At 52.9% G+C, this 112,243-nt stretch overlaps 2 protein-coding genes and 1 pseudogene across 3 annotated transcripts; 2 read left to right on the top strand and 1 right to left on the bottom strand.

Annotated features, from left to right (window-relative positions):
• The first annotated feature begins 14,068 nt into the window (after window positions 1–14,068).
• Window positions 14,069–63,313, top strand: ASAP3 (ArfGAP with SH3 domain, ankyrin repeat and PH domain 3). 2 transcript variants are annotated; one of them, XM_040979524.1, is made up of 25 exons: window positions 14,069–14,197; window positions 38,129–38,201; window positions 38,292–38,437; window positions 40,270–40,344; window positions 41,292–41,341; window positions 45,870–45,981; window positions 46,210–46,295; window positions 47,352–47,427; window positions 47,534–47,620; window positions 47,748–47,857; window positions 49,074–49,143; window positions 49,418–49,505; window positions 50,398–50,446; window positions 50,539–50,729; window positions 50,814–50,947; window positions 52,142–52,236; window positions 52,426–52,603; window positions 53,863–53,948; window positions 54,109–54,224; window positions 54,602–54,669; window positions 54,794–54,901; window positions 55,033–55,228; window positions 56,611–56,833; window positions 57,311–57,401; window positions 62,005–63,313. In XM_040979524.1, exons 1-25 carry the CDS (start codon window positions 14,069–14,071, stop codon window positions 62,077–62,079), a joined length of 2,712 nt encoding a protein of 903 aa, XP_040835458.1. In that variant the 3' UTR covers window positions 62,080–63,313. The 2 variants fall into 2 exon arrangements, with proteins under 2 accessions (XP_040835458.1, XP_040835459.1); XM_040979525.1 differs by lacking the exon at window positions 41,292–41,341 and having other exon boundaries at window positions 45,847–45,981.
• Window positions 63,314–69,350: 6,037 nt separating this feature from the next.
• TCEA3 (transcription elongation factor A3) lies at window positions 69,351–109,858 on the top strand. Its single transcript, XM_040979748.1, has 11 exons — window positions 69,351–69,557; window positions 74,935–74,997; window positions 75,494–75,599; window positions 77,424–77,568; window positions 85,126–85,188; window positions 94,887–95,050; window positions 95,203–95,259; window positions 99,358–99,512; window positions 104,012–104,158; window positions 106,197–106,268; window positions 109,422–109,858. The coding sequence occupies exons 1-11, from the start codon at window positions 69,369–69,371 to the stop codon at window positions 109,428–109,430; spliced, it is 1,170 nt and encodes a 389-aa protein (XP_040835682.1). The 5' UTR covers window positions 69,351–69,368; the 3' UTR covers window positions 109,431–109,858.
• On the bottom strand, window positions 81,222–81,398 carry LOC121156173 (annotated as a pseudogene).
• Window positions 109,859–112,243: the final 2,385 nt, after the last annotated feature.

Raw genomic sequence — 112,243 nt, 5'->3', positions numbered from 1 at the left:
GCCACCATGACGGAGTCGCAGAGACCTGACCCTGAGACCTGATCCCATCGCTGCCCGAAGGCCCCACGCACCTTGACTGCACTGTTTCTCCTCTTTGTGCCATTGGCATAAGGCTTTGGGGCCAAGCCTTTAGCACGTGGGCCTTTAGGAAACACCCAAAGTAGCACCCAAGCCATAGCAGTACCACTCATTATGACTTGGGACTTAAAGTCCTATCTGAGCTCAGGGACCAGATGAAGATCAAGCTAGGAGCCCAGAATTCCACTTACGTCTTCCCGTGGGTGGCAAGGACCCAATTACTTGAGCCATCATGTGCTGCCTTGCAGGGTATTCACTGGCAGGAAGCTGGTTGGGAAGGGAAGGAGCAGGGGCCTGTACCCAGGCATTCCTGTAAGAAACACCAGCATTCCAGGCAGCAGCGGAGCCCACCCAACACTTCCACAGGGAGCCTGTTAGATCATGGAAGGCTGAACAAGAGGGTCTTGAACTTGACACCGGAAGTCAGTTTAAACAACAGCCACGATAAATCCAGGTCCACATGGGGGTCTTAGTTTAACACCCACAAGGGGCAGAAAGGGCAGCATTCACCCAGCCTTGCATTGTGTCTGGACCTATCACCCTCCCTCGAAGATCCTGGTCTTGGGAAATGCTTGCAGCTTGACGATCCCACCACTGTACTGAGTTTCCCAGCTAACTCACGCACTGTTGGTGGCAATGTTCAGTTTAGCAGATCCTCAGAAAGATAGAAATCAAACTTGGGGCTTGACAAGTAGCACGTTAACCTGCTGCTTCTTGCAACAGCAGCCAGCAGGAGTGTTGATTCAAGTCCTAGCTGTCCCATGTCTAATCCGGCTTCCTGCTAATGCCCCTGAGAGGGCAGGCGATGCTGACCCAAGGATTTAGACCCCTGATACTCAAGTGGGAGATTTGTATAGTTTCTGGTTCCTGGCTTCAGCCTGGCCCAGCCTCAGCCACTGCAGACATTTGAGGAGTAAACCAGCAGATGGAAGATCTCTCTCTCTCTCTGCTAATAAATAATTAGGTAAATATTCAAAACAACATATTGTGCTAAAGGTTTCATCTATAAGGTGCTGGTGAAACCATGGCCCCTGAATTAGCAGGGAGCTGCACTAGGAGTGGAGGCAGGACTCAGCCCTAGATACTAGGACATGGAATGTGGGTATCACAAACATGGCTGTGCCAGTGGCCACCCCATGGCTAATTAAATTTTTAACAAAAGCGACAAGAAAACCCCATGGGTGGCAGGGACCCAATTACTTGAGCTGTGTACTTCAAGTGAAGTGTAATGTGTGTTTTGGAGCTATGGTGTACTAGGTGAAAACTCTGCCTGCGATGCTGGCTTTCCGCATGGGCACTGGTTTGAGTCCTGGCTATTCCACTTCTGATTCAGCTCCCTGCTAGTGTGCCTAGGAAGACACTGAAAGATGATCCAAGTCCTTGGGCCCCTGCATCCATGTGTAGACCCAAAAGAGGCTCCATAAAAATAAATAAATAATAAATAAATAAAAGAGGTTCCAGTTTTGGGCTTTGGATTCACTCAGCTCCAGCTGTTGTGGCCATCGGGGAGTAAACCAGCCAATTGAATATCTTTCTTTGTGCCTCTATTTCTCTCTGTAAAATCTGTCTTTCCAATAATAATAAAATTATTTGAAAGAGTTACACAGAAAGGAAGAGAGAGATTTTCCATCTACTGGTTCATTTCCCGAATGGCCGCAATGACTGCGGCAGAGCCACGAGCTCGCACAGATGCAGGAGCCCAAGCACTCGCCATCTGCTGCTTTCTACACCAGCAGGGAGCTGGACTAGAAATGCAACAGCCGGTTCTCAGTGCCCACGTGGGATGCTAGTGTTGGCAACAAGTTCACTAGCTATGCCACAACACTGGCCTGAGGATAAAGTGTTTGTGAACTTGAATTAGGCACTAGCTTCTTAAGAGACATCAGAAACACAGCAATAAAAGAAAAGACAAATAAATTAAACTTCATTAAAATGAAGAAACTTCTTCATGCCAAAAAAAAAAAAAAAAAAACAAAACATCAAGAAAGTGAAAAGCAGGGTGAGCGTCTGGCCTATCGGTTAGGACCCTGCCTGGGACACACCCCATACTGGACATATCCATACTTGAACCCGTGTCCGGCTCTGTTGCTGAATCAAGCCTGTTGCTGCTCGTCCTGTGGACAGGCAGGTGAGGGCTCAGTATTAGGGTCTCTGCTCCCAACCTGGGGTCCTGGCTGAGGCCCTGTCTCGCAGTGTCTACCCAGTGCAGTCCTTATTACTGCAGGCATTTGCGGACCAAGCCAGCAAGAAGGAGGTTGTCCTCTTTCTGTTTGCCTCCCAAATAATGTAAATAAGTAAAAAAAAAAATCCATATTATTATTTCTGATTTCATTTTCTTTTTTAAAAGTTATTTCTTTTATTAGAAAGACAGAATTACAGAGGGGGAGTGCCTATCTGCTGATCCAGTCCCCCAGATGGCTAAAATGTCCAGGGCTGGGCCAGGCTGAAGCCAGGAGCCAGGATTCCAGAGTCAGGAGCTTCATCCGGGTATCCCATGTGGGTGCAGGGGCCCAAGCGCATTTATCTGCTTTGCCAAGAACATTATCAGGGAGCTGGATGGGAAGTAGAGCAATCAGGACTCCAACCAGTGCCCACATAGGATGCTCACATCACAAGGGCCGATTTATCGTGCCATGCCATAATGCCAGTCGCATCTCCACGTACGTTTTCCGAGGTAAAAGTGAACAAAGAATTTGAACAGAAAATTCTTGAAAGAACATATACAAATGAATGCAAACCAAAAGTATGTCTATTAACTTAAAAAATAATAATAATAATAAGTAGCACGTGCTGACGAGGCTGTGGAGAAAATGGGAGCTGGGAACTCATCCCGGGACTCCCGTGTGGTTGGCACAGCCCAGTTACCGAGTCAGTTATCACCAGCAGCCTCCCCCAGGGTCTGCGCTGGCAAGGAGCTGGTGTCCAAAGTCAGGGCTGGTCAATGAACCCAGGAACTCTGACGTGGGCTGTGTGCCTCTTGCTTTTTTTTTTTTTTTTTTTTTTTTTTTGAAGATTTATTTATTCTTACTGGAAGGCAGATTTACAAAGAGAAGGAGAGACAGACAGATCTTACATTTGTACATTTGCTGTTTCACTCTATGTGGACACAATGGCTGGAGCTGAGCCAATCTGCAGCCAGGAGCTAGGAGCTTCTTCTGGGTCTCTCACACGGATGCAGGGTGCTAAAGCTTAGGGCCGTCCTCGACTGGTTTCCCAGGCCACAAGCAGGGAGCTGGATGGGAAGTGGGGCAGCCCGGAACAAGAACTGGCACCAATATGGGATCCTGGTGCATGCATGCAAGGTGAGGACCTTAGCCACTAGGCTATTGCGCCAGGCCCCTGTGTGCCCCCTTAACCTCTGCCCCTAAACAGATTCACAGTAATGGTTGTGGTTGATAACATTTCTATAGGTCATTGCATTATACACCAGACACAGGTGAAGCTTGTTTGAATTTTATGATATGGAAAACGTACTTCCAAGATGTTAAAAAAAAAAAATCCCAGATTTTGTGCAGTTGCAGAGGTAGCTGCTGCCTGCGACTGGCATCCCAAATGACTTCTGTGACCGGCATTCCATGCCAGTTCATGTCCTGGCTGCCCCACTTCCCATCCAGCTCTCTGATACATGCCTGGGAAGAGAAGCAAAAGAGGCACCCACATGGGAGACCAGGAGGAGGCTTCTGGATTCAACCTAGCTCAGCTCTGGTCATTACAGCCACACGGAGAGTGTCCAGTTGATGGAGGGTCTCTCTCTCTCTGATTTTCAAATAAATAACTAAATGCTAAAATTAAAAAGAATTATAGAGGCAGACATTTTTTAAAAAAAGTTTCCAGGTGTTGCAGCCAAAGAGAGGCGGAGCTATTAACACACGTGAAAGGGACACTACTACGGACAACAGTGGATTTACCTCAGTTGCCACAAAAAGAAACCCAAGTCATTTACTAACTTGAATTGGCATTTAGAACCGTCTGGCCTCCAATGGGGTCAGAGCCAAATAGTTTTACAGGAAGACTTCAGTAAAACCTTAACCTTGAGCTTCTACATTTTTCAGGGAATGGAAAATAAGGGAAAATCATCCAATTTACATTCAGAGGCCAGACAACCTTGACCACAGACCCAGGCAAGGACAGTGCAAGACAAGGAAATTACAGAGTAAGGCTTTTAACAGGGGGCAGATACCCTCCATAAAAATCAGTCCAATAGAGCTAAAGTCCTTGCCTTGCAAGCCTGGGATCCCATATGGGCACTGGTTCTAATCCCAGCAGCTCCACTTCCCATCCAGCTCCCTCCTTGCAGCCTGGAAAAACAGTCAAGGATGGCGCAGTGTTTTGGGACCCTGCACCCATGTGGGCGACCCGGGAGAGGCTCCTGGCTCCTGGTTTCAGATTGGCGCAGCTCTGGCCATTGCAGCCACTTGGGGAGTGATTCATCAGATGGAAGACCTTCTCTGTCTCTCCTCCTCTCTGTATATCTGACTTTCCAAAAAAAAGTAAACAAAAGAAAAATATCAGTCCAATAGAGTCTTGTAAAAGATGAAACCCCCGCCTAGCTGGATGAATCCAGGAATACAAGGATGTTAGCAGCACTTTCACTGTAAAATTCCAAGCTTTCCCAGGTGTGCAACAGACATGCTACTTTGGGGAAGCTGGCCAGGAATCTGAGTGCTCATTAAAAACACGGGGTGTCTGCTAACACCCAGGCAGATCAGAAATGCTGAGCCCCGGAAGGGGCACGAAAGGAGTTATGCACCTACCTGCCTCCATTCAGCAAGCACAGGGAAAATCCAGGTGCCCAACCCTGCAAAGGGAAAACCCCCGGAGAAGCTGACATTCCCCAGCGGGACGTAGTCAGCTACTGCAAGTGTCAGCCTGCACCATGAGCCTTCAGCAACAGGAGCGCAGCACCACATCTGCAAGCCAGCCGCATGCTGATGACACTGGCAAAAGCAGGGAGACACACGCCAGCCAACAGTCCCCGTCGGCCCAGGGCTGTGCAATGGCCCCTCCCACAGGGCTGAGCCAAGGCCGTGGACCCAAGGTCATGGCGCTGCTCCGTGTGTGCCGGTGGTGCTCGCTTGCGTTAAGGGTTTGCTTCGTCTTTCCGTGGCCAGCCATGGTGTGTGTCAGCCTGCTCGGTCCCCGGCAGGCTCCCCGTGCATTTCTGTCACCCAGCACTGGGATCTTCCTCGTCCTGCTTCTTTGCATTTGTCCCTTTGAGCCTTCCATCAGAGGGAAGTTTGGGACGCTCAAGTGACTTAAAACCGTAAAAAGGACCCAAAGGCTCTTCATTCATTGGCATCCCAGTTTTTAACCTGTGCTGTGTGCCCGTGTCTATGAGCTGCTGGGGAAGCCCTGGCTGTCAACTTCAGGGCCTTGATGGCCGATGGCTGGGGACGGTCACCGAAAGAGGCACTCTCAAGCCCTGGTGCCAGGCTGGCTGTGACATCAGAATCGTCTGCAGAGCTTGTCTGGGGACAGGTTGTTGGGCTTGCCTTGACCGCAGTTCACGGCTCAGTGGGTCGCAGTGCACCTGCAGGGCTGTGTTTCTAAGTCGCTCCCAAGGGATGGGTGCTGCTCAGGCGGGCCAGGCTGACACAGCCACAGCACTAGCCACCCAGTTCCCAGACATGGCACAGCGTAAGACAGAAAAGCCCTGCCAGGAAGGAGCCTAAGTCTTGTGAGTGTTTATTGTGTTTATTGTGTTCTCTTTATTTTCATTCCTTCTTCTTCTTCTTCTTTTTTTTTTAATTAATTACATTGCATTATGTGACACAGTTCCATAGGCTCTGGAATTCCACCACTCATTCCTTCTTTTAAAGTCACAGAGCTGGGGCTGGTGTGGTGGCTCAACAGGCTAATCTTCCTTCCTGCGGCTCCAGCATCCCTTATGAGTACTAGTTCCTGTCCCAGCTGCCCCATTTCTGATCCAGCTCCCAATATGGGACCTGGAAAAGCAGTGAAGGATGAAGCCCAAGTCCTTGGGACCCAGTACCTATGTGGGAGACTTGGAAGAAACTCCTGGTTCCTGGGTTTGAATTAGCTCAGCTCTAGCTTTTGTAGCCATTATGGGAGTGAACCAGCAAATGGAAGACCTCTCTACCTTTATTTTTCTCTGTAAATCTGTCTATCCAATAGAAATAAATAAATTTTTAAGGAAAAAAAGGTACAGAAATGGAGCAAAAGAGACAGAGAGACAGATCCATTTGCTGGTTCACCTCTCTGGTAGCCAAAGCCAAGGGCTGGAAACGCTTGTGTTTCTCATTTGTGAGGCAGAGGGCCTAATACTTGGGCCATCTTCTGCTGTCTTCCCAGGCATGTTAGCAGAAAGCTGAATTAGAAGCAGAGTAGGAACCCAAATCCAAACACTCTGATAAGGAATTGCACACCCAAGTGGAGTCTAAATCAATGTGCAAAGCACCGGGGCCCTAGCCACCTTTGATAGGCATTCAGTCACTGGCTCTACCATTTGTTTAACAAAGTAGGAGCTGGCATGCATGACATCATTTAATAATAATTAAAAATAAACTTTTAGTTGTATTTATTTGAAAGGCAGAGAGAGAGAGAGAGAATTTTCCATCTGCTGGCTCACTCTGCACATCTCTGCAACAACTGGTGCTGGGCTGGGCCAAATCCGGGAGCCAGGAGCTGCACTAGGAATTCCATCCAGATCTCCCACATCCAGCACTTGGGCTGTCATCAGCTGCCTCCCAGGCACAGGGGCAGAAAGTGAGATCAGAAACACCATGGTGGCGGTGGGGACTTGAACCCGGAACTCCACCAAGGGGAGCAGGTGTCACGACACCCAGGAAAGCCCCCTGAAGCAGGTTATTAGGGTATTGTTGACACCAAGTCACGGAGCAAGTGACTGCCCTGGCTGTAGCTCTGGAAGGGACGGCAAGCCTCACGTGAACACATTTAACCAGGTGCCGTGGGTGCTGCCATCTGGCTGCCCTGGCGTCAACCCTATTCATGGAAGGATGGACTCAGGTTGCAGTGCGGATGGTTCCCGGGAGAGGCGTTTACAGAGAGCAGATCTGGAGAAAGCTGCACAGCAGGCAGAGGGAACATCTGGAAAACACAAGAACTCCTGCCAAAGCTCACGAAAAACACACCTTGTCTTTCCACTCCATTTTCTTTTTTTTTTTTTTTTTTAAGATTTATTTTTATTATTTTTTCATTGGAAAGGCGGATATACAGAGAGGAGAGACAGAGAGGAAGATCTTCCGTCCGATGATTCACTCCCCAAGTGAGCGCAACGGGCCGATGTTATGCCAGTCCGAAGCCAGGAGCCTCTTCCGGGTCTCCCACGCGGGTGCAGGTTCCCAAAGCTTTGGGCCGTCCTCGACTGCTTTCCCAGGCCACAGGCAGGGAGCTGGAAGGGAAGCGGGGCTGCCGGGATTAGAACCGGCGCCCATATGGGATCCCGGGCGTGCAAGGTGAGGACCTTTAACCAATTGCGCCACCGCGCCGGGCCCTGCACTCCATTTTCTATGGAAGTAAAACCATGTGGGAAATCCTGATGCACCAGTTCCCAGGTTCTTGCCAGTCCTGGAGTGGTCTCGGCCAGGTGTGGCTAGCAGAATGCCCAGTGATCTATCAGGCTGCAGACCCCTCCCGCAGTGTCCTGCCCCTCTGTCAAAGGGATCACCGAGACCCTAACGGAGTGCACCGGTTCATCCTTGTCAGGGCTGAGATTTTTCTCAGCCGTGGGGACCACTGCCCCCTGGCGGCCACTCTGCCAAAAGCAGAAATTGGAAAAAGAGACCCGTTGAGGACCAGGCCTCATTCTATTTAATACTTTCAGAAACCTGACCCAACAGGTGTAACTGTCCTCCAAAAAGCTCAGAGAGGCACGCTTATTGTCTGAGATCACACTGCTTCTAAGGGATGGACAGGGCCAGGATAAGACAGGCCCTGGGAATGGAAAAGTGGACTGGAACTGGTTACTGACCTCCAAGGCCCATCTCTTGACCAGCCTCCACACTGGCACTGTGGGGGCTCCAGCCTGACTGAAGACATCTGTGGTGTGGGTGCAACACTGGATGCTGAGAAACACAGACACATCCTTAGCCCAGGGGGAGGGTAGTCTGATTAGACACCTGATTGCGGGATCAACAAACGAGGTGTGTACACATGTCCCTTCCTTCCCTGGCAACATGTCCCTTGAGGCAAGCCCCTCTCCAGTTGCTCCTGTCCCCACCACTGCCTCTCAGCCCCTAGACTGAGACCAGTCTAGGAAAAGAAAAATCTTTTCCAAGGTCAAGAGGTGCCTGTCACTCCAGCCTTCACCAGGCAAGCCCCAGAGGCACTGGTGGGATGACTGGCTGTGCCATGCAGCCACCGTGTCCTAGAAACGGCATCATGGCCGCACTGTGGGTTCAGGAGAGGCAGAGGGCGTGCGCTCCACAGTGTCAAGATAATTAGCATTCCTTTGACCCAGACAGGCCTGGCATGGCTCCTTAGCCTATATTTTGTCAGCATTTTCCTTTGGGCTCCAAGTCAGTAATTTCCCCCCCTTAAAACCAGTTCACAAGGTCTAATGGGCACCTTACAGGAAGGCAAAACTGGGGGAGAGGAAGACGAGAGAGGCAGAGATCACACCTCTTATGAAGGTCGCAGCACGACCCTCCACCTGCAGCTCCCCACCAGCAGCCCAGCAGGCTGGCAAGGACGAACATGCTCATAGGTGGCAGGGCCAGGTGCAAGGCCAGGGCCCCATCTAAAACCACACAGCAAGAGGCAGAGCCGGGCCAGGGTGTGGTACACAGGTTGGGCCTGCTCCGGATACTCTGCTTCAGATCCAGCTTCTTGCTGTAGGTAACAGGTGCCACCCATACAGGAGACTCTGATGGAGTTCTGGGCTCCTGGTGTCTCTGCATCGTAGCTCTTTCACACAGATTCCAATAAATACATTTTAAAGATTCATTTATTTTTAATTGAAAGGCATATTTTATAGAGACAGAGAGGGAGGTCTTCCATCTGCTGGCTCACTCCCCAGGTGCCTGCAACAGCCACAGCTGAGCTGATCCAAAGCCAGGAGCTTCTTCTGAGTGTCCATGCAGGTCTAAGGACCCAAAGACTTGAGCCATCCTTCTTTGCTTTCCCAGGCCATAAGCAGAGAGCTGGATTGGAAGTGGAACAGCCGGGACTAGAACCAGCACCCCTATAGGCTGCTGGTACGACAAACGGAGGATTAGCTTGTTACACCACAGTGCTGGCCCCAAATGCATTTTTCAAACAGGAAGAAAGGCTTATCAGAAAGAGCAGAGGCAAAAAAGGCAGAAGGTGCCTGTTATCCAGCAGGGGTAGAAGCCAGTTCATTAACTGCGTTGCATGTGGGGCGGAGAGGCTTGGCCCCTGTCCTGGGGGCAGGGAGGAGCCATGGCGGGGTCATGAGCACAGGTGTACTCCTGGCTAAAGACCCTGCTTACCACTGCCCACCACTGCCGTTTTCTTGTCTGCTCTGGCAGGCAGCAAACCAGGCGCCTCTCTGGGGCGACCACAGCCCAACCCCAGGGACTGGGGTTTCTGCGACACGCCAAGGGACCTGGCGTGACCCCAACCTAACCCCAGAGACTGTGAGTATTTCTGTGACACGCCGAGGGAGAGCTGGGAGAACAGACAGAAGTGAGATTACAAACGAGGGGTGACTGTCAGGGGTCAGGGTGGCCCTGTGTGACCCTGGCACTCACGTGGGAATGCAACAGGAGCCTGTGAGAGCCACAGGGCTCTCTCCAGCTGCACTCCCACCTGCCTCCCAGGCCCGTCACTTCCCAGCCCACCGATGAGCCCCAGCTCTTGCAGCCACTGAGGGTGATCCAGATGGAAGATCTCTGTCTCTCCTCGTCTCTGCAAACGCCTTTCAGGCCCGTGTGCTGGTTCAATGGCTAAATCCTCACCTTACATGTGCCCAGATCCCACATGGATGCTGGTTCACATCCCAGCTGCTCCACTTCCCATCCAGCTCCCTGTTTGTGGCCTGGGAAAGCAGTAGAGGATAGCCCAAAGCCTTGGGACCCTGCACCCATGTGGGAGACTGGAAGAAGGCTCCTGGCTCCTGGCTTCGAATCAACTCAGTTCCGGCCACTGCAGCCATTTGGGGAGTGAATCAGCAGATGGAAGAGCTTTACCTCCTTCTCTCCATAAATCTGAACTGAATTTCCAATAAAAATAAATAAATCTAAAAAAATACATAATGCCAGTGTACTCGTAATTAATATTCTTCTTTAATCACAGGAGAACCTATTTGGAATGCATACATGTAAATGGGCAAGAGGCAATTCCTTCCAGTTAAGTGACAACGTGTGGTGATTAATAGTGAAACCAGAGCACAGCAGACAAGCTCTGTGGTCCTGCCCACTTTGGTTGGAATCATAGTGAGAAGTTCTGCTCATTCTGGTTTTGTGCAAATTAACCTCTCTGGGCTTTAAGCTTTTTTAGCTATAACACCAAGGGAGGCAGAAGCAGAAAAGTAATGTTATGCCCTCCACCACACCCCAGGCACTGTGGGTGTTCCCAGCCCTGGGATGCGACTGCTCCATCGTAAGTGCCCTGGGAACCAGGAACTGGTGCCTGCAATCCACAGTGGTACACGCCACAGCGAGGGACATGGGGTCCTGCTGCAGCCCCCAGCCAGACAAGGAACTGACAGGTCAATGGACACCAGAAAGGAAGTGGGCAGTGTTTTCCTTTTTCATGATGGATATTTTTATTGTATAAGTTTTTTAAGGTTTTATTTTATTTGAAAGCCAGAGTTAGAGAGACAGACTGGCCAGACACACACACACACACACACACACACACACACGTTCCATCTGTGGGTTAATTCCATGAATGGTTACAATGGCCAGAGCTGGTCTAGGCCAAAGCCAGGAGCTCCTTCTGAGCTGGCCACGTGGGTGCAGGAGCCCAGGGACTCTGCTGCTTTTCCAGGCACATTAGCAGGAACCAGGATTTGGAAGCAGAGTATCCAAGACATGAACTGGCACTCATATGGGATTGCCGGTGTCACAGATAGTGGCTTAACATGCTATGCCACAGCCACAGCCTCTGTATTTTATTTTTAATGCTTTATTTGAGAAGCAAGAGAGAGAAAGACCAGAGCCGCCATATGCTGATTCACTCTAAATGCCTGTAATGGCTGGGTCTGAGACTGGGCAAAGCAAAAGCTGAGAGGAAACTCAATCTACGTCTCTTCGGTGGGTGGCAGGGAACCAATCACTTGAGCCATCACCTTCTGCTTCCAAGGGGACGCATTAGCAGGAAAGGACACATCATTAGGACAGATCTGGGACTCACCCCCAGGTACTCTATTCTAGAACATGAGCAGGGCCAAACAGCCAGGAGGTGGGCCTCGGCTGTGGCCTGGCCTGGCCTGGCACTGTGCTGGGCATGGAGGGCTTGTGAGGGCATTGTCCACTAAGGAAGAACCAGGGATGGAACCAACGTAGGCAGGGTGCTGGGGCCAAGGTGACAAGCTCAGTTTTAAACACAGAAGTTTGTGGTATCTGTGGGACAGCCAGGCAGGTGGATTCATAACCTTAAAAAAAAATGTATTTTTGTTGGAAAGTCAGAGAGGAGGAGAGACAGAGAGGAAGATCTTCCATCCAATGATTCACACCCCAAGTGACCACAATGACCAGAGCTGATCTGATCTGAAGGAACTTCTTCCGGGTATCCCACGTGGGTGCAGGGTCCCAAGGCGTTGGGCCATCCTCAACTGCTTTCCCAGGCCACAAGCAGGGAGCTGGGTGGGAAGTAGGACTGTGGGGATTAGAACCGGCACCCATATGGGATCCTGGCGCGTTCAAGGCCAGGACTTTAGCCACTAGGCCACTGCGCCAGGCCCGGATTCATAACTCTTAAACCAGAGAAAGCTCCCGGCTGAGTTTACGACCCTGGCAGGTGTGGTGGACTCCGAAATGACCCTAGTGATACCTGGGTTCTTGTCTTTGGATCCTGTATCCTAACTAGCAAAAATGTTTTAAATTTGGGATTATGGGAAGGACCTGGGGTGATGTGGGTTGGAGGTGAATGTCCTCCCTGTCCAGAGGGATCTGACCCCGGGGTGGGAGACACCAGGACACTTGAGCAGGACAGGTGAAGAAGGTATCCCAGGGCAAAACAATGCAGGAAATGCAGAAAGAAATGGACGCTCCCGCGGGCAGCTCTGCCCTCTGACCCCGTGCAAGCGGCCCAGGAAGCCTCCTTCCTGACCTCTGACCTCCAGCACCGGTTGAATCCACGTGGGTGCTGTGCAGAGCACGTTCCTAGCCACCCATAGCCGCCCACGCCCTGTGGGTCCATGTCCCAGGGGCCGCGGGAAGCCGGGAGCCATCATCACCCCAGGGGGCTTACGGAGCCAGGGCGCCGCAGGTCTGGCAGGGACGGCGCGGGGACTGGCGCTGAAGGCACATGTGGGGTGGGTGCACCGTGGAAAGCGGAGGGAGGAGCAGGAACCCCAAGGCAAGGGCTACCCCAAGACTGACGCGGTTCGGAGCAGGAGGGAGGGGGAGGGCTTAGCGGCTCCTGGGAGCAGGACGGGTTGAGAGGGGTGTGTGTGCACGCGTGTGTGCACGCCCTGCATCGATCGCCCAGCTTCCCCACCACCTCGGCCAGACGGTCGCAGTTTCCACCCTGAATTCCACCACGCAAGTAGCGCGTGTCCATTCTAGAAAACCTGGAATATTCAGTCCGTGCAAAGGAAAATTACCCGCCACGACCCCGGCTAGAAATATTCTGCTGTACAGCGCTTTGGCATTTTTTTTTTCTTTTCTGCGCCGCCTCTCTCAGCTTTCTGTCACCCCGCGAAGCCACGACCGGAGGAGGGGTGTCACCCAGGCAGGCGGCAACGCGGGACCCCCCAGCGCCTGGCTACTGGGCACCGCCCCGAGGACTAACCCTACGTGCCATCCTCTCCAGGCGACGGAGAGCCGAGCGGAGAGGCACCCGGGGGAGGGTCCTTCCTCCGGCGTGTGCCCACTTCGCTGGGTCCGAGTCGCACACTCCGGAGCTCCTCAGGGCTCCTCAGAGCCGAGGGCCCGGGGCCGAGAGAGGTACGCACGCCCGGCGGCGCTCGAGGAGCGAGGTCGGGGCAGGGAGGCCGAGGACGCCAGGGCACCGAGGACGGGTCTCCGTCTGTCCGGGAGGAAGAGGCTGGCGCACTCAGGGGAGGCGCGGGACCGACCCCCGACCGCGGCCTGGCGAGGCTCGCGGCGCCACGAAGGGGGCGCAGGGAGAGAAGGTGGGGGCGGGTCCCCGCAGGGCGGGGGCGGGGCCTGGAGCCAAGTGTGCGGCCGGGGGCGGGGCCTGGAGCCGGGTGCGCGGCAGGGGGCGGGGCCTGGAGCCGAGTGTGCGGCCGGGGCGGGGCCTGGAGCCGGGTGCGCGGCAGGGGGCGGAGCTTTAGAGACCGGCACGGGGCCGGAGGGTGGGGAGGCTGGAGGGCGGCACCGCCGCGGGGGGCGGAACTTCGAAAGGGGGAAACGGCGCGGGGCCGGGCCGGGGCTCTCGGAGGCGGGGCTCTAGGGGGAGGGGCATCCTGGCGGCGGGCCCTCGGGGGTCGGGGCAGAGCAGCCCGGACAAGGTGGGGAGCAAGGGGAAGTCAAGAGGCGGGGCGTCCCGGGGTCGGGGCGTCTTGGGGGCGGGCCCGAGCGGGGGCGTGTCCTCGAGGCTTGTCCTCGGGGCCGGGGCGGGGCAGTCCGGACAAGGTGGAGAGTTAGGGGAAGGCCGGGGACGGGGCGTCCTGGGGGCGGGCCCTCAGGGGGCGGGCCCTCGGGGGCGGGGCGTCCGGGGACGGGCCCTCGGGGGCGTGTCCTCGGGGCCGGGGCGGGGCAGCACGGACAAGGTGGAGAGCTAGAGGAAGGCCGGGGGCGGAACGAGCGGAGGCCCCGACGGCGCCCGCGGCGGGCGGTGAGGCTGTCCCAGCGCGGAGCAGCGCAGCGCCCCCCACGTCCCGCTCCCACAGCCTCCGTGCCCCCGGCCCGCGCCCGCCATGCCCGAGCAGCTCAGCGTCGCCGAGTTCCTGGCCGTCACCGCGGAGGACCTCAGCTCCCCTCTCGGGGCCGCCGCCTTCGCCGCCAAGATGCCCCGGTGCCGGGGGGCGGCGCTGGCGCGGGAAGAGGTGAGGGCGCCGGGGCGGGAGGGCTGCGGGGCCGGCGCGGACCCGAGTTGCCTTGGCTTCAGTGAGCCCCGGAAACCTGCGGGAACCGAACGCATCTTAACAGATCCGCGTCCTCTGGGTCGCGGGTGGAGGGGGAAGGAGACAGTGACCGTGGGCGGGGGGCGCGAGGTCCCCTGGGTGACGGACCGTTCTGGTAAGGGGCCAGAGCCCGCATGGGCCGGTGACCTGCGTCGTCACAGGTGTGCTCGCCCGGCGCCTGCCAGTTCCCAGGCTTGCTCTGTGCAGCCCCGCGAGTGTGCACCCCCGCATCACGGTCCTTGCTCCGCCGCCTCGGTGCGGGCTGACCTCGCCCGGCTGCAAGGGAGGCCCCCTCCCCCTTGCGGCGGCTTGGAAGACTTGGCCCGCGTCGTGGAATGAGTGCGCATGGGAAGGCGCCAGGAGCCGGGCGGGATTCACCTTGGCCTGGCTGCCGGCGTGAAAGTTTAGACTCTTTTCAGCCTTCTTCCCTCCCCTCCCCTTTCCCCTTTGTCTTTCCCAGCAAAGCGTCCCGGGCCTTTCCTCTCGCCCTTGAAAGCTGCCCCACCCCGTCCCAGGCTCCCTGGAGTTCATTCCTCCTCTCCCTGGCTCTTCTGCTGGGAACCTTCTAGGCCAGACACAGTGGCTTTGGGCCAACCCTGGCGGTATGGTTCTGCAGCTCCATCCTGGAGCATGTCCTTGGGCCCTGAGCAAAAACCTTGACCAAGTGTCCTGGGCACCCACACCCACTTCAGGACCCATCCAGGGTTCCCAGGATACTAGGCCAGCCTGTGTCTTGGGCAGCAGGCTTTTCCCTTCCTCCTGGGCTGGCCGGCCTCCATTCCCAAATCATGTGTCTCATTTTGTGAAGGTGCAAGAGCTACGTGCGGGAGGCAGAGCGGCGTGTGGGTTTAGGATTAGATCAAGCAGGTCAGCTACTCTGTGGAGTGTCCACCTCTCCTGGTGAGGCAGTGTGTGTGTGAAGTGTGCATCTGGGGTGATCATGGCATCAAGGCCAGCAGGTTAACTCAGAGTTCTTGAAGAGGCAGGCCTTGGGTCTCTCCTCCTCGCCTTGGGAAGGCACTGAGTGCCCATGTGGAGGCCCACAGGGAGGCAGGTGTGGGCAGGCTCCCCGTGAGACGCTCACCCCCAGGGCCCTCTTGGTGTCACAGGCACAGATGGGGAGGACCCCCATGTCCAGGTTCACCCCCATGTCTATGCTGTCGGTTAGAGTGTCAGAGCAGTAGAAGGGGCTGCCCTCTGAACCCTGGTCTGGTCAGACAGACCTGTGTGTGCTGGTGCACCCGGCCCTGCCTGGCTTTGTGTGTGTAAGCAGTTTGTGTTGGGGGAGGGGGCCCCCAGGTCTGGGCTGGAGGCTACAGCAGACTCTAGTTCAGCTTTGTTCAGACCAGACAACGCCCAGCCTCCTTTCCCTTCCAGTCTCCGAGTTAGGTGCACATAAGGGTTTGTTCTTGCAACAGAGAGGCTCATGGCCCCCAAATACAGCTATTCCCTCCAGCGCCCGGTACCCAGAACCGGCACATAGGCTACCCCAGGCTTCCTGTTGGGGACTTAGGTGCGTTTTGTATGCAGGGATTAGAGGTGTCCCCTCTGGTATGATGTTGCCGCTGTCCCCTCCCAGTTCTGGCTGTCACTAACCCGTCCCCAGGCTCCAGAGCTCCAATGGAATCAAAATGCCGCTGATTCTTTTCATTAAAACATTGATTATTTTACTGGCAAAGCAGAGAGAGGAGCTGATCCAACGGAATCGCTCACCTGGCTGGGTCTATGTCCAGAGCCTAGCGGCGAAGTTCTGCCTGGCCTGGGGTGAAGCCAGGAGCCAGGAACTCCAGCCAGGTCTCCCATGTGGGTGATGGGGACCCAGCTGCCTGAGCCGGTCCTGGGGTCTCCAGGGTGAACTTGCACAGGAAGTTGGAATTCAGTGGGAGCCAGGACATGAACTTGGGCTCCTGGTTTGGGGATGTGGGTATGGCAGCTGGTGTCTTTACACATGCCACCACAGCCGACCCTGAAATCCAGCCTCCAGGCCTGGCTGGTTTCCTGGGAGCTGCCTGGGCCTTGTCTTGGGACTTGAGTACTTTTCTGTTTTTAAAGATTTTTCCTTTATGTTTATTTGAAAAGCAGATTTACAAAGAGAGAGGGAGAGGAGAGACAGAGAGAGCAAGGTTTTTCATCTGCTGATTTACTCCCTGAATGGCTGCAACAGGAGACAGGAGCTTCTTCTGGGTGCAGGGACCCAAGGACTTGAGTCAGCCCTCAGTGCATCCTCAGGCCATGAGCAGGCTGGGAAGTGTAGCAGCTGGGACTTGAACTGGCACCTGTGTGGGATGTTGGCACCCTAGGTGCCACGGTGCTAGGTCTTTCAGTTCTTTTCTCACAGCCTTGCTGGGACGCAGGCTGGGCAGGCTGTAAGGATAGGAGGCCACAGACAAGGAGCCCTGTAAATAGAGCTGAGCTAGGGGCTCCTTGCTTATTAGGGGAATACGGATGGTAAGGAGAGCAAGAGACGAACCTATCCATGCTCTCACTCCGGAAGTGAGAAGACTGACAGTGCCACCCACACTCTCAGCCAACTCCTGTTCCTGTTCTGTCCTTCTAGAATGCGTCCATAGGTCTTGGAACGTCAGTTACTCCAGCTGTATCATAGGTCTTATGTTCTCTCCCTACTTTCTTCAGGGGCCTGCTGAGGTTCTGTGTTTTTGATTGTGAAACACCAGACCCATAGGAGGGAGTGCTGAGGTATCATTACACTGGCCACTCTTGGGGCCTGACTCTTTGACATCCGCCGTCTGGTTGGACCTCACAGGCACATGATGAAAATGGGCTCAGAGAAGTTACTGCGTGTCACACAGTCTCCGTCTGGTTCTCCATGAGATCGCAGTGTGAGGAACTGAGGGCATAAAGACACTCTTGGCTTGCTGATTGGCTGGGGAGATGGGGGCCACGTAGGAGAGACAGGGAAGTAAAAACGAGAAGGAGAGAGGGAGGAGCAGTGAGTTCAGGTACCATCAGGAAGAACTCCCTGGAGGAGGTAAAGCTTCTAAATAGAAAATAGATGACTCCCATGAGAACATTATCAGGAACCAAGTGAGCCATCTAAACCATAGCTGAGGGGCTGGCACTGTGGCTCAGCAAGTTAAGTCTCTGCCTACAGTGCCGGCATTCCTTCTGGGCGCTGGTTCGTGCTTTGGCTGCTCTGCCTCCGAACCAGCCTCTGCTAATGGTCTGGGAAAGCAGCAGAGGGTGGTTTAAGTCCTTTGGGCCCCTGCTCCCATGTGGGAGACTGAGAGGAAGCTCCTGGCTCCTGGCTTCAGACTCGCTCAGCTCCAGCTCTTGGCGATCATTTGGGAAATGAAGCAATGGGTGGAAGACCTCTTCTGTCTTTCTTTCTGTGTGTTTGTCTCTCTGTAAATCTGCCCTTTAAAGAAAAATAAATATTTAAATCAGAGCTTAAGCCAATATCACAAAATTGCCAGTGAATATACCTGTCTGAGTGGGTCTGGGATGAAACAGTCATACAGTCTCTTGAAAGGCTTGAAGGTGTGCGTGTAGTTTTGACTGGACAAGGGACATGATGCTAATTTCGACAGTGTGGTGGTGTGGGCATTTGCCCAGTGATTGACGTGCTGTTACACATGCCGTATGAGAGGGCCAGGGTTTGAGTCATAGCTCCACTTCCAATCCCAGCTCCCTGCTAATGTGCACCGTGGGAGGCAGCAGGTGGTAGCTCCAGCACTTGGGTCCCAGCCCCCCACAGGGGACACCCAGCCTCTGTCTGGCCCAGACCTAGCTGTGTGGCCAGTGAGGAGTGAACCAGATGGGAGATCTTCCCTCTGTGTGTGTCTTTCTTTTTTTATTTATTTATTTTTAAAGATTTATTTTTATTATGTTTTTATTGGAAAGGCAGATATACAGAGAGGAGGAGAGACAGAGAGGAAGATCTTCCATCTGATGATTCACTCCCCAAGTGAGCGCAACGGCCGATACTATGCCGATCCGAAGCCAGGAGCCTCTTCCGGGTCTCCCACGCGGGTGCAGGGTCCCAAAGCTTTGGGCCGTCCTCGACTGCTTTCCCAGGCCACAGGCAGGGAGCTGGAAGGGAAGCGGGGCTGCCGGGATTAGAACCAGCGCCCATATGGGATCCCAGGCGTGCTAGGTGAGAACCTTAACCACTTGTACCACCGCGCCAGGCCCCTGTGTGTGTCTTTCAAATGAAGTGATAAGAAATGAAATACTTTCGGGCCCGGCATGATGGCGCAGTGGTTAAGGTCCTCGCCTTGCACGCCCGGGATCCCATGTGGGCGCTGGTTCTAATCCCGGCAGCCCCGCTTCCCTTCCAGCTCCCTGCCTGTGGCCCGGGAAAGCAGTCGAGGACGGCCCAAGGTTTGGGACCCTGCACCCGCGTGGGAGACCAGGAAGAAGCTCCTGGCTTCGGATCGGCATAGTATCGGCCGTTGCGGCTACTTGGGGAGTGAATCATCGGACGGAAGATCTTCCTCTCTGTCTCTCCTCTCTGTATATCCGCCTTTCCAATAAAAATAAAATAAATCTTAAAAAAAAAAAGAAATGAAATACTTTCTAAAAAGATTAAAAAAAAAACATGTAAAATGTTTCACCAAAGGCCTACAATCCCTGGACCCTCACTGAAAGTTCTTTCCGTCTGAGCATCTGTCATGGTAGATACTCAGAGTGGGGCACAGGCTGTGGTTGGGGTGAGTGAGTGACTCAGCAGGTCCCTCTGAGCTTGTAGTGCACGGTCAGCTTCTCCTAGAGACACATTATCTTTCCTTTTAATACTACCTTTAGCAAATTGACATTTTGTTGTTATTTATTTATTTAAAAATATATTTTATTTGTATTGGAAAGTCAGATTTACAGAGAGTAGAAACAGAGAAAGATTCTCCAGCCCTGGTTCACTCCCCAAGTGGCCTCAATGTCCAGAGCTGGGTGGACCTGAAGCCAGGAGCCATGAGGCTCCTCCTGGTCTCCCATGTCAGGGCAGGGTTCCCAAAGCTTTGGACCATCCCCTGCAGCTTTCCTAGGCCATAAGTAGGGAGCTGGATGCGAAGTAGAGCAGTGGGGACATGAACCGGCACCCACATGGAATGCCAGCATTTTATTACCCAGTTGAATCATCAGGTCAGTCCCAAAGTGATTTGATAGATAGATAGATAGATAGGTTTGAACAAATTACAGAGAAAGGACGAGAGAGAGAAATATTTTCCATCTGTTAGCTTATTCCCCATTAGGCTGCAGTAGCCAGGATTGGGCTGGGATGAAGCCAGGAGCCAGGAGTTTCCTCTGGGTCTTCCACGTGGGTGCAGGGGCCCAAGCACTTGAGCCATCCTCCACTGCTTTCTCGTGTGCATCAACAGGGAGATGGGACAATCAGGAGACAAACTGGCACCCATGTGGGATGGACACTGGTGTTACGGTGGTTTGACCCGCTACACCACATCGCCGGCCCCAAAATGATCTTTTCTTTTGTGAGTCTTTTGACTCTTACTTCAGAAAAGGTGCCGTGCCTAATTTTGAACGTCCTTGTGAATTTTTGCGATATGCTTTGGAATGAGTGTGTGTGTGTTTTCACGTAGACACGATGGACTCTCAGACATAGCTTGTCCGAAATATAAATTTTCTTGGGCTTGTTTCTGCAGAAGGGGAATTTGTTGGCGGGAAGTGCAGAGCACTGGGCGGGAGGGGAGGGGCCAGCAGGGACTGGGGCAGAGGCGTCATTGGCCCCTCGCCTGTCCTCTCCACTCTGCCACTCTGCACTCAGCATCTCCCAGGCTTGAGTGCACTTTCAGCCCCCACTCTCCTGTGACCTCCCCAGTGCCTTGTCTAAAGGTAACTGAGCCAGTGCTGTGTCCCACTTTCAGGTTCCTGGAAGAGGTTGGCGGCCCGGCCCAGCTTCTGGAATGCACCCAGGAGTCTGGCCTCCACCCTGGCTGTCATCAGCAGAGGTCATGAGGGGATAGACCGAAACAGGGCAGCAAGGACCACGGAGCCTTCCGCGTGGTCTGGGGCTCAACTCTGAGGAGCCGGCCAACGCCTGGAAGTCTTCCCAGAAGTGTCCATGACAAATCCTCATTGGCCCGGTCCAGGATGGTCCTGGGCTTGCCCTGTCTCATCGCTTCCTTGCTACACACACTGCTGAGTGCAGGCGAACAGTCCGTGGAAGGCTCAGTCTGTGGGGGAGAACCCGGCCAGGTCACAGCAACCTACAAGGTCAGGGCCTGGGGAGTCTTTCAGCAGAGTGATCAGTTACAGGGGGTTGCTGGGAGCCCTGGAAACTGGCCTGGAATGCTGATGGGGTGCCTTGCGGGGTCTTGGATGCCAGTTAGGTGCTGGGCAGTGGGGATCAGTGCATCTCATCACATGGCCTAAGAAAAAGGTGAGGCTGGTGCTGCTGAGGGCTGTAGCAGCCGGCACAGCACTCAGGGACTGCTCGTTGAGGCCTCGGGGGAGACCCCAGCAGACCCCACCTGTGGGGCTTCTCCAAAGACGAGCCCTCCTGTGGCCTGCCTGCCTTCCTCCCCAGCTGGTGTCCCTACCCCTGGCCTCAGGCACCTCCCGGCTTCAGGTGACTCACCTGGCTGTGGCCCCAGCCCAGGCCTTCCTGTCCTGCTCACCTAGAGCCCGGCCAGGACTGTGCCTCAGGCTGGCCTGCCAGGGGTCCCTCTGTCCCGGAATATAAGCCGGAAGCCTTGCACATCTGTGGGGGTCCTTCTTGTCCAGGGGCCAAGGCTTGGGCCTTCTCACCATCCCTGTGATATGCCCACTTCCCTGCACTCCCATCTATGTCCAGGTCCCTACCAGGTCTCCCCAGGTACACAACCATGGCCCCCTTGATTAGTCTCTTGGCTCCCCCCCCCCTTTAGATTCATTTACTTTTATTGGAAAGGCCAATTTGCAGACACAGAGAAAGATCTTCCATTTAATGGTTCATCCCCCTGTGGCCGCAATACTCAGAGCCCAGCCAATCCAAAACCAGGAGTCTCTTTTGGGTCTCTCACATGATGCAGGGTTCCAAGGCCCTGAGCCATCCTCCACTGCTTTCCCAGGCCACAAGCAGGGAGCTGGATGGGAAATGGAGCAGCCAGGACATGAACTGGTGGTTATATGGAATGCTGGCACTTGGAAGATTAGCCAATTGAGGCATCACACTGGGCCCCGTCTCCTGACTTCTGCTCTGGTTCAGTTCTCCCCACCCCATCAGCACTGCCCCTTTTGCCTGACAAAACAAATTGTGGCTCCATTTTGTATTTCTTTGTATAATTATTTTATCAAATTGTAATTTCTCAATGAATCGATTTTGACTTTTTTGAGACTAGCAGCAAGTCTCAGGGTTGTGGTTCTAGCATGTACCATTGAATCATAGCAGGTGTTCAGTAAGTAGTGGTTGCATGATACTTCAATAAATGAAGAATGCTGAAAAGGAGCCTTTGTGGTGTGGCGATAGTCCAGAAGGAGCCAGCGGCTTAGGCAAAGGCGCTGGGGGCAGTGGCAAGCCTGGCGTTCAGGATGGGTGACACTGAAAGGAGGCCAAGGAGCACAGGCCTAACACACAGGAAAGCGACCCCAGTGAGCTCGGCAGGGTCGACTGGAGCTGGCTCGAATGGAAACTTGTGGACCATGGCAGTGACATTGGGCTTTGCAGCAGCTCGACCCATTTCGAGCTGAGTGGGAGGGGGCAGGAGAGGACCCCAAGAGGCTGTTGCAGGTGTTCAGGCAAAAAGTGGTGGAGGTGTGAGTGGGGTTATGATTGGCGGAGGAGAGAAGTAGGCAGCTTGTACGTAGTGATGTCATGGTTTGTTGATGGAGTGCCTGTTGGGAATGGTCAGGAATGGTTTTTCAATTTCTGGTGGCCAAGGTATCTGCACTGAGAAGGGGAATAGGAGCAGGACAGCGGGCAAGGGCAGAAGTTTCCTGTGTACCTCTTCCGGGTCTTGCGATGTCTGAGGGGTCATGTGAAGAAGGCCGGTGGCTGGCTGAGTCTGGGGCATGCAGGGCTGGGGGTGCACACCTGAGAGTTGGTGGCCTGACCAGAGTGTGTTTCAAGTTTGTCCCCAGTGTCCTTCCTGGAGAAGGTGATTTTGTGGCTGGATCTTAAGGGTCGCATTGCAAGCAGGGGGAGCTAACCTGGGCTGTTGTGATTGGGAGGCCAGGAGCCAGGAGGGTTTGTAGAATGGGCCTGGCTGTGTAGCCTCTCCTGTGAGCCATACACAGCCTGAGCCTCCCAGCGTCGTAGTGGGCTCCCATCACCCTCCTAGTTCCCTCTACTGCTCCACATGGCTTACGCTTCTGGGCTAATTTCCTTGTATGATCTGCTGCCTCTGTCACAGAGGTGACCCTGGCAGTTTTGGGGACGATCCTTACCTTCCTGAAGGCAAGTAGATCACACATCGGTGTTTCCGAAAGTTTATTGAAAATGGAATTAAAGGTTAAGTTTCTTTGGCTCAGAAGGTTTTGAGATCCATACACGGGAGTGTAATCCCCTGTTGCTGTAGGAGGCCCTAGGGTGGGCCCTGGGCTTGGCCGCAAGCGCTAAGGCCTCCGGCCCTAAGATAGGGCCCCGGGGCAGGGGGGCAGCGTGGTTCCGCAGCCCTGCCCTAGGGTCGCTGCAGGCGCCTTTGAGTATTTGCTCAGCCAAGCCGAGTGCAACTGCTGAAGGTACTCTAACTTTAGACCTTGACCAAGCCTTGAAGGACCTCAGCCCTCACCCAGAGCTCCTGAGTCAGAATTTCCCAGGGGCGGGCCCAGGGGAGGGAACAGTTCCAAGTGCTCTGAACCCGGACAAGCAGTCAGGTAAAAAACTGTTGTGGTGAGCTGTTGTGTGTCCCTGGTTGGTTAGTAATCCATTCCCCTGTGTTTATGGCATACCTGCTGGGCACGAGGCACTAGGCCAGGCCCCCAGCTGGCTAGGGCAAGGAGTGTGATCGGCAGCCCTCAGTCTGAAGGGATGTGGCTTTGGGTCAGACAAGTCTGGGTTTGAATTCCTTCTGGCCGTGTGATCTCAGCAAATGACTTAGGCTTTCTGGATCTCAGTTTCCTCATCTGTCAGTTGAGAATGAAGATAACTATCTTGTTGGTTTATTCCACGGAATCACATAGACCGCATGGAACACGGGCCTGGGCATAGAACAGGTGCAGAATTCCCTTTGATTAAAAGCCTGAGCATACCTGCATGTAGGGTAGAGATCTGGAACCACATAGAAGAGATTAATTATTGCAACCAACAACAATTTGTGTGCGTGTGCCGTTCTGCCATCCAGGCAAGAAGGGAAACCCTGTGTGCCGTGGAGATCTTGGGGAGCAAGGGGTGGAGCTGCTTTGGGGCTTTGTCCTTTGTTCCATCTCATCCTGTTTCTCCATCAGGCGTTCGCTGAGAGCCTGCCTGAAGGTGTTCACTCACTGTTTAAGCCATCTGTTTTTTTTTTTAATTTACTTATTTTTATTTTTTAAAAGATTTATTTATTTTTATTGCAAAGTCAGATATACAGAGAGGAGGAGAGACAGAGGAAGATCTTCCATCTGATCGTTCACTCCCCAAGTGACTGTCATGGCCACTGCTTTGCCAATCTGAGGCCAGGAGCCAGGAACTTCCTCTAGGTCTCCCACACGGGTGCAGGGTCCCAAGGCTTTGGATCGTCCTGGACTGCTTTCCCAGCCCACAAGCAGGGAGCTGGATGGGAAGTGGGGCCGCCGGGATTTAGAACTGACGCCTATATGGCATCCTGGCACATTCAAGCCGAGAACTTTAGCCTCTAGACTACTGCAGTGGGCCCAAATTTACTTATTTTTAGTGGAAAGTCAGATTTACAGAGAGGAGAAACAAAAAAATCTTTCATCTGCTGATTTACTCCCCAAGTGGCTCAACAGCTGGAGCTGAGCCAGTTCGAAGCCAGGAGTCTCTCACAAGCCTTGGGATGCAGGGTCCCAAGGCTTTGGGCTGTCCACTACTGCTTTCCCAGGCCACAGGCATGGAGCTGGGTGGGAAGTGGAGCAGCTGGGACACTACCAGCGCCCATATAGGATTCTGGTTCATGCAAGGGGAGGATTTAGCCACTAGGCTATTATACCAGGCTCTTAAACCATGTAAATACAGCCTTTGGTTCATTCACACTGTTGTTAGTCATCACCACTATTTAATTCTGGAACATATCCATTCACCTCCAGAAAAATAATCCTGTACTGTATTGATTCCTGGTCTCTCCCCAGTCCCTCTTTCCCTCCGCCCGGGTCCTGGCCACTGTCCCCTTGGATTCACCTATTCTTGCAAATGGGATTCTACTGTATGTGGCCTTTCCTGTCTAGTTTCTTGCAGTTAACATCCCATTTTTAAAAGATTTATTTATTTTTTATTATATTGCAAAGTCAGATATACAGAGAGGAGAGACAGAGAGGAAGATCTTCCGTCCGATGATTCACTCCCCAAGTAGCCGCAACGGCCGATGCTCTGCCGATCCAAAGCCAGGATCCAGGAACTTCCTCCAGGTCTCCCACACGGGTGCAGGGTCCCAAGGCTTTGGGCCGTCCTTGACTGCTTTCCCAGGCCACAGGCAGGGAGCTGGAAGGGAAGCGGGGCTGCCGGGATTAGAACCGGCGCCCATATGGGATCCTGGCGTGTTCAGGGCAAGGACTTTAGCCACTAGGCCACCGTGCTGGGCCCTAATATCCCATTTTCAACATCCACTTGTGTTGTTGGGCATTTGGCCTAGTGGTTAAGATGCTAATCGGGGCACCTGCATCTTGCACATAACAAAGCAATCCCCAGCAAATACGCCAAGCTGTGTTGCAAGCTTTTCCCACATATTAACTCCTGTAATCCCCATGTAAGAGACAGATAAGGCATATGGAGGTGACATAGCCTGGAAAGCTGCCAGCTAACACCCAGGCTGCCCAGGTAATGTCTGGGGCATTCTTATCCTCAACAATGACAAATACTCATTGATATGCAAACAAAGCTGCAAGTCCTGTACACAGTCCTTTTTTTTTTTTTTTTTTTTGCTACATCTTGCAGTTCTGCTAGTGGTGAAGGGTAGGGCCTGGCATTGGACTTGGCAGCTGGTCACGGAGCCAAACTTCACTGTTCGCTCAGCTGGTAAAGCCTGGCTCCCCCTGCCCAGGGTCTCTGACATAGCAGGTCTGAAATGAGACCCTGACATCCTGATTGATTGATCAAGTGACTGATTGGTCTTTTGTCATCTTGATGCTTCCCCTGGCTGCACAGCTGGGGACACAGAGGAGCTATCTGCTGGGCAGTAGGTGCTGTGGTGGAGCCCTCCTACATGCCACCCGCTGGGCTGGCTGCTTCCATGCCTGACTTCAGTCCCGGCAGGTGGGTATTATTATCCCATTTGGCTCAGAGAAGCTAAGCTTTTTGCTCCAAGTCACATAGTGAGAGCACTGGCATCAGACTTTGGACATGAAAGCAGAGGTCCTGTGTTCTCATGGGGCCTTGCTCATATGCATTCATTCACGTCATCATTCATTCATTCCACGTTTATTGACCCCGCGTGCCCAGCTCTGTGCTGAATTGTGGCAGACACAAAAGCAAATGAATCGATCCCTGCCCTTCTAGAATTTTCAGCCCCATCAAGATCAGTGCAGGAGAGCCACAGTGCCCTGTCTGTAGTGGGCATGGGTCGGTTCTGTTGTGGCGGGAGGGGGTGACCTGCAAACTTAGGGCAGGTAAGGGGCTTGCTGCAGAGACCAGGCAGCAGCATTGTGAGCAAGCGCCCGGCGGGCAGAAGCAGCTGGGTGTGATTAGGGCACCACCAAGCGCTCCAAGGGCCTGTATTGAAGGGTTTAGTGCTGTACAACAAACTCAAATGGGGGGGGAGGTGCTCTGGAGGGGTTGGTCCTGGCTGAAGAGGGTCCTTGAGGGTTGGGAGTGCTGTCCGGGAGGGCCGGCCGAGCTGGCTCCCAGGACTGAGTGGAATCCAGGGGGTGGGGCTGAGGATTGGGTGGGAATCTTGCATGTTGGCTCAGTGAAGTTCCTTGTCTCTTAGCTCATCCCTGCTGACCAGTCTCCAGAGGAAAACCCCTGCCAGGAAACTTGGGGTTTGCAGAGACCTCAGCATTTGTGGAGGGTACAGCTGTTCCCTTTCTGCAGCCCCTCTCCACTGCCCTGCAAGGGGAGCCAGGGAGGCCGAGCCGGCAATACTGGATAGGTGCCCGGGCTAGGGAGCTGTCTGCGGAGGCCCAAGCAGGGGGCACAGGAAGGAGAAAAGTGAGAGGCTCTGGGATGCTGAACTAATAAATGTCAGAGCTGGCAGGAGCATGCCCTGTGCATGCCCAGCCCCTTCTTTCCAGAGCTGGAGTCAGAGGCTTGGGGAGCAAAGGAGCCTGGGTAGAGCCCTCCTCTCTGCCCCTGCCGAAGGGCTAGGGCAGAGCCAGGGACTTGGCCCAGGGTCCTGGCTCCTGGGCCTTGTGAGCTTTGGGGCAGGCATGGCCAAGGTGTCACTTTGCATGGGGAACCAGAGGGGAGGGCAGGGGAGCCCTGGCCTCCTCTGACACCCTCTTCTGGCTGCCCAAGCCGGGCCTCGCAGGGTTGTGGTGGGGTGGAGCCGGATGAGAATGGCTTTGGAGATTTGTCCCTCCTAGGGGTGGCTGAGGTTGCAGCAGCCTTGTAGGAGACAGAGCCTCTGCCCTGAGCTCCAGACCTTGGAGCTGATGTTGGAGCTCATGCTCATTGGCCTGCACTGAGGCATGGAACGGGGAAGGAGCTGGCTGGGAGGCCAGCAGGTAGCTTGTGCCATAGACAGACCTGAAACTCAGTCCTTCCACTGCCCCCTTCCCTTGCTCTCCCTATGCAGACAGGGGGCTCCTGGGCTCCCAGCCCTGTGCCAGGGTCTGGGAGGGCCAAGCCTCAGGTGGTGTCTGCACAGCCTCTGTTGACACCTGGCATCCACAGAAGGAAGAGGGTGGCCTGGTGTCTACCTGGAGTGACCTGTATAGAAATGACTGGCTTGGAGCGGTAGGCTCCCTCTGTGGATTAATGGTCCATGGTATGGAGGTGATGGCTGGCTTGGAGCGCTGGGCTCCCTGCATGGATTAGTGGTCCACAGCATGGAGGCGATGGCTGCATACTTGCTGAAGCCTCCTCCGTGATCTCCAGCAGCTTGGATTGCCTTGGCTGTAAAATGGAAAGGGGTAATAACTACCTCGGTCGTGCTGGGAGCAGCAAGCAAGGTCACAAAGCACTTGCCCACGGGTGAGCGCTTGGTAAACAGAGCAGTGTTAAGTCACGCTGGTCACAAGCTCATTCTGGGAGCTTGGAAGCGGAGTTCTTCCTGTTGGGCGATCTGCTCCTGGGTACCTTGTCCTGCCAGCAGGAGATTAGTTTATTTAATTCAAAGTCAGAGAGATCTTCCACCTTCCACCTTCCACTCCCCAGATGGATGGCCAGTGCTGGGCCAAGCCAAATCCAGGAGCCAAGACCTTCATCTGGGTCTCTCACATGGATGGCAGGAGCCCAAGTACTTGGGCCATCTTTCCTTGTTTTCCCAGACCTTTAGCAGGGAGATGAATAGGAATTAGAAAAGTCAGAAGTAAAACCAGCACCCATGTAGGAGAGTACCTTGGGCCATCTTCTGCTTTTCCCAGGCGCATTAGCAGGGAGCTGGATCAGAAGCGGAGCAACTGGGACTCAAGGCCCAGTCTCCAGTAGGGGCTTCTAGTATCACAGTAGTGGTTTAACCCACTGTGCTACAATGCCAGCCCCCTCCCCTAATTTTTTTAACATATAAACACCCTCTACCCCCTGACTTATCCTTGCTTCTAATAATCACCATTCCGTGTGAGAATTGAATGTGTTGATTTCTTCCTTTAGTTTAGCTCCCATGTGTGAGGGAGAACATGGATTTGTCTGTGTTTGGCTTATGATGTCCTCCAGTTCTGTCTGTTTTGCTGCAACTGATAGGATAGCACACTGCTTCAGGGTTGAACCGTATTCTGTAGTGTACTGGTGTCACCTTTTCTTGATCCTGGTCTGGTGGGTCCGTACCTGTGAGCAGTGCTGCTGTGAACGTGGTGGAGCAGGTGTTGCTTTGATCCAGTCCCGGTAGTGGGGCTGCTGGGTCATGTGGCAGGCCTATTTCTGAGTTTTAGACATCTTCATGTTGTTTTCCATAGCAGCTGCCCTCATGTACATCCCCACCAGCAGCCCCCTTTGGAGGTGAACTTTGAACCCTGAGAATTTATCAAGTCATATGTCCTTGAGGAGAGCCCACACCCTGAAACTTACAGGGTGACATTCAGAGCTCGGAGCCAACCTTGTGGTGCAGTGGGTAAAAATACTGCCTGCTACCAGAATCTTATATCACACCACCAGTTCAAGTCCCAGCTACTCTGCTTCTAAGCCAGATCGCTGCTAATGTACCCGGAAAGGCAATGGAAGATGGCCCATATATGGGGATGGGGACCCCTGCCTGTTATGTGAAAGGCCCCAGTGGAATTCCTGACTCCTGGCTTCAGCCACTTGAGAAATGAACCAGCAGGTAAAAGATCTCTTCCTTTCTCTCCTCCCCACCCCCGCCTTCCAAGTAAATAAGTCCAATAAATCTCTTTAAGAAACACCAGGGCATGACTTTGGAGTTCAGAGCACAGCCCCTGGAGCCCACCTGCCCAGGGCTGAGTGAGGAGTCCCTACATCCATGTGAACACGGCAAATGCTGTGAGTTTTGAAAGGGTCCCATGAAATAGCACACAATAGGTCAAGCACTAGAATAAATCTGGTTCATGGGAAGGGCGTGGACACAGCTGGCCACCCTCCCTCATTCCCTCAGCTGGTTGTCTGTATAGCCCTGGGTCATCGCTGCTGGCCACATCCCTACGGGCCCTGCCTTGTTCCAGATTGCTCCCTGCATGTGCTCAGGCTCCTGTCCTGGGACATGGCAGGGATCCCTCTGCCCTCTGGAGTGGTCTGCCCTTTTCCTGCCTTGCCCTACCCGTGTCTCCTACTTTGTTTTTATTTGACAGGCACAGAAAGAGGCAGACCTGGGGAACCTCTGGTTCATTCCCCACCTGCACACAGTGGTGAGGGCTGCTGGACACTAGGAATTCAGTCCAGGTCTCCCACATGGGTGGATAGGACCCAACCACTTGAGCCACTGCTGCCTCCCAGAGTCCTCTTTGGTGGAAAGCTGGAACTGGAAGCGGAGCTGGAACTAGAACCCTGGACACTTTCTGGTGTGGGATGTGGGTGCCTAGAGTCACTAAGCCAAATGCCAACCCCTGTCCTTTGTTTTCAAGCCTGGGGAGGAAAGTCACTTCCTCCAGGAGCCAGAGGGTGTCCCTTGTGCTCCTCTAAGCTGCCCGCTTGCCCGGATTTTGCGAAGCTTGCCCCACCCTAAACAAGCACCTCCTCAACCGAGTCGTGTCCCACACTGGGCTGGGAGCAGGGTGTAGTTCCATGCCTGCACAGGGCTCAGTAGGTTAGGCCCTCAGCATATGTGCTGTGTGAGATTCACTGGGTTCTTTCTGTGGCTCCCTTGGCACTGGAGAGGGGCAAGGTTACAGACTTGAGGTCTCTGTTCAAGTGGCCATAGGGGCTGAGCTGCTTCCAGGGAGGACGCTAGCCAATACTCCTCAGCCACACCCTTTGCCTTCCCTGCCAGCCACCCAGAGAGGTCTCATGGGGCTGCTGGCTGGTTGGGTGGCTGGAGCCAGGCCTAGAACCTGGTCTCCTCAGTCCACTGTGTGCCCCCGCCCCTGCGCCCGTGTCTACCAAAGTTTGGCTGTGCTGATGGGTGGCAGGTCAAGTTGGCCGTGCTGCCTTCGCCCCTTCCTGCCTCCCCCTAGAAGGTCGCTGCACCTGCTCCTTGCCCTTGACCCCAGGCCCAGGCCTTCAGACCTCTCCTGGGCCAGCTGCTCCCAGACTCCAGTTTCTTGCTGCACTGTTCCTGGAGGAAGCCATGTCTGTTCATTCACTGAGAAGAAGCCAGCTCAGCACAGTAGGAAGGTAACAAGGACCAGGGCCGGGAGCTCAGGGAGGGAGCCCCTGGCTTCCCTCAGTGAAAGAATCTTTGTCTTTTATTAATTTGCATCGTAGAGGTTTTCAAGCATACAGCTACCTGCCATTTTGGCAAGCTTGCTTTTTTGTTTTGCTAGCCCGCAGTTTTTCTCTTATTGTGTGGAATTTGGGGTAATCACAGGTGGTGAGCCCTGCTTATTCCCCGCCCAGTCCTGCCCACTCTGCATCCTTGTCTACTCCTGTCAGGCTCCTGGCTCGTTTTTCTTTCTTTTTTTTCCCCTTCATATTATTTTTAAATATTTATTAATTTTACTTGAAACTCACAGTTATAGAGAGGGAAAGACAGAATCTTCCATCTGCTGGTTTACTCCGCAGAGCTGGGCTGACCTGAAGCCAGGAGCCTGATGCTTCATCTGGGTCTCCCACTGAGTGTGGGGACCCAAGGATTTGAGCCATGCCTACTGCTTTCCTGGGTCACAGAGAGCTGAATTCAGAAGTGGAGCAGCTGGGACACGAGCCCACACCCAAATGGGATGCCAGTGCTGCAGATGGAGGGTTAGCCCACTACACCTCTGTGTCCCTGACTCGTTTTGAAGCAAATCTCAATTATGTCCTTTCATTTTTAGGTGATTCTGTGTGTATCTGGACTTAGTAAGGACTTCTTCTTTTCTTTACCTTCCATGGAACCATCAGTGGTAACCCCTAAATTGGGGATGGGGGATCCTTTTCTTCTGTTAATTATCACTGGGCTGTTTAGACCTTCTTTTATGGTCTATACAAACTTATCAACTGAAGAATTAAGTTGGAAAGTCAGATAACAGAGAGGAGGAGAGACAGAGAGGAAGACCCTCCGTCTATTGATTTACTCCCCAAGTGACCACAACGGCTGGAGCTGAGCCAATCCGAAGCCAGGAGCCAGGAGCCAGGAACTTCTTACGGGTCTCCCACATGGGTGCGTGGTCCTTGACTGCTTTCCCGGGCCACAAGCAGGGAGCTGGGTGGGAAGCAGGGTCGCTGGGATTAGAACCGGCATCTGTATGGGATCCTAACGCGTTCTAGGTGAGGACTTTAGCCTCTAGGCTACCGCGCCAGGCCCAGAACTCCTTTTTAATGTCACAGTGTCATCATCAATTGAGACACACAGGAAGGACAAGAACCTGCCTTGGAGTTAAGATGTGGTTCAGACCTGTGCGTTTCACATCTGAGTGCCTGAGGTCAAGTTCCAGCTCTTTCCAGACACTGACTGGCAGCTCAGGTACAATCTGGGAGGCAGCAAGAGATGGCTTCCATGCCTTGGTCTCTGCCATCGACACGAGGCACTCTAGTTGAGTTCCAGGCTCTGCCTAGCCCAGCACTCAGCTACTGCAGTTATTTAGGGAGTGAACCAGTGGATAAGAAATCTCTCTGTGGCTTTCAGATAAATACATGATTTTGAAGATCCAAGCATGGATTTGGGAATACTTCTAAGGATAAGCTGCATCCTATTGGGAATGTGGTCGGACTGTGAGAGGCACTTTGCTTGGTACTTGGTGCTAGGTGCTTGGTACTCTTAAGGGTGGCATCAGGGGTCCCTGGGAGTCACTCTGGGGCCTGTGGGGTCTGTGTCCGCGTGGCGGGCCTGAAGGAGGGAGGGGGAGCCCCACAGTCTGCACCCCAGGGACACCTTCTGGCTGTGTGGACTCAGGCAGCCTCCTTTCCAGCTGTGAAGAAAAGCAACGGTGCTCTGGGAATCCCCCGTGGTAGATGCCAAGCTGCCTGACCTTTGTCTTCGAAGTCCTAAGCCCCGAGTGTGTTTAGAGCTTTTGTTTTGTCGGTTGGCATTTTTAGGTTTGCGTGCTTTTCTTACTGGATGCTTGTTTTCAGCAAAACCTAGGGCAGGAAACTCATAGGAGCCCATGTTTTGCAATCTGTGCAATCCATAAAGTGATGCTGGGTTCCCTTTATCATTTTTTGAGGGGCAGCATTCCCTCAAGGGCCAGTGTCGTGGTGCAAAGATTTAAAAAAAACTGACTTTCATCTGCTGAATCAGCGCTGGGTGAATTGGCAGAGAGGCTTCCTGATTGGATCAAAGTCACAGAGCGTTCTGTGATTGATTAATGATGGCTGTCATGGTTGCGGGATGCCACAGAAGTGGTGCCCAGGCCCCATGGTGTACCCGTCCAAAGGAGCAAAAGTCTAACAGTGAATCTTAATCTGCAGCTCCTAAGGCCTGAGCTCTAGCAGCAATGGCCCCTTGGCCGAGTTACCATGGTAACCACAGCTGACTCTAAGAAACCACAAGCATGAAGAATGGGTCCCATTGATGGATCCTGACGCAGGAGGGGGGCACGCAGACGGCCCTCGCCGGCAGGGCGGCTTGGCATGGCCTGATGCTGCCGTCTGTGGTCTTGTGCCTGCAGAAAGCACGAACTAGAGAGCTACAGCATGGGGTGTGTGTGTGTGTGTGTGTGTGTGTGTGTGTGTGTGTTGGGTCGGGGGTATCTTGGGCAGGGCCAGCAGCTGGCATTCAGCTGTGCAGGGCCCACCAGAACGAGCTGCCTAAAGAGAGCCCGTGTCTTACCCGCCTTTGCCCGCTGTCCACTGAGGCTGTTGACTGTTAACTCATGTGTGAGCCTTGCGACCAGAGAGAATCAGGGACTGGAACTCCACGCACAGCCCTCCCCATATGATTTTGGTTTTGATTCATTTCAAAACAGCAGAGAAGATAGAGAGAATCTGCTGGGCGTGTGGTCTCCGGGGAGAGGGCAAGGCCAGCGCTCCTCATGGGAAACGGGAAACCCGCTCCCTCCCCTGAATCCTTCCCCCCCCCCCCCCGGCCATGGGCAGGGTGGGCATCCTAGGGGCGTTTATTCCCCAGGTCTTGTCTTGAGAAGGGGCAGTCCAGATTGGCCCCTTTCCGTCCCCATTCCCCCAGGCACCTCTTGTTCAGGGGTGTCTAAGCATCTTGAACGAAGGGGCCTGGGTCCTTCGCATCCCCAATGCCCTGCTGAGACCGGCACTGAGAGTTGCTTCTTGAATGAGTTAATGGAAGTACTAAGTGCTTTCTTCTCCCTGCCCCTTCCTTCCCGAATGAGCCTCCCCTCTCTGGCAGTGCCAAGCCCCACCCCACCCCCTTTTCTACCTGTGCCATGGCCAGAGTCCAGAGTCCCCCCTTCTGCCACCGTCCTTATTACACCACAGTGTCCACTTGGCCTGCCTGTCCCTTAGAGCTGAGATATTTTCTCTCTCAAAGGCAGACAACACTCACCTGCTGGTTCACTCCCCAGATGGTTGCAACAACTGGGTCTAAGACACTGGGCCAAAGCCAGGGGCCAGGAGCTCACTGCAAGTCTCCCACGTGGAGGCAGGGGCTGGGCTCCCGGAGCTGTCACTTGATGCCTCTGAGGGTGCACATCGGCGGGCAGCCGGAATCAGAAGCAGAGCTGCAACTCCGTCCCCGACATCCCAAGTCACGACTTACTGCTAGGCCCAACGCCTGCTTGAGATTGTGTCTCTCTTACGCAGGGTGTGAACACATGGCAGGCATTGTGCAGTTACTGAATGAATGACTGTGACCTGTGGCTGTGAAGAGCAGTCCTGATTCATGTGTCTAATTCATGGCTGATCTCGCCACTAAGCCATTCAGTGTCATGCACGGGGGCAGGAGTCCTGAGCAGTGTACCCAGGGGCAGGCAACCAACCTGGTGGGAACTATGTCCTCACCCCCTCCCCAGTCCACCAGGCCTCACGGCCAGAGTCCAGCACAAGGAGCAGGCCATGGGTTACTGGGGTGACTTGGCCAGCACAGGGACCAGAGTGGGGTTCAGCCTCAAGTGATAAAATAGCTGGTAGTGTAGGACCTGCACTAACAAGTCAAACATTTACTTCTCTTTCCATAACAGAAGTCCATAGGACTGTAGGCTGGGTGGGTCCCTGAACCCCCAGAGATGTATTTTCCATAGTTGCCTTCACCCTCCACAGGAAGTGGCTGCTACCTCATGGATCAAGAAGGTTCCCAGAGCTCCAGACATCATAAACTTATCCTAGCCATAGCGAAGGGTGTAAGAGGTTACCTTTCCATTCCTTTTTAAATTTATTTTATTGTTTGAAAAATGTGTTTGTTTTTGTTTGAAAGACAATATATAGATAAAGCAAGACAGAGAGCTACAGAGTTGGTTCACTCCAAATGACCATACTGGCCACAGCTGTGTGGAAAATCGCCCCCGGGACCTCTGCCTGCCTTGCCCATGTGGGAGGCCGTAGGCAGATGGCACACCGTGTCCCCTGGAGAACCTCTGACAGGCGTCTCTGCTAACCGAGACCCCCAACATGGCCTGTTCCCTAGGCATGCTGCAAGAGTGACGGACTGCACCCCAGTCTCTCTTGTCGCCTGTTTAAGGAACTGTGCTAGAACTTCCTCTGTAAACAACTCCAGGAAGCCAAATGTCCATTCATCCTGCTTTTCAGCAGGTATGGAGTCTGCCCTGGGACACAGCTTCCTGTGCTTCCTGACCTTTAACTCCATTGGAGGGTCCAGAGAGATAGACATATCTGTTAGCCAGTCACAGTGTTGTTGTCGGGTGGAAGTACTGTGGGGACCGCCCTTCTGCCCGCCCTCTTTTCCTACCCTGTATAAGCTGTGACTTCTCTCAAATAAAATGAACATCTACAACACCTGTCACTACCAGATTGTCTCCAGTGATTCTACTGCAGAGAATCACGCCAAACCCCTACACCCAGCACGCCCTGGGCCATTGCACCAGCCCCCTGCAATGATCTTTGCAGCCCCTACAATGTCTTTGGTGCTGCTTTTTTCTTACAGTTGTATAGGTTTGTTTGGTTTGTTTGTTTGTTTTTAAGATTTATTTATGGGCCTGACTAATCTTTCGCCTTCTAAGTGCCAGGATCCTATATGGGCACCAGTTCATGTCCCAGCTGCTCCACACTCGTTTAGCTCCCTGCTTGTGGCCTGGGAAAACAGTTGAAGATGGCTCAAAGCCTTGGGCCTCTGTACCTGTGTGGGAGAGCTAGAAGAGGATCCTGGCTTCTGGCTTTGAGTCGGCTTAGCCCCAGCTGTTGTGGCCGCTTGGGGAGTGAACCAGTGGATGGAAGATCTTTCTGTCTCTCCTTCTCTCTGTAAATCTGACTTTTCTTTTCTTTTTTTTTTTTTAAGTACCTGTTTTCCTTTTTTTCTTTTTTAAGATTTATTTATTTATTTAGTTTTTACAAAGTCAGATATACAGAGAGGAGGAGAGACAGAGAGGAAGATCTTCTGTCCAATGATTCACTCCCCAAGTGACCGCAACAGCCAGTGCTATGCTGATCCGAAGCCAGGATCCAGGAACTTCTTCCAGGTCTCCCACGCGGGTGCAGGGTCCCAAGGCCTTGGGCTGTCCTCGACTGCTTTCCCAGGCTACAAGCAGGGAGCTGGATGGGAAGCAGGGCTGCTGGGATTAGAACCATCGCCTATATGGGATCCCGGCACGTTCAAGGCGAAGACTTTAGCCATTAGGCCACCGCGCTGGGCCCCTAAATCTGACTTTTCAATAATAATAAAAAAACATATCTCCTTTTTTTAAGGGAAAAAAAAGAATTACATCAAGAGGGAGAGTCTGAGACAGAGATCCTGTATCCGTTGGTTCACTCCCCAGATGGCTGCAACGCCCTGGGCCAGGGAGAAGACCTGTGCTTCTTCCAGATCTCCCATGTGGGTGCAGGGACCCCTTGGGTCATCTTCCACTTTAAAATTTTTTTTATAAAATTTATTCAAAAAGCGAGGAGATCATGGACATGTCAGCCATGTTCAGGATGGAGTGGTCCAGGAGGGGGAAGATAGGAGAGAAAATTATCTCTGCCTCTGTTCTCTGTCTACAAGAAGAAAAAGAACATCTCTCCACATTGCCAATTTCTTTTGTTATTGCTGTTGTTACATTTTATTTTGAATTTTTGAATTTTGTGGTACAATTTTGTATAGAGTGGGATTCCCCTGCCAAGCTCCCACCCCCTGACAGGTTTTCCCCATGTTGCTTCATAAGCAGTCATAACCCCATCAGTCTGTTGTTTAAGTGTGCCCTGACATTGCTGGTACAGACAGTGTCAGACAGTCCAGCGTCCCATTGTCTACACATTTCCAGCAGTTTCATTGGGAGGTCATCCCTGATCTGGAAACAGGGATACATATTGCATTGTATCCCCACATCTGGATATGGTAGTCTCTATTACTCCATCACTATACATTCCCATAAATGAAAAGGCATGAAATAAGGTCAACAACTGGTATGAATTAGAACAACAGCAACAAAATTAAAGCACCGTGAAAAGATGTGCCACTGAGTAATCAACGCATGCGTGACAAAAAGAAAACAAAAGTCTCTTGCGTAAAATGATGTCACTGTGTAATCTGTGTGCCAGTGACGAGAGAAAAGAAAGTATTTGGAAGAAATGAAACTGAGTCGGGCCCAGCACGATAGCGTAGTGGCTAAAGTCCTTGTCTTGCATGTGCCGGGATCCCATATGGGTCCTGGTTCTAATCCCGGCAGCTCCACTTCCCATCCAGCTCCCTGCCTGTGGCCTGGGAAAGCAGTCGAGGACAGCCCAAAGCTTCGGGACCCTGCACCCGCGTGGGAGACCCGGAAGAGCTTCTGTCTCCTGGCTTTGGATTGGCTCAGCTCCAGCCGTTACGGTCACTTGGGGAGTGAACCATCGACAGAAGATCTTCCTCTCTGTCTCTCCTCCTCTCTTTATATCCACCTTTCCAATAAAAATAAATAAATCTTTTTTTTTTTTTTAAAGAAACTGAGATCAAAAACATCAAAACACATGGGATGCAGCCAAAAAAAAAAAAAAAAGCCAGCATGGAACGGATTATTGAAATTACACTTTGCATGATGATTTCCTTCTATTAGAGAGAACATATGGTATTTGTTATTTTGGGATTGACCACATTGCCAAATTTCATATGCGCCTGTCCCATTTCGTTCCCCTTTCAGACTTCCAGCCCTTAGTCTTAATGATTGTTGGAGGGTGCAGATTCATCACATCTGTAGTTAGTTTCTGCTGACTAGGGGCATGGGGCTTGCCTAGCCCAAGTTCAGAAATCTCTGTCTCATCCAATGAATCCCTCTCACGAGCTGGAGAATTCCCAGTCAGTGCCAATGGATGCCTCCCTTGCATCTTCGTTACTCTGAGAAGTTGCTGGCGTCTTTGAGCATATATCTGCCATGTAAGCGGTCAAATCATACAACATGTGCTCCAAGGCCAGACCATCCACCCCTGGGCTCCGAAACTGGAGATTCCAATATGTCTGAGGCCAACAGGACATGAAAGCTGAGCTCATTAGTGCTCTTCTGCCCCAGTGGCAGGGGCTGCAGCCTGGCCCAGGGAGCCCCAGTGTACTGGCTCTTTAGACACCCTGCCCAGCCTGCCTCCAGTCTGCCTCCAGCCACAGTCCTCACATGTGCTGTCTGGTGCAGCAGACTAGCCTGGGGAGGCCTGGGACACTGACTCTGCCAGCATCCGAAGTCCCTGGGGAGTCCCCACCCCAGCCTGTCCCCAGCTCCGCACATGGGGCTAGCAGAAGGACCGTGGTGTGTGCCAGCCAGCCCCTCAGCCTGTCCCCAGCCTGTTACGTGGCTCCAGAACTAAATTTTAAAAGAAAAAAAAAAAAAACAGGCCCGGTGTGCCTGCTAAGTCACAACCCTTCTATCGCTGCTTTCCCTTGGCTTATATTGGAGTTGGGAGGAAAGTTTGTGTTCTTCCGTGAGGACTGTGACTGGTCTGTGGCTTCTGCGAGGTCTGTGTGCTGGGGGTGGAGAGGGAGGAGGGGAGTTCAGGTGCAGCCAGTGCTGTGTGTTTGTAGGGTGAGAGCATGGTCTTGGGATTCCAGAAGCCCCCAGCTCAGCCCCGCTGACGCTGTGTCCACGTTTATTCACTTCCAGATCCTGGAGGGAGACCAAGCCATCCTGCAGAGGATAAAGAAGGCTGTGCGGGCCATCCACAGCTCTGGCCTGGGTGAGTGAGCGGCTCGGTGCCCTGCCCGCCAGGCGGCCCACTGCCCAGCCCTGCCTAGGGTAGACCTTGAGCTCCCTCCTGCCTCCACAGGCCACGTGGAGAATGAGGACCAGTACCGAGAGGCTGTGGAAGCCTTGGGCAACAGCCACCTGTCCCAGAGCAGCCACGAGCTGTCCACAGGCTTCCTGAACTTGGCTGTGTTTACCCGTGAGGTGGCTGCGCTCTTCAAGAACCTGGTGAGGCGCTTGCTCTTTCCTCAACCCAGGCTGGAGGAAGAAGGGTCTGCCTCTGACCTGAGACTCCTTTCTAACTCCCACCTCCCCTGATGCGAGCTCCTTCTTTCTCCCCAGCTTCTAGCTCATTTCTTTGTGTTCCTTTTTCTCCTCCCCCAAACACCAGGAGCAGGGAGAGGCCACAGGAGGGCAGGCATTGGTGGGTTGTGAATGGAGTGGGACACACACACACGCATGCCATGTGCTCTGCCTTCCTGTTGCATTTGCTTCTTGCTCCAGTGCGGGAAGCTACCTTTGCCTCCAAGGGCCTCTCAGCCTCTGCCCAAATCCCCTGGGCTCAGTTTGCTTCCTAGTGGCCACCTTGGTGATGGCCTCCTCCCTAATGCTTCAAGTCCCTGCCTCGAGGCCAGCCGCTGAGACCAGCTCTGCCGTGTGCAGCCACAGTGGTCATTCCCCTTGTGTCAACTCCATCACTTCCTGGCGCACAGCCCCATGGGGCTTCATGACTGTCATCCACCCCTTGTAGGTAGGAGGTTAAGAGGCCTACAGCAGGCTTGGGTCACCTGACTCAAGAATCTCAGCATAGTTCTAGCAGTTCTGCTTTCCAGGACAGCCTCTCCCCTTTGTCCAGGGTCCCTCCTGCCTCAGGTCAGCTCTCCTAGCTTCCCCTTCCTGGGGGGACAGCATGCCCAGTGGTTTTCACTGGAGCCGTGGACTCCTTGATGTGCTGCTCATGGGATCACATTAGTCAGTGCTGCCCAAGCCCGTCTCATTCGTGAAACTGGGACAGTAGCTGAGCCTGCCTGGCGGGGCAGGAAGCAGAACTGAGCATGCTGAATGCTCCTTCCACACCCACACGCAGTAGACACTTGCTGAGGCTGCCACTGTCATCCCTGCAGCTGGAGCTCCATGTCCGCAGCATGGCACATGACACCTTTACCCAACCAGGGATCCAACATACAAAAAACAAATCACGTGTACCCTGAGCAGGCACAGGCGTGAGATTTGACCCCACAGCAGGCACCGGTGTAACCTAGCCAAGGTTTAAAGCAAGCGGGAGCAGGTACAGTGCTGGGTTCACACATGGTGCCATCTCATGGGAGAGTCGTGGGTATCCCTGGGAGTAGGTTTAGAGCTGTTCCCCTAGCTTTCAGCAGTGACTATACTTCCCTTTTACAGCAACTTGAGCCAAATTAGTGTCTTCTGTTCTCCACGCCTCCTCTCCCATCTTGGGCATTCTAGCATTTGCTCAGGGTCTGCTTGCTGGTGGGCTTTGTGCCTGGAACTGGAGACCTAAGAAAGAGTCGGGCTGTGTCTCAGAGTGCCAGGGTCTCCCTGCAGCAAGGAAGATAGAACTGCGAGAGGACCCCCACAATACTGGCAGCATGGCACCCACTCCATGCTTCTGCAGAGTGGGTGGCCAGGCCTTGCACTGCTGTGGTACACAACAGGGGGCATCAGACATGGGACTGATGTGGGTATGGTCTGTTTCCTGGAGGAGGGCAGATCTGAACTATACCTTGAAAGGTGTGTTGAAATAAGAGGCTTCTGGTATAGCACACTAAGCTGCTGCTCATCACGCTGGCATCCCCTATGGGTGCTGGTTGGTTCATATCCCAGCTGCCAGCCTGCCTCTGAGACTCTCCTGGCACCAGAAGGCACTGGCTCTCGTACCCCATGCTCTTTGTCTGCCCTTCCATCTCCTCCTCTGACCCACTGCCTCCCATACTCACCCACTCCTTCCCTAGGCTGGTCTTAGCTTACGGTGCATCCTGCACTCAGGTGCTGGACAGCTGGTTACCCAAGGTGAGAGTGTGGGTCTCTGCTTTTTCCAGGTTCAGAACCTGAACAACATTGTCTCTTTCCCCCTGGACAGCCTGATAAAGGGACAGCTGAGGGATGGGCGGCAGGTGAGTCTTCTTGCGTGTGGCACCGGGGTGGTGTTGGGGGCATTGACAGGGGCCCACGAGGCTGTGCTGAGGGACAGACCAAGTGAGTGGGGGTTTGTCAAGACAGGGGCCATGTTGCTGACTTTGGAAGGACTGCAGGAAAAGGTCCCGGGGTTCGCTGGGGTGGCTAGCCTGCTGTGCACCAGGCCCCTGGGGTGAAATAGAGCCTCTTCGGTGTGGCCTTTCTGGAGGTGGGCTCCGTGGGTGCTGGTCTCTCTCCTGCTTTGCGGGGCAGAGCCTGGAGGGCCAGGCAGGGCGTTAACCTTGGGTAAGTTGGTGGGGGGTGGTTTGCATAGCTGGACCATGAGGGAATCGGGGTGGGGTCTCTGCATCTGGTGGGCCTGGCTGACACGGAATACTGAAGGTGATCTGGGAAAACCTCCCCCAGGAAGGTGCTGGGAAAATTACCCTCCCAGGGGGCTGCCTTTCGCCCCAGGCCACTCTCTAGTCTGGGAACCACCCAAACCGGACCAGCAGCTTCCGGGCTGCAGGTTCACAGGGGGTGCGGCTGGAAGAGGCCCGCAGCCAGCCAAGGTTTCCCTGGCTCGCTGTGTGATCTTGAAGAGCTATCTCAACCTCTCTGTTGTGTAACCTTGTCGCCCGCTGGGGTTGGGAGATCATGGCGGGATGAAGTTAGGGGAGGAATTTGAGCTTCATCTTCTCCTACACTCCTGGCCAGCCTCTGTCTTCTTAGAGAGGGGACCTGGGCAGAGCCTGAGGGTCTCATGGCACCCTGGGGCAGAGTCCACCAACCGCAGCAGGTGAGGGTAGGGAGGTGTCACCAAGTGGGAGAGGCTCAGCCCTGGGAAGTGGGGTCCTTTCTGGGGGGCAGGTTGGCATTCAGGTGGGTCACCAACTGGCGGCAGCAGGGGGTCCCCTTGGTGCACCTGTGCTTGTATTGTCCTCAGGATTCCAGGAAGCACCTGGAGAAGGCATGGAAGGACTACGAGACCAAAGTGTAAGTGGCCCCAGGTGGGAATGGGAGGCTGTGCCGACACCCCAGCAGGCTGGCATCTAGCTCTGTTAGCCAGTCCCTGTACCTAGGCCTGCCTGGAGCTGTATGGGGAGGCCACCTCAGGGCAGCTCTCATATTTGATGTTAAAAATGTATTTATTGGGCCAGATCTGTGGCATAGTGGGTACAGCTATCACCCTGCGGTACCAGTATCCCATGGACATCAGTTCAAATCTTAGTTGTTCCACTTCTCATCCAGCTCCCTGATAATGGCATGGGAAACAGTGAAGGGTGGCCCAAATATTTGGGCCCCTGGACCCATGTGGGAGACCTGGAAGAAGCTCCAGGGTTCTGGCTTTGTACTGGGTCAGCTCCAGCCATTATGGCCATTTGGGGAGCAAACCAACAGATGAAAGACTTTCTCTTCTGTCTCAGTAACTTTACCTTTCAAATAAATAAATCTCTTTGAAACTTTATTTATTTATTTCAAAAGCAGAATTGAGAGAAAGATCTATCTACCGATTTACTCTCCAAGTGGCTACAATGGCTAAGACGGTCTGGCTGAAGCTGGGAGTCAGGAACTTCTTCTGGGTCTCCCACGTGGGTGGTAGAGGCCCAAGCACTTCAGCCACCTTCCACTGAGTTCCCTGGACCATTAGCAGGGAGCTGGATCGGAAGGGGAGCAGCCAGGAACTAGTGCTCACACGGAATGCCAGTGTCACAGCTAGCAGCTTAACATGCTGTGCCACAGCACCCACCTAAGGGGATCTCTCGGGAAAGGACTGAAGATGTTCCCCTCAAGCCACTGTCTGTCAGAGAGTCAGCAACAACAGGGGGAGGGGCAGGATGGGGGGGAACCACTGGTTACTGAACACTTCGCTGTGCCTGCCACCCAACCACACAGTCACCCAGCCCAGTGAGAAGCACAAGTGTCCCAATTACTAGAGGAGGTTTTGGAGGCTCAGAGACGGTAAGGTACCTGCCTGAGGCCACACAGCAGAGCAGCAGCAGAGCTGGAGTTCAGGCTACCTGCTTTTTATTCCTCAGTGTCAGGAGGCAGGTTTCTAAACAGGTATAGCTGGTGGTAGAGCAGGGAAAGGTTTCCTGTGTGTACTGCACGACCCTGTAGCTCTCTCCATACCTACTGGGACCTCATGCAGACAGGAGGGAAGGGGTGCACTGGGACCACCTTTTCCCATGGGCTCTACGCAGGATCCAGCCAGTCCCTTGCTGCATTTGCGCTTCTTTGTAAAGTTTTGTTTGCTATTGCATCTTGCCAAAGCCATGTGTATTTACTATGAATACTTCAGACAGTCTGAAGAAGAAAGAAAAAGTTTTCTTTAGGGGCGGGTTGGGTCACGTAAGGGTTGTCTAATACTTCATTGTTGTGTGAGGTTTTTTCTTTAAAGATTTATTTTTTTTTACTGCAAAGGCAGATATACAGAGAGGAGGAGAGACAGAAAGATCCTCCATCCACTGATTCACTGCTCACGTGGCTGTAGCAGCCAGAGCTGAGCCAATCCGAAGCCAGAAGCCAGGAGCTTCTTCTGGGTGTCCCATGCAGGTGCAGGGTCCCTAGGCTTTGGGCTGTCCTCAACTGCTTTCCCAGGCCACAATGGGAAGCGGGGCCTCCGGGATTAGAAACAGTGTCCATATGGGATCCTGGCGTGTGCAAAGTGAGGACTTTAGCCACTAGGCTACCGTGCCAAGCCCTGTTTTTTGTTTTTTTGGTTTTTTTTTTTTTTTTTGCTTTTTTTTGTTTTAACAAGGTGAAGGAAGCGCTGGGATTTTATCTCTCAAGAATAAAAGTAGGATAGAGGGCCCAGCGCGATGGTGCAGTGGTTAAGGTCCTCGCCTTGCACGCCCGGGATCCCACATGGGCGTCAGTTCTAATCCTGTGGCCCTGCTTCCCATCCAGGTCCCTGCTTGTGGCCCGGGAAAGCAGTTGAGGACGGCCCAAAGCTGGGCTTCTGGCTTCAGATTGGCATAGCATCGGCCGTTGCGCTCACTTGGGGAGTGAATCATCGGATGCAAGATCTTCTCTGTCTCTCCTCTCTGTATATCCGCCTTTCCAATAAAAAATTAAAAAAATAAATCTTTAAAAAAAAGAATAAAAGTAGGATAGAGAGAAACTAAAAAAAAAAGAAATGGTAGGAAAAAAAAACTTCAGTGATTAAGCCTAAGATATTAATACTTACCTGTTTATTTTTCTAAATAAAAAAAATTTAAACTGAGATGATCATTACCACACTGTTGTCTTACTAAAGATTTATGTTATTGATTTAAAATGCAGAGTGACACAGATCTTCCACCTGCTGCTTCACTACTTCTGTGCCCTGCAGTATCTGAAGCTGGGCCAGGTGGAAGCCAGGAACAAGGAACTCCATCCTGGTCGCCCACATAGTTGGCTGGGACCCTGTCCTTGTGCTGACACCTGCTGTGTCACAGGCGGTTAGCTTGATTGGAAAGAAGGGAAACAACCAGGACTGAAACTGACACTCCAGGACGGAATGCTAACAGCTTAACCCACTGTGCCAAGAGGCCAGCTGCACTGTGCCACGAGGCCAGCCACCTTGTGCCACGAGGCCGTTCCACTGTGCCACAAGGCCAGTTCCACTGTGTTACGAGGCCAGCTGCACTGTGCCACAAGGCCAGTTCCACTGTGCCGCGAGGCCAGTTCCACTGTTTCGTAATCCCCATTTTTCCATTCAAAAAACCATTGTGGTCGTCTTCCCACATCATGCTGTGTTCCTCTAGGCCAGTCTGTGACATGGTTGACATGCCTAGGTCAATGGGCAGCACCCTTCAACTGAAGTGTTTGCTTGTACCTGTAATTACTTCTGTGGGGTCAGTTCCAACTGCTCACAGGTTCTGGAGCCTTTCTGATCCCTCCAGCTCCCAGGGCTTTGGGCACCTCCCCATTCTGAGGCCTCCTGCCTCCAGCAGCCGTGGGTGAGGGGCGTGGGCCTCCTCCCAGCCCATGAGGGCCGTGGCTGTCTGCTCATGTTAGAGACTTGGGGTCTGGAGGGGGAGCTGCAGGTGCCATGTCTTCTCTGCTTTGCGGACGGCTCCCTTGGCTGTGACCTTCCTCAGCCCTTCAGGGATGATCTCTTAGAAGGAAAGGAGCCCCGCCCTGTCAGCCCTCCCAGGCAGGTCTGCTCCAGCCAGTTGTGTGTGAACTTCTCGGAGACTTTCATGCATTTCCTGGATTGGAAAAGTGTTTCAGCTAAGTGGGTGAGTTACAGAAAAGGCCCAGGACAGAACTCCAGCCTCCCAGGCTCTTTCTGCCCCATGGTCTGGCTCCTACCCTTGAGCTGGAGTTAGGACCACACCTCCATGCCCACATACACATGGGGAGCCTCATTTTCCAGACAGAAAGGCTGAGGCCCAGGGAGAGGAAATGTACAGCGAATAAGCAGCAGAACCCTATGAGTTCCCGTTCTGACTTTGTCTTCTCCACCCAGGGCTGTGTCCCTGGGGAGGAGCACTCTCTTCCCATGGGGTTCATGGTCACAGAGGCCCAGCTGCGAGTGGGTGGTCTGATGGGTGGAGGGTTTCCCGGAAAACCATCTGTGCACAGATTCTCTCAGCCCCGGGGAGGCACACGGCCAACCCTGCAGGCCTGGAGGCAGAAGGCTGAGGTTCCTCTTAGCATTTTCTGTCTCCACTCAAAAAGGCTTCCGGTGGGAAACTTCACAGACTCCAAAGAATGAGGGTACTTCGTGGCCTTCAGTTCCTTCCCCTGATTAGAACTGGTCACCCCCAGTCTCGCCTGCCCCTAGTCTGAGTCTACCACCTCTTAACATAAAAACCTCCATTCTTCCCATTCTCTTAAGATAAAGAGCTGGCTGCTTGGGGCTGGTTTTGAGCCTTGCAATGCAGGTGGCTGCCACGTCCCATACCAGAGTGCATTGGTTCAAGTCCCAGTTCTGGCTCCTGACTGTAGCTTCTCGTTACTGCAGACCCCAGAAGGCAACAGGGTTCGAGTAGTTGGAATCCTGCCACTCATGTGGGGAATCTAGGTTCAGTTGTCAACTTCCTGCTTTGGGTTGGCCCAGCACCAGCTGTTGTAGGAATCTGGGAAGTGAACCAACAGATGGGAACTCTTTCATTAGGGAAGAAAAACAAGACCAAGAAGTTTAGTGTGGCCCCTGCATGATCTGGGCCTCCTCTCTGTGCCCGGCACCAGCTCCTGCTGCACAGGTCCCTGAGTATGGCCTTGTTGGAACTTTCACAAGGTCCCTTGTCCCCTGCCCAGTCAACCTCAGGTACAGCCATCCCTTTATAAGCAGTCCCAATGGGGTCAGGTCCTCCATTCTTCTGTCTCACAGCTCTTGGCATGGCTCTGATTTGCCTCCTGTCTTCCCCTGTACAGCTAGCTGCCCTGTCCACAGTTGTACCCAGCCCCTCCTTCCTCCTGGCACACGGGAGGGCTTCCTGTGTTGGGCGATCCTGATCTGTATCTGTGGCAGATAGAGGGTGAAGTGAGCGGCTGGGAGACAAGCTCAGGCCCATCTTTCCTCGGGACCTAGGACCCGGCTGGAGAAGGAGAGGGATCGGACCAGGATGACAGGGGGGAGCCATGGGGAGGTGACCCACGACACACAGAGGGAGCGGCGCGTCTTCCAGCTGCACATGTGTGAGGTATGGGATACTGGAATGGGGGCGGGGTGGGCAAGGGTCTCCTGTATGCCCCCTGCGAGCCCCCAGAGACTCAGTTAGAGACAGCCCATGTCCTGGCTGGATGGCCCTGGGGTATGCAGCCAAGGCTCAGTTTCCCAACCAAGAGGATCAGTTTGGGGTGGGCACTCCAGCCCCTGGTCCAGGATCTGGCTTTAGCTCACGGTGCGTTTTGCCCCTTTCTCCCACCAGTACTTGCTCAAAGCTGGGGAGAGCCAGATGAAGCAAGGGCCCGACTTCCTGCAGAGCCTCATCAAGTTCTTCCATGCCCAGCACAAGTAGGTGTCTCCTGTGTCCCCAGCCCAGACCACTCAAGTGACCCGCAGCCAGCCCCTCTGCAGGGACTGGCAGACCCTCCGGCTTGGGATGTGTGGACCTTACTGGCAGTGTTCTCACAGTTCCTCTCTCGAGCTATTGAACTTCTATCCACTGGTGTAGTCCCCAGATGAGTCAGGTCAAGGTCAGGGCCAGGAAGCCCATCTAGTCTCCCACACGAGTTGCAGAGACCCACGTCCTGATGCCATCACCTGCCTGCTCCCAGGGTGTACAAGAGCAAGAAGCGGGGTCGAAAGTGCAGGTGGGATTCAGTCGTATGCACTCTGGCATGGGGTACAGGTGTCCCCAGGGATGGTGGCTTAACTGCTCTACCCACCGTCTACCCTGGCTCCTCCTTTGAGTCCTCACCATGTGCCAGCTACTAAATACGTTACAAGTATGATTCTGTTCAAGTCCCCACCCCCCTGGGAGTAGGTGCTGTTATTTCCATTATGGAGATGAGAAATTGGGGTGTATTTACCAAGGCCCCATAGCCAGAGCCACCAGTCTTTGGTGGTCCCAAAGACTGAAAATGAGTCCCATTTTAGAGAGAAAGCATACCCTCCTGCCCAAGGCCCCTATTCCCAAATGCCTGCAAAGCCAGGAGCCAGAAGCTCAGCTAATGCTAGGACTTGAACTCAGGCACTGCAACATGGGACATGGATGTCTTAACTGCTGGCTAAGTGCCCACCCCAACCCAGACTCCTTATTTTTTTTAAGATTTGTTTTACAGAGAGACAGACAGACCTTCCATCTGCTAGTTTATTCTGCAAAGACCAAGGCTGAACTGGGCCATAGCTGAAAACTTGAAACTCCATCTGGTCTCCCACGTGGGTGAACACTGCCTATTCACAATAGCACTGGCCCCAATCCAGAGTATTGACTCAGGGGTGCCTGCTCCCGACCAATATGCTACCTTGCCTCAGGTGTCCTGGGGTCCTGAGACCCCCCGTCCCTGCGCTAGGTTCACATCTCATTTTGGTCTCTCTGGACTGTTTTGCCCTCTGGCGCCTTGTCAGCTTTTTTCAGGATGGCTGGAAGGCTGCGCAGAGCCTGTCTCCCTTCATCGAGAAGCTGGCGGCCTCCGTGCACACAGTAAGTCCAGCCTCGTCCTGTCCCCCTGCGGCCACCTGCAGGCAGGGAGGAGCTGGGTCTGGGCTCCAGGCCTGGCACAATGGGCATCCTGTCTTCTGACCCGCAGCTGCGCCAAGCCCAGGAGGAGGAGCTACAAAAACTGACCCAGCTCCGTGACTCTCTGCGAGGGACACTGCAGCTTGAGAACAGAGAGGTCAGATCCTGAACCATACTAAAAAAAGAATGCCCAGTCCCCAGGGGCCACCTTGAGGGGGAGGACGGGGGAGAGGAGAAAGACCGCACCGGGATCCTCCCACTCAGGCTGCATGTCTAATGGACAGGAGCACCTGAACCGGAAGAACTCAGGCGGTGGCTACAGCATCCACCAGCACCAAGGCAACAAGCAGTTTGGGACAGAGAAGGTGGGCTTTCTGTACAAGAAGAGTGATGGGTAAGTGGCCCATAGAGTTTAAGTAACCTGCCCAAAGTCACATAGCTAATGACGGATTTGAGGAAGCTTCCCCAAAGGACTTTTTTTTTTTTTCTAATTTTTATTGGAAAGGCAGATATACAGAGAGGAGGAGAGACAGGGAGGAAGATCTTCTGTCCGATGATTCACTCCCCAAGCGGCCTCAAATGGCCGGAGCTCAGCCAATCCGAAGCCAAGAGCCAGAAGCTCTCCCGGGTCTCCGACGCGGGTGCAGGGTCCCAAAGCGGGCCGTCCTCGACTGCTTTCCCAGGCCACAGGCAGGGAGCTGGATGGGAAGCAGGGCCATTGGGATTAGAACTGGCACCCTTATGGGATCCCGGTGCGTGCAGGGCGAGGACCTTAACCACTACGCCATTGCACCGTCTTTTAAAAAAAGATTTATTTATTTATCTAAATGAAAGGTAAATTTAGAGAGAGGGAGAGATCTTCCATCTGCTAGTTTATTTTCCAAATAGCCACAACAGCCAGAGCTGGGCAAGGCTGAAGCCAGGAGCCACTGCTTCCAAGGCACATCCACAGGGAGCAGCGTTGGAAGTGGAGCAACTGGGACTCAAACTGATGCTCATATGGGATGCTGGTACTGCAGGTGGCAGCTTTACCAGCTATGCCACAGCACCAGTCCAATCTTTGTTCTTGACCCAACAAAGAACAGCAGCCCCAACTGTGCCCACACTCTTAACCTTTACCGTGGACTAAATATGTCTGGCAGTAAGTGTTGACTGTGCCTTTGTTCCCTGTTGTTAAAAGAAAAAAAGAATCTGAAACACAAAGACCCTTTGGCAGTGTGTTCACATCTCTGTCAAAGAAAAGCTTAGATGGAAGCCAGTCTACCTCCAGCAAGTATGAAGCAGCTTGGGTCTTGGGTGTGGTGGTCTCCATAGTGATCTTATCTTGCCGTTAACCATGACTCTGCTGTTGCGGTACAAGCTCCCTAGGGTTCAGAGCTGTGTCTCCTGGAAGCTCTAGACCAGGGTCCCCTCCAGCCTAGAGATCTGCACAGCATGGGACTGCGCACCATCGGCCTGGGAGCTCCCAGGGGACAGGACTGCATCTCCTACATCAGAGGGGAGCCCCAGGGTGCGGGAGGTCTCAGGAGGGTCATGCTGGAGGGCAGGGGCAGGAGTGTTCTGGAGAAGGGCCGTGGGGTGTCAGCCCTGGCTCTGTCTTTCTATCCCAGGATCCGCAGAGTCTGGCAGAAAAGGAAGTGCGGAGTGAAGTATGGCTGCCTGACCATCTCACACAGCATGGTGAGGCCTGGGATGCTGGTGGTCTCAGGGTGGCCCGGGTCCCCTTCTCAGTGTCAGGCTTTCCCTTCAAGACTGGCCCCCAGCCCCCCGGCCCCTGTGGAAGGTAGGACGGGACCCAAAACTCCCCAGCCTGGTCTCATTTCACACTGCACGTCTTGGAGGTGCCAGGAGAGAGGAGATACAGACTGGAACAGGAGAATTACGCCCATTTCACAGCTTAGGAAACAAAGGCCGGGGGATCACATGTACGTCCTCCACCTTCAAATCCCCACAGATCAACAGGCCCCCAGTGAAGCTGGCCCTACTGACGTGCCAAGTGAGGCCAAACCCAGAGGAGAAGAAGTGTTTCGATCTGGTGACCCGTGAGTGCTGCCCATCCCCCATCCCCTTAATCAGTCAAACTACCCACAGACCACCTAAAATGTGGCAGTTTCCATAAAGCGCATTTGAATGGCATTTGAAGTATTCCTGGAGTCTGTGGGGTCAGGCGTCAACATGAGGGTGGGCCTGGGCTGAGAAAGATAGATGGGTGTGTTTGTGTGTTTGTGTGTATGTGTGTGTGGGGGGCGTGTTATCTGGCAAGCGCAAGGCCCCAGGACTGTGGGATGGGGGAGGGAGTCCGGCAGACCGGTGCAGAGGTGACCCCCTGGCAGATGAGCGGGAAGACAAGCCTGCCCTGCTGCGGGTGGGAGGCAGATGGCAGCTTGGCCTTGGAGGACGTGCCGGAGTGTGGAGACAGCTGGCATGGCGAGAGGCACAGCAGCGGGAGAGTTGTCCTTGCCGGCTTGCCCAGAGTGGGGATTTGCCCAGGAGCAGTGGGGGATGAGGCCTATACCTGCCTCAATAAGGTTTGAGCCACATTGCCTGGCAATGGGGAGCCATACTCTGGGCATGAGGAAGAGGTATGATTAGAGCAGAGCCTCAGGCAGCATCCTGGGAGCCTGCACGGCTGGGGAGAGGGGGCCGGGGGTCAGGAGTAGGGAGACAGTACAGCAGGCTGGGAGCCAGCCTGGCAGTGGCAGCAGGTCAGGGGACCCCCCTGCCTGACCCAGGGGGTGAGGAAAAGGGGGTGTTCTGCCTCAACCTGAAGCCAGGTCCACACTTTGGAGGCGATTTGAGAAACACCCTGGCTGATGCCATTACCCACCCCGCCCCGCTGGAAAGAGCCTGATCCTTAGGGGCAGAAGGGTGTGGGTGGGTGCTGCGTGCCCCAGGAAGGCCTGCAAAGTCAGCCGCCCCGTGTCTTCCCAACAGACAGCCGGACGTACCACTTCCAGGCCGAGGATGAGCAAGAGTGTGAAGCGTGAGTGCCCCGGGCTGGCCGACAGGTGGGCAGGCAGAGTGGCCTCACCCCTGGCAGCCTCCCCTCCCATTCCTGCCCTCCCACCCTCGTAGGTGGGTGTCAGTGCTGCAGAACAGCAAGGACGAAGCCCTGAGCAGCGCCTTCCTTGGGGAGCCCAGCGGCAGCCCGAGGCCCTGGGCAGGCGCTGGACCAGACACGGAACCCCAGGAGCTCACAAAGCTGCTTATCGCCAAGGTGAAGAGCCAGCCTGGGAATGGCCAGTGCTGCGACTGCGGGGCTGCAGGTCAGGTCTCTGGGGATGGGTGGGGAAGGTTAGGGGTGGGAGGTCAGGACCAGCACCCCAGATCCCAACTGCGCTCCTCTGCAGACCCCACGTGGCTCAGCACCAACCTGGGCGTGCTCACCTGCATCCAGTGCTCCGGCGTCCACCGCGAGCTGGGCGTGCGCTTCTCGCGGATGCAGTCGCTCACCTTGGACCTGCTGGGCCCCGCGGAGTTGCTGGTGAGGGCGGGGAGGGACCGGTGGGTGTGGCGTAGGGTGGGCGTGGTCTGACGGCTCCGCCCACACGGCCGGAGGCGGGGCCCGGGCCAAGGGGCGGGCCGTCCCGAGGCTCACCTCTGCAGAGGGTGCAGTTTTTGGGGTTTTTTTTTAATTATTTTATTTTGATAATCTTAACATTATTGATTAGGGCACAAAGGATCAAGGGCTACAGGAAAGTGGGCAAGACCATTGTTTCCACATTCTCCCTTTTCCTTTGCTTTATTTTTTTTTCTGGGGTAAGGGGGAAGATAAAGGGAGAAGCTCCACCCAGCCTCCCATCCATCCCAGGATCCCCGACATGGGGCATGCTCTGAGGGCACTGCTCAAGTGGATTTTGATAGTTCAACAGTTCTGAATTGCTGCCAGTCTCACGATTCCAAGCATGATGGAATCTCCCCAGAATCCACTGGCTGACATAGTCCACCTTAGGGTCTCTGTTTGCCCAGATTTTCACTGCCAACACATGGCTGGGGTAGTGTATCGATATGTTATGTCCTCGGTCCTCTGCTGTGGTACCAGATGTCCTCAGCAGGTTCCAGTGGACTGCCATGTCCTCCATGTGCCCTGGATGTGCTGTCCACTGCTCTGTCTGAGCCTCTGAGGAGGCTCAGCTTTGACACATGCGCTCCATGACCATGGAACCTGCAATTTCCTCCATGGTTGGGGTTTTGAGATCAGCAGTGCAGTTGGAGGGATCCCCAAAGAAACTTCGTCTGTGGTGATCCCAGAAATGATTCTTGTGTGTGCTTGCCAGTAGAGGGTCCAGCACAGTCTGTCGCCCCAGTCATCTTATGCATATGCTGGTGGTTGCAATCGCTGGATCAGTTGTTTCCAGCCTGATTCTGCCTACCACACACTTGGCCCTCACACAAACCAGTGGGAGCTGCAACCTAGTTGGAGTGACCCACAATAACTCCCACCAGGCCCGCCCCCTGTCCTGGTTCCTGTGCTTGCCAGTATGTACAGCAGACTGGTCCATCTGTGCCACATCCCACTCAGCTCTCATACATGTCTATGGGCATTGAAACCTAGTTCAACCCAACCAGCCCCACTATCCAACCCACACACGTGCCGGTGGGTGCCACTCTGTGTAGCCATGCCTGCCCCAGTCCTGGTTGCAGTTCTAACCACTGGATCTCCTCCCTGCCATCCCAGTTGGCCTTGAAAATTGGAAACACGCGCTTCAATGAGATCATGGAGGCCCAGCTGCCCTCGCATCATGGCCCTAAGCCCACTGCTGAGAGTGATATGTAAGCAGGGGGAAGAGGGGCTTGGAGGAGGGATGTCCTTGCTGTTGGGGGTGGGGCGGGTGTTCAGGTGGGAAGGCCCTGGGGCTGGAAGTCTGGGAGGCATGGCTCTGTGAAAAAGAGAAGCATGGATCCTGGTCTGGGCTGTGTGGACACGGCCCCTGGGCTGATACTGCGTGATATCCACGGCAGGAGCACCCGCAGGGACTACATCGTGGCCAAGTACGTGGAGCACAAGTTTGCCCGCCGCTCCACCCCCGACCCCCAGAAACTCCGGACAGCCATTTGCAACAGGGACCTCCTGGCAGTCCTGGAGGCCTTTGCCAGTGGGCAGGACTTCGGTCAGCCACTGCCAGGGCCTGAGGGGCAGGTGAGAGCCCCTGCTATTTACAATCTGCTGTGCTCACCCTGGCCTTCTCCTCCGGGGAGAGCTGCTTCTCCCCCACCATCTCCCTGTGGGCTCACCTATTGGAAGGATAGAGGAGAGTTCAGCTCAGCTCACGCACAGCTGGGCAGGAATCCTGGCTGTGTGATCTGAGGCAGGTTACGTAACTTCTTTGAGTCTCATTTTCCCAATGGGTTAACAACAGCTCCCCTGGACTGAGTGAGAATGAAATCATATTTACAGGTGTGCATCCTCAGTGGCCCATAAATACTCCTGTTTTGTCCCTTGGATAGCTTTGGTGGTGGGTCAGGGTGGGCAGACCAGAGCAGGACATGCCCTGCCATGGCTGGTCCAGGAGCACACATGTAAATGGGGAACATGGATAGTGGGGGCATTCAGAAGAGTCATGAGGTGACTGGGCATCAAGGATTGGCTGTCCCTGGCCACTGCCGGACGTTTCCGAAGGCTGTCTGGTTGGCAGTCCTGGCTCAGCACTCGGGTGAGCTAAGAATCTGGAGCAATGTCACACAAGCAACAGCAGAAAGCAGGAGGTTGATGAGGTTTGGGGCAGAGAGGAACCCACGACCAAGAACCAAATTTGTGAAGGCTGGGGACAGGGGAGGAAAAAGTATCAAAGGGAGTCAGGGCAGGGCAGGGACTGGCCCTTCATCTTCCTCCCACACCTGACTTCCATCCATTGCCTCATCTCCTGTGGCACTGGCAGCTTCGCAGCAAGGGGGCAAGGGGACCAAGAGTCCACGAGGGGAGTAATGGGACTCGGTGTTGTGATAAGACAGGTTAAGCTGTCACTTTTGGACACCTGCTTCCCCTGTGGGACTGCTTGGGGTCAAATCCTGCCTCAGCTTCCTCTTAATGCTTACCTTGGGAGACAGCAGGTGATGGGATGGCTCAAGCTCTTGGGTCCTGGACATCCAAGTGGGAGACCTGGATTGAGTTCCTGGCCCCTGGCTCCGGCCTGACCCGGCCTGTTCGAGGCATGCTGAGAATGAACCAGTGGATGGTTTCTTTCCTTGTTTCTTTCTCTTTCTCTCTCTACCTTCCTCCCTCTCTTTGCCTTTCAGATAAATAAAAGAATAATAAGCCTTTTAAAAAAAAAAGAAAAAGAACAATTACAGAGATAGGCAGATTCCAGATTAGTTACTGACCTCAGCAAAAAAGGGAGCAGGGACTGTTGGGTGGGCGGGCAGGTGTGCGTGGAAACTCAGGCGTGGATGTGTACACAGATGCCCGGAGAATTCGCCTTGCACTTGGCAGTCCAGGTAGCCAGCCAGGCCTCACTGCCACTGGTGGAATTCATCATCCATAACGGGTAAGAGCCCTGACCAGCTGCACTTCCCTCACCCCTCTCGCCTCGCCCTTCCTCCTCTCTCCCCCAATCCTCTCTCCTCCCTCCTTTTCTTTCCCCATTTTGCCCCCTGACCTTGACCCTTCCACCTGCCCCCATTCCTCCTTCTAACCCCTCCCCACAGTGGTCACCTGGATGCCAAGGCTGCTGATGGAAACACTGCTCTGCACTACGCGGCCCTTGCCAACCAGCCAGACTGCCTCAAGCTGCTGCTGAAAGGGAGAGCTGTGGCTGGCACAGGTGGGCTGGCACACCTCCTTTGTCAGACATGCGTCCTGAGCACCCCTTTGCCCAGACACCACTGATCACCGGCGTGGGCTGTGGCTGGCAGGTTCTAATCCCGCCGTGGTTGTGTCCACCCTGTGACCTTGGTGGGGTGGGCGGAGGTTTCACACATTAATGAATGTAATCCTTATCAGGTAGTTACAGGGGCATTCTCATGTTAGAGATTCCATGAATTAAGGTCCACGGAGCTGAAGGAGCTCACCCAAGATCACACAGCCAGGAAGTGGCAGAACCAGATTTAAGCCCAGTCACTCTCATGTTGGAGTCCTGGCTTAGCCTCTAAGCTATCTTGTCTCTGCTCTGACCACGGCTGCCGACTTCACCCCCAACAGTGAACGAGGCAGGAGAGACAGCCCTGGACATCGCCAGGCGGAAGCAGCACAAGGAGTGTGAGGAGCTGGTGAGATCAAAGGGCTGGCAGGGGGGTTGCCCCGCCCATCCCCTCCTTCTTCCCCCTCTTCCTCCCCTCCTTCCTCCCCTCCCCCACTGAGCTCCCTGATCCTCGGGACTGCCTGGCTTTGTAGCTGGAGCAAGCACAGACAGGGACACTCAGCTTCCCTCTGCACGTGGACTACTCCTGGGGAATTCCCGCAGCGCCCGGCTCGGACAGTGAGGAGGATGAGGAGGAGAAGGTGGGTCCTGGGCCTGCCCTGTGGACCTCCAGATGAGAGAGGGGACAGCTGGCTTGGGCATGCTGTGGGCAGGGGTGGGGTTGTCCTGGAGGGTCCTGACTGGCTGGGCCCCTGCCCACACTGTTGTGCAGCGCTGCTCTCTGAAGCCCTCGGCCCAGGCCCGCTGGACCAGTGGAAGGCTGGACATCAGTAACAAGACCTACGAGCCCTTCCCCAGCCTGGGACCAGCGCTTCCTCAGAGCCAGAGTGACGCCTGCCCCCCACCCTTGCCGGCCAAGCACTCTTCACGGTCCGTGGGTCAGGGACGTGCAGCACCTGGCAGTGGAGGTATGGGGATAGGGGAAGGGACCTCCTGGCACAGTGGTCTCAGGCTATTCTGTGCTGGGACCCAGAGCTGGCTGGCCCGTGCTGGTCCATGGCATCCTCACAGTCACTCTTGGGAGACCTCCCCTGTTGTCTTTTTAAGATTTATTTTTAGGGCCCGGCGCGATGGCGCAATGGTTAAGGTCCTCGCCTTGCACGCCCAGGATCCCATATGGGCGCCGGTTCTAATCCCGGCAGCCCCAATTCCCATCCAACTCCCTGCCTGTGACCCGGGAAAGCATTCGAGGACAGCCCAAAGCTTTGGGACCCTGCACCCATGTGGGAGACTCAGAAGAGGCTCCTGGCTTCGGATGGGCATAGCATCAGCCGTTGCACTCACTTGGGGAGTGAATCATCGGACGGAAGATCTTCCTCTCTGTCTCCTCTGTATATCCGCCTTTCTAATCAAAATAAAATAAATCTTTTTAAAATGGGATTTATTTTTATTTGAAAGGCATGTACAGGGAGAGACAGAGATCTTCCTTCACTGGTTTGCACCCCAGATGTTTGCAACTGCTAGTCTGAAATCAGGAGCCTGGAGTTTCTTTTGGGTCTCCCATGTGGGTGCAGGGCCCAAGGACTTGGTCATTTTCCACTGCTTTCCCAGGCACATCAATAGGGAACTGGACCAGTAGTGGAGCAGCTGGGACTCGAATTGGTGCCCATGTGGATACTGGTGTTATAGGCAGAGGCTCAGCCTGCACCATGCTAACTCCTCCTACACACACACACACACACACACACACACACACACAGAACCGTCATCTCTCTAAGGTCAGGGCAGAGGTGTTAAGACATGTTTAAGATCCCACAGCTACTGAGCTTTTGATGTGGACCTCAAAGCCAGGTCTGTCTGTTCCACATCCCTCCCTTCAACCAGAAGACTTGTCAGCAGCTGCTGTGTCCTCTTGGGGCTATAGAGACACAGTGTCATGGGGGACATAAAGACCAGGACACAGGTGGTTCTGGCTCTAGGCAGTGAGCATGCATTCCACAGAAGGTGGGCACTGGGGCTGTGTGCTGCCCTAGCGCCTGGCACCGAGCCTGCTGCTCCCGAGAACTGTTTGCTGGATAACCAAGCAAGCTTGTTCTGGGAGAGGGATGGGTGGTTCAGGAAGGCTTCCTGATGGAGGAGGCATCAGAGCTGAACAGGAAAGTCCAAACTGAAAAGGGGCTGTGAGCTTAAGCACAGATGTGAGTCAGTGTGGTTCCAGCCTCTGTGAGTACTACTCCTGGGGAAGGAGGTGCTGGAAAGAGAAACCCAGAGCACACGATTGGAGAGACCATGAAAGAGGCCGGAGCCTATTGCGGAACTGAAAAATATAAGCTATCTCTTCTGATTTTAGATAATTCTGAAGCCCCCAACCTGAACTTGGAGCCCCAAGAAGCCCCTGAGAGCCTGGGTAGTCCGGCGTCTTCTTCCTCCAGCCTCACAAGCCTGGTGGAAATTGGGGGTCTCAGCACAGCCTCAACTAGTTCCGAAAATGTCCGGGAAGCCCCAGGCTCCTCCCGGACCAGTGTGACCTCTGGGACCAGCCCTGCGGAGCCACACCTCCACGTCAGGTTCAGGTTGGCAGCCCGGAAAAGTGCCCCAATCGCTTTAAGCATCTATGCATTTCCCTACCCTTCGACAGGACTCCATGCCAACTCTGGAGCCCATGCTGAGAGAAGCTGGGCCTTGGGTTGGAGGGTGACCAGACCCCATCCCCCTGCACACGCCTGTTCCTACGTCCAGCTGTTGCAGTAGAAGAGAAGGCGTGGCCCCCCTCCCGTCCTGCATAGTCCATGGGGTCTTCACTCTGCCCCACCTTCAGTCTAGAATCCTTTAGCCCCTTTGAGCCTGGAAGCAGGAGACTTGAGGATGTGCCCAGAGCCCACTGAGCGTCAGTTCCAGACATTGGGCCTGTGGCTGAGCTAGTTTGGGGGGCCTCACACACCCTGTCCACACGCTCACTCATCCCCAGCCTTCCTCTGTAGCTGAGCCCTTGGCCCCACTTCCACAGGCTGTCAGCACGAGGGTGACATTGGTCTTTCTCTGCCCTCTAGCTCAGAGAGCACACGCTCCTACCGGCGAGGAGGCCGCAGCGTGGAAGATGGTCCCTCAGCCAGGCATTCTTTGCCCAGAAGGAATGCACCGGTAGGAGACCCAGGCTTCCATTTGATGGGTAGCAATGGGGTGCCTGGGGCCAGAAACTGTCTAGGGCAGAGTGGGTGACATCTTCTTATCCTGTGGCTGCCTGGTTGCCATTTGGCCACTTTGGCCAGCCTCTGTCCTGCTGCTTCTCCTGCCTCAGTTCCACTAAGAGCTGGGACAAGCTGAGAGCCCAGGCTCCGAGGGACAGGCGAGGTGACAAGATCAAAGCTCTGGCTGCTCCCTGGGGAGGGTGAGCCTTAGAAAAGGCAGTGTTGTGCCAGATTTGAAATCCCCAAAAAATCATCAAGTCTGAAGTCGGTGCTAAGACATAAAGGTGGTTTATTCAGGTTAGCCAAGGTCTCCCAGCCACCTCTCCGAGCCCAGCTGGAAGGGCAGGGGCAGCCGCAGCTAACACTGCAGCAGGATCTGCAGGGAAGGTAAAGGAGGAGAGAGCCAGCGAGAGCCCCAGTTGAATAGCCCAGCATTGTTATACATTTTAGGCTATTAATTATATAGTCATGATTTACCAGGCTTCTATTGGTTGGTTTGAAGCAAGCCAAAACTTTCTTTTTTTTTTTTTATTATATTTTTGACAATATTCACATAGTTAATTAGGGCAAAAAAGGTTCAAGGGCAATAGGAAAGTGGGTAAGACTATTATTTCCATATTGTTTCCTTCATGTATCTGAGGTAAAGGGAGATACTGAGGAAGAAGCCCCAACCAGTCTCCCACCCACCCCAGGTCCCGGATGTGGGGCATGCTCTGAGATACTTGCTCAAGTGGTTTGGATAGTTCACCAGCTGTGAATCGCTGCCAGTCTCGCCACTCCAAGCACGATGAGATCACTGAAGAATCCACTGATTGACATAGTCCAGCATGGAGTCTCTGTTTGCCCAGTATTTCGTTGCCAACATATATAGCTGAGGTGGTTGATTGACCTGTTCTGTCCTCTGACTTTTCATGGTTAGGGTTGTGAGCCTGGCATTTTGATTGGGGAGATCCCCAAAGAAACTTTGTCCCAGACCAGATTCTTGTATGTACTAGCAAGCACAGGGCCCGGCACAGCCCATTGCCCTGATCAGCTGGTGGTTGCAATTGCTGGGTTGGTTCTGTTTTCAGCCCCAACTTCCACTGAAACCAATGGGTGTTGCAGTCCAGCCTGGCTCTGCCCAGCATACACTTGGCCCTCAAATAAACCAGTGGGAGTGGCATCCAATTGGGAGCGACCCACAATAACCCCCACCAGGCCTGCCCACTACCCAGGTTTTCCAGTATGTGTAGCAGACTAGTCCAGTCTGTCCCACATCCCATTTGGCTCTTGTACATGTCAATGGGTGTTAAAGCTTAGTTCCATTTAACCAGCTCTACTATATAGCCCACACAGATGTTGTTGGGTGCCTTTCTGTCTAGCCACCCCATCCCCAGTCCTAGTTTTCGTGCCCCTGCCCCGTGGGTGTGGTAACCCAAGAGGGAGGAGCCCATTGTTTCCCTCCCAGGTCTCTCCCACTCCCGGATGATGCATTCTCCAGGTAATTCTGTGGTTTGACTTGACAGGATTAGCCCCCAGTGCCAGCTTCTGCCAGCTGATGCTGCGGCTAAGCCCAAACAGCCCTCAACCACTCTAATTTTGTTTGCAACAGTAGGCATAATCAGCCCAGCCTGGCTTTTCCATGATTTAGTCCACATGAGGCACACAGGTGTTGTAGCCCTGCTTAGTCTGGTCTGCCCCCATCCCAGCTCACACTCTCCAGTGGGAGTAGCTGTCCAGCAAGGGAACCCCTCCAAATATTCCCCTTGTTTTCCCACGTGCTGGTTGGGCACTGCGGTCACATCCGGTACAGGCAACCTCACATTGGCATTCTGTATTGTGCACTGGTTTTTGTCGTGACGAATCCTGACTCAACCCACACTCTATTCTGGTGCTCAGATTTGCCAAGGGATGACGTGAACTGATTCAGCTTGGTCTGCCCCCGACCCATGCCAAATGTATGCCAGTGGAAACCTCCCATGGCCTGTTCTGGGCTGTTTCCTATCATGCTTCTTGCGCTCACCTGCCAGGTCTGTGTCCTGCCAGAGGAGTTTCCCAGGCTCCTCCATCAGAACCCCTCCCAAGGCCAGATTTTGCACATACCAGGGGGCCATGAGCCAGCCCTACTCAGTTCACCTCTTGTCCTAGCAGGAACAGTAGCTTTTCCTGACTGGCCTTCAACCCAAACTGGTTCTTGCTGTTGGATGTTCCAGCCCAGTCATGGCTCATCTATACCTACCTACATACTGCTCACACATGGTTTAGTAGGGGTTGAGACTAGCCTAGTCTGTCCCACATCTGCCCTGGTCCCCCAGGACACCAGACGGTGTTGGAGTCTGGCCCAGCTTGGTGCGTCCAGTCACAGTCCACACTTGTGCCAAGGGAGACTACAACCATTTCCTGATCAGAACGCAGACCCCCATTCCAGCCCATGCGCCCCTTGGTGGGAACCTCAACCCAGTTAGGGTGTCCCCTTAGCTCCCCAACTGGGCCTGTTCTCAGCCTTAGATCGTGCGCATGCCAGTGGTTGCTCTGACTCAGCTTGGCTCAGCCCCTCACCTGTGCCGACCTCTGCCTTAGACACTGTGGCTTAGCATCCCTGGCTCATGCACACCAGTAGGTGCAAGAGCCTAGCTCGGCATGACCTGTGCTCCATCCTGCTTTCTAGTTTTGCTTGTGGACTAAGGTTTGCTCAGTCCTGCCCAGTATACCCCGTTCCATTACCAATTCACACATTGGCCAGCCATTGGAGCTACTTTGCCCACTTGTCTGACCCCCAAGTCTGGACCACACATTCACCAGCAGCAGCTATGACTTGCCAGGGGAGTTTCCCAAGTTCCTCCACTTGATCCACTCCCAGACCCAGTTCTCACACATGCCATTGGGTTTAGGGCCAGTGCCCAGTGCAGTCTGGCCTTCCATTTGTATGAGCTGGTGAATATTGCAACCCGGCCCACCCCAAACCCTATTCAGGATGCACATTTGGGTGTGCTGCCTTGACCAATCCTGACTGTGTGGGTTCCTTTACCTGTGATTGATGGCAGGCTGCTTGTTCACACCTAGCTTAGTCCATCACTACCCCAACTCTTGAGCTAACCAAGCTAGCATTTCCACAGGGTTTGGCCCACACATCCCCCACAGAATCTACCCCCGGAAATGGTTCTCGAGTGCTAGTTAATGTCATGGCCCTGCCTAATGTGACCTGTCTGCTGATCCATCATCATGTCAGGTAATAGGATATCCTGCTGGACAAGCCCCAAGCCTTAGCTTATGCATGGACTGGTGTTCAGTGTTCAGCATTGTTAAGTGATTGCAAGTTCTTCAAAGGAAGAGTAACAGTCATTGGGAATTGATTCACACCCCAGAAGCACAGTGGGTTCTACCTGAAGCTACCTAAGCAGCGATTCAAACAACCAATACCCCAGAGCTCGCCGGCAAGTCGGCCAGCAGGCAGAATCTGGCACCAGATGGTGCACAGACAGGTCTGGGGAGAGCTCATCACATGCACGCAGTGTCTGGTGTCAGTGTTTTGGGCATGAGAGACTCCATCCTGAGACCCACCCGCAGCCAGCAGACTGCAGGAAGTTTCAACCCCCAGGCCCAAGTTCGTGCCCCTCCCCAATCCGTTCCACTGCTCAGTGAGGGTGGCGGTTGGGCCCCAGGGCTGTCCAGTCACAGAGACTCCCCCCATCGGTGTACTCACCCCAAAGGGAGCAGCCCCCAGAGCCCATGTAGGCCTGGGAATAGCTCATCATGTGCATGTGGTGGCTGGCGTCAGAGTTCTGTGCATGAGACGCCCTGTCCTGAGACCCAGCTACAGCCAGCAGGCTGCAGGAAGTTTTGCATCTTTGAAAAAGTACAGATTGATGAGCTATAGGGCAGTGAATCTTATCAAACACCAGGTACCTCTTTCCTGAGGAGTGGTGTATCAGGCCTGGAGTTCACACAGCCCCCAGCCAAGCCATTAAGGCAGCAAACCTCGAGGTTCTTCAGGCAGGACCAGTGTGACCTTGCTAAGTTGTTTCTTTGCCAGACCTTCCTCTCCTGGAACCTTGGGACTTACAGATGACAGGGACAGGGTGAGAACTGTCATCCTTAGCCAGGCTGCTTCCTGCCATGTTGCAGGCGGTAACAGTGGCAGTCTGTTGAGAAGCCCTGGGGGTATCCTTGGATCAGAGCCAGCTGTGTTGGCAGGAAGCCCCCTCTTGATTCTGTGCTTCCCCAGGGGTTGCTCAGGAATGGCCAGACATAGGACTCTCTGGCGAGTCCTCATCTTTAGCCCAACCACATCAGGCACCAGACATGAATCTGTGGTCCACATCTTTGTCCCACTGCTGTCCCAAAAAAAACAAGTCTCTGTCACTTGCCGCTGTGCAGGTGGTGTCACGGCCTAGTAAGAACTGAGGCTTTAGAGGGAAGGACCTTGGGCAAGTGGCATCGCTTTGTGAAGCCTCAGGAGAAAGTAGGAGAGATCTCGTCTCCCCACAATAGGACAGGGAAGAGGGGGAACCAAGCGAAAGAAAGCCTTGGAAGGCAGTGGGTACAGACAAATGCTAAGTTCCTGTTTCTCCCCACAGGCCAGCTGCCCTGAAGGAGATGGCTCAAGGACTGGAGTTCTGTCTGCAAGTTCAGCACAACTTTTGCAAGACTAGCCCCTTGCATGCCACCTGCTGGACCCCAGCATTCAGCTCTAGGGCTCAAGCCCACAAAACTGGGGAGTTGGGGCATTCCTTCCCCCAGGCCTCACTCCCCCTTGTCCTTCTTGGTGGTTTTCTGCATAGGCCATGCCCCTGCTGGGGACACTGGACCCATCCCTCTGGGGAGTAGCGGGGCTCGGTGTGGTTCCTTGGCTCTGTCTCACTCCCTGGGGCCGGCAAGACTGTGTGACTGCCCCTGAAGCCCCCTGAGCTAGCTTCACCTACAGAACTCTCAGCCCCTCAGCAGACCAGGCCTGCTTCTCCCAGCAAACCCCCAAAGCTGCACAGACACGAGTAGAACCAGCCCTCTACCACCATCCCCCCCCCCCCCCCCCGTGCCAGGTTGGGGATTCGGCCATGCTGGGACCGTTTTTCCAGCCATCAAGTCGAGTATTCCTGAATTCCAGCATTCTCTCCGCACCTGTTCTGGCCCTTCAGTGGCCACATATAGGAGACAAGGGTCCTGCAGGTGTAGCCCTTGCTGGGAAGCTGGTCTCAAGGACTGAACTTGGGAAGGGGACTGCCAGACTACAAGGCCTAGTACTGAGGTCAGGGGCAAGATGGACCAGCCGCTGGTGAGACCTGTGTGTGACCACTGCAGTTGTCTGCAGCGTCCCCTGCCCTCGCCCCATCTGTTCTGGTTGCCCGATGCCTAAGCTGTCCCAGCTATTAAAGAAATAACCCTCTGCCCTTTCTGAGAGGCAGCGAAGCCTTCCTTGGGATGGTGCTGTACTCCCTCCAGCCAGGAGGTGGAGCAGGACCCACCTGCAAGTGCCTACTGCCCTTGACTCTTAGCAGGAAGGATGGCAGTGGTCTGGGAATGACAGCTCCCTACCTCTTTTTCTCTCGGCCAACTTGGGAGCCTTCCAGACTGGGGGAAGTGGGGCTGAAATCAGAGAGAAAGAGTGAAAGAAACCAGTGGTTAAAGTTTTGCGATTCTGCTGGTCAGCCCCAGATGTTCCGTTGCTGCTTAGCCTGGGGAAGCAGCTGTGCCCAGACCCTCATTAACTACTAACCTCCCAGCTGACCCTCAACTGGGCGCTGGACCCCAACAGGGATGGGCTGTTTTTCCTGGCGTCCTGACTGCTCTGAGGTCCCACAGGAGCATGGCTGCCTCCTGAGCCATGCATCTATGTCTGGTTCTCATCTCTGACCTCATTCATCTCTAATAAAGGACCATGGGGAGTGAACTACGTGTGTTTTCATCTTTGCGATCAGGATGGTAAGGGAGGGAAGAGGAAACTTTGGGACTTGATTTTTTTAAAAAAACATGTATTTATTGGAAAGGTAGAATGCCGGAGAGAAAGGGAGAGACAGACACAGCTTCCATCCACTGGTTCAGTCCACAGGTGGCTACAATGGCCAGGGCTGGGCCAGGCCAAATGAAGAGCCAAGATCTTCGTCCTGGTCTTCCACATGAGTGATGGTGCCATCTTCTGCTGCCTTCCCAGGCATACTGGTGGTAGCTGGATTTGAAGCTGGGGTCTGGAACTTGCAACTGGGGGGCAATTTTGCTGGGGCATTTAGTGAAAGGCAATTTTGTTATTCCCAGCATCCAGTGGACCAAGACTAGGGATGTGGTCCTGGTCCACTTTGTGATGCTATAACAGAATACCCAAGGCTGGGTACTTGGTGAAGAACTGAGTTTGGCTCATGGTTCTGGTGGTTGGAGCCTCCAAACAGCTTGGCACTGGTGTCCCAGCAAGCCCCCTCCATTCCCGCCCCTCAGTACTGGAGAAACGATGAGCCACACACAGAAAGGACCCCAGGTGTGGGATGGCCTCGCTTTACAACAACCTGCTGGCCACAGTGCCCACTCAAGGTGACCAGCAATAACCCCTTCAGGTGGTGCCCCCATTACCTTTTGCCAGGTCCCACCTCTTACTTGCCCTATAGTATGGCAATATCAGCCCACTTGGGGTCCAGCTTCCTGCTCAGGAACTTGTGGGGGACTTACACTCCCCCAGCAACCACAAGTCATCCTGTCCCAAGCATGAGTTGTGTGGGAAACTCGCAGTGTGGGAGGAGGAGCCCTGGACCAGATCTGGGACCCCTCTATCCCCAACAAGCAGTGGAGGCAGGGCCACAATTGGAGCAGTGATCCTGAGAAGCCTAAAAAGGGAGTGGAGAAGTGAAGTAGTTTGCCCACAGTGCTAAGACCTAAGAAGACATCAGGGGCTTGTCTGTCTGGGAGGTGTCTGCAGGTGAGCTCCAGGCTGGCCAGGGGGTGCTGAGGGAAAGGAGCAGTCCAGCCGTGTCGGGTGTACCTGCGACCCTGAGGGATCACCACCCTCTGGGCTCAGTCTTCCCATCAGTAGAATGGGGAGGCTGAACCCATTTCCTTACAGTTATTTAGGAGTCCTGGTTTCTTTTGGTGTCCCACAGCTCAAAGGAGGAACTCAGTGGACACTGGAGGAAAATTACACTTGACCTTAGGCAGAAGGCCGAGAAGTGATAAACTTGAGGAAAATCAAATCCCTTTTTAAAAGAAGGCAATCCTAAGGCCAGTGTTGTGGTACAGCAGTGAAACCACCAGTGTATCCCCTGTGGGCAGCAGTTGTGTCCTGGCTGCTCAAGTCCCAGTCCAGCTACTTGATCCAGGTGTTTCACGCCCAGTTGCCCATGAGGGAGATCCAGAGGAACAAGAGGCTCCAGGTTCAGCTGTGGTTGGCGGAGCGATTGGACGAGTGAACCAGTGGATAAGATTTCTCTAAAACTTCTACTTTCAAAAAAATCCATTTTAAAAAAAGATTTATTTATTTTTATTACAAAGTCAGACATACAGAGAGGAGGAGAGACAGAGAGGAAGATCTTCCATCCGATGATTCACTACCCAAGTGAGGGCATCGGCTGGTATTGCGCCGGTCCGAAGCCAGTAACAAGGAACTTCTTCTGGGTATCCCACACGGGTGCAGGGTCCCCAGGCCACAAGCAGGGAGCTGGATGGGAAGTGGGGCTGCTGGGATTAGAACCGGCGCCCATATGGGATCCTGGGCGTGCAAGGCGAGGACTTTAGCCACTAGGCCACGCTGCCGAGCCCTACATTTTTTGTTTTAAAGGACAATCCTGAGAGACCACAGACATGTGTCCCTTCATCCAAAGGGCTTGGCTTTTGCAGAGAAGATGGTTCCCCCAAGGGAGCCTTTAAGGTGCCCTCCACTTCTTCCTGACTCTTCCCTAGCTCTGTCTGTGGGGTGCTCCAAAGAAGAACCGAAGTTTTCACTGGGCACCCTAGGCATGAGCCCAGCCCACCCACGCAGGCACTCTGAATGGCACTTTGCAGGACCCCCCTACGCGTTCCTGGGTCTCTAGTCGCTTCACAGAATGCACCTTTTCTGTCCATTAAATTTACCCCATTAAGAAAAAAACAAGTCCCCTGGGAGGTCCACCCACAGAAAGCAGGAGTGTGAGCTGGGGAACAGAGCTAGCTGCAGTTCCTCCCTTGCCCCGTCCCTGCCAGGTGACTTTTAAGTGCACCTCCCTTGGACAGGCTCTGGCTTGAATGATCCTGGAAAAACCGGGACGCCACGTCCCTAGACCAGCAGCTGGCAATGTTTGGCGCGCCTCAGCATCCAAGCCATCCTGGGACCCCCAGCACTTTTTTTTTTTATGCATCAATAGCCCAGCATTGTTATGCATTTTAGACAATTAATTATATAGTCATGATTTACCAGGCTTTTATTGGTTGGTTTGAAGCAAGCAACTTTCTTTTTTTAATTTTTTATTATATTTTTGACAATATTCACATAGTTAATTAGGGCAAAAAAGGTTCAAGGGCAATAGGAAAGTGGGTAAGACTATTATTTCCATATTGTTTCCTTCATGTATCTGAGGTAAAGGGAGATACTGAGGAAGAAGCCCCAACCAGTCTCCCACCCACCCCAGGTCCCGGATGTGGGGCATGCTCTGAGATACTTGCTCAAGTGGTTTGGATAGTTCACCAGCTGTGAATCGCTGCCAGTCTCGCCACACCAAGCATGATGAGATCATTGAAGAATCCACTGATTGACATAGTCCAGCATGGAGTCTCCGTTTGCCCAGTATTTCGTTGCCAACATATATAGCTGAGGTGGTTGATTGACCTGTTCTGTCCTCTGACTTTTCATGGTTAGGGTTGTGAGCCTGGCATTTTGATTGGGGAGATCCCCAAAGAAACTTTGTTCCAGACCAGATTCTTGTATGTACTAGCAAGCACAGGGCCCGGCACAGCCCATTGCCCTGATCAGCTGGTGGTTGCAATTGCTGGGTTGGTTCTGTTTTCAGCCCCAACTTCCACTGAAACCAATGGGTGTTGCAGTCCAGCCTGGCTCTGCCCAGCACACACTTGGCCCTCAAATAAACCAGTGGGAGTGGCATCCAATTGGGAGCAACCCACAATAACCCCCACCAGGCCTGCCCCCTACCCGGGTTTTCCAGTATGTGTAGCAGACTAGTCCAGTCTGTCCCACATCCCATTTGGCTCTTGTACATGTCAATGGGTGTTAAAGCTTAGTTCCATTTAACCAGCTCTACTATAGAGCCCACACAGATGTTGTTGGGTGCCTTTCTGTCTAGCCACCCCAGCCCCAGTCCTAGTTTTCGTGCCCCTGCCCCGTGGGTGTGGTAACCCAAGAGGGAGGAGCCCATTGTTTCCCTCCCAGGTCTCTCCCACTCCCGGATGATGCACTCTCCAGGTAATTCTGTGGTTTGGCTTGACAGGATTAGCCCCCAGTGCCAGCTTCTGCCAGCTGATGCTGCGGCTAAGCCCAAACAGCCCTCAACCACTCTAATTTTGTTTGCACCAGTAGGCATAATCAGCCCAGCCTGGCTTTTCCATGATTTAGTCCACATGAGGCACACAGGTGTTGTAGCCCTGCTTAGTCTGGTCTGCCCCCATCCCAGCTCACACTCTCCAGTGGGAGTAGCTGTCCAGCAAGGGAACCCCTCCAAATATTCCCCTTGTTTTCCCACGTGCTGGTTGGGCACTGCGGTCACATCTGGTACAGGCAACCTCACATTGGCATTCCGTATTGTGCACTGGTTTTTGTCGCGACCAAACCTGACTCAACCCACACTCTATTCTGGTGTTCAGATTTGCCAAGGGATGACGTGAACTGATTCAGCTTGGTCTGCCCCCGACCCATGCCAAATGTATGCCAGTGGAAACCTCCCATGGCCTGTTCTGGGCTGTTTCCTATCATGCTTCTTGCGCTCACCTGCCGGGTCTGTGTCCTGCCAGAGGAGTTTCCCAGGCTCCTCCATCAGAACCCCTCCCAAGGCCAGATTTTGCACATACCAGGGGGCCATGAGCCAGCCCTACTCAGTTCACCTCTTGTCCTAGCAGGAACAGTAGCTTTTCCTGACTGGCCTTCAACCCAAACTGGTTCTTGCTGTTGGATGTTCCAGCCCAGTCACGGCTCGTCCATACCTACATACAGCTCACACATGGTTTAGTAGGGGTTGAGACTAGCCTAGTCTGTCCCACATCTGCCCTGGTCCTCCAGGACACCAGACGGTGTTGGAGTCTGGCCCAGCTTGGTGCGTCCAGTCACAGTCCACACTTGTGCCAAGGGAGACTACAACCATTTCCTGATCAGAACGCAGACCCCCATTCCAGCCCATGCGCCCCTTGGTGGGAACCTCAACCCAGTTAGGGTGTTCCCTTAGCTCCCCAACTGGGCCTGTTCCCAGCCTTAGAACGTGCGCATGCCAGTGGTTGCTCTGACTCAGCTTGGCTCAGCCCCTCACCTGTGCCGACCTCTGCCTTAGACACTGTGGCTTAGCATCCCTGGCTCACGCACACCAGTAGGTGCAAGAGCCTAGCTCGGCATGACCTGTGCTCCATCCTGCTTTCTAGTTTTGCTTGTGGACTAAGGTTTGCTCAGTCCTGCCCAGTACACCCCGTTCCATTACCAATTCATACATTGCCCAGCCATTGGAGCTACTTTGCCCACTTGTCTGATCCCCAAGTCTGGACCACACATTCACCAGCAGCAGCTATGACTTGCCAGGGGAGTTTCCCAAGTTCCTCCACTTGATCCACTCCCAGACCCAGTTCTCACACATGCCATTGGGTTTAGGGCCAGTGCCCAGTGCAGTCTGGCCTTCCATTTGGCCTTGTATGAGCTGGTGAATATTGCAACCCGGCCCACCCCAAACCCTATTCAGGATGCACATTTGGGTGTGCTGCCTTGACCAATCCAGACAGTTGTGGGTTCCTTTACCTGTGATTGATGGCAGGCTGCTTGTTCACACCTAGCTTAGTCCATCACCACCCCAACTCTTGAGCTAACCAAGCTAGCATTTCCACAGGGTTTGGCCCACACATCCCCCACAGAATCTACCCCCGGAAATGGTTCTCGAGTGCTAGTTAATGTCATGGCCCTGCCTAATGTGACCTGTCTGCTGATCCATCATCATGTCAGGTAATAGGATATCCTGCTGGACAAGCCCCAAGCCTTAGCTTATGCATGGACTGGTGTTTAGTGTTCAGCATTGTTAAGTGATTGCAAGTTCTTCAAAGGAAGAGTAACAGTCATTGGGAATTGATTCACACCCCAGAAGCACAGTGGGTTCTACCTGAAGCTACCTAAGCAGCGATTCAAACAACCAATACCCCAGAGCTCGCTGGCGAGGCAGGCAGCAGGCAGAATCTAGCAAGGAATGGTTTAAACCCCCAAGCCCAAGGTCACGCCCTCCCCAATCCCATCCACTGCTCAATGAGGGTGGGGAGGTCCTGGGCCTGCCCAGTGGTGGAGACCTCCCTTCTCGGTTGGTGTACTCACCGCAGCAGCACCCTCTAAGGTTTGTTGGAAATGCAGATGTTCCGTATAACAAATAAAGCAGGGGGGCCGGCAGTGTGGGCGGAGCAGCAAAGCCGGCGCGTGGCGTCGGGCGCTGATCCGAGGGCACCGCTGGCACGGAGCTGGGTCCTCGCGAATGGAGCTGCAGCGGGACAGTGCCAGGCACCTCAGGACGCTCCCCGGGGGCGCATGGACGTGCTCTGCGAGCCGCGAAAGCCTCCATTGGCCCGAAACAACCTCCTGCCAGCTAGCCTCGGAGCCCCCTCTCCAAAACTCCCGCCCCCTTCTCCGCGAAGGGTGTCATCTCGCAACCCCGGGTCCTCCCCGAGTCCCTGCAGTCGGGTGCCGGCACTCTTTGCCCGGGCGAGTCCTTGAAGTCTATATTTAGTGCACGCCACCCCTCCCCCACGGCAGGGAGGGAACCGGGAGGTGGGGGCGGCCCCGCCCCCGCCAGGCGTGTATATGTCGAGTGTGTTGCGGCCCGTGCAGGTTGCGCGCCCTCGGCCTTGTCGCCTGCTGCCCTCGAGGCTCGGCCGTTGCCTCAACGCCCCGCTTGGCCCCGCCGGGCGTCGTCGGGCCAACATGGGCCAGGAAGAGGAGCTGCTGAAGATCGCCAAAAAGCTGGAGAAGATGGTGGCCAGAAAGAGCACGGTGAGGCTACGGGGTTTGGGCCTCGGTCCCCACCCCCGGGTGGCGCGGCGCGAGCCAGCCCTGGGAGTCACGGAGGCGCCGGCTGGCCGGGTGCCCGTGGGCGCGTGCGGGACCCAGAGGCCGGCTGAGGGTGGCTGGCCCTGGACCTCTGGAAGACGCTTGCCCGACACTACTCCGGGGTGGGCTTGTGCGGGTTTCGGGGAAAGCGAATGCGGTGCAGGAATCCTGCGCGATCCTGCAGGCACAGAGGGTGCCACTAAGCGCCGGACGGGAAGGTTTCGCTCCCCGCCAGTTTGCGGAGGGCCGGGCGGGAAGGCGGGCCAGGAGGGCTGAACTTGGAGCGATGACTTTCTCGGGAGTTCCGTTTTCACGACGCGGGCGTAGGGGACAGATTCTGGGTGTCCCGAGAAAGCACAGAAACTTGGGGGGAGAGAAAGGGGCTTAATCCCGCCGCTCCAAGCCTGCACCGCCGACCGGCGGGATCGGTTCTGTTTGCAACTTTCCTTCCCCTTGGCCACCGGGTGGGGCCGGCCTGGCGGGAGCCGAACAGGTGTGGGGCGGGGGAAGGGGGCCGGGCTGGAGGCCTGGTCCAGGCGGGCAGGGTGGGGGAAGGGGGAGGACAGGGATTTGGCCGTGGACGTTGCGTGTGTTGGAGGGCTGGGAAGGGGAGTGTTAGGGCCTGCAGCTCTCCCAAAGCTCTCAGCGGTGGTCCGGCGGAAAGTTAATATTTGATCCTACGGGTGATCTTTGCTTCTGCCTGGCAGCTGGCCGGGCCAGAGCAAACTTGGCGTCGGATGCCCGAGGACCTGGGCTCGACCTGGAAAGAAACAGAAGCGGTAGGGAGAGCCTGTAGCAGCCTGTGGCAGCCCCTGTGGCATATTATCCACTCTAGTGCACTCTGGGACCCTCGGGGAGGGTCAAGTTCGAGGGCGTGTGTCCCCGGCTGGAGGAGGCAGGGAATTCTGAGTTGAATTCCGGTTTTCCTAGCCCCTTACTAACAGATCCCAAGGCTTTGGCTAGGAAGAAAATTTGTGCTGAGAGGGGTGGGTGGGTTGCGGTGGGGCAAAAGAAGCGAGGGTTGAGTGGGTGCTTGCCTCCCGCCCCCTGCTTGCGTGGCTCCACGCCCACCTCTCTCCTCTCCCAGCCTGGCTCTGGGTCTTCCTTCCGTGAAATGGGAAGAGGGTGTCCCCTGGGCAAAGTTTCTGCAAGTGCGGAGAGACGCCTGCCTCCAGGAAAAACGCAAGTCTGGCTCCAGGGTCCCTTCAGCCGGAGCCAGTCGGCAGCCATGTCTGCACCTTGGACTCCTGCGGCAACGGAATGGGCACAGAGCTCTGGGCGCGTGGCTGGGAGAGGTGGGGCCTGCCGGGGGAGCGAGGGCGGGCCCAGCCTGCTGTGGTCAGCAGAGCAGGGCGCACTTCCTGAAATGAGACGGATCCTCCACGTTGCAGCCCAGGCCGGTGTCGGCTGCCTGTTGCTGAAGTCCGCTTTGTTGGATGCTCAGAGAGAGAACCGAATGAAGCAGCTTCACACAGACAGGCAGGTTCCAGGCTCAGACAGTCACAGCCACACACGCAGCTAGCCCAGCCTCTGCTTGTGTAGGAGACACGGTTAGTGACGCACGTGACAGAAAAACACACTCAGCAGCCGCAGCATTCCGTGCAAACGCACAAAGCTGCAGATGCAGCAAACAGCCACATGGACACATCCAGATGCACTGTCCTCTCCGAGTCAGAGTGGCTGCCGGCTGTCACCCCAACTGGGCTGCTGGACAGCCCACGGTTTTGTGACTTCAGCTATGACCCAGTCACACAGCAGTGACCAGCAGAGCTGCATATGCTCTGCTGAGCTGGAACCAGCTTAGCACTATTTGTTGACTTTTTCAGGAATTTTGCAATCTGGTCATTATTGTGCAAGCCGTTATAGAAAATTATCAGGTTGCAGTTAAATGGTATAAAAGCAAAGGCAGTAGAGACTCCAAAATCATTGTTACTTCCTGATTATTTTACTGCGTTTTACTGTCATTGCGTGATCTAGAGGTATTGCACTTGCACTTTGTCATAGGGAAGTCCTGCCAGTGCTCATCAGAAAGTCCAGAGGAACAAGCATTTGAGGCAGCAGTGGAAACACCACTTGGGACACCTGCATCCCGTGTCACAGTGCTAGGGTGCTGAGCTCCAGCTTCCCACCTGTCGCTGTCCCTCAGCGATGGACTTGGTGCACGGAGCCGGTAATAACACGCATGGACTCTGACTGATGGTCAATAGCCGAAGTTTATTAGTGACATCAGACTTTATATGCTGAGGGACAGATGGGATAAAGGAGGAAGTATTGAGCTCATCAACAAAGCCCATCGACTGTTTCCATACTCTTGATTGGAACTCCTTTTTTGTATATTCCACCAAGTGTTCTTGTCCACATGCTGTCCACTCAACCGTTCTCATACAAATGATATCCAGTCAGTTATACAAAAGGTATCCATTTTGTTGTTATCATACAAATATTATCCAATCAATTGTAATGCTATGCTCATTGATCTAAGGTCATAATGTCCTTTTCTAAAAAAAAAAAAAGATTTATTTATTTATTGGAAAGTCAGATATACAGAGAGGGGGAGAGACAGAGGGGAAGATCTTCTGTCCGATGATTCACTCCCCAAGTGAGTGCAATGACTGATGCTATGCTGATTCGAAGCCAGGAGCCAGGAGCCTCTTCCGGGTCTCCCACGCGGGTGCAGGGTCCCAAAGCTTTGGGCTGTCCTCGACTGCTTTCCCAGGCCACAAGCAATGAGCTGGATGGGAAATGGAGCTGCCTGTGATTAGAACTGGCGCCCATATGGGATCCCGGCGCATTCAGGATGAGGACTTTAACCGCTAAGCCACGCCACCGGGCCCTACAATGTCTTTCTACACCCACCAATGCAGACTTGGGAGGCAGCAGGGGGTCCTTGCCTCCCATATAGGAGACCCAGATTGAGTTTCAAGCTCTTGGTTTCAGCCTAACCCAGCCCTGGATATTGTTAAATATTTCAGGAGAGGAGGAGTTGATAGACTCGATCCATCTGTTTCTCTCTGCATGTCTTTCCGTTTTTCAAATGCATGAAAACGAACAAGTGAAATGTTGATGTAGACATGAAGCAGGTGAGGCACCGAGTAGAGTGGCCGACACACGGATGCCTTCACTGAATGTCACACCTGCAACGTATCCCACAAGTCTACATGTGCATGCATCTGTAGGTCACAGCTCTGAAAATGGGCTGGGAACGAATCCAGTTCTAGCAGAAGCTAGGGACTGACAGCGGGCAGCTCTTGGGATGTGCTCCAGGTCCTGGGCAGGGCAGAGCCGGCAGCTGGAACCATGCTGTTGGGGTGGAGACACTGGGGATTCCTGGGGAATGCATCTCAGGACAGGAGGCCCAGGCTGGCTTCTCACTCTGTGCTTGATCTCAGCCCATGGAGCCAGAAGTGACAGGAGAGGGTGGAGGAAGGCGGAGGAGGAGCAGGGAGGAAGCTGGTGCCTGGCAGCCCAACTTTCACCTGTCAACCTCCTCTTTTCCCTGCTCTGTTCATTAACCTTACTGTTAATTCTTTTCCTGTTTATATAGCACCGGGCTGCAAACAGAGCCCTAAGCTCCCAAAGACTAACAGCTTTCCAAACCCGAGAGATGAGAGTGTTTGTTGGTCCACACAAAGACCCAAACATGAGCATTTCTGGGAGCTTCATTTCTCTGAACCCCAAACTGGAAACCAACCCAAAGTTCCACCAACAGGTTAATGGATAAGTAAATAGATGAAACCGAGATATAGGCAAACTAGTCAGCAGTCAGTAGGAACTATGGTTTTGTGAAGCAAAAAAAGAAGCCATCAGGGACTTCGCACAGTGTTTCAGTTTATTAATCTCCCTTTGCAAGTGCCAGCATCCCATGTGGGCACCAGTTCTTATCCCGGCTGCTCCACTTCCTACCCAGCTCCCTGCTGATGGCCCAGGAAAGCAGTAGAGGACAGCTCAAAGCCATCCTGCACACATGTGGAACCCTACACACACATGGGAGATCCAGAAGAAGCTGCTGGCTCCTGGCTTCGGATCAGCTCAACCCCAGCCATTTTAGCCATTTGGGGAGTGAACCAGCAGATTTTTCCCTCTTCTCTCTATGGATTTGCCTTTCCAAAAAAAAAATAAATAAATGTGTGTGTGTGTTTTTTTTTTAATCCTTAAAAGTGTAAGATCACCTGCAGTGACTGAAAACAGGGCAGGGATTATGTAAGGCAGAAGGCAGAGGCTGGCTTGAAAAGGGGTCCCAGAAAAGGGGGCGTCTAGGGCTGCGTCCTGGGTGTCAGAAATTGTTAAGCTCTGTTCTCCAGCATGTGCAGTATGTGGTGTATCCATCCCAAGTCAATAAAACTGCTTAAAACTCCCACAGTCCTCACCCTGTGAAGCTCCTGGCTGAGGTGATGCCAGGAGCCTCCACACGCACACAGACAGTGATATCTTTGAGATCGGAGGGAACAGCGGGGGAGGGAAGAGCCCAGTAGAAGCCAGAGGGCACGGTCAGGAGTTTAGGCTGAACCCTGGCCAGAGCCATGTGAAACCAGCTGGGTGGTGGGGAATGGATGGAGAGCTGCTCTGGACAGAACTGTCCCCTTCTCTTTTTTGAAAAAGATCTATGTATGGGGTCAGTGTGGTGGCTTTGCCAACATTCCAAATGGATGTTAAAGTCCTGGCTGCTCCACTTCCCATCCAGCTCTCTGCTTGTGGCCTGGGAAGGGAGTAGAGGATGGCCCGAAGCCTTGGGTCCGTGCACCCACGTAGGAGACCTAGAAGAAGCTCCTAGTTCTGGCTCAGCTCCGGCTGTTACAGCCATTTAAGAAGTGAACCAGTGGATGGAAGGTCTATCTATCCACACACACACATATACCCATCCCTCTCTGTAAATCTCTCTCAAATAAGAATAAATAAATAATTTTTTTTTTAAGGCAGAGTGACAAAGAAAGAAAAAAGAGATCTTCCATCGACTGGTTCACTCCCCACATGGCCGTAACAGCTAAGACTGGGCCAAGCCAATGTTAGGAGCTAGGGACTCCCTCCAGGTGTCCCTATGGGTGGCAGGGGTCCAAGAGCATGGACCATTACCTGCTGTCTCCCAGGTGCAGCTGCAGGAAGCTGCTCAGAAGCAGAGGAGCGGGGACTCCAGCAGGGCACCCTGCCCAGGGATGCAGGCCACGATGCCCACTACCTCTTCTCTAGCTTCTTTCTGCCCCTGACTTGCCCTTCAGCCATGTGTCTATCTGGCCTCCTGTCCCCTCCCCGACAAAAGCCCATAGCAGATGGAGAAGCCCTGGCAGGGCTGGAGCCTCAACTGTCACCTTCTGGCCTCTCACAGGAAGGAGCCCTGGACCTTCTGAAGAAGCTGAGTGGCTACCGGATGTCCGTGCAACTACTGCAGGTGGAGTGGGGCTGAGAGCTGGGGTGGCTGGTCGATCGGGGTGGGGAGAAAGGAAACTGCCATGGATGGGAGGAAACTCCAGCAGAGACTCTGGAGGGGCGGGGCGGAGTTCTAAGAACAGACCCTGGGAAGGGGCAAGGGGTCCCCTCCAGTTCTGGGAGAATGACTGGCTGACTTTTCTTGGATGCCCAAGAGGCCAGTGAACCAGGAAATCATCCCCATGTTGTCCTCATACCCCGCCCCCCAGAGTTTCCCAGAAGCTTCTAGGCTGAAAGATGTGCACAGATCATGGGGGTTGGGGATCCTAGTGGCACCCAGCCCCACCCTGCCCCATTGCCAGGAGACCAGTTATCCATCCAGGAGCCCTGAGCATCAGATCTTCCAGCACTAGGGGCTTATTAAAACTTGGGTCAGGTCTGGAAGTCAGAGGAAGTGGTGGAGGCACTGGGGGAGGTCCTACATGCCCAGCCCGGCCCGTAACCTCTTCCCTTTGCAGACCACCAGGATCGGAGTCGCTGTGAATGGGGTCCGAAAGCACTGCTCAGACAAAGAGGTGGTGTCCCTGGCCAAGGTTCTCATCAAGAACTGGAAGCGGCTGCTCGGTGAGCGGGGCCGAGGTTAACTCGAACCGCCTTCTGTGTGTAATGGGGTGGTGCCTGGCTCATAGCGTGCACTCCGTGTGTCAGGTGACTTCGCGGATGGCAAGTTACAATGGGGAGCACCAGGGCCTGTGTGGTGCAGGAGCACGTTTCATGCATGTGTCAGTTGTGTGCATGTGCCTACGTGTGTGTGTGTGTGCTTCTATGTTTGTATATTCAAGGGAACTTGAGAAAGTTGGTGCTCAAGTTAAGCAGCAGGTATTGGCTCAGCACATTGAGCTGCTCCTGGAAACACCACTTTGCTACCAGACGAAGTGATCTGGTCCCTGTGTCTGGCTGCTGGACAGCCATTTCACCAGAAATGAGAGCCGGGAAGAGGAAAGATTTTTTTTTTTTTAAGATGTGTTCTCTGGATCCAAAATAAGCTCTTTTAACCCAGTCAGTCAGAAAACACAGGGGGTGGGTGAGTTAAAAGGGTAGGAGTAGCTGCAGGTGAGATTGGAAAAAAAAAAAAATGGGTCCATACATTAATTGATGACCAAGCAGATCCCCGGGCTCTGAGAGAGGTTGGTGTCTCTGGGCAGTCCAGGCATCAGCCACGTGGTGGCTTCCCCACTGAAGCTCAGCTTGCTGGTGACAGTGTGGACATGTGCTTAACTGGGGGCAGGTCTGCTGTCCCCAAGTCATCGCCTCTTAAGCCCTTGCAGCTCCCATGCCAAGTCCCTCTCCCTCACCTCCCACTCCGCTAATCCAGTGTCAGTTAAAAAAACAAAAAGGGACCACTCCTTCAGAACAGTTTTGTATCAGAGGGCCTGGCTCTGCTGCTAATCCCAGCTTCAGCCTCAAGCACAATCTCCGAGGTAGCAAGTGATGGCTCAAGTATGTGGGTCCCTGCTACCCACATGGGAGACCCTAATGGAGTTCCTGGCTCTGGTCTTTGGCGTGACTGTGCTGTTGCAGATATCTGGGGAGTGAGTAGTTCTCTCACCCTCGTTCTGCTGTGTGTGTCTCCCTCTCTCGGTCACTTTGCTTTTTGAATAAGTGGATACAGCTTTCAAAATAAATACGTATTTTAGAAAGTTTATTTTGATGTAAAATTTTTTAAGATTTATTTATTTTAATTGGGAAGGCAGATATACAGAGAGGAGAAGAGACAGAGAGCAAGATCTTCCATCCGATGGTTTACTCCCCAAGCGGCTGCAACGGCTGGAGTTGAGCCAATTCAAAGCCAGGAGCCAGGAGCTCTTCTGGGTCTCCCACGCGGGTGCAGGGTCCCAAAGCTTTGGGCTGTCCTCGACTGCCTTCCCAGGCCACAAACAGGGAGCTGGAAGGGAAGCAGGGCTGCCGGAATTAGAACCAGTGCCCCTATGGGATCCTGGCACGTGCAAGGCGAGGACTTTAACCACTATGCTATCGCACTGGGCCCGATGCAAAATTTTTAAATGCATGCATATTTTTGTAAAATATGCATTTTCATGAGTGTTTTAAAGATCTCTCATTATACATGAGTTTCAAATTTTTCTTGCACCTAGATTAACTTACCTTTTAATTCCATTTCACACAAACTTTGGAAAGTCCCCTGTGCGGTCCATGCTTGTATACACACACATGTATGCAGGTGTCCATAGATGTGTGTGTGTGTGTGTGTGAATGAAAGCCCTGCATAGGAGAAGATGCGTTTGTGCCCACTGTACCTGTGGGGGGGTCGTGGGGTCTGCACAGCCGACTTCGTCCCTGCCCTTTGCTACTTGTTCCCAGAGTCTGGTTGAGGCTGGGACTGTGGCGACAGAACTGAGTTAAGGGACAGTGTCACCTTTTTGTTTTCAGACTCTCCAGGAACTCCTAAGGGAAAAAAAGGAGAGGAAGGAGGAAAAACAAGAAAGGAAGAAAAAGGTCCCGAAGGTGCAGACTGGAAACCAGAAACAGGCCTCTCTCCATCAAAGAAAAGTCAAGGGAAAGAGTCCAAATGCAGGTATTTTTTCCGCGGTCATTTTATTTATTTGTTTCTTTATTTATTTATTTTTAATAATGATTACATGGTTGATCAGCGTAGGAAGGATCAAGGTTTAGGTTGAGTGAATTCATTGCTTCCAAATTTGCTGTTTCTTCTTGTTCCTTGCAGAAGGTGAGAGACAAAAGGAAACCGCTCATGACTTTCCACACCTCCCAGTATCCAATCATCCATTTTCTGTTACTGTCTCTACCCCTATGGCAGATGCTCCCTGGTCCAGGGAGTCTCCTAAGATCCTGCGTTAGTAGGAAGCTGGCTGGAAGCAGGACTCAATCCTAAGCACTGTGATATTGTGACACGGTGGCTTAGCTAGCTGTGCCACGGGGCTCCCCCTTCCCCTGGCTGCAGTGCCCGGTCGGTGCCCTGGGCAGTAAAGGTCACCATATTGGGCAGTGCGTTCTCCACTGGTCTGCCAAGACCCAAACAGGCGGTATGAGGCACTGGCTCCCCTAGAAGGAGACAGAGGCAGGAATCAATGGGCTGGCAGGGCAGCCTCAGGGAGGTCACACAGCCATCCTTGGCTGTGTTCTGTGGTCACAAGGACAATAGCCCAGATGGGGTCATTGTAGGAGGGAACCCCCAGCTTAGACACACAAAGACATACACACCCCTATTGTATGTGCATGCCCCAAATCATGTAATTGTCCGTAGATCAAGCTCCTGTGATTCTAGCAAGGGTGAGGCCCCTGCATTCAGGTGGCCTGGAAGCTGTGTTTTTTCCCCCTGGTTGTTTATGGTTTGTTCGAAGTCCTTCCTGTCTAGACAATTGAGCAGGCAGAAGTCATTTGCTCTCCAAGCAGTGTTGTCTAGTAACCCCACTGACAGTCTGCCTCTGCAGGTTTCCAGGGCAACCGGGGCGAGGGGTTCGCTTGTCCATGAAGAAGACTTGATGTGGTTTAAATCTTTTGTTAACATTTCCCTCTAACAAAAAAGAAACCGATTGCCCCCAGTTATAGTAATACAAAACTTCATGGCGGGATCCGTTCTGGAAAACACATCCCTTGGCGACTTTGTCACTGTGTGGACATGATAAAGTGGACTGACACAAACTGACACAAGCTACGATGTGATCCGTGTGGTCCACGTGTGGTCTGTCTGACCGAGACACGGTGCATGGCTGCTGGTTGCACAGGGAGACAGAGTGGATCACCCTCTGTTGGGCCCTGGTTCTCCTGCTGAGAAAAGCAAAGCAGTTCTTTGGCCCCACTCCATACCCTTTGCGCCTGTGCCCCTAGACGGGTGTCCCCTAAGTACATGACTCTGAGAGAGACCCTGCTTTTCCATATGGCAAGTGAAGTCCTGCCTGATTGTTCTGACTACAAGATGCTTTGACTCTTGGGTCTGCGTTTGTCCATCTGGCCATGGAAGGTGTGTCAGATGATGCTGGAGACACCTGCTACCACGATCTAACAACACGTTTGTGTGGATTCCTTCCAACCCTTTCTACAAGCAGTTCCGTTTTAATAAATTCATCAGGGGCAGGTATTGGGCCTAGCAGCTCAGATACTAGTTAAGACACTCATGGCCCGCACTGGAATGCCTAGGTTCAATTCCCAGCTCCAGTTCCTGGTTCCAGCTTCCTGCGGAGGCAGACCGTGGGAGGTCTGAATTATGTTCCAGCTTCTGGCTTTGGCCTGCTGTTCTGCAGCTGTCATGGGTGTTTGGGGAATGAGTTTGCAGGTGGAGGGTCTGTCTGTTTCTCCCTCTTTGCCTCTCTGTCTTCAGTGAATTAAATAATTGAAAGAAAATTAGATTAAAGCACAAAGATGATGTCTTCTTCGTCTCACATTTCTCTGCTGGTGTTGCTGAGATATTTTTGAGCTCTGAATCCATTTTAGAAACATTTTATTTATTTGAAAGGCAGAAAGAAACTAATGGAGGGGGCAGGGAGAGAAAGAGATCCTTCATCTGCTTGTTCATGCTCCTGAATTATCACAACAGCCAGTGCTGAGCCAGGAGCTCCATCTGGAACACCACCTGGGTGATGGGACCCCAGGACCTGAGCTGACCAGCTCACCATCATCTTCTGCCTCCCAGGAGGCATTGGGGAGCTGGACTGGAAGTCAAGGCGCCAGGATAGGACCTGAAACTCCAGTGTGGGGTGCAGCTGTCCCACGCAGTGGTTGAACATGCTGCACCACAGCACCCATGCTTCTACTGGGCCATCTGCACATTCAGATGCACAGAGCTGATGGAATGGATTCCCATGGATATCAAAGGATGTTGGCATGTGTGACGCTCAGATGCCCATAGGATCTTAAAGAGAAACGCTACAGGATTGAAAAATGTTTAATGGCACAGGGAAATTACACTGAAATTTAAGAGAAACCATGTATGAGATAATATATACAGTATAGATAGATTTACAGAAATCAGAGAAGGCAGGTTACCATGGTAATAGTGGTTTAGTGATTATTTTTGGATGACGGCATGAGGAATATTTTTGTTTTGCAAATTTCTGTTTATACTTTTCCAATAAATATGTACTAATTTAAAAGATGTATCTATTTGAAAGGGAGAGTTACAAAGAGTGCAAGAGAGATCTTCCATTAATTGGCTCACTGTCGCTGTCCCTCAGCGATGGACTTGGTGCACGGAGCCAATAATAACACGTGTGGACTCTGATGGTCAAAGCCGAAGTTTATTAGTGGCATCAGACTTTATACACTGAGGGTCATATGGGATAAGGGAGGAAGTATTGAGCTCATCAACAAAACTCATCAACTGTTTCTATACTTTTGTCTGGAACTCCTTTTGTTTTGTATATTCTATTAACTGTTCTCATACAAGTGACATCCAATCAGTTATACAGAAGGTATCCATTTGGTTGTTATCACACAAATATTATCCAATCAACTGTAATCCTGTGCTCGCTGACCTTCTAGGGTCACAATGTTCTCCTGCAGCTCACTTCACCAAGCAGCCTCATTGGCTGGGCTGTGGCAGTGCCAGGCCAAAGCCAGGCAGGTGCCTGGCCATCCAGGCCTCCCATGTGGGTGCAGGGCTCCAACTACTTGCCGTAGTAGGGAATTGAGTTGGAAACTGAACAGCTGGGACTCGAATGGACTTAATCTGCTATACCACACTGCCAGTCCCATACTAATTTTTAAAGAAAAATAAAAAGATGCAGCGATGCAGTGGGTTCAGCCACCACCTGTGATTCTGATGTCCCAAAGCAAAGCTGCTCTGTTTCACTTTCATCTGTCTGCTGATGCTCCTGGGAAGGCAGTCAAAGATGACCCAAGAAGTGGGGTCCCTGTTACCCATGTAGGATACCAGGGTGGAGTTCCTGGATCCTGGTTTCTGCCTGGTCTAGCCCCACCTGTTTCAGGGGTGGAGGAAAGAGCTCTATCCCTCCATGTCTGTCTTCTCTTTGTATTTCCCCTCCACCTTCTGTCACTGTGCCTTCCACATAAAGCAATGACTTGAGACGCTAGTAAAAATGCAGATTCCGGGCTGTTTCTCGGTGTTTCAGCTGCGTCTTATCGGGGAACCCAGTGTGGACGTTGATCTCGGAGCAGAATGTTGGCTTTTTCCTCCACAATGATCCTCTGTTGCTTTTGAAATCAGAGCAAATAGCATGGTCTTTATTATTATTAATATTATTCTCCCGAGGGGGGTGCACTGTTCCTTGAAGCATTGCACTACCAGGTCAATGTGCAGAGTGGACAGAGCAAGCTCCTATTCTAATTCTTGCTCTAAACACCCATTTAATATGTTGTCCTGGGGGTAGAGGACGTATCAGATATTAAACTGATAAGAACAGATATTAAACAGATAAGAACAGGGATTGGTGGTGTGACTCATCAGGTTAAGCTGTCACTTGCAGCACTAAAATTCCATATCATATGCCATTTCTTTCTTTTTTTTTTTTTTTAAAGATTTATTGATTTTAATTGGAAAGGCAGATGTACAGATAGGAGAGACAGAGAGGAAGATCCTCCATCCGATGGTTCACTCCCCAAGCAACTGCAACAACTGGAACTGAGCCAATCCGAAGCCAGGAGCCTCTTCCAGGTCTCCCACATGGGTGCAAGATCCCAAGGCTTTGGGCCATCCTTGTCTGCTTTCCCGGGCCACAAGCAGGGAGCTGGACGGGAAGCGGGGCAGCTGGGATTAGAACCGGTGCCCATACGGGATCCCAGTGTGTTCAGGGCAAGGACATTAACCGCTACGCTGGTATGATGGGCCCTCACATGCCATTTCAAGTCCTGGCTGCTCTGCTTCTTATTCAGCTTCCTGCTAATGGTCCTTGAAAGCAGCAGGTGGGTGGTCCAAACACTTTGGTCCCTACTGCTTGTGTAGGACACCATGATGGAATCCCTTGCTTCTGGTTTCAGCTGGGCCCAGCTCTAGCTGTTGCACCTTTTGGGGAGTGAATCAGCGGATAGAAGATTCCTTTTTCTTTCTGTTTATTCTACTCTCTGGTGTTTTGCTTTTCAAATACATAAATAACTTTTAAAAATAAGAGTGATGAAAGCCTGCTATAGAAATGTAAAAAGGGGCCAGGCGGCGTGGCCTAGTGGCTAAAATCCTTACCTTGAATATGCTGGGATCCCATATGGAGGCTCCACTTCCCATCCAGCTCCCTGCTTGTGGCCTGGGAAAGCAGTCGAGGATGGCCCAAAGCTTTGGAACCCTACACCCTTGTGGGAGACCCGGAAGAAGTTCCTGGATCCTGCCTTTGGATTGGCATAGCATTGGCCGTTGCGCTCACTTGGGGAGTAAATCATCGGATGGAAGATCTTCCTCTCTGTCTCTCCTCCTCTCTGAATATCTGACTTTCCAATAAATAAATAAAATCTTAAAAAAAATGTAAAAAGAGAAAAATTCTCACGATCCAAAACCAATCAATGTTAATATTTTGATTAACAACCAACTGGTCTTCCTATTCTCTCTTTGATTTGTTGTCTAAACCATCACCAGTTTTCTCATCTGCTTTTTCAATTTTAGGGGGTGAGTGTTGGGTATAGCGGTTAAGTTGATGCTTGGGACCCCCAAATCCATTACGTGTGTAGTTTTGAGACCTGACTTAGTTTCTTGTAATGTATAGGCGGCAGGCGATGGCTGGGGAGGAAGCTGGTGGCTGTGTTCTCTTTCACTGCCTGCCTTTCAAACACATACATACGTACGTACATATATGCATATTTTACAAAGTTCCAATAAGGAACTGGAAAAAAAAATTAGTGAAATGCAATAGAACTTATTACTCGTCAAATGTGTCTATAACAGTTTCTATGCTCCGTCTTTCACTTACTCAATCTGCAATTGTATGCTACCTTTTCAACTCCTAGTTAACATTTAACTTTCCATTGAGGTCTGTTTGTTTTCCCGGAGAAGTTAGAGCTGCCAGGGATGCCCTGGCACTGTTCAGGGTGCCCTGCACAGAGCAGGCATGTCCTGGCTGCTGGACCCCAAGGGCCAGTGCAGCGCTCTGGTGACTCCTGGTCATGACCCTCCCGATCTGGTCCTGCCACAAGGACCTGCTTGCTGTTTAGCACCTAGGCCGAGTGAAGGGCCAGGTGAGTGGTGTCTCGTGAGATGAAGTCAGAAGACCAGGAGCCGCACTGCTGAGCGAGCAGATGGCTAGAACAGGAAGTGGAGGTGGCAGCTGCAACACGTGGACGTCCATTGGCTGCATCCCCAAGTCCCAGGGTCAGGGAAGGGATTTCGTTGAGAACCCTACAGGAGCCACTGGTGGGGGAACAGGTAACTGACACACAGAAAGCCAGGGTCCTGGGCTGGACTTGACCACTTATCCTTGTACTTGGTCTCTGAGACTCAACAGTATGGCCTGAAAAATGGACACTATTAACTTTAGTTCTTACAAATGAAAGTTGGGTTTGTAATAGAGTTATTAGATGATTTAGATCATTATCCAGGTAACTAGTTGTTTACTGTGAAATGTTTTCAGATACAAAGAAAAAAGTAAAGCATCAGCTCTTATCTTGAAACAAGCACTCACACACATTATATATGGGGTTGGGCTTTAAGATCCTGCTTGGGTTCCCAGCGCTGTGGCCTAGCAGCTAAAGTCCTTGCCTTAAACACACCAGGATCCCATATGGGCGCTGGTACAAGTCCCAGCAGTTCCACCTCCTATCCAGCTCCCTATTTTTGGCCTGGGAAAGTAGTCGAGGATGGCCCAGAGCCTTGGGACCCTGCACCCACGTGGGAGACCTGGAGGAAGTTCCTGGCTGCTGGCTTTGGATCGGTGCAGCACCAGCCATTGCGGTCACTTAGGAAGTGAGTCATCAGACGAAAAGTTTTCCTCTCTGTCTCTCCTCCTTTCTGTATATCTGACTTTATAATAAAAATAAATCTTTTTTTTTTTTTTAAAAAAAGATCCTGCTTGGGATGCCTTCATTCCATATTGAAGTACCGGGGTTCAAGAGCCAGGTCTGTTTATGATGCCAGTTTCCTGCTCACGCACACCCTGGGGGGCAGCAGATAATTCCTGTCCGGAGGAAACATACAGGACCTTGCCTCTTAGTGCATTTGGAAGTGCGCTGTAGGTGCTGTTTGTCACCAGCATTCTGTGTGTGACAGTGTCTGCCTGAACTACCGGCAGCTGGGGCTGTGTGATTGTCACTGTCCCGAGCGGCCTCTCCACCCCGCTGGGAGAGGGGCCAGACGTTCCTCAGTCTGTCTTTGTAACACGGTTCCAGCTCTGGAATCGGATAGAATATGAATTGTCATTAAGAAAACTCAAAGGCAAGGACACTTATCAGTTGTGCTGAAATAAGAGCCTGCCTGGGCCCTCTTCAAAACATCAGATTTACAGAGTGAAGCAGAGACAGACAAAGTTCTTTCATCTGCTGATTCATTCTCCATGTGGCCACAACAGCCAGAGTTGAGCCAATCTGAAGCCAGGAGCTTCTTCAGGGTCTCCCATGCAAATGCAGGGGCCCAAGGCTTTGGGCCATCCTCTTCTGCTTTCCCAGGACACAAGTGGGGAGCTGGATGGGAAGCAGGGCCACTGGGACATGAACCGGTACCCATTTGGGATCCCAGAGCATGTAATGCGAGGATTTTAGCCACTTGGCTCCAATACCAGGCTCCTATACCATTGGCTATCTTGCATGACAGTCAGCACAGTAAACATCTGGTAGATCCCTACTTTTTCACATGTTGTTAGAACCCAGCCAGCTCCTCTTTGTAAGACCCATGTGCTCCAGCTTTCCCTTGAAGGTGCCCTGCTGGGGAGGCTGAAGCAATCTCACTTTCTGTGACTACAGATGAATTTAGGGAGCCCCAGGAATCCGGTGTTCCTCCTTCAGTTAGCCACAGCCTGCCTGATGACAGGATGGGAGCCACCTGCTCAGAATTCATGATGAGGGATTGGTGAACGCATGACCCAACACCTGGGCCTGCCAAATACTGCTTTCCTCCTCTGGATGGAGGGCAGGTGAGGGCTGACCGGAACTCTCCAGGCTGCCAGGGTCTGGGGGTCTGCTTTGGCCCAGCCCACAAGGTTAGTCCACGTGACAGTCTCATTGCCAATTTCTCTTCTTCTAGGAAAGACTCTGCGGACTCCAGGTCTTCTACCTCCTCATCTCCAAAAAGGCCCTCAGTGGACAGGTAAAGGAGGCTGCCATGTGTGCCCCTTCAAGTTCAAGGACCCACAAATGTGGCTCCTTTAGCGAGGCGGTTGTTGGTCCCTCATGGGGTAGTGTCTCCAAGGTCAAGTGCTACCTACTGAAGAGAGAGGTCATGAAGCACGTTCCTGGAATGGCTTCTCTGGATTTGGTGTGAACTGGTTAGAGTGTCTGCCCAAGAGTAGCCTAAATCATCAAGACCTTCCTTCATCAGGTGTGGATGGAGATTCTGTGTGCCTAGTGCAGAAATCCTTGCAGTCAAGGGGTGGGGAGACAGGCAATGCCTCTAATAAGAGACTTACCCGATGGTTTCGAAGGGACAGTGCAGGGAGCTGGTGTTGCGCAGTGCCAATATTCCATATGGCTGCTCCACTTCCAAGTCAGCTCCTGCTAAAACACCTGGGAAAGCAGTGGAGGACAGCCCAAGCGCTTGGGGCCCTACACCCATTGGGAAGATCTAGAGGAAGCTCCTGGCTCCCGGCTTTGGCCTGGCCCAGACTTGGCCATTGCAACCATTTGGGGAGTGAAACAGCAGGTGAAAGAGCTTTCTCTTTCTCTGTCTCTCTGCCTTCAAATACATCTTAAAAAAAAAAAAAAAAAGGAAGGAAGGAAAGAACAGAGCGTTGTGGGAAAGAGTGGGAATGGAGAAGGCTTGGAGACCTTTTTGGTCATCAGGGTGACCAAAAGCGACCTCAGGGAGATCTGTCAGGGAGCTGGCCATTGCAGTCATTAGGGTGGGAGTGTGTCTGGCAGTGTGGAGAACAGTAAGCGGGCGGGGAAGGGGAGAGGGGGTGTGGCAGTGGGAAGAGTCACTTGGAGTGGCTTAGAAACAGGAGCTGTTGCGGGGATTGAGTTTGGGACTTTAGTCTCTGAACCCAGCAGGGCTGCACTAGCTAATGCACTGAGCGCGTAGAGGCCCGGGCAGAGCTGTTGCAGGTGCTGGTGGCCTGAGCCCAGGGGGAAGCAGTGGGTTGGGAAGCTGTGATGAATGAAGCACTGATTTCCATGGAGCATGAGGAACGCACAGGTCCCGGGTTTCCACTGAACACCGGCAAGGGTGGAGTGTCCATCCATGGTGTGGGGAAGGGTGCGCGATGACCCGACTTGAAGTGCAGTGTCAGGAGCTTGGCTTAACTGTGTGGGGCTGGGAGTGTGCTTGTCATCCACAGGGAGGGGCGAGTAGCAGTCCAGTGATTGGAGGCCAGAATTCAGGAAGAGATGTTAATGTCAGGGTCATTAGCATGTAGCTGGCGTCCCAAGTTCAAAGCTGCAACCCTGGGTGGGATTACCAAGGAGTGGTGTGAATTGAGGCTCAATGGGAGACCAGAGGTCAGAGCAGAAGCCAGGGAGGTGGGGCAGAGTAGCCCAGGCAGGAAGTGGCACATGATGCAGGTCTAGCGACTGCATTAGATTCTGGGTGATGTGGCAGGTCAGTAAGGGGATTGGATTCTACACATTATATAATCTGTTTATCTGTTTGTTTTATTCTAATGAATTTGAAAGGTAGATAATTTCTGCCAGCTGATTCATTCCTCAGATACCAGCAGCCTGGGCTGCCCAGGGTCGTAGCCAGCAGACAGGAGCAGAATCCAGGTCCTCCACATGACCGGCAGGACCCAGGTCCTTGAGCCATCACCTGTTGCCTCCAAGGGTGTACCTTAGCAGGAAGCTGGAATAGGAAACACACCCTGCATTCAGCCCCAGGCACTCCTGGGCGAGGTGCCTGTCCTAAGCAGCACCTTTAAAATATATACATACATTTATTTATTGAAAAGGGAGGGAAAGAGAAAGAGATCTTCATCCACTGGTTCACTTTTCCAATGGCCATAACAGCTTGCTTGAGCCAGGCGCTTCTTCCAGGTCTTTTGTTTGGGTAGCAGTGGCCCAAGCATGTAAGCTATCTTTCACTGCTTTTCCCAAGCCTGTAGCATGGAACTGGCTTGAAAATGGGCCAGCTGGGACTCAAATTAGCACCTATAAGCAATGTCAATGCTGCAGGCAACAGCTTTACCTGCCATAGCGTCACCCCTCCTCACTGGCACTGAGTCAACTGTCCTGGGCCGTGGGAGAAAGGACTGTCCTGTCCTTGGTAAAACAGTGACCATGAGTCCAGTTCTTGGTTTACTGCTGTGGGAGAAGCACTTGACAGCTGGGTCAGAAATTTCACTTCTAGAGTCCCCTCCTGGCTTTGCTTTGTGACCTTGAGGCCTGCTGGCTCCCTCCCTCCCTCCTTTGCTGAAGGTCGGCCAACAGTACTAGGTTTGTCCTCTTCACATTGGTACTGTTTCTGCACTGAGGGTGGGAGGACTACCCAAAGGAAGAGAGCAGATCTCCTGTGAGCACATTCTCTCTCCTATCCTGCATACTCAAGTTCCCTTCTCTTTGGGCTCTTAGACTGTCTGCCTCTGCATCACCTTTTTCATCTACCCATCCATCCATCCATCCATCCATCCATCCATCCATCCATCCATCCACTCATTCATTTAGACCCTGGCTAGAAACTCAGCATCCCCTGGGGAGAGGCCACATGCACACACAATGGAAACCATGGCAGGCAGCCCAGCCTCAGCTGATTGCTGCTTCATGGAAATTCAGACCTGACGTGAAATTGGAAAATTTTTGTTTTTATTTGGAAGGCAGAGAAAGATCTTCCATATACTGGTTCACTGCTCCAAATGCCTGCAACTGCCAGTGCTAGACCATGTCAAGACCAGAAACCTGAAACTCAAATCATATCCCTCACATTCCTAGAGAGCAGGGACCCAAATATTTGAGCCATCATCTGCTGCCTTTCAGGGTGTGCATTAGCAGGAAGCTGGATCGGAAGTGGAGCTTGGACACAAACCCAGACACTGAGAAGGGATGCATGCAGCCCACACGGTGTCAACTTCTATGCCTAGTGTTTGCCTTATATGCCCACCAGTTAGGGAAAGCTGGACATCTAGATTCTCTTATGAAGCCCCCAGCGTTTTAATTGGAGAGACAGATTCACAGACAGAAGGAGATACAGAGAAAGATTTTCCATCTTCTGAGTCACTCCAAAAATGGCCTCAATGGCCAGAGCTGAGCCAATCCAAAGCCAGGAGTCAGGAACTTCTTTCAGGTCTCTCCCACATGGGTGCAGGGTCCCAAAGCTTTGGGCCATCTTCTGCTTCTTTCCCAGGCCACAAGCAGGGAGCTGGATGGGAAGTGGGGCAGCTAGGACATGAACTGGTGCGCAAATGGGATGGATGCTAGCTCTTGAAGGGAGAAGATTAGCCAATTGAGCCATTGCACCATCCACCCTCCCAAGCCCCCAGTTTCAAGTACTGGCATTATATTCACGTTTTTTCTAAGACATAGCCAAGCAGGCCAGACATACATGAAACCTGTGCGCTTGTGACCTCTAAGGCCAAGCAGTTTGAAACTCAGGGTTGCTGTCTTCCCAGGGCCAACAGCTTCTACAGAGCACAGGCAAAGCACTTGTTATTACACTAAGGGAGGAGGAGAAAAAATATGGAATGGGTATATAGTGTGAATGTCCCGTGGTGTGGAGCAGTCAGGGGGGACTTGACAGAGAGCCAGTGGGTAAACTGAGGGCTGAACCATGAAGGTGAACAGGAGTTTAGTAGACAGCCAGAAGGGGGCGTCCCTGGCAGCGGGAATGGCACATGCAAAGATGTGACAGCAGGAGTGAATGTGGCGCTCCGGGAACAATCCCCTGGAACACCAGGAAGCTGACCACAAAGGACATCCTGGGTAACGGGAAAGACCTTGTACATCCATCAGCGGGCTTTAGCCCAACTGTCAGGGTTGTGACTGCCTGTCACTGCATGCTTGGCAGTGCAGTGCCTGAAACGACCTCAAGGTGGCACTCAGGAACAGCAAGCCCAGCCGGCAGGTGCATCTGCTCAGACCTGGGGCCAGATTTTCTTTTCTTTTTTTTTTTTTTTTATTATTTTTTATTGGAAAGGCAGATATACAGAGAGGAGAGACAGAGAGGAAGATCTTCCGTCCGATGATTCACTCCCCAAGTGAGCGCAACGGGCCGATACTATGCCGATCCGAAGCCAGGAGCCTCTTCCGGGTCTCCCACGCGGGCGCAGGTTCCCAAAGCCTTGGGCCGTCCTCGACTGCTTTCCCAGGCCACAGGCAGGGAGCTGGAAGGGAAGCGGGGCTGCCGGGATTAGAACCGGCGCCCATATGGGATCCCGGGCGTGCAAGGCGAGGACTTAACCACTTGCGCCACCGCGCCGGGCCCATGGGGCCAGATTTTCCAAGGGCATTGGCGCTGGCAGATCTGGAGAGCAGAAACTGTTGATAAAGCTGACTCCCACGCTTGCCCCAGCCGATGCTGCCTTCCCTGCAGTTTGGCTAAGTTCCCAATCGTATGCATTGAAAATAAAATTAATGTGACTTGCCTGAAATGTCACCCTGACACAAATTCTCGCCAACTAGCCAGTTCCTAGCCAAGCAGGAAGAACCTGTGCAGGTTAACCCCACCACAAAGGTAGGAAGGAAACGTCCCAGGCAACCTAGCCCTGCTCTAGCAGAGGATTCTAGAAAACTCAGAGACGCGGTAGGATATGTTGGAAAGAACTTGAAGGTGGGCAGACTTTATTTTGTGGTCTGCCTTTTGGTGAGTGGATAGTGTTGGACAAGTCAGTTTACTGGTTAAGCCTCAATCCTATGATGTGTGAAATGGGGTAATTATAACCCTCAAGGTCGTTGTTAGGACCGACTCTAGTAATGGAATGCCTAGCGCTGCTCTGAATCCATTAAGTGCTGAATGAAAGCACAAAGCATGGGAGTGATGCTCATATGCAGAGTGACTGCAGAAGTGAATTACGTCTGTATTTTGCTGCTGGGATTCTCTTAGCTGCTTTTTTCCCTAAAGATTATTTTATTTTTATTACAAAATCAGATATACAGAGAGGAGGAGAGACAGAGAGGAAGATCTTCCAGCCACTGGTTCACTCCCCAAGTGACCACAATGGTTGGTGCTACACAGATCCAGTGCTAGGAGCCAGGAACTTCTTCCAGGACTCTCACATGTGGGTGCAGGGTCCCAAGGCTTTGGACTGTCTATTACTTTCCCAGACCACAAGCAGGGAGCTGGATTGGAAACGGAGCCACCGGGATTAGAATCAGCGCTCATATGGGATCCCAGCATGTTTAAGGTGAGGACTTGAGGTGCTAGGCCACCACACTGGGCCTCTTAACTGCTTTTAATCCTTTTAATTCCATGAGTTCTGCTTTTCTTCCCATTTTACATGTGGGAAAACTAATGCATCTGTAAATTCAGAAACTCACTCAGGGTCTTCCAGCTACAAAGTGAATGTAAGGTACCGAGGCACACACCGTAGGTCAAATAAACCCATGTGCAGCTGATCTGCTAAAGACCTCTGAGGCCAAACCAAGCCTCAGGCTCACAGTCTTGGCTCCCAGCGAGTACAGAGGAAGACACGAAAATGCTTGCTGTGGAAAGTCTCTTGTGATGGGAATGGAGGGTGAGTGTTGAGAGTGCAAGGGAGACATCATGGGAAAGAGAGCATGGAAGCTGGGACAAGCGAAGCAAGGAGGCCAGAGTGTGGCTGACTGGCTGGCAGACACCAGGAAAAGACTTTGAACCTTTGAGTGGGTGTTGTGGCACAGCCAATTAAGCTATCATCTGTGACACCGGCATTCCATATCAGAGTGCCAGTTTAAGTCCTGAATGCTCTGCTGCCCATGCAGCTCTCTGCTGATGTGCCTGCGAAGACAGTGGAAGATGGTCCTGGGAGGCCAGGGCTCCTGGCTTCTGCTGGGCACCTCCCCAGGCATTAAGGACCATTTGGGAGTAAGCCACTAAATGGAAAATCAATCCATTTTTTTCTCTTCTCCTCTGTCACTCTGCCTTTCAAATAAACAAATACACTTATCACTTTTTTTTTTAAAGATTTGTTTATTTGTATTGGGAAAGCAGATTTACACAGAAGGAGAGACAGAAAGATCTTGCATTTCACTCCCCAAGTGACCACAGCGGCCAGAGCTGAGCTGATCTGCAGCCGGGAGCCAGGAGCTTGCTTTATTTATTTATTTATTTTGAGTCCCCCATGTAGGTGCAGGGTCCCGAGGACTTGGACCATGCTCTGCTGCTTTCCCAGGCCAAAACCAGGGTGATGGATGGGAAGTGGACGAGCAGGGACACAAACCAATGACCATATGAGACGCTCAAGCTTGCAGGTGGAGGATCAGCTAATTGAGCCATCGTGCCAGGCCCAACAAATACATCTTTTTATGAATGATTCAAGAGTGCCTCCAGGGGAGCATCCAGGAGTGACAGCAATCGATGCAGGTGTCTGCTCTTGGCGCCCTCTTCGGCGGGTTTTCTCCAGTAAGCCCTGCACCTGGGGTACGTAGGTCAGCAATGCCTCATCGCTGCTGCTGGAAATGGTAGCCAGACCCCCCCCCCTTAAACCCAGGGAATGGGGTTTCCAGGCACCCCCTCCCTGGTTTAGTCTTTTCTGGACCCCCTGACTTGTCGCTTCCCTCGCTCTGTCAGCTCCCTCAATTTGTCATGTGTATATTCACTGAACAGATTCGCCAGGCGCCTGTGGCAGGTGCAGGGACGCGGCGGTGAGCAAGGCACAGATTCTGTGCTCCAGAGCCTGCAGGCTGGGACTGGCAGCCGCCAATGTTTGTAAACACCCAGCAAGTTAATTATAGAACTTGGAGGAGTGCCGGAAGGAAAGCAGTCAGGTGATGAGCCGCAGACTTACTGGGACAGGGACAGTTTGCCTGGACTAAAAGTGTCATGGAAGCACGCACTCTGAGGACATGACACTGAGCTGACCAGCAGGAAGACGCCTGCTGTGGGAGGAGGGACCCATTATTGCAAAGGCACAGTGGCAGGAGCGATGGGGAAGGGAAGAGAGCAGTACTGTGCGGTGGAGGGCGCACGGCAGGGGATTCGTCTAGAAGGGGCTGGGAGGCAGTGGCGAACACCTCAATGTTGTGCTGTAAGTATTTGGAAGCTGTCAGAGAGTCAGAAGCAGGGAATGACTTGTCAGCTGCTATGTGTGCATGTATGTGTGGACATTTTATTTATTTGAAAGGGAGAGAGAATCTTCCATCCACTAGTTCGTTCTCCAAGTGGTGACAATAGTCAGAGGCTGGGCCAATGGAAGCCAGGGGCCTGGAACCCCACCGTCATCTCCTGTGTGTGTATGTTCCAAGGGTCCAAGCACCTGAGCCATTTCTGCTGCTTTCCCAGGTGCATCAGCAGGGAGCTGGATGGGAAGGGGAGCAGCTAGGATGCAAACCAACACTGTGGGTTCAGTTCTCAGCTCTGGCTACCAACGCCACTCTCTGGAGGCAGTGGGGATGGCTCGGTGCTTGGACCCCTGCCACCCACGCGGGAGACTTACTACCTGTTTTGGCATTTTACTTACTGCCTGCCTGGGCATTTTGGCAGGTGAGCCACCAGATGTAAGCTTTCTCTCTCCTTTTCAAATGTGTAAGTGTTAAGAAATTCTAATTATTTTAAATTATTATACAGAGAGGAGGAGAGACAGAGAAGATCTTCCGTCCTTTGATTCACTCCCCAAGCAGTCACACCGGGCCCAAGAAATTTAAATTTTAAAAAAGCAGGGGAGGGGACTAGAGCAATAGCCTAGAGGCTAAAATCCTAGCTTTGAACACACTGGGATCCCAAATGGGTGCCGGTTCTAATCCTGGTGGCCCTGCTTTCCATCCAGCTCCCTGCTTGTGGCCTGGGAAAGCAGTTGAGGATGGCCCAAAGCCTTGGGACCCTGCACCCACACGGTAGACTTGGAAGAAGAAGCTCCTGGCTGTTGGCTTCAGATTAGCTCAGTTCTGGCCATTGGCAGCCACTTGGACGGTGAACCAGCAGATGGAAGGTGTTTCTCTCTGTGAATCTGCCTTTCCAATTAAAAAGAAATAAATAAACCTTTAAAAAAAAAAAAAAAAAGGAAGGAAGGAGCAGGGTAGGCTCACAGGCCCCTGGCACTGTCCCGGCACCAGCACCTGCTTACAACCAGCCAGTCAGCGGTGAGGACGGTCCTGTCGTTGGGCTGCAGGCTCCTGGACGCAGAGCTGCTCCGGGCTGCCCGCCCAGTGCTGGGGAGAGATGCCTCCAGAGGTCCAGACTGCGAAACTCTAACCTGGTACCTGACAGCTGGGATACATACCGAGAAAGGCAGTCTAGTTGGCTCACTCACTCTGCCGAGACCAGCTTTAATGAACTTAGGAGCTAATGAGCACTCCATGACCCCTAATTACCTTCCACTAGGTTCTACCTCTTAAAGGCTCACCACCCCAGCATTGCCTCTCGGGGACCCCACTTCCGGCTCCTGCACCTTTGTGGTGCATGCCATGGCAACGCTGTAATCCTGCATAACCACTACCTACGGAGTGAGTAAATGCAGGGCATGTGTATCTGCGACTGCCTAGTGCCTATCAGATTGTCCTGTAATTATTTGTGTCCTCGCTGTTCTGTAGGGGATAGAACACTGTGATGACATAAGAGCATGGGCGCCCAGGAAGTTGAGCCGCCTGTGTTTGAATTCTGTTGCAGATATGTGACCTGAGCCAAGAGCCTGTTAATTAAAAAAAAAAAAAAGATTTTATTGTATTTATTTTATAGGCTAAGCTACAGGGAGAGAGAGAAAAACAGAGAGAAACCTATATGCTGTTGATGGACTCTCCGAATGGTTGGGGTTGGGCCAGGCTGAAGCCAGGAACCAGGAACTTCTGCTAGGTCGTCCACGTGGATGCAGGGACCCAAGCACTGGGACAAAGGTCTGCTGCTTTCCCAGGTGCATTAGCAGGGGCTGGATCAGAAGCAGGAATAGTGGGGACTCCCATATGGAATGCCAGCGCTGCAGGTGGTGGCTTAACCTGATACACCACAACAGGTCACAACAGCACCTCTTTCCATGCATTTCAAGAAGCAGACCTTGTGGCACCATGAGTTACACTGCTGCTTGGGACACCTGCATCCAATACAGAGGGTTTAGTTTGAGTCCCAATACTCTGTGCTTCTGATTCCCCTTCCACAAGCAGCAGACAATGTCCCAAGTGCATGGGTTCCTGCCATTCATATGGGAGACCCACTTGGAGTTTCTGGCTTCTGCCATTGGCCTCACCTATTCCTGGCTGTTGGGGCATTTGAAGAATGAATGAACAGACAGATGGAAGATCTCTCCCTCTCATCCTCTCAAATAAATAAATAAATTTTCTTTAAAAATAAAAATGCAAGGAGCCATAGTAGGTTAAACCTCTGCCTGCTGTGTTGGCACTCCCTGTAGACGCCAGTTCAAGTCTTAGCTGCTCCACTTCCAATCTAGCATCCTGCTAGTGTGCCTGGAAAAGCAGCAAAAGATGACCCAAGTGCTTGGGTCCCTGTACCCACGTGGAAGATCTGGAAAAAGCTCTAGGCTCCTGGCTTCGGCTCCAGCTGTTGTTGGCCATCTCTCTTTCTCCCTCCCTCTGCACTTGGGAACATGTCTCTGAAACAGGGATAGGAATCATATCTACCTGAGGGGGAAGGGGGACGGGATATCAGGAGGCCAGAATGAGTCAATCCACATCTAGAGCCTGAAGCAGGCCCTGGCTTAAAGGGTGGTTCCGGGACTGGAAGGAAGTCATCCAGGAAAACAGGACCCGACCGACCACAGTGTCTGCTACTGTCCTCCTCAGATCAAACAGCAGCAAGTCCAAAGCCGAGACCCCCAAGACGCCCAGCAGCCCCGGCACTCCCACGTTTGCTCCCTCCGTCTGCCTCCTGGCCCCCTGCTATCTCACGGGCGATTCCATCCGGGACAAGTGCGTGGAGATGCTCTCTGCAGCCCTGCAAGCAGAAGGTGAGCGGACCCTGCTGGGCAGGGAAGGGGTTGGGGGTCCTCGGGCAGCCTTCCCCAGCACCCTGGCAGTGGCATAGGCATGACCTTGCCCGCAAGGTGCGCACTGCCACAGTCTTGTCTGACTCAAGCCCCCATGTCCTTCCTTCCTCTAGATGATTACAAGGGCTATGGAGTCAACTGTGACAAGATGGCCTCGGAAATCGAAGATCATATCCTTGAGCTATGCCGGGCTGTGGGTGTCTGGGCTGTCCAGGAGCTGACCACCCAAGCACAGTGAGGGCCCAGTGGAAGGGTCAGGGGACAGCTCCCTGCCCCTGTCCATAGTGCTTAGTCCCAGATAACACTTATCATAAGCATTGTACCTGCTGGCCTATATATGGCTAAGCCCCTGCAGAACAGGGCCTGATTCTGAGTGAGAACAAGTCCTGAGGTGGACTCTTTGGATAATTCCACCTTAAAGGTGAGGTGGCTGGGATTCAGGAGACTGCAATCCTTGCCCAGAGCCTACACAGCAAGGTTGTTGTCTCTTGGTCCACACAGAAGTCTTACTCGGCTTTCCCCGCTTCCATCTCTCAATGATGACAGCTTCTTTTCCCCGTCAAAAGGGGGGTGGGGGGATGGTGTTGCAGCATAGTCAGTGAAGTTACTGCCTGCAAAACTTAGCAACCCGTGTGGGTGCTGCTCTACTTCTGATCTGTCTCCCTGCTTGTGGCCTGGGAAGGCAGCAGAGGATGGCCTAAGTACATGGCCTCCTGTGTCCACAAAGGAGACCTGGAAGAAGCTTCTGGCACCTGGCTTCAGCATGAATCAACTCCGACATTGCAGCCTTCTGAGGCCTTTTGTGTGTCTCTCCCTCTCTCTGTAGCTCTGCCTTTGAAATAATTTTTAAAAATCTTTTTGTACCGCTCGGTGTGATAGCCTAGTGGCTAAAGTCCTCACCTTGCACACACTAAGATCCCATGTGGGTTCCAGTTCGTGTCCCAGAGGCCCCGCTTCCCATCCAGCTCCTTGCTTTTGGCCTGGGAAAGCAGTCGGGGATGGCCCAAAGCTTTGAGACCCTGCACCTATGTGGGAGACCCTGAAGGAGCTCACAACTCCTGGCTTCGATTAGGCTCAGCTTTGGCTGTTGCGGCTGCTTGGAGAGTTAATCAGCAGAGGGAAGGTCTCCCTCTCTGTTGCTTCTCTCTGTAGAATTGCTCTTTTTCAATATAAATACATAAATCTTTTTAAAATCTTTTTATAAAGATTTATGTATTTTTATTGGAAAGGCAGATTTATGGCCACAACAGCCAGAGCTGAGCCAACCTAAAGATAGGAGCCAGGAGCTATCCACAGAGCTGTATAGGCCCAAGGGCTTGAGCCATCTTCTGCTGCTTTCCCAGGCCATTAGCAGGGAGCTGGCTGGGAAGTGAAGCAGCTGGGACAGAACTGTTGCCCATATGAAATGCCAGTGCTTGCAGGTGGAGGATCAGCCAGTTGAACCATCACACTTGCCCTTAACAGGCAGAGTGACAAAAGGAGAGAGAGCTCCCCTCTACAAATTCACTTCTCCATTGCCCGTGACAGCAGGATTTGACTGAGCTGAAGACAAGAGCCAGGAACTCCATCTTGAGCCTCCCATGTGGGTGGCAGGGGGGCAGCCACTGGCCTGTCCTTTGCTGCCTTCCCAAGGAGCTGGATTGGAAGCAGAGCAGTCATAACTTGAACCAGTGCTCATATGGAAGCCAGCATCCCAGGTGGTAGCCTAGCATGCTGTGCCACAACACTGGCTCCAGCTACCAGCTTGAACTCCTTGATAGGTGCTGGGCACTGGGCTGGGCAGTTGATGCCTCCTCTCTTGACTAGGCAGCAGCTGTGGTTCTCACTGTCCAAGTGGGAAGGCTGAGAGCCGGCTTAACTGGAAGCCATACTCCCTGGATTCATTCTGTATGGCTCTCGCCACTTCCCATCTCACAGGGGCCGTGGGTCACCTGGACAAGGTGTCCACCCTGTGATAATGGCCATGGCTTCAAAAGGCTTTTCAGCTCAGGAGAGAATAAATCCGCAGTGTTCCTGTGGAATGCACACCAAGACAGAACTTCAGACAAAAGTTCACCTGTCCAACCTCAAGAGGTATGGAGGGAGGGGATAGAGTGCCCAGGGCAGGGAGAGCTTCATGGAGGTGGGGAGACCCTTTGGAAGCCCCCTGTGTGATAGCTGGGGAGCTCAGCTGATCTTCAGCAGCCCTCTCTGCCTCCTCCTCCTCTCTTGACCAAGGCCCACTCCTAGCCACCAGGGCCAGGCCAAAGCTGGAAGCCTGGAATTCCATCCAGGTCTCACACAGGTGTCCAGGATTCAAGTACTTGGACTTCCTGCATTCAGCAGGAAGCTGGAGTCAGGAGTTGGAACTCCAGAGCAGAAGTTCAGCATCTTAGCCACATGGCCAAACCCTTTCCCCTAGCATCATTTAACGATTAGTCAGCCATGCTTGGAGTCTTGACTCACCCTCGCCTCAACAGATTCCTAACTTCCTGTCAGTCCAGGAAAGAAGAGTGTGAGGGATCAAGACCAGCCCGGTTTTCCTCTCCATTTCCTCCTCAGCAGTCTCTCCTGCCCGGTGGCCCACCTGGAGAATGAGGGGGGCCACCGGGCAGGGGGTGGAGAGCAGACATTTAGCACCATGAATGCTTTGTGTCCCATTAAAAACTTGTCCTGTTTGGAGCAATCCTGGACTGATACAAGGGTTCTTGAAAACAGAATTAAATTCTGAGAACAGAATCAAAAGGCAGATTTTTAGCAGGTGATGAGCTTTGACTAAGATGCCTGCGTCCCAGGTAGGAGCCTCTGCCCCTGATCCCCACATGGGAACCTGGATTATGTATCTAGCTCCTGGCTTCGGCCCCAGCCCAGCCCCAGCTATCGCAAGCAGCGAGTGCACTGACAGGCGAGAGCTTTCTCTGTATGACCCTCCATCTCCCTCTTTCTGTTTCTCTGCCTCTCAATTAAATTAAAAATATATACCTTTAAAAAATAAACTTGGGGCTAATGTCATGGGTCAGTGGTGTCCCATATCAGAGAAAGGGTTCCTGTCCAGGCTGCTCTCCTCCTATGTAGCTCCTTACTAATGTGCCTGGGAGGTAGTTGGCCCCTGCACCTACGTGGGAGCTGGAGTTCCAGGATCCTGGCTTCAAGCTGGCCCAGCCTCAGCCATTACAACCAAACATTTGGGGAATAAAGCAGCAAATGAATGGATTCTATCTTGCTATCTTCCCTGTCACTCTGCCTGTCAAATAAAAATAACTTCTTTGTTTATTTTGATATAAGATTTTGAAATTTATCCACAAGTTCTTATGATTCTCATTATCTAGGGTCTTTATGAAGAACCCGGAAAGGAAGATTTCAAACATTTTGGCACCAAAAATGAATATCTGTTAATTCCATTTTTCCCAGACTTTTTGCAGTGCCCTCATTTGGCATGCATGGTGCCACCCGAGACTGTGCTCCTCCCTCATGGTCCTGGGAAGCAGGGGAGTCAGGAAAAGTTGATGTCCCCACTTGCCAGCAGACACTGCCGGAAGTCCCAGAGGCTGACCTGGAAGCTCCCGGTGCATTGTGGTATCTTCTCCTTTCATGCTGCAGCTTCTAACAGCACTGACACAGAAACAGGCCACGACACCACCTGCTTTCTTCCCATCTTCCCACGTCCCCATCAACCTCTTTCTTGGGCACAATTCTCCCAAACGCAGCTCTGTCTTCCTGGTGGGGCTTGGCTCCAATCAGAACATGAGGCAATGTTCCCTGAACTCCTCCAGGAGGCTGAGGGATCGGGAAAGGCCTGTCCAGGAGGCTGCATTTACGACAGCGGTTGGTGGCCAGGGAATGACCGCTTGAAGGAGTTTGGCTTCCAGCCCTGTCTCTGCCTGGAACTTGCCATGACCTTGAGCCAGGGCAGGCATTGTTTCTAAACCTCAGCTTTGTCATCTGTTGAGTAACTGGCTGGTAATTCCCAAGGTGGGTCCCCTAGGGTAGTCCTGGATGTCATTGCAAGGCAGAGAAGTGGGGGAGATGGTGCTCTGGGAGAACTCGGCTAGGCCAAAGGCAGCAACGGCTTCATGGCAACCCTGCCAAGAGCTGACACGTGGACCCTGGGTCTCCAGGGCCCTCCCTGCCTGGAGGTATCTTCACCATTGTCATGATGTTGGCAGCTCCCAGCTGTTGAGCCTTGGATTCCTTTAGGAAGCCTGAGACTTCCCAGAACTGGCCCAGGGATTCCAAGACAAGGTGCCTCCATGTCCTTCCACTGGCTTGTTGACCCTTGACCCTATCACATATCTACCAGGAGCTTAAGGGCACAGACATGAAGTACCGGAACCGCGTACGCAGCCGGATCAGCAACCTCAAGGACCCCAGGAACCCCAGCCTGAGGCGGAACGTGCTCAGTGGGGCCATCTCTGCTGCGCTCATTGCCAAAATGACGGCAGAGGTGAGGGCTCAGCGCAGAGGGCCAGAGGCAAGGCCCCACCAGTGTTGGCAGCTTTGTCTAAGAGGTGATGGCTTGAGGCCCAGCAGAGGCGAGCCCAGGGCTTTTTCCTGCCTGCCCACGGGGTTCCCAGACACAGCTCAGATACCTCCAGTGCTATGCTGAGGGCTGTGTGTACACTCCCTGAGATGACAGAAATGTTCGCCATGCCCATTTTGCAGACAGGGAGACTGAGGCTCTAAGGAGACACCCGATATGCCTTGGCAAATGAGCCAGAAGCAGACCATCTGGCTCTACACTGCTTTGTTGTCAGCCTCCCTCTTGTCCAGGCTGGTACCAGTCCCAACTGTGGAGACAGAGACACCCCCTACTATGGGTGCCACTCACACAGAGTGGTCAGGCTATGATGGAGCCTGCCAGGTGTGCTATGGAAAGAAAGAATGGACTCTGTTCAAAAGGGTTGGAAGGGAAGGGAAAGGATGGGAATAGGCCTAGGCAGGCAGCTCAGGTGCTGGGTGGAAAGCTTGGAGCTGGGCCGGGACCTCCTTGGTTTTCCTCCCTTTGAAGATGCTAGTGTAACCATCTCACATCTCACTAGAAAGGGAGTGGACTAAGAAGGGAGGGGACGTCAGGAAGTCCCTGGGAAATAGAGTCCAGCAAGAACTTTGGAAGTGCCCTTGTGTGCGGGCGTGATGTGTGTTGGGGTATGTGTGGTGTGCGGGCATCGTGTGGGGTATGAATGTGCATTCACTGTGTCCCAGCTACCCAAAGCAGTGGCGGTCCCTGCTCCAGGATAAAATGAGGGACTTGGCTCAGGTCGCCCAGTGTTTCCTGCATCTGAACTGCTTAGGCAGGTGGCAGCATCTGCCCCAAATGACACCTGCACTTGGTCCGTAGCCATGACTTTGTTCAGACTGCTCTAGCAAGGTGCCAGAGCGCACGGCTTGCCGACAGCACATGTTCATGCCTGCCAGTGCTGGGGTCCAGAAGGCCAACGTCAAGGCACCGCCCAACTCAGCGTGTGATGAGGGGACCTTCCCCTGAGATGGTGCCTTCTCAGTGAAATACCTCTGGTGGAAAGAACAGGTGTCTCTCTCAGGCCTTTATTTACTTACTTGCTTATCATATTTATTTGAAAGGCAGACAGGGATCTGCTGTCTGCTGGCTCACTGCCCAAATGCCTGCAACCGGTGGGACTGGGGCAGGCCAGAGTCAGGACTTGGGGACTCCATGAGGGCAGTAGGGACCCTGATACTTGGAGCCATCAATTGACTGGGGTTCAGGGGAACCTTGCCTGGAACCAGGTACTCTGAAAAGGGCTGTGAGGCATCCCAGGAGGCATCTTGATCACTGTGCCAAATGCCAGCCCCTTAAGCCCTTCTGTAAGGGCACTAATCCCACCCTAAGGGCCCTGCATGATCCTTGTTTTAAAGCAAATACTAGGGGCCAGAGCAGTGGCTCCACAGGCTAATCCGCCACCTGCAAGTGCTGGAATCCCATATGGGTAACAGTCCGTGTCTCAGATGCTGCACTTCTAATTCAGCTCCCTGCTGATGGCCTGCAAAAGCAGCTGAGGATGACCCCCAGTCCTTGGAGATCCCTGTATCCACATGGGAGACTCAGAGGAAGCTCTTGGATCCCAATTTCAGATAAGCTCAATTCTGGCCTTTGTGGCCATTTGGGGAGTAAACCACCAGATGGAAGAACTTCTCTGTCTCTCCTTTTCTTTGTAAATCACCCTTTCAAGTAAAAATAAACAAACCTTTAAATATTGAAACACACCGCAGGTCCCACAGGCAGAGCTTCCCAGGGGCCCATAATCTCCCTCCACGGAATCAGAATGTCCATGATCAAATATGATTACAATGAGCCCATTTTCTAGAACCTTTCCCAATCCCCCAAAGACATGATCAAGCCAAGACAATGATGACTGGAATTTTGCAAAGCTCAGGGACCCACCATAGCAAAGTGTCCGACATGGTTCTCTGGGCTCCCGTTGCCCTGATTTTTGGTATTGTTGCACTTTGGGCATCTCCCATGCTGCTTTGTGCTAAATAAGCTGGGCAAGGAGGGGTCGTTGGGTTGGTGGATTTTTCTGTTCTCTCTTCTTAGCTGGCCCACAAGACCCTCCTCTTACAGTCTGGCTTTCTGCCATGTCTCCTACATGCCAACTTGAATCCTTCTTGACCTCTGTGTCTGCCTTCTGCCTTTTGGAGAAGGCTGATTAAGGCACAGCTTCACGTCAAAGAGCCCCCATGGTCTGTTCTTTGCCCTGCACCAATTCTTTGCTTTAGTCCTTCTTTCCCTTGCTTGGAGCATCGTGCAAGTGCCTGGCTACACTGGGCGCTGCCTGGGGCAGGAGCCAGACCCCAAGTGTGAGTCCCTGGGGGCAGTGACCAGCCACAGCCAGCTCTCCTGCCTTGCCAGAGCAGATGGCCTGTAGCAATTCTGGCACTGCAGTCATCTTCCATTAGTAGTTTGAAATTGGCCACAGTAGGAGAGTTGTTCCAAGGAAGTTGACGGATGCTGTGAATCGGGCACTCCCACAGCCGAAGTCAGTTTATCAACAGAATGATCTAGTTGGAGACATCTAATCAACATCTAATGCATTTGGAGTGAAGCAATGCATTACATTCTGGAACCTGATTGACTTGTGTTTGTGTATATCCTTGTCATTAGGTGGAATCGAGCTCTTGAATTTAACTCACTAGGACTTAAACCTTAGTGTGCAGAAGAATAATCTGAAAAATGGATATTGTGGTATAGCCAGATAAGCCGCTGCTTGCATTTCATATTGAGTCACAGATGTGAGTCCTGGCTGCTTCACTTCTAATGCAACAGCCAGTTAACATGCCTGGGGAGGCAGCAGAAGATGCCTTAGTATTTAGGGTCTCCACCATCCAGGTGGGAGACCAGGGGGGAGTTCCTGGATCCTGGCTTGTCCAGTCCCACCTGTTGCAGGTATTTGAGGGGTGAACCAGTGGATGGAAGAGTTCTTTCCCTCTGCATCACTCTTCCTCTTTCTGTTTTTCGTCATTTATTTTGATTTCTAGTCTGCCTTCTGTCATTGCACCTTTTGCATTGGATAGGCGGCATCCAAGGAAATGTTTAGCCTGTACGAGATCAGCAGTTCTCCTTCCCCACAAGAGGAGTCAGATGAGGCCCGGCAGCGTGGCCTAGCGGCTAAAAAGTCCTTGCCTGGCACGCGCCAGGATCCCATATGGGCGCCGGTTCTAATCCTGGCGGCCCCGCTTCCCTTCCAGCTCCCTGCTTGTGGCCTGGAAAAGCAGTCGAGGACGGCCCAATGCTTTGGGATCCTGCACCCATGTGGGAGACCTGGAGGAAGTTCCTGGGCCCTGGCTCTGGATTGGCACAGCACTGGCTGTTGTGGTCATTTGGGGAGTGAATCATCTGATGGAAAGTCTTGCTCTTTATCTCTGCTCCTCTCCATATATCTGACTTTATAATAAAAATAAATAAATCTTTAAAAAAAAAAGTCAGATGGCCTGGGAGATTGATAGAGAAGAGAGGCCCATGATGCAGGTGCTGTGTGTCCACAGGGAGCTGATAGGAGACAGGAACTCCTACTAAAGGATGTCCTGGAATCAGGCCTTGAGCTAGGAGTCAGGCTGCTGGTAGAGCTGCCCAAGTCCCAAGTGGGAATGCTGGCTCCAACTCCTACTTCCGGCCTCCCTCCACTGCAGACCCCAGTAGCAACAGGTGATGGCTTAAGTAGTTTGGTGTCTGCCATCCAAATGGGAGACCTGGATTGAACTGGACGCTGCTTGTTGTTTCAGGCATGTGGGGGGCAGATCAATGGACAGAGTTGTCTGTGTGTGCACATACATGTGTGGGTTTGTGTGTGTGTTGCATGTGGAGTGTGTTTGCCTCTCAAAAAGAGAAAAGGGAGGGAATGATGTTCTTTTTGGGGGGTTTGGGGAGATGATGTCCTGTGATGCATGTTCCCAGGGGAACAGCTGGTTGCCTGGGAGAATCTGGATCCTTCTAGGGTCTGGTGGCCATTGTGAGAGCACGGTTCCTACCAGGCAGAACTGGCTGGGCCATGATCACAGTTCAGATAAGTCCTGAACCAAGCTCAGACTGGGAGGACGAGGAGGCCATCACAACTCAGTTGGGCAGTAATGTGGGAAGCTCATGTGTAGGTCAAGCTCCTGGCAAGCAGGGTGAGCACCAGACTTAAAGGAATGTACACAACAGGCTGATTCCTGGTTTCCTGCATGGCCCCTAGCCACTGATCTTGTTCCAGCCTGAGCCTCCAGATTTGACCTTCTAGCCAGGGACAGGCTGAGGACTCATCAGGTGCAGGCTTTTCTTGCTTAAGACAGGCCCAGGAGTCCAGGCTGTCCTCCAGCTCTTTGCCCTTGGTGCCAATTACTCACTTGCTGCGCAAGCAGCACTTATTCCATGCCGCTGTCTGGAAACCAGGGTGAGGCCAGCTGCTGCAGTGCTCCGGGCTCAAAGACAAACTCCTCTCTCTCCAGGAAATGGCCAGTGACGAGCTGAGGGAATTGAGGAATGCCATGACCCAGGAGGCGATCCGTGAGCACCAGATGGCCAAGACGGGCGGCACCACTACCGACCTCTTCCAGTGCAGCAAATGCAAGAAGAAGAACTGTACCTATAACCAGGTATCAGCAACAGGCAAGGGCCACAGTACACCTGTGTGCCTTCTAGAAAATGTTGTGTGCATCAAGTAACCCAGCTGGTGTCTGAGAGGCTGGGCCTGTGTGTCTTGGCCTGCCCTGTAGTGGGAAGCTCCCTCTGTGTGCAGAGACCTGGGGATGGTTGTTGGGGCACAAGGGCATCAGCCGCTGCTTGGGGCACCCTCATCCCACCATGGGAGCGGCTGTTCAAGTCCTGGTGCTTTGTTTCTCATCCAGTTTCCTGCTAATGTGCCTGAGAAGGCAGTGGGAGATGACCCTACTACTTGGGTCTTTGTTATCCACATAGGAGACTTAGATGGAGTTCCTGGCTCATGGTTTCAGCCTGGTCCAGCCCTGGTTATTGAGGGCATGTGGAGAGTGACACAGCCAGCCTTGTCAGCCATCTGGAGGAGCCTGGGAGGACTATGGGCTGGGACGTGGGACACAGTTGTCCCCATGCCTGCTCCCTCCTGAGCACGTTTCCACAAGGGGCACTGCACTTTCTGCAGGAGTCAGCTGCCCTGTGGCCGCATTTTCTCTCCTCTTAGGATGCCCACCTGCTGTCCTTTCCCAGGTGTCACTCCTTCCCAGTGGCAGGGCTGGGCTGGTCTGTGTCTTCCGCCTAATGCTAGCCCTGGGAGAGGCCTCCTGGTGACTGGGGTCCTTGCCTTGCATGTGCTGGGATCCCATATGGATGCTGGTTTGTGTCCCAGGTACTCCACTTCCCTTTTAGCTCCCTGTTTGCAGCCTGGGAAAGCAGCAGGATAGCTCAGGGCCTTGGGACCCTGCGTCTGTATGGGAGACCCAGGGTAGACTCCTGGCTCCTGGCTTCAGATCAGCACAGCTCCAGCCGTTGTGGCCACTTGGGGAGTGGACCAGCAGATGGAGGATCTTCCTCTCATCTCTCCTTCTCTCTGTAAATCTAACTTTCCAATAAAAATAAATAGATCTATATAAAAAAAAAATGAGGACGGGCCTCTGTGCCCTAGCAGGTTAAGATGTTGCCTGGGATACTTGCATCTGACTGCATGGCTGGGTCCAGGTCTCCACCTGCCTTCCTGTCCAGCTTCCTGTTAATATGCACTCTGGGAAGCAGCAGATGACATCTCACACACTTGGGTCCCTGCTGCCCATATGGGTCACCTGGTTAGAGTTCAAGGCTTCTGGCTTTGTGGCTTTAGCCTGGCCCAGCTTGTCTGTTTTAGATATTTGGAAAACCAGAATAGATTTAGAAAACCAGAATAACGACTGTGAAATATAAATCTCTAGGCGGTGCTGTGGGAAGCAGTTTCCTACACCTGAAAAGGTTAAGAGGGTGAGAAGCCAGGTACCAGCCTTGTGACATAGCATACTGCCTGTGCTGCCAGCATCCCACATCAGCACCAGATCATGGCCTAGCTGCTCCACTTCCAATCCAGCTCCCTGCTAAAGGCCTGGGAAAAGCAGCAGCAGATAACCCAAGTGTTTGGGTCCCTACACCCATGTGGGTGACCCAGATAAATCTCTTGGCTTCAGCCTGGCTCACTGCTGGCGATTATAGCCATCTGTCATTCTTTCAAATAAATCAATCTTTTAAAAAAATGTTTTTAAAGGATGATAAAGTGGACATCCTTAAATGGTGCCAGTGAGCTCCAAGTTCCTTGCCTCCCTCAGGTGGCGCACATATAAAACAGGGAAGATGAAGGAGATGAGCAAGCAGTAAGGATGCTGCCAGCTCCCTCCAGTTCTGGACAGTGAGGCAGAGTTCATGGGTGACGGGAGAACTTCTTGTAGGAGATGAGTCTTGGGCAAGGAGATCCATCCCAAAGGATCAGCCACGCAGGGATAGTCGAAGGCCAGGCTAAGCTAGGGTGTTATTGGAAAGTCCCCTAGAAGAGTGAGGCTTGCATTGTGGGGTTCCTAATGGTGAGGGGTGGGAATTTCAGTGCCAGCCACTGTGGTTTGGATCTACTTTAAGGCCAGTGGGAGCCATGGCATGTCCTGGGGCAGGGGAGCGACCTCATCAGTGGATTTTTTCCCTCAGGTGCAGACCCGAAGCGCTGATGAGCCCATGACAACCTTTGTCCTGTGCAATGAGTGTGGCTATCGCTGGAAGGTCTGTATGTATGGGTCTCTCTCCCTCCTCTGTCACCTAAAAACTCTGCCCTAGTATTATACCCTCAGCCCAGAAGGAGCCTTGTGCATGGGCCGGTGAGGAGGGGGGTGCTGCCAGTCTGCAAGGAGTGAGTCTGCGGAGCCAGAGACTACGTGGCTTGCTGCTGGGGACGTGCGGGAGACTGTGCGGGTTGTAGTTTCAGAAGGACGCCTTGCTGGGCAGGGACGGCAGCAGACTACATTTTATCACACGGTGAGCCAAGTCTGGCGGTGGAGCCTAGATGGAATTAACTTCCTGAAACTCAGAGGAGAGAATTTAAAAAAAAAAAAAAAACAATAGAATCGCAGTGCCTTTGAGCCCCACCTCTTTGCAAAGTGCTTCCCCAGATGGGGTTTCCTTTGAGCCTGATCACAGCCAGACTGCAAGGCAGGAAGGCTCCTGGTGGAGGGAAGTGGACCTCCCTGTCCCCTGTCTTGTCTCCCAACAATGTTCCCAGGTCATAGAATGAAATACTAGTCGTGGCAGAGGGAACTGCAAAGGGAAAGAATCTTCAGGCTAGAAAGAGTTAATGAATTTTAAGTTTTCCCCGGGGGTACAGGAGTCTGGGGTCTGGCCCATTGTTAACTAGCAATATTCCCCTTTGTTTCTGAGATCAGTGACCAAGGAGAGCCAAAATGAACTTCTACCTCCTGTTAGATATCTTACAATTAAGGGTGCAGTCAGGAGACCTGACTAAAAGACAGAACTGGGAGGAGCCAAGGTAAAAGCCAGTTGTGTGCTCCATTGGCGGTGGAGCCAGCACAGCACAGCAGCCTAGTTATGCAAAGAGGGCAAAACTAGGCTAACTCTCCCCATTCTAAAGCTCAAAACTGGCAGCTAAGGCTGGGGTGCAGAAAAAGATCAGGCCCTTTCTCCTTAAATTCTGGGTGTCAAAGGAATTCCAAAGTCTGAGGATAAACCCCAAGGGGGGTTATGGTGGATGGCTTGTTTCCCATCTGAAAAGAGAGGATAAGAAAACAGAAGTGTCCCTCAGTTTCTATCTCTCTTGAGTCTAAGACGTCTCTTAAGACTCCTATTGCTAGCCTGTGGTGTCCAGGTGTGTGCTGCTGAAGACCACAGAAGTAGGGGGAAGGTGGGAGTGAAGTCAGCACACTTGACTCATGTCGCTCGACCTTCCACGCCTTGTGGGATGTCTCAGTTAGAACAGCATATGCCAGGAGTGAACAATCTACTCCTGTTTCCTGTGCCATGCTAGACCTAGGTCTCTGCCTAGTGCAATATATTCTGGTGCCCTGGAGAACATACAAGTCAGAAACAGCATGTGCCAAAAATATCCCCTGCACCATGCTGCATCTGGGACTTCTGCCGGACAAAATATGCTCTCCCTTTGAAATTTGTCCTAACCTCGAGTTGACAAGCCTGACCTCAAACTTCAGCCTGATTCTATAAGCCTGTATAACAATGTCCTTAACTGGAGCTGGAGGAGTACATGTGTTGACTCTGGTTTTGTGCTCACATTAGCAACTACATTAGTTAAGAGCTATCCCGCTATCCAGGAGGAACTGTCTCTGCTGCCTGCCTTGTGAAGGAATTAAAGCACTTTCCTCATTAAGTTTATCTTAGATCTTATCTATAGAGGGGGGTCTAGAGAAACCCTGCCTGCCTTTCCCTTTTCCCATCACAGACCAATTGATGTTCAGCACATACTGACCAGTAAAAGAAAACCCAAAACCTGAATCCATAGAGAACGAGGAGACTTAGTGAGAAAGAGTCTTTGAGACAATCCTAACAGAAAAAGTAGCGGAGAACTTGTTAGTGTCTGGGGCAGTTTGGGAATTGAGGCACGAAGCACAGGGCTCGTGGCCTCGCCATGGGTTGCGCCCATTCTTACTGACAACTGAATCCCTGCGGAAGGAAGGAAAGAATGCAGATTTGAGCCCGACACCCTGACGGGCTGTCGGAGTCCGGGGTACAGTCCAGAGGCCTTTCGAAAAGCATCAGGGAGTGGCCCTGACAAGAATTTCTGAGGCGCCCTAAGACTTCTCCCAGTCTCACGTGACGGGCTTAGTCCGCGAAAGGAAACTGAGTTTGGGCAAAACCAACATTCCTGGAGCCAAGGACCCCAGCTCCAGGGGATCAATTAGGCCAAACTCAGCAAGCCTCGCCCCTGAGTCTTGAGACTGGCAGCCACGCTAGATGCATTTAACTAGCTGACAGGGACCCGGTGTTTCTTTTCCGAGAGTTACTAATTGTGGAGAGCTAGTGTCTCTGAAAGACAGGATACAGTCCACTTTGCTCACCATCCAACTAGATGGATGTCTGGAGGCTGGCTGGGGATGAACTCAAATTTCGCTGGTAGAATCCGAGTCACACGGCACCAAAACGTGTTGTAGGGTTTTTGATCCCGAATACAGCAGCAACCTCAATTTTTGTCTCGCAGGAAAGAATTTTCGTGCGGACAGTTTGGTTTTAAAGCAAGATTTATTAGAAAAGTTGAGAAAGGAGACTCCTGTCCTAGTGATGGGAGGGGGCTCTGAGATAGGAAGGACCCTTACCCCCTGCCATAGTGGCAGGAGGAGAAGTGGAAAAAAGAGACCCTAGTCCTCTGCCATAGTGGCAGGAGGCAAAGGAAGAAAAATGGTGGGGAATGCATCTTTTAAAGGTTTAGCTCAAAGATGTTTCTCCATAAACAAAGAAAATTCCTGGTTTCCATGGTACCTGGCCTTGGGACAAAAGGCCAGAAAGGTGTCACTGGCCACATTCCTTGGTCCCTTTCTAATGACAGAGGCCAGTCTGAAGCCCTCCCCTTGGCAATGGCAGGAAGACAGAATGGGGCTGAGGCTTCAGGTGGGGAGTTGACATGTTAATGTCGCCCTCTCTTGGGGAAGTATGTTCCTGATAAGTTAAGATATGGCACTTGTCTTGGGAGTCATTATAGGCTTTCCTATAAAACTAAAGCCTCATTAGCATACTTTTTACCCCAAGGAACTCCACTCCCAGTGCTTTGGTGAATCCAAGACATGGTAGGGAAATTCCCTTTTATATTTGAGAAAAAAATGACTTCGGGACCCAGAATACCCTGTCTACTACCCAGTCTAACTCCTCTCACACTAGAAAATCCCTCAACATTCAGTGGCCTTTTTGTTGTTGTAGTTTTGCTGATGGGACCACCACCATCAGGACCACCCGCCGCAAGCAGAAGGAGGGAGAGAAGAGAGAAGCAGTCCCTGCTGTCAGATTGGAAGACAAGATGCCAACTCAGAAGAGAAAGGCCAAGGCTTTTCGTCAGTGGTCAGCTATCAGCTACGTGTGGCTGATGGGGAGATGCCAAGCGTCTGTGTAGCTCAACCTCCAGAGCCTCAGAGATCAAGTGTCTCATCTTTGACAATGGGCTCAACAACCTCTGCTTACGGGGCCTCTGATATCTCCCAGCCTTTTCTGAAATGAGAGACACCAGACTGACATAACTGCACTTGGAAATGGTGGGCAGGTGGGTGATGGGCAGTCCTGCAGGAAGTTCATGGAAGTGAGTTATGAAAAACCCATGCATGGATTTCAAAACATTTTGTACCAAATAAACTTCTCTTTTGGGGCTCAGCAGTTGGGGTGTCTGGCTTACACCTTGGCTGTTCTGCCTCCCATCCAGGTTCCTGCTTCACGCACACCCCAGGAGGCAGCAGGTGATGGCTCAAGTGCTTGGGTTCTTGTCTCCCGTTTGGGAGATCCAGTTGAAGTTTGGGGTTCCTGGCTTTGGCTGTGACCTAGCCTCAAGCTGTTGCAGGCATCTGAGGAGTGAATCAGTGGATGGAAGATCTTTTTTCTGTCTTGCTCACTCTCTGTCCTTCTGCCATTCAAATGAAAATAATAATAATAAACTTCTTTTAATTCCTCTTCCATGAATTTTCAGAAGTACCCTCACAGGACTTCCATACTACATAGAAATCTTTGTCCCCTATGCCAAACCTCCTCCCACACCCTGCCATTCTGTGTGCATAGCTGTGGCCATTGGAGGGGCTGCCAGACAATTTCCCTCGAGGCAAGCATTAGTGCCCTTGACCTCAGGCTTTGCGTGAAAGCTCCCGGAAGGCCCTGACATGCATGGCCTCTGGTAGAGGCCCCAAGTCTGCCAACCTGCCCAGGCCCTGCAGTGTCTCCCCACAGCTCTGTTGGTGGCCCCAGCTCCAGAGGAAGTCTGCAGAACTCAATAGCCCTTGATCATCACAGCCTGTGGAGAATGCTGATAAGGACTTGAGGTAAAGCTGGACATTTCTGGGAAAAGACTTGCTGGTGGGTCTTCATCTCAGCTTGCTCCTGGCCTTTTGGTGGTCCCAGACTGAACCTTCTAGACTTCCTGTTTTCTAAATCAGTGGAAGTACAAGAGCCTGTGGACTCCTGGGAGCCATGTCCTTAGCCTTAAGCAGTGAGGGGCCCTATTGCTTCTTCTTTGGGTAACAATGCAGAGGCTGCTGGGCTCCCTGCTGCTGGCATTCACCCATAGATGATCTGCTGGGACAGCAACAAGTACCGGATACACTGGCAAGGTGTCATCTGTGCTGGGATGGTGCTCATCTGCCTTTCCCAAGTGCCTTCATCTGCCAACGGGACCTGTGCATACCCTGTGTGCAGAGATCTGTCTGCTTCAGGGTTTAGACAGGTGGCATGGGTCCTATGAAAAGACTGGCATTTCTTCCCAAAAGACACAACAACCTCAGATCATCAGTACAGCCTGCGAACCGAAACCTAAGTCTGCTGCTCCCTGTCATTGTGCTTGAAGAGACCTGGAAGTGCCCAGTGGTTGCTTAGAAACCTGGGCACTTCCAGGTTCAGGTGGGTGGGAAGTGGCCTGAAGGCAGATCCTGAGTCACAGGCAGGCTTTGAGCTTCTCACAGGGGATGCCCATGCTGCAGGGGTCCCCCAGGCCAGACAGGGGGCACTAACAGTTTCTATCCTTGTGGTCTCTGCTTTTCCTCCATGCAAAAGTCTAGAATTCCAATGCAAAACAAAATAGCGGGCCCGGCGCGGTGGCGCAAGTGGTTAAAGGTCCTCGCCTTGCACGCCCGCGATCCCATATGGGCGCCGGTTCTAATCCCGGCAGCCCCGCTTCCCTTCCAGCTCCCTGCCTGTGGCCTGGGAAAGCAGTCGAGGACAGCCCAAAGCTTTGGGAACCTGCACCCGCGTGGGAGACCCAGAAGAGGCTCCTGGCTTCGGACTGGCATAGTATCGGCCCGTTGCGCTCACTTGGGGAGTGAATCATCGGAAAGAAGACCTTCCTCTCTGTCTCTCCTCTCTGTATATCTGCCTTTCCAATGAAAAAATAATAAAAATAAATCTTTAAAAAAAAAAAAAACAAAATAGCAACTACTGCCAACCTAATGGTGCCTTAATAGGTGACTTAGGGGTGAGCTTTTTACAGGTGTCACCCTGAGGCCACTTCCAAGAGGCGAGGTCTAAATACCCCATGTCCTCCCAGCCGGGTAGGGATTTAGAGCGCAGGAAACAAAGCCAGACGCAGTCTCCACCCTCATTAACCTCATTGTTCACAAAGGCGGTAGGTGAGTCAGGCTGATCAGCCAGAGAACAAGTCTTCTCAAGTCTGCACCTCCATACACTGTGCATCACCATCCACGAGAGGAAAAGTAGCAGTGGGCCACAGCCTATGTTCCTCAATGATGCCGACACCCTCCCACACTATAGTCACTGCAAGTGGCCGGGGTCAGCCTGGCAAAACCACAAATCTGGCTCATGGCCTGGAAGCCAAGAGGTCACTTGAGATGCCTGTGTCCTGCACTGGAATGCCTGGGTTTGATTCCCAGCTCTGGCTCCCAGCTCCTGCTTTCTGAAAGTGTAGACCCTGGGAGGCAGCAGGTGATGGCATATGGATATGCCACCCAAGGGGGAGAGCTGGACTGAGGCCCAGTCCTGGGTGTTAGTAAACCAGCTGGGAAGTAAACTGGCAGACATGAGTGCATACTCTG

The sequence above is a fragment of the Ochotona curzoniae genome, unplaced genomic scaffold, assembly GCF_017591425.1.
Source record: "Ochotona curzoniae isolate NIBS_2020 unplaced genomic scaffold, NIBS_Ocur_1.0 contig_3255, whole genome shotgun sequence".
NCBI lineage: Eukaryota > Metazoa > Chordata > Mammalia > Lagomorpha > Ochotonidae > Ochotona > Ochotona curzoniae.
This window is presented reverse-complemented; position numbering and strand designations above follow the sequence as displayed.

Excerpts from the sequence above, each read along its gene's own strand:
- ASAP3 (XM_040979524.1), top strand. The coding sequence starts at position 14,069 with ATGCCCGAGCAGCTCAGCGTCGCCGAGTTCCTGGCCGTCACCGCGGAG. Across the intron at positions 14,198-38,128 it reads CGGCGCTGGCGCGGGAAGAG|ATCCTGGAGGGAGACCAAGC; the intron begins GTGAGGGCGCCG and ends ATTCACTTCCAG. Across the intron at positions 47,428-47,533 it reads TGGCGGCCTCCGTGCACACA|CTGCGCCAAGCCCAGGAGGA; the intron begins GTAAGTCCAGCC and ends TCTGACCCGCAG.
- TCEA3 (XM_040979748.1), top strand. The coding sequence starts at position 69,369 with ATGTCGAGTGTGTTGCGGCCCGTGCAGGTTGCGCGCCCTCGGCCTTGT. Across the intron at positions 74,998-75,493 it reads TGTCCGTGCAACTACTGCAG|ACCACCAGGATCGGAGTCGC; the intron begins GTGGAGTGGGGC and ends TTCCCTTTGCAG. Across the intron at positions 77,569-85,125 it reads GGGAAAGAGTCCAAATGCAG|GAAAGACTCTGCGGACTCCA; the intron begins GTATTTTTTCCG and ends CTCTTCTTCTAG.